The sequence below is a fragment of the Bubalus kerabau genome, chromosome X (genome assembly GCF_029407905.1).
Source record: "Bubalus kerabau isolate K-KA32 ecotype Philippines breed swamp buffalo chromosome X, PCC_UOA_SB_1v2, whole genome shotgun sequence".
Lineage (NCBI taxonomy): Eukaryota > Metazoa > Chordata > Mammalia > Artiodactyla > Bovidae > Bubalus > Bubalus kerabau.
In genome coordinates this window covers 110,389,403-110,533,581 of record NC_073647.1, presented here as the reverse complement: position 1 = coordinate 110,533,581, position 144,179 = coordinate 110,389,403, and the positions used below count along the sequence as shown (strand labels likewise).

The window sequence follows — 144,179 nt, the reverse complement described above, 5'->3', positions numbered from 1 at the left end:
CTCCATGTAACTCTGTGAACCTCTCTGGGTGTCCCTCACTGTGGAGAAACTTTTCATCTTTAACCTAGATGTTTTATCAATGGTGCTGTATAGATGGAGAAGTTTTGAGGCTACTGTAAAAATAAGACTGAAAACCAGAAGCAGGAGGCTTAAGTCCAAATCCTGAGAACACCAGAGAACTCCTGACTCCAGGGAACATTTAATCGACAGGAGCTCATCAAACACCTCCATACCTACATTGAAACCAAGCACCACCCAAGGGCCAACAAGTTCCAGGGCAAGACATACCAAGCAAGTTCTCCAGCAACACAGGAACACAGCCCTGAGCTTCAATATACAGGCTGCCCAAAGTCACACCAAACACACTGACATCTCATAACTCATTACTGGACACTTCATTGCACTCCAGAGAGAAGAAATCCAGCTCCACCCACCAGAACACCGACACAAGCTTCCCTAACCAGGAAACCTTGACAACCCACCCACACAACCCCACCCACAGTGAGGACACTCCACAATAAAGAGAACTCCACAAACTGACAGAATACAGAAAGGCTACCTCAAACACAGCAATATAAACAGGATGAAGAGACAGAGGAATACCCAGCAGGTAAAGGAACAGGATAAATGCCCACCAAGCCAAAAAAAAGAGGAAGATAGGGAATCTATGTGATAAAAAATTCCGAATAATGATAGTGAAAATGATCCAAAATCTTGAAAACAAAATTCAATCACAGATGAATAGCCTGGAGACAAGGATTGAGAAGATGCAAGAAAGGTTTAACAAGGACCTAGAAGAAATAAAAAAAGACTCAGTATATAATGAACAATGCAATAAATGAGATCAAAAACACTCTGGAGGGAACAAATAGTAGAATAACAGAGGCAGAAGACAGGTTTAGTGAAGTAGAAGATAGAATAGTAGAAATGAATGAATAAGATACAAAAAAAGAAAAACGAATTAAAAGAAATGAAGACAACCTCAGAGACCTCCAGGACCATGTTAAACGCCCCAACATTCGAATGATAGGAGTCACAGAATAAGAAGACAAAAAGAAAGACTATGAGAAAATACTTGAGGAGATAATAGTTGAAAACTTCCCTAAAATAGGGAAGGAAATAATCACCCAAGGCCAAGAAACCCAGAGAGTCCCAAACAGGATAAACCCAAGGTGAAACACCCCAAGACATATATTAATCAAATTAACAAAGACCAAACACAAAGAACAAATATTAAAAGCAGCAAGGGAAAAACAACAAATAACACACAAGTGGATTCCCATAAGGATAACAGCTTATCTTTCAATAGAAGCTCTTCAGGCCAGGAGGGAATGGCAGGACATATTTAAAGTGATCAAAGAAAATAACCTACAGCCCAGATTACTGTACCCAGCAAGGATCTCATTAAAATATGAAGGAGAAATCAAAAGCTTTACAGACAAGCAAAAGTTGAGAGAATTCAGCACCACCAAACTAGCTCTCCAAAAAGTGATAAAGGATCTTCTCTAGACAGGAAACACAACAAGGGTGTATAAACTCAAACCCAAAATAATAAAGTAAATGGCAATGGGATCATACTTATCAATAATTACCTTAAACATAAATGGGTTGAATGCCCCAACCAAAAGACAAAGACTGGCTGAATGGATACAAAAACAGGACCCCTACATATGTTGTCTACAAGAGACCCACCTCAAAACAGGGGACACATACAGACTGAAAGTGAAGAGCTGGAAAAAGACATTCCATGCAAATAGAGACCAAAAGAAAGCAGGAGTAGCAATACTCATATCAGATAAAATAGACTTTAAAACAAAGGCTGTGAAAAGAGACAAAGAAAGACACTACATAATGATCAAAGGATCAATCCAAGAAGAAGGTATAACAATTATAAATATATATGCCCCCAACATAGGAGCACCACAATATGTAAGACAAATGCTAACAAGTATGAAAGGGGAAATTAACAATAACACAATAATAGTGGGAGACTTTAATACCACACTCACATCTATGGATAGATCAACAAAACAGAAAATTAACAAGGAAACACGAACTTTAAATGATACAATAGACCAGTTAGACCTAATTGATATCTGTAGGACATTTCACCACAAAACAATGAATTTCACATTTTTCTCAAGCACACACGGAGCCTTCTCCAGGATAGATCACATCCAGGGCCATAAATCTAGCCTTGGCAAATTCAGAAAAATTGAAATAATTCCAAGCATCTTTTCTGAACACAATGCAGTAAGACTAGATCTCAATTACAAGAGAAAAACTATTAAAAATTCCAACATATGGAGGCTGAACAAACACGCTGCTGAATAACCAACAAATCACAGAAGAAATCAAAAAAGAAATAAAAATATTCATAGAAATGAATGAAAATGAAAACACAACAACCCAAAACCTGTGTGACACTGTAAAAGCAGTGCTAAAGGGAAAGTTCTTAGCAATACAAGCATACCTCAAGAAACAAGAAAAAATTCAAATAAATAACCTAACTCTACACCTAAAGCCACTAGAAAAAGAAGAAATGAAGAACCCCAGGGTTAGTAGAAGGAAAGAAATCTTAAAAATTAGGGCAGAAATACATGCAAAAGATACAAATGAGACAATAGCAAAAATCAACAAAGACAAAAGCTGGTTCTTTGAAAGGATAAATAAAATTGACAGACCATTAGTCAGACTCATCAAGAAACAAAGGGAGAAAAATCAAATCAATAAAATTAGAAATGAAAATGGAGAGATCACAACAGACAACACAGAAATACAAAAGATCATAAGAGACTACTATCAGCAATTATATGCCAATAAAATGGACAACATGGAAGAAATGGACAAATGCTTAGAAAAGCACAACTTTCCAAAACTGAACCAGGAAGAAATACAAAATCTTGACAGACCCATCACAAGCACGGAAATTGAAACTGTAATCAGAAATCTTCCAGCAAACAAAAGCCCAGATCCAGACGGCTTCACAGCTGAATTCTACCAAAATTTTAGAGAAGAGCTAACATCTATCCTACTCAAACTCTTCCAGAAAATTGCAGAGTAAGGTAAACTTCCAAACTCATTCTATGAGGCCTCCATCACCCTAATACCAAAACCTGACAGCTCAGTTCAGTTCAGTTCAGTTCAATCACTAAGTCATGTCCAACTCTTTGCGACCCCATGAATCACAGCACGCCAGGCCTTCCTGTCCAACACCAACTCCGGGAGTTCACTCAAACTCACGTCCATTGAGTTGGTGTTGCCATCCAGCCATCTCACCCTCTGTCGTCCCCTTCTCCTCCTGCCCCCAATCCCTCCCAGCATCAGAGTCTTTTCCAATGAGTCAACTCTTCACATGAGTTGGCCAAAATACTGGAGCTTCAGCTTTAGCATCACTCCTTCCAAAGAACACCCAGGGCTGATCTCCTTTAGAATGGACTGGTTGGATCTCCTTGCAGTCCAAAGGACTCTCAAGACAAAGATGCCACAAAAAAAGAAAACTACAGGCCAATATCACTGATGAACATAGATGCAAAAATCCTTAACAAAAGTCTAGCAATCAGAATCCAACAACACATTAAAAAGATCATACACCATAACCAAGTGGGCTTTATTCCAGGGATGCAAGGATTCTTCAATATCTGCAAATCAATCAATGTAATACACCACATTAACAAATTGAAAAAATAAAAGCCATATGATTATCTCAATAGATGCAGAGAAAGCCTTTGACAAAATTTGACATTAATTTATGATAAAAACTCTCCAGAAAGCAGGAATAGAAGGAACATACCTCAACATAATAAAAGCTATGTATGACAAACACACAGCAAACATTATCCTCAATGGTGAAAAATTGAAAGCATTTCCCCTAACGTCAGGAGCAACACAAGGGTGCCCACTTTCACCACTACTATTCAACATAGTTTTGGAAGTTTTGGCCACAGCAATCAGAGCAGAAAAAGAAATAAAAGGAATCCAAATAAGAAAAGAAGAAGTAAAACTCTCACTGTTTACAGATGACATGATCCTCTACATAGAAAATCCTAAAGAATCCACCAGAAAATTACTAGAGCTAATTAGTGAATATAGTAAAGTTGCAGGATATAAAATCAACACACAGAAATCCCTTGCATTCCTATGTGTACACCCATGGTGGATGCATGTTGATGTATGGCAAAACCAATACAATATTGTAAAGTAAAAAAGAAAGAAAGAAAGAAAATAGAAAGAGAAATTAAGGAAACAATTCCATTCACCATTGCAACGAAAAGAATAAAATACTTAGGAATATATCTGCCTAAAGAAACTAAAGACCTATATATAGAAAACCATAAAACACTGGTGAAAGAAATCAAAGAGGACACTAATAGATGGAGAAATATGCCATGTTCATGGATCGGAAGAATCAATATAGTGAAAGAGTATACTACCCAAAGCAATCTATAGATTCAATGCAATCTCTACCAACTTGCTGCTGCTGCTGCTGCTGCTGCTGCTGCTGCTAAGTCACTTCAGTCGTGTTCAACTCTGTGCGACCCCATAGACGGCAGCCCACGAGGCTCCCCCGTCCCTGGGATTCTCCAGGCAAGAACACTGGAGTGGGTTGCCATTGCCTTCTCCAATCCCTGTCAAGCTACCAACGGTATTTTTCACAGAGCTAGAACAAATAATTTCACAATTTGTATGGAAATACAAAAAACCTCGAATAGCCAAAGCAATCTTGAGAGAGAAAAATGGAACTGGAAGAATAAACCTGCCTGACTTCAGGCTCTACTACAGAGTCACAGTCATCAAGACAGTATGGTACTGGCACAAAGACAGAAATATAGATCAATGGAACAAAATAGAAAGCCCAGAGATAAATCCACGCACCTATGGACACCTTTGACAAAGGAGGCAAGAATATACAATGAAGAAAAGACAATCTCTTTAACAAGTAGTGCTGGGAAAACTGGTCAACCACTTGTAAAAGAATGAAACTAGAACACTTTCTAACACCATACACAAAAATAAACTCAAAATGGATTAAAGATCTAAACTTAAGACCAGAAACTATAAAACTCCTAGAGGAGAACATAGGCAAAACACTCTCCGACATAAATCACAGCAGGATCCTCTATGACCCACCTCCCAGAATATTGGAAATAAAAGCAAAAATAAACAAATGGAACCTAATTAAAATTAAAAGCTTCTGCAAAACAAAGGAAACTATAAGCAAGGTTAAAAGACAGCCTTCAGAATGGGAGAAAATAATAGCAAATGAAGCAACTGACAAAAAACTAATCTCAAAAATATACAAGCAACTCCTGCAGCTCCATTCCAGAAAAATAAATGACCCAATCAAAAAATGGGCCAAAGAACTAAACAGACAATTCTCCAAAGAAGACATACAGATGGCTAACAAACACATGAAAAGATGCTCAACATTACTCATTATCAGAGAAATGCAAATCAAAACCACAATGAGGTACCATTTCACGCCAGTCAGAATGGCTGCTATCCAAAAGTCTACAAGCAATAAATGCTGAAGAGGGTGTGGAGAAAAGGGAACCCTCTTACACTGTTGGTGGGAATGCAAACTAGTACAGCCACTATGGAGAACAGTGTGGAGATTCCTTAAAAAACTGGAAATAGAACTGCCTTATGACCCAGCAATCCCACTGCTGGGCATACACACTGAGGAAACCAGAAGGGAAAGAGACACGTGTACCCCAATGTTCATCACAGCACTGTTTATACTAGCCAGGACATGGAAGCAACCTAGGTGTCCATCAGCAGACAGATGGATAAGAAAGCTGTGGTACATATACACAATGGAGTATTACTCAGCCATTAAAAAGAATACATTTGAATCACTTCTAATGAGGTGGATGAAACCAGAGCCTATTATACAGTGTGAAGTAAGCCAAAACGAAAAACACCAATACAGTATACTAACACATATATATGGAATTTAGAAAGATGGTAACGATAACCCTGTATGCGAGACAACAAAAGAGACACACATGTATAGAACAGTCTTTTGGACTCTGTGGGAGAGAGAGAGAGTGGGATGATTTGGGAGAATGACCTTGAAACATGTGTAATATATAAGAAATGAATCACCAGTCCAGGTTCGATGCAGGATACAGGATGCTTGGGGCTGGTGCACTGGGATGACCCAGAGGTATGGTATGGGGAGGGAATTGGGAGGGGGGTTCAGGATGGGGAGCATGTGTATACCTGTGGCAGATTTATATTGATGTATGGCATAACCAATACAATATTGTAAAGTAAAAATAAATAAATAAAGCAAAATAAAATAAAATAAAAACACAATAAAACGGTAAAAAAAAATAAAATTTAAAAAATTTAAAAAAAAAAGTGAAGAAAGGAGATGGGCTCCTGTCAGGAGGAGTGCACAAAATTGCCCTTTAGTCATTGCAGCATGACAGCTCCTGTTAACCAGCCTTGAGATTCTCACGAGTTCCACCTCAATACCAAGTGCCTGTATCTGGCAGAGCCGATGGGAGAGCAAAAGACAATCCTTCCCAGCTGCTGGTATAATCAACGGTTTTTGCAGGACCTTTGAGCACCCACTGAGAGAGTGAGGAGCCATATTATGGCACAGACCAGGACGCTGAAATGGATTAATAAGGAAGTTAGTGATTTGGCCCGTGACCCTCTAGCACATGCACGTCGATTTGGAGATGATACATTTCATTGGCAAGCCACAATTATGGGACCTAATGACAGCCATTTCAAGGCGGTGTATTTTTGACAAATCATTTTCCTTCAGACCACCCTTTCAAACCACCTAAGGTGCATTTACAGCAATAATCTATCATCCAAATATTAACAGTAATGGCAGCATTTGTCTAGATATTCTAAAATGACAATGGTCTCCTGCTTTAACTATTTCTAAAGTTTTTTTTTTTTTTATCCATTTGTTCACTGCTATGTGATTCAAACCCAGATGACCCCTAGTGCCAGAGATTGCACAGATCTATAAAACAGAGATAAGTACAACAAAATATCTCAGGAATGGAGTCAGCAGTATGCCATGTGATGCTACCTTAAAGTCAGAATAACCTGCATTATAGCTGTACTAAACACAAATTACTGCTCCTTTTATTTATTTATTTTTTCTTATCTGGCTGCTCCCCTTTTGGACCTCATCTTTTTTTATTTTATTTTTTGTCTACCTCCTCCATTCATTCACATGCTCATCTGAGAAGACTTAAGTTCTTCCAGCTTTGGACAACAACTGCTTTTAGAAACTAAAGTAGTTACAAGAGAACAGTTGCCCAAGATTCAGAATTTTTATTTTTTTTATTTTTATGTTTTGGTGTTGATTCTCTCTTAAAAAAAATATTTATTTTAGTTGGAGGCTAATTACTTTATAATATTGTAGTGGGTTTTGCCATACATTGATATGAATCAGCCATGGGTTTACATGGGTTCCCCATCCTGAACCTCCCTCCCACCTCCCTCCCCATCCAATCCCTCTGGGTCATCCTAGTGCACCAGCCCCAAGCATCCTGTCTCATACATGGAACCTGGACTGGCGATCCATTTCACATATGATAATATACATGTTTCAATGTTATTCTCTCAGATCATCCCACCCTCTCCTTCTCCCACAGAGTCCAAAAGACTGTTCTATTCATCTCTGTCTCTTTTGCTGTCTTGCATATAGGGTTATTGTTACCAACTTTCTAAATTCCATATATATGTGTTAATACACTGTATTGGTCTTTTTCTTTCTGGCTTACTTCACTCTGTATAATAGGCTCCAGTTTCATCCACCTCATTAGAACTGATTCAAATGAATTCTTTTTATTGGCTGAGTAATATTCCACTGTGTATATGTACCACAGCATTCTTATCCATTTGTCTGCTGATGGACACCTAGGTTGCTTCCATGTCCTGGCTAGTATAAACAGTGCTGAGACAAATATTGGGCTACACATGTCTCTTTCAATTCTGGTTTCCTCAGTGTGTATGCCCAGCAGTGGGATTGCTGGGTCATAAGGCAGTTCTATTTCCAGCTTTTTAAGGAATCTCCACACTGTTCTCCGTAGTGGCTGTACTAGTTTGCATTCCCACCAACAGTGTAAGAGGGTTCCCTTTTCTCCACACCCTCTCCAGCATTTATTGCTTGTAGACTTTTGGATAGCAGCCATTCTGACTGGCGTGAGATGGTACCCCATTGTGGTTTTGATTTGCATTTCTCTGATAATGAGTAATGTTGAGCATCTTTTCATGTATTTGTTAGCCATCTGTATGTCTTTGGAGAATTGTCTGTTTAGTTCTTTGGCCCATTTTTTGATTGGGTCATTTATTTTTCCGGAATTGAGCTGCAGGAGTTGCTTGTATATTTTTGAGATTAGTTTTTTGTCAGTTGCTTCATTTGCTATTATTTTCTCCCATTCTGAAGGCTGTCTATTCACTTTGCTTATAGTTTCCTTCGTTGTGCAAAAGATTTTAATTTTAATTAGGTCCAATTTGTTTATTTTTGCTTTTATTTCCATTACTCTGGGAGGTGGGTCATAGAGGATCCTGCTGTGATTTATGTTGGAGAGTGTTTTGCCTATGTTTTCCTCTAGGAATTGTTTTTTTTTTTTTAATGGATCATGTGTATTATGTGGCCAGTGTCTTGGTTGTGAGATTAAAACCATTCCTAATTGCTCTAACATGCTGAAGAATCATCTGAGAGGGAGGGAGATGGATGCTGAGCTGTCACGTCATAGGAAGCAGAATTATTCTAGCAACATCCATTTAAGCCTTCCACTGTTAAAGGTTTGAGGTTACATGATACACTTTATGCTCATAACTGATGTGGCTGGAGAATTGGTATTGAATTTATAGCATCAGCAGAACAGAAAATGTGATGTATTTTATACATGTCAATAAAAGAATGACCTGTTCTTGTTCTACAGAGAATAAAAATTGGAAGTCAAACACCCTTTCTATTCCAAAAAAACATCTCAAACATTTTGTAATTTTCACTTAAATTGTTAGGAGGCTTAGAGCTCTTAGTTAATCTATCTTCCAATGCATTGTTTAACATAGCACTGAATAAATGTTGTGAGTTGTCAACGGATGAGTGATCAACTAATAGTCTGATAGTAATTGATTTATTTTTCTTCAATAAAGTTGCTTAAACCAAAAAAAATGAAGGAATATAAGGTTGGATTTTCACATGCATTGGCATACCAAATATTAATTTTATATAAGTTCAGCATATCCAGTTGGACAAATGTAAAGGAATGCATTCTCTAATAACCCCTTCATTGTATCCTCATCACAAAAGCAGATAAGACAATGAATCTAAAACAAAAGGAAATGCAGGTTATTACTGACTGCCCCTATAAAAGTGTTAAGACAATAAAAAAAAGGAGCAAAGCAATTTAAAGTCAGTTTTAAAATACCAAACAAGGTGTCTTGATAACTATTAAAGAAAATAATATTCAGTGACACTTGTTAAAGATGGTAAGACAGACTTTATTCAGGACAGTTTAGATAGGTATAATAACAACTACAATGGGTTTTTACAATGGGGGACAGAGATTGGTTTCAACTCCAACCACAGGATAGAAAAGTGGGTATTTATCATCAAGAAGTAGTCCATGGAAGAGAAAAATACTGTGAGGAAAAATCAGGTGTTCTGGTGAACTTTCTGAGTTGTCCATACAGCAGTAGGCTCAAAGGCTGTCTATTAAAAAAATGATGTGGCAATTATTTAACTTTATAAGAAGTAATCAGTTTCAGCTTGCAAGACTTTATGCAAAGGACAGTTTCAGTCCTGAATGATTTTAAGTCAGAAGAGGGGAAAAAGTGGAAACTTTAATTTGGAGAGTTGTAGCAGGATACAGGAGAAAAGAAGGATTGGGTAAGGAGTGACAAAATGTGCAAGATGAAATCCACATGGGTACACCATAGTTTTTAATTTTAAAAAAGTTCCTTCTGCAATCACCTCCATTATTATCAAAGATAATCAAAGTATTCATAAGACTAATTTGTTTACAAAATAAGTTAGTTTCATTAAACTTGGTTTTACTCTTTACATAACTGAGGCACAGCAATTGCCCACATGGGCCCTTTTTAAGTTTGCTTTGCTGGAACTTTACATACGGAATCTCAGATTGGGCTTTTAAAAGCCTCTTGAGACTAGGAAAATAAGGCAAAAACTCATCACCAGATTTTGCCTGAAATACCTATAGATTTAAGTGTATTTCTCTTTCTTCAGGTCTTTGAAATATCCTGAGCTTCCTAAAACTTCCAGGAAGTTACATTCCTTACTCACTTGTAGGGCAAGAAAGCCTATAGTCCAGGTATAGACAGTTTTTCTAAGGGGTGACTTCATAAGCGTGCCTGTGTGCTCAGTCACTCATGTCCAACCTTTTGTGACCCAATGGACTGTAGCCTTCTAGGCTCTTCTTTCCATGGGATTTTTACAGGCAAGAGTATTGTAGCTGGTTGCTCTTTCTTACCCCAGCAGATCTTCCTGACCCAGAGATTGAACCCAGTTCTCCTCTGTCTCATGCACTGGCAGGTGGATTCTTAACCACTGAACCACCTGGGAAGCCTGGCTTTATAAGCACTGGTGCCTTAAAGTCAATGGTCATCTGATTTATTGTACATCATTCTAAAATATAACATTCCATTCAGAGCATTGCTAATAATTAAATGTTTGCAATTGTGTTCTGTTACAAGGAGAACAGACTCTAACTGAATTGATGCAAATAACTATATTTCCATTAAAATAAGAATATTCTCTAAGAGTTTCCAAATTCTTGAGGTATCAGTTAAGAGGAAATGATAAAAGGTTGAATTTTGTTTACAAAGATATAATTTACCAAATTACTCTAAGTTATAGATAGCTTGGACTTCCCTGGTAACTTAGCTGGTAAAGAATCCACCTGCAATTCAGTAGACCCCAGTTTGATTCCCGGGTCGAGAAGATCCCCTGGAGAAGGTATAGGCTACCCACTCCAGTATACTTGGGCTTCCCTGGTGGCTCAGATGATAAAGAATCCGCCTGCAATTCAGTAGACCCCAGTTTTATTCCTGGGTCGAGAAGATCCCCTGGAGAAGGTATAGACTACCCATTCCAGTATGCTTGGGCTTCCCTGTTGGCTCAGATGATAAAGAATCCGCCTGCAGTGCAGGAGACCTGGGTTGGATCCCTGGGTCGTGAAGACTTCCTAGAGGAGGGCATGGCAACCCACTCCAGTATTCTTGCCTGGAGAATCTCCATGGACAGATGAGCCTGATGAGCTACAGTTCATGGGGTCACCAAGAGTTGGACACGACTGAGTAACTAAGGACACCACAGCAGATAGATAGCTTAAGAGGAAAACATGTTTCCTTAAATCTGGAAAATAAAATATTTAATTCTTTAACCAGCAATATATCAAACAAGAAGTTATAGTCTAAAAATTCCAAAAATACATACCAGTTCATTTAGTCAAATATAACTAATTCTTATTTTTCTTGATTTCAGGCTGGAAAATATATGAATTCATGAGTTTCTTCATTAGTTCTGGAAATTCTTACACAGTTCAGTGGTATGGTCCTCAAGTTATTGAAGGCACACCATTATGGAGCATTCTTATTTGCAGCTAATTATAAATACTTTCAGAGAATAATTGCAATATAGCAGTAACTGAAAATGATGAAAGATAAAAAAATGACCATGGCTAAAGATCTGCTGTAAGTTCATTTGTGGAGGAATTTTAGTTATTTCTGTGGCATACACCATGTTAACATACTAACTGAACAACAAGAATATCAACATGTTTCTATGAACTTCATGTTAATTCTGAAATATCTACATTAAAAATATATATCTGTACACATATACTGAAAGACAGTTCATCATTACTTCCTTTTTGACAATGCTTGCCACGTAATTTGACATATCAGATAAACCTAAATATACCTCTGTTTTACAAGGTGAGAGAAAAATACTTCAAGACTTTCCAGGGGGCTTCTGGGAAACCTCGAAGTTAGTTTGCCTATGAAAAGACTCAATTCAGAATTTTATTTTGAGAAGTTTCAAAATTGTCAAAAAGATGGAACAGTTGACTAAATAGGATCACAGGTAGATGGCTATCAATTTAATAAAAGTTACAACAAAATTTCAAACATTAATATAGAAAGTTGTTGTTATTCAGTCACTCAGTCGTGTCTGACTCTTTGTGATCCCATGGACTGCAGCACTCCAGGCTTCTCTGTTCTTCATTGTCTCCCAGAGCTTGGTCGAAACTCATGTCCACTGAGTCGGGGATGCCATCCAACCATCTCATCCTCTGTCATCCCCTTCTCCTCCTGCCTTCAATCTTGCCCAGCATCAGGGTCTTTCTAATGAGTTGGCTCTTTCCATCAGGTGGAGCTTCAACTTATCCGTCCTTCCAATGAATATTCAGGGTTTATTTACTTTAGGATTGACTGGTTTGATCTTGCAGTCCAAGGGACACTCAACAGTCATCTGTAACACCAGTTAAAAAGCATTAGTTCTTCAGCACTCAGTCTTCTTTATGGTCCAACTCTTACATCATACATGACTACTGGAAAAACCATACCTTGACTATATGGATCTTTGTCAGCAAAGTAATGTCTCTGCTTTTTAAAACACTGTCTAAGACCCTTTTCTTCCAAGGAGCAAAGGTCTTTAATTTCATGGCTGCAGTCACCATCTGCAATGATTCTGGAGCCCAAGAAAATAAAGTCTGTCACTGTTTCCATTGTTTTCCCCATCTATTTGCCATGAAATGATGAGACTGGTTGCCATGATCTTAGTTTTTTGAATGTTGAGTTTTAAACAGCTTTTTCAATCTCCTCTTTCATTTATCAAGAGACTCTTTAGCTCCTCTTTACTTTCTCTCATAAGGGTGGTGTTATCTGCATATCTGAGGTTGTTGATATTTCTCCCAGCAATCTTGATTCCAGTTTGTGCTTCATTCAGCCTGGCATTTTGCATGCTGTACTCTGCATATAAGTCAAATAGCAGGGTGGCAATATACATCCTTGATGTACTCCTTTCCCAACTTTGCAACAGTCTGTTGTCCAGTTCTAACTGCTGCTTCTTGACCCATATACAGGTTTCTGAGGAGGCAGGTTAGGTGGCCTGGTACTTCCATCTCTTTCTGAATTTTCCAGTTTGTTGTGATCCACACAGTCAAAGGCTTTAGCATAGTCAATGAAGCAGAGATAGATGTTTCTCTGGAACTCTCTTGCTTTTCCTATGATCCAGCAGATGTTGGCAATTTGATCTCTGGTTCCTCTGCCTTGTCTAAATCCAGCTTGAACATCTGGGAGTTCTCAGTTCATGTATTTTTGAAGCCTAGCTTGGAGAATTTTGAGCATTACTTTGGTAGCATGTGAAATGAGTACAACTGTGTGGTAGTTTGAACATTCTTTGGTATTGCCCTTCTTTGAGATTAGAATGAAAACTGACCTTTTCCAGCCCTGTGGGCACTGCTGAGTTTTCCAAATTTGCTGATATGTTGAGTGCAGCACTTTAAGAGCATCACCTTTTAGTATTTTAAATAGCTCAGCTGGAATTCCATAACCTCAGCTAGCTTTGCTCCTAGTGATGCTTCCTAAGACCCACTTGACTTCACACTCCAGGATGTCTGGCTATAGGTGAGTGATTACACTATCATGGTTATTTGGGTCATGAAGATCTTTTTGGTATAGTTCTGTGTATTCTTGTCACCTTGTCTTAATATCATCTGCTTCTCTTAGAAGGTTATGTGCTTATAAGGCAAACAAAAAATCCTTAGCTCTTTAAATATTAAAAACACCCAATTTTCTTAAGTAATTAAAGACCTTATAAAGATTACATCAAGCACAGAAAACCATTCTAAATCATATAAACTTGATTTCTCAGGCAGGTAGCTTAAAAGATAAAGAAATGGTTATGAAGTATCAAATGCCAGGCCCTTGCATGTGGTACCTGTGAGTAAGTGAAACCAGACTGATCATATAGGAAAATCACCTCAGCAGGTGATTAGAAAGGCATGGTAACATGCTGGAAGGAGAATTAGGCACCAAATGGCCCAATCTGAAAGAAATAAAGATTCCAGTACATCAACTTGAGAATGAAGAGCGAAGGAAAAGTGACATCTGAGTGTGAGTTTCTTTGAGTTTCTAGGTTGTTGACTGTTGCTTTCACCACTAGTCTTGGGGTTTTGTCTTCTGTGCTATGTGGCCTGTGAAGTCTTGCTGCCACAGTAAGCAATCAGGCCTAAATCCCCGAGATGGGAGAACCAAGTCCAGGACTTTGGACCACCAGACAACTCCCAACCCCACAGAATATTAATCAGAAAATGCTCTCCCAAAGGCCTCCATCTCAACACTAAGACCAAGCTCCATCCAAAGGCTAGCAAGCTCCAGTGCCTGATGTATCATGCCAATCTTTCAGCAAAACAGGAATACAAAACTGCAGATTAGCAGACAGGTTGCCTAAAGCCATATAAAGCCCAAATACATCCCCAAACACACTACTGGACACAGCTGTACTTCAGAGAGACAAGATCCAGCTCCATCCATGAGAACAGTGGCACAAGTCCCCCAAACCAAGAAATGTTCACAATGCACTGGTCCAGCAGACCCATGGAAGGCAGACTACAATTAAGAGGAACTGTGGCCCTCCACCTTACAGAAAGGAGACCTAAAACACTAAATTAAACAAAATGAAAAGACAATAAGCATGTAGCAGATGAAAGAATATGGTAAAAACCCACAACATGAAACAAATGAAGAGGAAATAGGCAGTCCACCTGAAAAAGAATTCGGAGTAATCATAGTAAAGACTATTCAAAATCTTGAAAATAAAATGGAAGCACATATAAAGAGACTGGAGACACAGATCAAGAAGATACATGAGGGAGAACAAGATGGCAGAAGAGTAGGTGGACATGGAGTACATCTCTCTCCATGGATACATCAGGAATACACCTTCGAACACAGAAGTGCATACAGAACATCAGCTGAGAGAAGACAGGAGTACCTGACCAGTGGAAAAGAATATATGGAACCACAAAAACTTGGTAGGTTGAAGGAACTAGGGGGAGAAACACGAGTGTTAGTAAGACTGTACTTGCCCTTGGTGGGTGGGGGAACTGAAGCAGGAGTCCGATCCCCATAGTGGGGCAATTGTCTGAGTCAGAGGAGAAACATTTAAGGCTGAGAGTGAAACAGCTGATCTGTGGCAGCCTAAATGTAATGAGAATCAGACAGTTCTTGCTGCAGTCGCAGTCATACATACACTGTTCAGGAACATGGTTTCCTGGAAGGGGCAGCGGCTGGGTGCTGGAGTGTAGGGATTGTGGAGCAATTCCAGTGTGAGGGCTGCTGTTGACTGTGGAAAGATGGATCGAGAGGATGTGAGGGAGTGGATCATGGTGGGAAATGCATGCGGAGAAAAGCCAGGCAGCCATGGAAGTAAGGTGATACTGCTGAGTCATGTGTAGGGAGTGGAGCCATCACCATAGCCTCTCTGTCTCCAGACACCAGCATTGGTCAGCTGAACAATAGAGAGGCTGGCCCATCAAAGGCCTGATGCACTGAGCTAGAGTACGACCCCACCCAGGGTGCCCTTTTAAGTGCCTGATGCATCTATCTACAGAGTAGGACCCCAGTCAGGGGGGCTCCTTTATGTGCCTGAAGCACTAAACAACAGAGAACGACCCCAGGCAAGGGATCCCTCTAAGTGCCTGAACAGCAGAGGTATGGAGAAAGACAGGCCAAAGAGGCCTTCTGATCATCAGCTACAAGAGGCTCGATAAAAGACTCTGATAGGGCCATAACTCGTGCCATGGAGGCAGTCTTTGTCCCCAAACACTTGACACCACCAAGGTCCCCGCAAGCCAAGCAGCTGCACTACCTTCACATTCAACTCTCATTGGGGCAGAGCTGCCACACGCAAAAAAAAAAAAAAAAAACAAAAATATCTTGTGTTTATGCATGCAGGGTTGCTTTGATCCTGTCTGACTCTTTGCGACCATGTAGACTGTGGCCTGCCAGGCTTCTCTGTCAGAGAAGGGGTTCTCCAGGCAAGAATACTGGAGCCTATTGGCCAATACTGGTTGCCATACCCTTCTAGAGCACTATATTTCCTGCCGCCCTAGCCGTCAACCCCCTGAATACCTGGTGCTGCCAGAACCCCGGCAACCCAAGCAGCTGCACCACTTCCACACCTGGCCCTCACAGGGGAAAACCCAAGCCATCCAGGGCAGCCTCAAGAGCTAAACCCCAGTGGACGACACACTTGTAGGGGTGGAAATAAAACCACAATTGAAACCGAGGGGCAGTGTGACTAAGGAAAAAGACCCAAAACCTTCCCACCAGCCGTACAAGCTGCAGATTAAATCCACAAGATCAACTAGGCAGACTCTGTGGCTATGGAATATATAAAAGGCCACTGAGAGCTCCCACAAAAGAAACACTAGTTCTGATAGCTGTGGACACTGGAGGCAAGAACACACAGGAGTATTTGAGCAGCCCCCACAGCAGGTCCAGAGATCAGTACAGAGTTGGAGGGCATCCTAGGGAGGTAAGGTGGACTGTGATTCCCAGCTCAGGAAAGGACTCTGACAGCAGTGACTCAAGAAAAATATTTATTATTCTCATTTTTTGACTTGTTCTGTAGATTATTTTGGATTCCTCCCCCCCCCCCGTTTTTTCCCCCTCTGTTGTTGTTGTTGATTTTATTGGCACTGAGAAATCAAATTAAGCTTTTGAGCTTTTTTCTTTTTCCTCAGTCACATTTTTTTTTTTTTATTGTTGTCATAAACCTCTCCCTCTACGTTGGGCTTTTGCAGTTCTGTGGAGTTTTCTTTTCTTTTAATTTTTAAACCTATTATTATTTTTTCTACATTTATTCCTTTGTTTGCTTTGCTGACTGTTCTTTTACCCTTGCAGTTAATCTTTAATGTATATAAATCTTATTTATCTACCTCTATTTAACTTTGCATGTCTATTCTTTCTTTCTTTTCTTTCATTCCTTTCCTCTCAACATATTTGTTAGTTTTATTTTCATTGCTTTATTCCCCAATTGTCACTTTGCTTTAGTTTTGTCTTCCAGTTTGTGGTTTAATTAGTTTTGTCCTGGTAGATATCATTTTTGGTTTCCTTTCTTCCCCAGGTGAATCTATTGTACTTAATTTTTGTTGGACTGTTTTGATTTTGCTTATGGATGTATATGTAGATGTGTATATTCAGTTACATTTCCTATTGTTGTTATAAACCTCTGCCTTTACATTGGGCTTTTGCAGTTCTGTGGAGTTTTCATTCTTTTCCCCTTTTTTCTTTGTTTTCTTCTCTTTTCTATAATTTCAATTTTTAAAACCTATTATATTTTTTCTACATTTATTCCTTTGTTTGCTTTTCCTCCTGTTCTTTTCCCCTTGTAGTTAATCTTTAATGTATATAAACCTTCATCATCTACCTCTATTTAATGTTGCATATCTATTCTTTCTTTCTTTCCTTTCCTCTCAACATATTAGTTAGTTTTGTTTTCACTGCTTTATTCCCCACTTTGCACCTTGGTTTAGTTTTGTTTTCCAGTTTGTGCTTAAGTTAGTTTTGTTCTTAACTGGTAAATCTAATTTTTGATTTCCTTTGTTCACCAGATCAATCTACTATACTTTATTATTATTGGACTGTTTTCACTTTGATCATGGGTGTATATTCCATTATTTAACTTATTATATGCCTGCTTTTGTAACTGCCATTTGTCTGGGGTTCATCTTTGGTTTCTCATTTTTGGATATTTGTTTTACTCTCCCTTAATGCTACAACAAACCAGTTGTTGAATCTTCATTCCTGACCAGAGATCAAACCCTGAGCCTTTGGAGTGGGAGCACTGACTCCAAGATGCTAGACTACCAGAGATCTAACAGTAGAGAGTATTAAATAGTGAGAACTCACACATAGGAAATCACTTGAATACAAGACCCAGCATTACACAACCACCTGTGCAGGATGCCTCATCTACACAACAAACAAAACAAAAATACAAGCCAAATCATCAGCAGACAGGAGTACCACCTCAGTCAGCCTTGCCCATCAGAGGAAAAAACAAACAAACAAACAAAAAAACAAAAAAAAAAAAAACAAAAATTCAGCACAAATGTCACGCTATATGAAGCTCACACAAACCACTGGACCAAAATTAGGAGTGCAGAGCAAAAAGGAAGAAAGAATTCAACCTTCTTCAGGGAAAGAATTCAACTTTCCTTGAAGCCTGGGAAAAGGCGATCTCAAAAACAATAACTTTTAAAAAAAAATGAAAAGGCAGAGAAATACTGCACAAATGAAGGAAAAAACTAGAAACACAGAAGTCCAAATAAATGAAAAGGAAATAGGAAGATTACCTGAAAAGGAATTCAGAATAATGATAATAAAGTTAATAAAAAACCTTGAAAACAAAATGGAGAAAATCCAAAAATCCATCAACAAAGACCTAGAAGAATTAAAGAATAAGCATACAGAGAAAAACAACACAATTACTGAAATTTAAAATACATTAGTACTGCACAATTCAACTCATCAGAGAATGCAATGGCACCCCAATCCAGTACTCTTGCCTGGAAAATCCCACAGACAGAGGAGCCTGGTAGGCTGTAGTTCATGGGGGTCACTAAGAGTCAGACACGACTGAGCGACTTCACTTTCACTTTTCACTTTCCTTCATTGGAGAAGGAAATGGCAACCCACTCCAGTGTTCTTGCCTGGAGAATCCCAGGGATGGGGGAGCCTGGTGGGCCGCCGTCTATGGGATCGCACAGAGTTGGACACGACTGAAGTGACTTAGCAGTAGCAATAGCACATGCTAGTAAAGTAATTCTCAAATATCTCCAAGCCAGGCTTCAGCAATATGTGAACCGTGAACTTCTTGATGTTCAAGCTGGTTTTAGGAAAGGCAGAGGAACCAGAGATCAAATTGCCAATCCGCTGGATCATCGAAAAAGCAAGAGAGTTCCAGAAAAACATCTATTTCTGCTTTATTGACTATGCCAAAGCCTTTGACTGTGTGGATCACAATAAACTGTGGAAAATTCTGAAAGAGATGGGAATATCAGACCACCTGACCTGCCTCTTGAGAAATTTGTATGCAGGTCAGGAAGCCACAGTTAGAACTGGACATGGAACAACAGACTGGTTCCAAATAGGAAAAGGAGTACGTCAAGGCTGTATTTTGTCACCCTGCTTATTTAACTTCTATGCAGAGTACATCATGAGAAACGGTGGGCTGGAAGAAACACAAACTGGAATCAAGATTGCCGAGAAAAATTTCAATAACCTCAGATATGCAGATGACACCACCCTTATGGCAGAAAGTGAAGAGGAACTCAAAAGCCTTTTGATGAAAGTGAAAGTGGAGAGTGAAAAAGTTGGCTTAAAGCTCAACATTCAGAAAACGAAGATCATGGCATGCGATCCCATCACTTCATGGGAACTAGATGGGGAAACAGTAGAAACAGTGTCAGACTTTATTTTTTTTGGTTCCAAAATCAGTGAAGATGGTGATTGCAGCCATGAAATTAAAAGACGCTTACTCCTTGGAAGGAAAGTTATGACCAACCTAGATAGCATATTCAAAAGCAGAGACATGACTTTGCCAACAAAGGTCCGTCTAGTCAAGGCTATGGTTTTTCCAGTGGTCATGTATGGATGTGAGAGTTGGACTGTAAAGAAAGCTGAGTGCTGAAGAATTGATGCTTTTGAACTGTGGTGTTGGAGAAGACTCCTGAGAGTCCCTTGGACTACAAGGAGATCCAGCGAGTCCATTCTAGGACTTCTTTGGAAGGAATGATGCTAAAGCTGAAACTCCAGTACTTTGGCCACCTCATGCGAAGAGTTGACTCATTGGAAAAGACTCTGATGCTGGGAGGGATTGGGGGCAGGAGGAGAAGGGGACGACAGAGGGTGAGATGGCTGGATGGCATCACTGACTCGATGGACGTGAGTCTGTTTGAATTCCGGGAGTTGGTGATGGACAGGGAGGCCTGGTATGTTGCAATTCATGGGTCGCAAAGAGTCAGACACGACTGAGCAACTGAACTGAACTGAGAAGGAGTTAATAGCACAATATCTGAAGCAGAGGAATGAATCAGTGATCTGGAAGACAAAAATCAGTGATCTGGAAGACAGTGAGCTGTAAATAACTTCTGAACAGCAGTTTAAAGTAAAAAGAATGAAAAGAGCTGAGGACAGTCTCAGAGACCTCTGGGACCATATCAAATGCACCAACATTATAGGGGTCCCAGAAGAAAAAGAGAAAAAGAAGAGGTACAAGAAAATTTTTGAAGAGATTATAGTTGAAAATTTCCCCAACATGGAACAGCAAATAGCCAATCAAGTCCAAGAGGCACAAAGAGCCCCACACAGGATAAACCCAAGGAGAAACATGCCAAGACACATACTAATCAAACTAACAAAGACTAAACAGGAAGAAAGAATATTAAAACAGCAAGGGAGAAGCAACAAGTAACATACAAGGAAAACCCCGTACACTTAATAGCTGATCTTTCAACAGAAACTCTGTAGGCCAGAAAGGAATGGCAGGATATATTTAAAGTACAGAAAGGGAAAAATCTACAACCAAGATTACTATACCTGGCAAGGATCTCATTCAAAATTGATGGAGAAATAAAAAGCTTTTCAGACAAGCAAAAGTTAAGAGAATTCAATACCACCAATCTAGCTTTACAACAAATGTTACATGAAGTTAAATAGTCAAGAAATACAAGAGAAGAAAAAGGATATATAAAATCAACCCCAAACAATTAGAAAATGGCAATAGGAACATATATATCAAAAGTTATTTTAAATGTAAATGGATTAAATGCTGCAACCAAAGACACAGGCTGGCTGAGTGAATACAAAAACAAGACCCATATATATGTTGTCTACAAGAAACCCACTTTAGACCTCAAGACACATATAGACTGAAAGTGAGAGGATGGGAAAATATATTCCATGCAAATGGGAAACAAATGAAAGCTGGAGCAGCAATCCTCGTATCAGACAAAATAGACCTTAAAATAAAGATTAGAAGAGATAAGGTAGGACACTGCATAATGATCAAGGAATCAATCCAAGAGGAAGACATAACAATTGTAAATATCTATGCACCCAACATAGGAGCAACTCAATACATAAGACAAACACTAACAGACATAAAAGGAGAAATTGACAGTAACAAATTAATAGTAGGAAGCTTTAACACCCCACTCACACCGATGGACATATCATCAAAATAGAAAATTAATAAGGAAACAAAAGTCTTAAATGATACATTAGATGGGATGGATCTCACTGATATCTTCAGGACATTTCATCCAAATGCAGAAGAATACACCTTCTTCTCAAGTGCGTGGAACATTCTCCAGGATAGACCACATCGTGGGTCACAAATCAAACCTCAGTAAATTTAAGAAGCATCTTCTCCAAGCACAACACTATGAGACTAGATATCAATTACAAGAATAAAACCATGAGAAACACAAACACATGAATATTAAGCAACACGTTTCTAAATAATGAACAGGTTACTGAAGAAATCAAAAGGGAAATCAAAAAATTTCTAGAAACAAATGACAATGAAAACACAACTCAAAACCTATGGGATGCAGCAAAAGCAGTTCTAAGAGGGAAGTTTATAGCAATACAATCCTACCTGAAGGAACAAGAAAAGCATTGAATAGAGAACCTAATTTTACACCTAAAGCAACTGGAAAAAGAAGGGAAAAAAACCCCAATATTAGTAGAAGGAAAGAAATCATAAAGATCTGAGCAGAAATAAATGAAAAAGAAATGAAAGAAACAATAGTAAAGATTACGAGAACTAAAAGCTGGTTCTTTGAGAATATAAAGAAAATTGACAAACCCTTAGCCAGACTCATCAAGAAAAAATGAGAGAAGAATCAAATCAACAAAATTAGAAATGAAAAAGGAGAAGTTACAACAGATAATGCAGAAATACCACAGATTATAAGAGACTATCATGAACAACTAAATGGCAATAAAATAGATAACTTGGAAGAAATGGACAGATTCTTAGAAAAGTTCAATCTTACAAGACTGAACCAGGAAGAAATAGAAATTATAAACAACCCAATTACAAGCACTGAAATAGAAGCTGTGATCAAAAATCTCCCCAAAGACAAAAGCCCAGGAACAGATGGCTTCACAGGAGAATTCTATCAAACGTTTAGAGCAGAGCTAATGTGTTCCCTTCTAAAGCTCTTTCAAAAAAATTGCAGAGGAAGGAACACTTCCATATTCATGCTACGAAGCCACAAACACCCTGATACAAAAACCAGACAAGAACAACAAAAAAAGAAAACTACAGGCCAATATCATTGATGAGCATAGATGCAAAAATTCTCAACAAAATTTTAGCAACCGTTGCATTTCTATATACGAACAACAAAAAATCAGAAAGAGCAATTAAGGAATCAATCCCATTCACCATTGCAACAAAAATAATTTAATATCTAGGAATAAACTTATCTAAGGAGATGAAAGAACTGTACACAGAAAATTATAAGACACTCATGAAAGAAATCAAAGATGGTATAAACAAATGGAGAGATATTCCATGTTTCTGGGTAGGAAAAATCAATATTGTGAAAACGACTATACTATCAAATGCAATCTACAGATTTAATGTGATCCCTATCAAATTACCAATGGCATTTTTCACAGAACTAAAACAAAAAATTTCACAATTCATATGGAAATACAAGAGACCCCGAATAGCCAAAACAGTCTTGAGAAAGAAGAATGAAAGATGCAAATCAAAACTACAATAAGACATCACCTCACACAGGTCAGAATGGCCCTCATCAAAAAGTTTACAAACAGTAAATGCTGGAAAGGGTGTGGAGAAAAGGGAACACTCTTGCATTTTTGGTGGGAATGTAAACTGATACAGCCACTATGGAAGATGGCATGGAGATTCCTTTAAAAACTAGGAATAAAACCACCATATGATCCAGCAATCCCACTTCTAGGCATACACCCTGAGGAAGCCAAAATTGAAAGAGACACATGTATCCCATTGTTCATTGCAGCACTATTTACAATAGCTAAAACATGGAAACAACCTAGATGTCCATTGACAGATGAATGGATAAAGAAGTTGTGGTATATATACACAATGGAATATTACTCAGCCATAAAAAAGAAAGCATTTGAGTCAGTTCTAATGAGGTGGATGAACCTGGAACCTATTATACATAGTGAAGTGAGTCAGAAAGAGAAAGATAAGTACTGTATTCGAACATATATACGGAATCTAGAAAAATTGTACTTAAGAATTTATTTACAGGGCAACAGACATAGAGAATAGACTTATGGACATGAGGAGAGGGGAGGAGAGGGTGAGATGTATGGTAAGAGTAGCATAGAAACTTACATTACCATATGTTAAAGAGATAGACAACGGGAATTTGCTGTATGGCTCAGGAAACTCAAACATGGGCTCTGTATCAACCTAGAGGGGGAGGGATGGGGAGGGATATGGGAGGGAGTTTCAAAGGGGGGATGTATGTATACCTATGGCTGATTCATGTTGAGGTTTGACAGAAAACAGTAAAATTCTGTAAAGTAATTATCCTTCAATAAAAAATAATTTAATTAAAAAAGAAAATACATGAAATGTTTAACAAGGATGTGGAAGTAAAGAATAGACAATAGCAATGAACAACACAATAACTGAAATTAAAAATTCCCACAAAAGAACTAATAATAGGGTAACTGAGGCAGGAAAATGAATAAGTGAGCTGGAAGTTGGAAATAACTGAAGCAGATCAGAGGAAAATAAAGAGAATACAAAGAAATGATGACAGTCTCAGAGACCTCTTGGACAATATTAAGTGCACCAACATTCCAAGTATAGGGGTACCAGAAGAAGAAGAGAAAAAGAAAGGGTATGAGAAAGTATTTGTGGAGTTTGTAGTTAAGATTTTCCCGAACATAGAGAAGGAAATAGCCACCCAAATATGAGAAACCCAGAGTGTCCCATTCAGGAAATATCCAGGAGAAACATTCCAAGACACATATTAATCAAACTAAAAAAAATTAAACACAAAGAACAAATATTAAAAGCAGCAAGGGAAAAGCAACAAATAACATACAAGGAGATCCCCATAAGGCTAAAGCTGATCTTTGAACAGAACATCTGCAGACCAGAAAGGAAGGGCAAAATATACTTAAAGTGATGAAAGGAAAAACTTACAAGCAAGAGTATTCTATCCAGCAAGTATCTCATTCCTATTCAAAGGATATATCAAAAACTGTAAAGATAAGCAAAAATTAAGAGAATTCAGTACCACCAAACCATATTTACAGCAAATACTAAAGGAAATTGTCTAGAAAAGAAACACAAGAGAAGGAAATAGTCTACAAAAACAAACTCAAATCAATAAAATAAATTGAAATAGGATCATATATATCAATAATTACCTTAAACGTAAATGGGTTAAATTTTCCAACCAAAATACACAGATTGACTAAATAGATGCACAGAAATAAGACCCCATATATGTTGTTTACAAGAGACTCTCCTCAGAAAGAGAGACACTTGCAGACTGAAAGTGCAAGGCTCTACAAAGATATTCCATGCAAATGGAAATCAAAATAAAGTAGGAGTAGCAATATACATAGGAGAAATTACAGACTTTAAAATAAAGACCATTACAAGAGATAAAGAAGAACACTACATAATGATCAAAGGAGGGGGGCAGTCCTAAGATGGCAGAGGAATAGGACGGGAGACCACTTTCTCCCCAACAAATTCATCAAAAGAACATTTGAACACTGAACAAATTCCACAAAACAACTTCTGAATGCAGGCAGAGGACATCAGGCACCCAGAAAGGCAGAACGTTGTCTTCAAAAGGACATAGGACAAAATATAAAAGATAAAAACAGAGACAAAAGAGTTAGGGATGGAGACCCATCATGGCAGGGAGTCTTAAAAGAGAGGTTTCCAAACACCAGGAGACCCTCTCACCAGTGGATCTGTGGGGAGTCTTAGAATCTCAGAGGGTGACATAACCAGGAGGAAAAATAAATAAATAATTAAAACCTACAGATTACATGCCTAACAGCAACTCCCAGAGCTCAAGCCCCGACTAGCAAGTGGGGTCTGAACAGGGAGGCGCTGGCTGCATTGCTTAGGTTAAGGACCAGGCCTGAATGCCCTGAGGGCAATCTGAGGGAACTAACCGGAGATAGCAACCCAAACTGTGGGATAGCCAGAGAGAGAGAGAGAGAAAGAGAGAGAGAGAGAAAAAACTATCCCATGAAAAGCCCTAACCTAAGACATTGCCAGGCCCGCTACTGAACAAAGGACTGAGAGAATCCCAGAGGAGAGCTAGCAGGCTGCAGACCGGCCCATCTCCCTCTGGAGACTGGCAGGCAGGGGCAGCAAGAGCTGGAAGGGGGCAATTGCGGCCCCAGAGAGGCATCCTCTACCAAACTGCAAGCAGGCTTTGTTGCTAACCAAGACTTCCTGGCATTCTGCACAGTCAACATCCAACAGGAGGGTCACAGCCAGAGATCAGCTCCCCAGAAGAGACACACGGGACACTTGAGAAGGCATGCCGGTTGTACACCCAGAAAACTGAGCGGCTGGGACGGGGGAGGCAATAAGATGCACCGCCCACCTGGGGGTGACTGTGCTCATGAAGCACCTGGTCACCTGAGCTGCTTGGACCTGGGAAGGACACAAAACACGGGCCAAACCGAGTCTGTACCTCTGTGGAGTACCCAAGAACCTGAACCTGAGTGGCTCAGACCTGGGAAATGCAGGCAACCCAGGGCCTGCCTCAGATAGTTTCTGGCAGAGCAACCTAGAGCCTGAGAAGTGTAGACTACAAAAGCACACACGCCATGATCAGGGGCAACGCCAGTGCGGCTGAACCACTGTGACCACTACCCACACACACCAGTGATATTTGTTTACAGTGTTCCTCCCTCCCCAAAGCACGACTGAAAAAGTGAGCTTAAATAAATGACCATCATCGCCCCCTTGGGTCAGGGCGGAAATGAGACACTGAAGAGACCAGCAAACAGAAGAAGCTAAAATAAACAGAGGGAATCACTTTGGAATTTAGAGGTGCAACAGATTAAAACCCTGTAATTAGCACCAACTACATTGGAAGGGGCCTATAGATCTTGAGAAGCATAAGCGGCATCAAGCAACTATCTGAAACTGAACTGACCCCACACTGTCAACAAGAGCTTCAGAGAAATTCCTAGATATATTTTTACTATTATCATTTTTTAAAGTTATTTTTTCTAAATTTTAAGTCCTCTATTATTTCTTTAATATTCATTTTTATAACTTATTGAGATCAGATCAGATCAGTCGCTCAGTCGTGTCCGACTCTTTGCGACCCCATGAATCGCAGCACGCCAGGCCTCCCTGACCATCACCAACTCCCGGAGTTCACTCAGACACACGTCCATTGAGTCAGCGATGCCATCCAGCCATCTGATCCTCTGTTGTCCCCTTCTCCTCCTGCCCCCAATCCCTCCCAGCATCAGAGTCTTTTCCAATGAGTCAACTCTTCGCATGAGGTGGCCAAAGTACTGGAGTTTCAGCTTTAGCATCATTCCTTCCAAAGAAATCCCAGGGCTGATCTCCTTCAGAATGGACTGGTTGGATCTCCTTGCAGTCCAAGGGACTCTCAAGAGTCTTCTCCAACACCACAGTTCAAAAGCATCAATTCTTCGCCACTCAGCCTTCTTCACAGTCCAACTCTCACATCCATACATGACCACAGGAAAAACCATAGCCTTGACTAGATGGACCTTTGTTGGCAAAGTAATGTCTCTGCTTTTGAATATGCTATCTAGGTTGGTCATAACTTTGCTTCCAAGGAGTTAGCATCTTTTAATTTCATGGCTGCAGTCACCATCTGTAGTGATTTTGGAGCCCAGAAAAATAAAGTCTGACACTGTTTCCACTGTTTCCCCATCTATTTCCCATGAAGTGGTGGGACCAGATGCCATGATTTTCGTTTTCTGAATGTTGAGCTTTAAGCCAACTTTTTCACTCTCCACTTTCACTTTCATCAAGAGGCTTTTGAGTTCCTCTTCACTTTCTGCCATAAGGGTGGTGTCATCTGCATTATTGATATTTCTCCCGGCAATCTTGAATCCAGTTTGTGTTTCTTCCAGTCCAGCATTTCTCATGATGTACTCTGCATAGAAGTTAAATAAACAGGGTGACAAAATACATCCTTGATGAACTCCTTTTCCTATTTGGAACCAGTCTGTTGTTCCATGTCCAGTTCTAACTGTTGCTTCCTGACCTGCATACAAATTTCTCAAGAGGCAGATCAGGTGGTCTGGTATTCCCATCTCTTTCAGAATTTTCCACAGTTTACTGTGATCCACACAGTCAAAGGCTTTGGCATAGTCAATAAAGCAGAAATAGATGTTTTTTTTTTCTGGAACTCTTTGGCTTTTTCTATGATCCAGCAGATGTTGGCAATTTGGTCTCTGGTTCTTCTGCCTTTTCTAAAAACCAGCTTGAACATCAGGAAGTTCACAGTTCACATATTGCTGAAGCCTGGCTTGGAGAATTTTGAGCATTACTTTACTAGCATGTGAGATGAGTGCAACTGTGCGGTAGTTTGAGCATTCTTTGGCATTGCCTTTCTTTGGGATTGGAATGAAAACTGACCTTTTCCAGTCCTGTGGCCACTGCTGAGTTTTCCAAATTTGCTGGCAAATTGAGTGCAGCACTTTCACAGCATCATCTTTCAGGATTTGAAATAGCTCAACTGGAATTCCATCACCTCCAACTAGCTTTGTTCATAGTGATGCTTTCTAAGGCCCACTTGACTTCACATTCCAGGATGTCTGGCTCTAGGTCAGGCATGACACCATTGTGGTTATCTTGCAAAAAAAATACCCTATTTTAAAAGCAAACTTCATATATATATATATATATATATATATATATATATATATATAATATTTGTGATTGTTTTTAAATATTGTATTTTCAAGAGTCTAACATCTACTCTAGATTTATAATCTTTGCTTTCTGGTATTTGTTATCAATTTTATACCTTTAAGGACCCAATCTTCAGTACCCATTTTTACTTGGGAGTGTGATTACTGGCTTGATTGCTCTCTTCCCCTTTTGACTCTCCTTTTTCTCCACCAGGTCACCTATATCTCCTCCCTCCCCTTCTCTTCTCTACCCAACTCTGAGAATCTCTTTGTGTGTTCCGGGCTATGGAGAACACTTAGAGAACTGATTAATGGCTGGATCTGTCTCTCTCCTTTTGATTCCCCCTTTTATCCTCCTGGTCACCTCTGTCTCCTTCCTCTTCTCTTCTCTGTGTAACTCCATGAACATCTCTGAGGGGTCCAGACTGTGGAGAGCACATAGGGAATTGATTACTGGCTAGCTTGCTCTCTCCCCTTTTGTTTCCCCTTATTCTCTTTTTGGTCACCTCTACATGCCTCCTCCCTCTTCTCTTCTCTTCTCCATGTAACTTTTAACCTCTCCGGGTGTCCCTCACTGTGGAGAAACTTTTCATCATTAACCTAGATGTTTTTTCATTGGTGCTGTACAGATGGAGAAGTCTTGAGGCTACTGTAAGAATAAGACTTAAAACCAGAGGCAGGAGGCTTAAGTCCAAAACCTGAGAACACCAGAGAACTCCTGACTCCAGGGAGCATTAATTGATAAGAGCTCATCCAAAAGCCTGGAAAATGTGATGGACAGAGGAGCCTGGTAGGCTGCAGTCCATGGGGTCACTAGGAGTCGGACACAACTGAGCAACTTCACTTTCATTTTTCACTTTCATGCATTGGAGAAGGAAATGGCAACCCACTCCAGTGTTCTTGCCTGGAGAATCCCAGGGACGGGGGAGCCTGGTGGGCTGCCATCTATGGGGTTGCACAGAGTCGGACATGACTGAAGTGACTTAGCAGCAGCAGCAGCATCCAAAAGCCTCCATACTTACACTGAAACCAAGAATCACCCAAGAAGAAACAAGTTCCAGAGCAAGACATACCATGCATAATCTCCAGCAACACAGAAACATAGCCCTGAGCTTCAATATACAGGCTGCCCAAAGTCACACCAAACCCATTGACATCTCAAAACTCATTACTGGACACTTCATTGCACTCCAGAGAGAAGAAATCCAACCCCACCCACCAGAACAATAACACAACTTCCCTAACCAGGAAACCTTGACAAGCCACACGTCCAACCCCATCCACAGCAAGGAACCTCCACAGTAAAGAGGAACCACAAACTGCCAGAATATGGAAAGGCCACCCCAAACACAGCAATATAAACAAGATCAAAAGGCAGAGAAATACCCAGCAGGTAAAGGAAAAGGATATATCCCCACCAAATCAAACACAAGAGGAAGAGATAGGGAATCTACCTGAAAAAGAATTCAAAAAAATGATAGTGAAAATGATCCAAAATCTTGAAAACAAAATGGAGTTACAGATAAATAGTGTGGAGACAAGGATCGAGAAGATTCAAGAAATGTTTAAAAAGGACCTAGAAAAAATAAAAAAGACTGTTCTATACATCTGAGGGAGGTGGGAGGGGGGTTCAGGATAGGGAACGTGTACACCCATGGTGGATTCATGTTGATGTATGACAAAACCAATACAATATTGTAAAGTAATTAGCCTCCAATTAAAATAAATAAATTTAAAGTAAAATAAATAAATAAAAAAGAGTCAATATATAATGAATAATACAATAAATGAGATAAAAAAAACACTCTGGAGGGAGCCAACAGTAGAATAATGGAGACAGACGATAGGATAAGTGAGGTGGAAGATAGAATGGTAGAAAAAATGAAGCAGAGAGAAAAAAAGAATTAAAAGAAATGAGGACAACCTCAGAGACCTCTGGGACACTGTGAAACACCACAACATTCGAATCATAGGAGTCCCAAAAGAAGAAGACAAAAAGAAAGACCGAGAGAAAATACTTGAGGAGAAAATAGTTGAAAACTTCCCTAAAATGGGGAAGGAAATAGTCACCTAAGTCCAAGAAACAGAGAGTCCCAAACAGGATAAACCCAAGGTGAAACACCCCAAGACACATATTAATCAAATTAACAAAGATCAAACACAAAGAATATTAAAAGCAATAAGGAAAAACAACAAATAACACACAAGGGTATTCCCATAATAACAGCTGATCTTTCAATAGACATTCTTCAGGCCAGAAGGAAATGGCAGGACATACTTAAAGTGATGAAAGAAAATAACCTATAACCCAGATTACTGTACCCAGCAAGGATCTCATTCAAATATGAAAGAGAAATCAAAACCTTTACAGACAAGCAAAAGCTGAGAGAATTCAGCACCACCAAATCAGTTCTTCAACAAATGCTATAGGATCTTCTCTAGACAGGAAACACAGAAAGGGCGTATAAACTCGAACTCAAAACAACAAAGTAAATGGCAACGGGATCATACTTGTCAATAATTACCTTAAAGTTAAATGGGGTGAATGCCCCAGCCAAAAGACAAAGACTGGCTGAATGGATAAAAAAACAAGACCCCTATATATGTTGTCTACAAGAGACTCACCTCAAAACAAGGTACACATACAGACTGAAAATGAAGGGATGGAAAAAGATATTCCATGCAAATAGAGACCAAAAGAAAGCAGGAGTAGCAATACGCATATCAAAGAAAATAGACTTTAAAATAAAGGCTGTGAAAAGAGACAAGGACACTTCATAATGATCAAAGGATCAATCCAAAGAGAAGATATAACAATCATAAATATATATGCACTCAACATAGGAGCACCGCAATATGTAGGGCAAAGGCTAACAAGTATGAAAGGGGAAATTAACAATAACACAATAATAGTGGGAGACTGTAATACCCAAATCACATCTATGGATAGATGAACTAAACAGAAAATTAACAAGGAAACACAAACTTTAAATGATATAGTAGACCAGTTGGACCTAATATACCATGTGCAAGGATTGGAATAATCAATATAGTGAAATTGAGTATACTACCCAAAGTAATCTATAGATTCAATTCAATCCCATTGTCTGCACAATGACATAAATATAGACCAGTGGAACAAAATAGAAAGCCCAGAGATAAATCCACACACCTATGGACACGTTATCTTTGACAAAGGAGGCAAGAATATACAATGGAGAAAAGACAATCTCTTTAACAAGTGGTGCTGGGAAAACTGGTCAACCACTTGTAAAAAAATGAAACTAGAACACTTTCTAACACCATACACAAAAATAAACTCAAAATGGATTAAAGGTCTAAACATAAGACCAGAAACTATAAAACTCCTAGAGGAAAACACAGGCAAAACACTCTCTGACATAAATCACAACAAGATCCTCTATGATCCACTTCCCAGAATATTGGAAATAAAAGCAAAAATAAACAAATGGGACCTAATAAAACTTAAAAGCTTTTGCACAATGAAGGAAACTATAAGCAAGGTTAATAGACAGCTTTCAGAATGGGAGAAAATAATAGCAAAGGAAGCAACTGACAAAAACTAATCTCAAAAATATACAAGCAACTCCTTCAGCTCAATTCCAGAAAATTAAACGACCCAATCAAAAAGTGGGCCAAAGAACTAAACAGACATTTCTCCAAAGAAGACATACAGATGGCTAACAAACACATGAAAAGATGCTCAACATCACTCTTTTTCAGAAAAATGCAAATAGAAACCACAATGAGGTACCATTTCACACCAGTCAGAATGGCTGCTATCCCAAATCTACAAACAATACATGCTGGAGAGCGTGCAGAGAAAAAGGAAGTCTCTTACACTGTTGGTAGGAATGCAAACTATTAGAGCCACTATGGAGAACAGTGTGGAGATTCCTTAAAAAACTGGAAATAGAACTGCCTTATGATCCAGCAATCCCACTGCTGGGCATACACACTGAGGAAACCAGAAGGGAAAGAGACACGTGTACCCCAATGTTCATCGCAGCACTGTTTATTATAGCCAGGACATGGAAGCAACCTAGATGTCCATCAGCAGATGAATGGATAAGAAAGCTGTGGTACATATACACAATGGAGTATTACTCAGCCATTAAAAAGAATACATTTGAATCAGTTCTAATGAGGTGGATGAAACTGGGGCCTATTATACAGAATGAAGTAAGTCAGAAAGAAAAACACCAATACAGTAATATTAACGCATATATATGGAATTTAGGAAAATGGTAACAATAACCCTGTATGCAAGAAAGTAAATGAGACACAGCTGAATAGAACAGATTGTTGCAGTCTGTGAGAGAAGGTGACTGTGGGATGATTTGAGAGAATAGCATTGAAACATGTATATTACCATATGTGAAATACATCGCCAGTCCAGATTTGATGCATGAGACAGGGCGCTCAGGGCTGGTGTACTGGGATGACCCTGAGGGATGGGATAGGGAGGGAGGTGGGAGGGAAGTTCAGGATGGGGAACACATGTACACCCATGGCTGGTTCATGAAAATGTATTGCAAAAATCATTACAATACTGTAAAGTAATTAGCTTCTAATTAAAATCAATAAATTAAAAACAAAATTAAGAAAAAAGAAGAAATAAAAGATGGTACAAACAGATGCAGAGATAAACCATGTTCTTTGATTGAAAGAATCAACATAGTGAAAATGACTATGCTACCCAAAGCAATCTACTGATTCAATGTTATCTTTATCAAACTACCAATGGTATTTTCACAGAACTAGAGCAAATAATTTCACAGTTTGCATTGAAACACAAAAGACTTCAAATACCCACAGCAATCTTGAGAACAAAAAATGGAGGTGGATGAATCAATGTTTGTAACTTCAGATTATACTAGAAAGCTATAGTCATCAAGACAGTATGGTACTTTTATAAAAACAGAAAAATATACCAATAGAACAAGGTAGAAAAACCAGAGATAAACCCACACACCTATGGGCACCTTATTTTTGACAAAGGAGGCAAGATTACACAATGGAGACAAGACAGTCTCTTCAATAAGTGGTGATGGGAAAACTGCACAGCTATATGTAAAATAATGAAATTAGAACACTTCCTAACACCATACAAAAATAAACTCAAAATGATTTACAGACTTCAATGTAAGGCCAGAAACTATAAAGCTCTTAGAGAAAGACATAGGCCATACACTCCTTGACATAAATCAGAGTAAGATTCTCTATGATCCACATTCTAAAGTAGTGAAAATAAGAAGAAAAACAAACAGATCACACCTAATTAAACTTCAAAGCTTTTGCACAGCAAAGACATCTATAAAAAAGGTGAAAAAACAACCCTTAGAATGGGAGAAAATTATTGCCATTGAAACAATTGACAAAGGATTAATCTGCAAGCAGCACATACAGTTCAACACCAGAAAAACAAACAACCCAATAAAAAAATGGTCAGAAGACCTAAACAGATATTTCTCCAAAGAAGACATGCTGATGCCTAATAAACACATGAAAAAATGTTCACATTGCTCATTATTGGGAAAAAAAAATCGAACCTAAAATGTGGTATCACCTCACAATGGTCAGAATGGCCATCATCAAAAAATCTACAAACAAATGCTGGAGCGGGTATGGAGAAGAGGAAACCCTGCTGCACTGTTACTGGGACAATAAATTGATACATCCACTATGGAGAACAGTATGAAGATTTCTTAAATAACTAGGAAAAAACTAGTTTTGGAAGTCCTAGCCACAGTGATAAGAGAAGGAAAAGAAATAAAAGGAATCTAGATTGGAAAAGAAATAAAACTCTCACTGTTTGCAGATAAATTATTAGAGCTAATCAATGAATACAGTAAATTTGCAGGATATAAAATGAATACACAGAACTCTCTTGCATTCCTATATACTAACAATGAAATATCAGAAACAGAAATTAAAGAAACAATCCTCTTCACCACTGGAATAAAATACTTCAAAGTAAATTTACCTAAAGAGGCAAAAGACCTGTATGCAGAAAACTATAAGACACTGGTGAAAGAAATCAAAGTTGACACAAACAGATGGAGAGATAAACCATGTTCTTAGACCAGAAGAATCAATATAGTGAAAATGACCATACTACCCAAAGCAATCTAGATTCAGTGGAATCCCTATCCAACTACAAATAGTATTTTTCACAGAACGAGGAAAAATAATTTGACAACTTGAATTGAAACACAAAAGACCTCAAATAGCCAAAGCAACCTTGACAAAGAAGAATAGAACTAGAGGAATCAACCTTCTTGACTTCAGATTATACTACAAAACTGTAGTCATCAAGACAGTATGGTACTGGCACAAAGACAGAAATACAGATCACTGGAACAAAATAGAAAGTGCAGAGATGAATACACATACCCATGGACACTTTAACAAAGGAGCCAAAAATATACAATGGATAAAGGACAGTCTCTTCAATGAGTGGTGCTGGGAAAACTGGTCAACTCTGTGTGAAAGAATGAAATTATGCCACTTCCTAACACCATACACACTCACTCACTCAAAATGCATTAAAGACCTAAATGTAAGACCAGAAACTAAATCTCTTAGAGGAAAACATAGGTAGAACACTCTGTGACATAAACCACAGCAAGATCCTCTATGATTCACCTCCTAGAATAATGGAAATAAAGATAAAAATAAACAAATGGGACCTAATTAAACTTAAAAGCTTTTGTACAGTGAAGGAAGCTATAAGCAAGGTGAAAAGACCTCTGTGAGAATGGGAGAAATTAATGGCAAATAAAACAACTGACAAAGGATTAATCACTAACATATACAAGCAGCAGATGCAGCTCAATACCAGAAAAACAAACAACCCAATAAAAAAGTGGGCAGAAGATCTAAAGAGACATTTCTCCAAAGAAGACATGCAGGTGGCTAGTAAACATATGAAAAGATGCTCAACATCACTCATTATTAGGGAAATGCAAATAAAAACTACAGTGAAGTACCCTCTCACACCCGTCAAAACTGCCATCATCAAAAAGTGTGCAAGCAATAATTGCTGGAGAGAGAGTTGAGAAAAGGGAACCCTCTTAACTGTTGGTGGGAATGCAAACTGATAGAGCCATTATGGAGAATACTATAGAGATTCCTTAAAAGAACTAGGGTTAAAGATACCATACACCCCAGCAATCCCACCACTGGCCATACATTCTGAGGAGATCAAAATTGAAAAAGACATATGTACCCGAATGTTCAGTGCAGCATTATTTACAATATCTAGGACATGGAAGCAATTTAGATGTCCATCAACAGATGAATGGATAAGGAAGTTGTGGTACATATACACAATGGACTATCACTCCGTTATAAAAGGGATGCATTTGAGTCAGTTCTAATGAGGAGGATGAACTAGAGTTTTTATAGAGAGGGAAGTAAGTCAGAAAGAGAAAAACAAATATTGTATATTGATACATATATATGAAATCTAGAAAGATAATACTGACAGTGGTACTTGCAGGGCAGTAAAGGAAACAGGCATTTTGGACACAGTGTGGGAAGGAGAAGGTGAGATGAGATGAGAGGATAGCATTGAAACAATTAATATATCAATATTTTATCTTATATGGAAATGGTTGGTAGTATATTAGCTTCAGGTGCACAAAATATCTTTATAGATTATACAACATTTAAAGTTATTATAAAATACTGGCTAAATTTACTGTGCTGAACAATGTATCATTGTATCAATAGCTTCTTTATTTTATGTATAGTAGTTTGTACCTATTATTCTACTACCCTTAACTGACCCGTCTCTACTTCCATCTCCCAACTGGTAACCACTAGTTTCTTCTGTATATCTGTGAGTTTGTTTCTGTTTTGTTATATTCATCCATTTGTTTATTTTAGATTCCACATGTGAGAAATAGCATATACTATTTGCCTTTCTCTGACCTATTTCACTAAATATAATACCTTCCAAGTTCATCCATGTTGTTACAAATGTCAAAATTTCATTCTTTTTATAGCTGAGCGGAATTCTATTGTATATATGTACCACATCTTTTTTATCCATTCATCTGTTGATGGATACTTAGGTTGTTTCCATATTTTGGCTATTGTAAATAATGCTATGCATATATATTTTTAAATTGATATTTTTGTTTTCTTTGAACATATACCCATAAGTGAAATTACTGGATCTTATTGTAGTTCTTTTTAGGTTTTTGAGGAAATCATACTATTTTCCATAGTGGCTACACCAATTTCAGTTCGGTCGCTCAGTTGTGTCCCACTCTTTGCGACCCCACGAATCGCAGCACGCCAGGCCCCCGCGTCCATCACCAACTCCTGGAGTTTACTCAAACTCATGTCCATCGAGTTGGTGATGCCATCCAGCCATCTCATCCTCTGTCATCCCCTTCTCCTCCTGCATCCAATCCCTTCCAGCATCAGGGTCTTTTCCAATGAGTCAACTCTTCGCATGAGGTGGCCAAAGTATTGGAGTTTCAGCATCAGTCCTTCCAATGAACACCCAGGCCTGATCTCCTTTAAAATGGAATCCCACAATTTAGCATATTTTTAAAGTTTCAAGTTACAAAAATAAATTTGAACTATTTTACAGTATAGACATTATAAAACATAATTATTTCTAAAAATTTCATTTATAAACTTTTATATCACTTACATATTTCTACTTTATTTTAAAGAATTATGCCTGAATTGATCATGAAAATTTCATGAGATATTAAAGATTGTCATCATCTTTAGTTACTTTTCTTGGTGGTAAATCAGATGAGTAATAAAACAGTTTTACACAACCAAAGAATTCAAAAACTTAAACATATGAATTGTCCACCTTTTCTTCTGTGCTTCATAGACATTGAACAATTAATTTTTATTGTACATTTGGTTCTTAGGTTATATTTATAATATTTTAATCTTTTACACATAGAGTAGGTTATACATGGGTGATATAATATTACATCAGACGTGAAATAATTTTTAAAATACTGGGATTATTTTTATCTTTCTGAGAGTTTTAGGAAAAGATAATTTATATAAGTTCTTATTATTGGTAAACAAATTGAAACAGATATTCTTGAAGAGAATTTATACATTATTTTCAAACTACAACTGGTCCCATCACTTCATGGGAAATAGATGGGGAAACAGTGGAAACAGTGTCAGACTTTATTTTGGGGGGCTCTAAAATTACTGCAGATGGTGATTGCAGCCATGAAATTAAAAGACGTTTGCTCCTTGGAAGGAAAGTTATGACCAACCTAAACTGCATATTCAAAAGCAGAGACATTACTTTGTTAACAAAGGTCCATCTGGTCAAGCCTATGGTTTTTCCAGTGGTCATGTATGGATGTGAGAGTTGGACTGTGAAGAAGGCTGAGCACTGAAGAATTGATGCTTTTGAACTGTGGTGTTGGAGAAGACTCTTGAGAGTCCCTTGGACTGCAAGGAGATCCAACCAGTCCATCCTAAAGGAGATCAGTCCTGGGTGTACTTTGGAAGGACTGATGCTGAAGCTGAAACTCCAATACTTTGGCCACCTCATGTGAAGAGTTGACTCATTGGAAAAGACCTTGATGCTGGAAAGGATTGGGGGCAGGAGGAGAAGGGGACAACAGAGGATGAGATGGCTTGATGGCATCACTGACTCGATGGACGTGAGTCTGAGTGAATTCCGGGAGTTGGTGACTGACAGGGTGGCCTGGCATGCTGCGATTCATGGGGTCGCAAAGAGTCGGACACGACTGAACAACTGAACTGAACTGAACTGAACCATCCAGAGACAGAAAAATATAACAAATACATAACAAATATATGGACATATGTAAAAACATACACACTGATCCATGCTGATACCTTGTAGCTTTAATTATGAAATTTTAGTGATCAGTCAGCAAAATATAGTGACAAAAATTCACTAGTTTATATCAACCTTTTGTTTTTATTTGAATTGCTTTAAGAAAAATAACAAAAAAATTACACTTTTATCAAAAACTGTGGAGTAGATTTCATCATTTTCTTTTGCCATGGAGGATAACAATATAGAGGATGTGGACTAAATTTTAAGAGATTGAAAGGATAAACACATACCAGTTGCCTAGATATCTCCAAAGCTCATGAGTGAAGGAAACTTCCAGTTCTATTTGCAGTTAACCCTTTTTGCTCTTTTCAGAAGCCTCAGATGGTTGCCAGCAGGGATACATGAATGCTTAGATGGTACCCAATGAAGAGTTCAGGGCAAAAGTGATTGTAAGGAGCTGAAGTGAGAAGGGAGAAGTCTGTCAGGGATGTATGGATAAGAGAGATGAAGAGGGGAGGACTTTGAAGGTGAACATGTCAAAGGATTCAATGGAATTGGAGGGGAGATTGAAGGTGGTAAGAGAAAGGAGGAGGAGCAGATGTAACAGGAAGAGAGAGATCTTAGAAGAGAAATCTGGGGGAGATTGCAAAATTCCCAAGGAGGTAGAAAAACTTTCAAATTATCATCAGCAAAATCATACCAGCAAGAAAGAGGTGGACAGAGTTGGCAGAACATATAGTGAGCAGATACTCAAGAAAGGGGTTTCAATTAATTGGGAAGTTCCCATTGGCAAAGCAGTATCAACAGGAGAATAGAATGTTTTCACAAAGAGTCAGGAATAAAATCCAACCCAGGAAGGAGGGAGAGAACTGAAATTGAAGAAAGGAGCTTAGGGGAAAGCCTTCCAGTCCAGGAGTCAGGGAAAGAACCCTAATCAAAACAAGGAGCCAGACACAAGGGGGCAAAGGTAAAACAATGAAACTAACACTGTATAACACCATAAACAAAAATAAACTCAAAATGGATTAAAGATCTAAATGTAAGACTAGAATCTATAAAACTCTTAGAGGAAAACATAAGCAGAACACTCTCTGACATAAATCACAGCAAGATCCTCTTTGACTCACCTCCCAGAGTAATGGAAATAAAAACAAAAAATAAACAAATGGGATGTGATTAAACTTAAAAGCTTTTGCACAACAAAGGAAACTATAAGCAAGGTGAAAAGGCAGTTGTAAGAATGGGAGAAAATAATAGCAAATGAAACACTGACAAATAATTAATCTCAAAACTATACAAGCAACTCTTGCAGCTCAATATCAGAAAAATAAATGACCCAATCAAAAAATTGGCCAAAGAACTAGACATTTCTCCAAAGAAGATATACAGATGACTAACAAACACATGGACAGATGCTCAACATTACTCATTATCAGAGAAATGCAAATCAAAACCACAATGAGGTACCATTTCATGCCAGTCAGAATGGCTGCGATCCAAAAGTCTACAAGCAATAAATGCTGGAGAGGGTGTGGAGAAAAGGGAACCCTCTTACACTGTTGGTGGGAATGCAAACTAGTACAGCCACTATGGAGAAGAGTGTAGAGATTCCTTAAAAAACTGGAAATAGAACTGCCATATGATCTAGCAATCCCACTGAGGAAACCAGAATTGAAAGAGACACATGTGCTCCAATGTTTATTGCAGCAGTGTTTACAATAGCTAGGACATGGAAGCAACTTAGATGTCCATCGGCAGATGAATGGATAAGGAAATTGTGGTAGGTATACACAATGGAATATTACTCAGCTATAAAAACAAAAGCATTTGAATCAGTTCTAATGAGGTGGATGAAACTGGAGCCTATTATATAGAGTGAAGTAAGTCAGAAAAAGAAACAACAATGCAGTATATTAACACATATACGTGGAATGTAGAAAGACAGTAAAGATGACCCTATATGGAAGAGAGCAAAAGAGACAATGATGTAAAGAACAAACTTTTGGACTATGTGGGAGAGGGCGAGGTTGGGATGATGTGAGAGAATAGCATCAAAACATGTATATTACCATATGTAAAACAGATGACCAGTGCAAATTTGATACAGAAGGCAGGACACTCAAAACTGGTGCTCTGGGACAACCCAGAGGGATGGGGTGGGGAGGGAAGTGAGAGGGGTGTTCGGGATGCGGGACACATGTACACCCATTGCTGATTCATGTCGATATATGGCTTCTAATTAAAATAAATTAATTTTTAAAAAAGGAGCCAGAAGAACTTCCAGTCCAGTGAGTGAGGGAATAATCCTCCAGTTAAGAAGGGAGCCAGAAAGAAGGACTTTTAGCCCAGCAGGTATCTTTCAAACAAAGAAGCCTGGGATTCTAACCCATTTATTATAGAGATCCTAGTACTTAAATGCAACCTCTGTCTGGGACTTCTACCTCAACTTTTAGAGTATTACTCAGAATGTTAAGAATCAAAATCTGTCCTTACCAACTTCAACAAATATTTGTCCAGAGCAATGGTTTAGGAGTCAGATTGACCAATGGACACCTGACCAGTCAGTCAGAAGTGAAGCCAAAGGCTGCAAACATACTCACCTAGAGTCCTGAGTGAGAATCTGGGGATCCAATGATAAATCTGATCCCATCTGGGTTTGGGCACCATAACTGTTAAAGAAAAAATTATTCATGGCCTTTGTTATAGATGGTAAGAAAAACTTCATTCAATGGAGGACTATTGTGGTAAGTATAGGGATCATTGTAATGGTGTCTTGCAGTGGAGGAGGGAGATCAGACTTAACTCTGATTCCAGCAAGGAAAAATGTGAATTTTAAGCCAAGGAACATGGTGGTGGTGATGATGGAAGGGGAGTTGTCAGTGGATGTAAAATCACTAAGAGGAAACATCAGAGGTAAGGAGAGGATTCTGGCTAAACTGACCGAACTGGATTCTTGTTGAAGGCAGGCCAGGGTGATCAGATATCATGTGGAGATGTGTGGGAAGAGGAACCCACTTAGATATTGAGGCTGGGAATTCTGGCTAAACTTACTTAGCAAGATTCTTGCTAAAACTGATAATACAGAGATAAATATGGAAGCCCAAAAGTCAAAGTCTAGTTGAGAAGAGAGATCAAAAGAGCCTGAGTGGACTTTGGTCAAGGAGAGAATCTTTGTCAGCAGGTCAAAAGAGTGTCATGTTAAAGATGAAGTTACAGGTAGAAAATTTCCTTGTCAAAACAATGAAATATAAAAACCCTATTAATCAGAGATAAACATCACTGTATTAACACACATTTATCCCATGTGAAGTGTAGTGTAATGGTTTCTAAACTGCAGTACCAATGGTAGACTTTTAGATGATTGTAGATGATCTAAGGCATAAGGTATCTCAAAGATATCAGAGCAGTTGTCCATATGTCACTAGATGGTGCATTATTCTGGGAAATAATTTAATAGTTAAATGCACCTTCTAAAGAAAAAAATGCAGTATAAGTAGTATGAGTATGGAAAAATCATGAAAGTGGTACCCTGGATGAATTAATGATGGGAATCATTATTGTATCAGAAAAAGTACTATTATATACATTTTTGGGATACATATGTAGTGAAATTAGAAACATTAGAAGAAAGGGCATACACTGACTTCAGTTCAGGGTCAAAGGGAAAAAAATGTGTAAAGGACATAATAAGGGCTACAATACATCTCTAATATTTTATTTCCTTTTGAAATAAAAAATGAGGGAGAAGGAAAGTAGCAGCAGTAGCACCTAGGTCCAGGAATCAAGAAATATTCATTTAAGGCCTGGCTCAGTTGATAAAGAATCTGCTTGCAGTACAGGAGACCTGGGTTGAATCCCTGGGTTGAGAAGATTCTCTGGAGAAGGAAATGGCAACGCACTACATCACTACTGCCTGGAGAATTCCATGGACAGAGGAACTGGGCATGCTACAGTCCATGGGATTGCAAAGAGTCAGACATGACTGTGAGACAAACTTTCAGTTTTTTTTTTTTTTTTCCTTAAAGGATAGTACAATGTGCTCTAAATCCTTTTGTCTCTCTAGACTGGTTTAGTATTCAGTACAATAAGGATTTGAACAAAATAATTGCAAAGGCCCAAACAGCTCTGGAATTCTATTGTTCTGTTTTCACCAATGGAGAAGGAAATGGCAATCCACTCCAGTATTCTTGCCTGGAGAATTCCATGGATGGAGGAGCCTGGTAGGCTACAGTCCATGGGGTCACTAAGAGTCGGACACGACTGAGTGACTTCACTTTCACTTTTCACTTTCATGCACTGGAGAAGGAAATGGCAATGCACTACATCACTACTGCCTGGAGAATTCCATGGACAGAGGAACTGGGCAGGCTACAGTCCATGGGATTGCAAAAAGTCAGACATGACTGTGAGACAAACTTTCAGTTGTCGTTGTTGTTGTTGTTGTTTTCTTAAAGGATAGTACAATGTGCTCTAAATCCTTTTGTCTCTCTAGACTGGTTTAGTATTCAGTACAATAAGGATTTGAACAAAATAATTGCAAAGGCCCAAACAGCTCTAGAATTCTATTGTTCTGTTTTCACCAATGGAGAAGGCAATGGCAATCCACTCCAGTATTCTTGCCTGGAGAATTCTATGGACGGAGGAGCCTGGTAGGCTACAGTCCATGGGGTCACTAAGAGTCGGACACAACTGTTTAATGCCTTAATTTCCATGTACCCAGTTAGTAATAACACTTTTGTCTGTATATAAGTAACAAGCTGACATCTTATCTACCAGTTCAGAATGAGACAGGAAATTGAAGAGAAAGCAAAAAGGAAATACACTGTCAAAATATAAACAATGAGAAAACTTGGAATTCTGAGGGAAATGGACTGTAGCATAAGAAGCCAGAAATGATAGTAAATGGTTCAGGAGTAGTAAATAATGAAGCTGGAAAGCAGGTCATCAACAGCATTAGAGGTCAGGCTGAGAAAGTAGTCTTCATTCAAGAGTGGGGGTGCCATTTTATGAGTGTCCTGCAGGTAAGAGTCCTCCTAAGCCACACTCTCACCTAGAAACTGAATTCAAACACGGAACTTTCTCTTTTCTCTGTTTGCCACACCATTATTAGAGTCCATATCAATAAAGCTTTTTCACAATTGGACAAATGTGAAAGAATGTGCTTTAACTCCTTCATTACATTTCAATCACAAGAGCAGGCAAGACAATGGATCTAAGACAAAAAATGCAAATTACAATGCAAAGAAATAGAGGAAAACAACAGAATGGGAAAGACTAGAGATCTCTTCAAGAAAATTAGACATACCAAGGGAACATTTCATGCAAAGATGGGCACAATAAAGGACAGAAATGGTATGGACCTAACAGAAACAAAGGATATTAAGAAGAGGTGGCAAGAATACACAGAAGAACTGTACAAAAAAGATCATCACAATCAAGATAATCACTATGGTGTGATTACTCACCTAGAGCCAGACATCCTGGAATGTGAAGTCAAGTGGGCCTTAGACAGCATCACTATGAACAAAGCTAGTGGAGGTGATGGAATTCCAGATGAGCTATTTCAAATCCTGAAGGATGATGCCGTGAAAGTGCTGCACTCAATATGCCAGCAAATTTGGAAAACTCAGCAGTGGCCACAGCACTGGAAAAGGTCAGTTTTCATTCCAATCCCAAAGAAAGGCAATGCCAAAGAATGCTCAAACTACCACACAATTGCACTCATCTCACATGCTAGTAAAGTAATGCTCAAAATTCTCCAAGCCAGGCTTCAGCAATACGTGAACCATGAACTTCCAGATGTTCAAGCTGGTTTTAGAAAAGGCAGAGGAACCAGAGATCAAATTGCCAACATCCGCTGGATCATCAAAAAAGCAGGAGAGTTCAGAAAAACATCTATTTCTGCTTTACTGACTATGCCAAAGCCTTTGACTGTGTGGATCACAATAAACTGTGGAAAATTCTGAAAGAGATGGGAATACTAGACCACCTGACCTGCCTCTTGAGAAACCTCTATGCAGGTCAGGAAGCAACAGTTAGAACTGGACATGGAACAACAGACTGGTTCCAAATAGGAAAAGGAGTATGTCAAGGCTGTATATTGTTACCCTGCTTATTTAACTTATATGCAGAGCACATCATGAGAAATGCTGGACTGGAAGAAGCACAAGCTGGAATCAAGATTGCCGGGAGAAATATCAATAACCTCAGATATGCAGATGACACCACCCTTATGGCAGAAAGTGAAGAGGAACTCAAAAGCCTCTTGATGAAACTGAAAGTGGAGAGTGAAAAAGTTGGCTTAAAGCTCAACATTCAGAAAAGGAAAATCATGGCATCTGGTCCCATCACTTCATGGGAAATAGATGGGGAAACAGTGTCAGACTTTATTTTTTTGGGCTCCAAAATCACTGCAGATGGTGACTGCAGCCATGAAATTAAGACGCTTACTCCTTGAAAGAAAAGTTATGACCAACCTAGATAGCATATTGAAAAGCAGAGACATTACTTTGCCAACAAAGATCCATCTAGTCAAGGCTATGGTTTTTCCAGTAGTCATGTATGGATGTGAGAGTTGGACTGTGAAGAAGGCTGAGTGCTGAAGAATTGATGCTTTTGAACTGTGGTGTTGGAGAAGACTCTTGAGAGTCCCTTGGACTGCAAGGAGATCCAACCAGTCCATTCTGAAGGAGATCAGCCCTGGGATTTCTTTGGAAGGAATGATGCTAAAGCTGAAACTCCAGTACTTTGACCACCTCATGCTAAGAGTTGACTCATTGGAAAAGACTCTGATGCTGGGAGGGATTTGGGGCAGGAGGAGAAGGGGACGACAGAGGATGAGATGGCTGGATGGCATCACTGACTCGATGGATGTGAGTCTGAGTGAGCTCTGGGAGTTGGTGATGGACAGGGAGGCCTGGCGTGCTGCGATTCATGGGGTCGCAAAGAGTCGGACATGACGGAGCAACTGAACTGAACTGAACTGAGCCCTATAAAAGTCTTAGGACAATAGAGGAAGTTAAAAGCAGGCCTAGGTTAAAAGTACCCTGTAAACCAGGTACTTCAAAAATAATCACTGGCTCTTTCCCAATAAGGCCCTGTAAGGAACTCTATTTTACAAAAACAAAATGAAAGCAAAAATCATTCTGAAAAGCACAACAGGTTTGTGCCCAAAGATATTCCACACAGTCATTTACAATGGTACTGCCTCAGGATAGCTCAACACAAAGGAAGTATCTAGGTAAACCAAGACATATCTTGTCTGCATTCAGATGGGCTTCCCTTGTGGCTCACCTGGTAAAGAATCCACCTGCAATGCAGGGATCAAACATGGGTTTGATCCCTGGGATGGGAAGAGCCCTTGGAGAAAGGAAAGGCTACCCACTACAGTATTCTGGCCTGGAGAATTCCATAGACAGTCCATGGTTTTGTAAAGAGTCAGACATGACTGAGCGACTTTCACATTTCACTTTCACTTCCTTTTCTCCTTTGCCTTTCACTTCTCTTCTTTTCTCAGATATTTGTAAGGCCTCCTCAGACAACCATTTTGCCTTTTTCCATTTTTTTTTCTTGGAGATGGTTTTGAGCCTGGACTGTAAAAGAGTGGATTCAGCAGAGCCCAAGCCTTGAAAAGGGAGAGCTCGACTATTTGTCACATTAAAGAATGAGATATCCTGAAGCACTAGTCTTTTAAATGTGCCTTTCCTCACAAAGACTGTTCAGAACCCAGTTGCCTTTCCTGATTGCTCTGCTCTTTCCCCAGGATTTTGGCAGGCCCTGAGGTTCTCTTTTCTTACAAGTTCTTTCATCATGGCTGCACAGTGAATAAAACTTAAAATGCAGTGGTGCTTGGATGGGGGCCACCTGCAACCTTTCACTAGGGAATCAGAACCTGGGTGATATTTGGGCCTCCAAGGGGGAGAAGGGTCAGGAGACATCCTTGTGAATGCAAAGCAGAATGGTGCTTTTCAAGGGGTAAGGTCCATGCTTTCCTTGGATGTTTTAAAGGAGTTCCTATTCCCAAAGAGTTAACAAAATAAGAAAAGAATATATTTGCCCTTGAATCAATAGGTGGAGGTTGGGATGGCAGAGGTGGATGAGGACTAATAAACTTGCTTTGATTCTGACCTTCCCAGGCGTTTTTCCAGTTGAGAATTACTGGAACAGCCAGGCATGGGACATGGCCCCTAGACTCCCCGCCTTCCCCAGGCTGAGAGACTGTCTTTCTAAAACAGGCCTTAAATTGGGAACTCGACTCTATTGTGTTGTAAATCTCCTACCTTAGGGAAAATGGCCACACCAACACCCTCAGAGACACATGATCTGATTGGCTGAGCTGCAGCTTGAGCACAGGTTGATTGGTCTGCTCATGAATGAACAAACAAAATTATACATATAGATACAGAGAACATATTAATAGTTACCACTGGGGGAGGGGGCTGGGGGAAGATTAAATTGGTAAGGTGGTCAACTATATGATGATAGATGAAAACTAAACTTTTGGTGGTGATCAGGCTATAGTATAAAGAAGTTGAAATATAATATTGTATACTTGAAACTTACACAATGTTATAAACCAATGTTACTTTAAATACAAGAAATTTAGAGCTCTCCACAAGAAAAAAACACATGTGCTTAAGGAATGTTACTCAACAATACAAATAATTAAAACTCACAAATAAGGCAGCAAAAAACATGATTAAAAAATAAGCCACAAATTTTATCAAACATAGCATCAATGATGATATACACATGACAAAGAAGCATATGAAAAAGTGCCCCACATCATATGTCATCAGGGAAATATAAGTTTAAGCAACAGTAAGATACCACTACATACCTATTAGCATGACCAAAACACAGAACACTGAAAGTAGCTAATGCTGGCTAGGATATGAAGAGCAATAGGAACACTAATTCATTCCTTGTTGGAATGCAGAACTGTACCACCACTTTGGTCAGCAGTTTGTGATTTCTTACAAAACTAATCCAATTCTTTTCCTACAGTTCAGCAATTGCATTCTTGATATTTAACCAAAGAATTGAAAACTTATGTCCAAACAAAAATCTGCACAAGGATGTTTATGGGAGCTTTATTCATAATTGCCAGAACTTGGAAGCACCCAAGAAGTCTTTCAATAAGTGAATGGATTTATAAACTGTGGTACATCAAAACAATTGAATATTATTCAGCAATAAAAATAAATGAGCTATCGTGCCATGAAGACATGAAAGAAACTTAAATGCATATTACTAAGTGAAAAAGGCCAAACTGAATGGAGTACATATTGTATGATTCCAGGGACATAACACTCAGGAAAAAGCAAATCTATGGAGTCAGTAAAAAGACAAGTGGTTGTCAGGATTTGGTGGTAGGGAGAGGAGGCATGAATCAGTGGAGCACAGGCAATTTTTAGTGTGGTGTAAATACTATGTGCACTACTATAATGATGTACACATATTATTATACCTTTGTCCAAACCCACAGAATGTAAAACTTAATGTAAAACACTAGGAGAGAATCCTAGAGTAAACTTTGTATTACAACAGGTCAATTTAGGTTCATCATTTGTGACAAATACACCACTGTAGTGGGTGATGATGGGGGAGTTTATGCACCTATTGGGGTGGGAATGCATGGGAACTCTATACTTAATTTTTCTGTGAGCCTAAAACTGTTCTAAAAAAATAAAGTGTTTACAAAAAAATAATCTTTTAAAGAAGGAAGTCTTGTCACATGGTGCAACATGAATTGAGGACATTATGCTAAATGAAATAAGCCAATCACATAACAAAAATACATATACTGTATTATTATACTTATATGAGGTATCTATAGTAGTCAGTCTCATAGAAACAGAAAGTGAAATGTTGTCTGCCAGTGGCTTGGTACAGAGGTAAGTGAATTATTATGTAATGTGCATAGAATTTTCATTTTGCAAGATGAAAAGGGATTTGAGATGGATTGTATGATATGAGTATATTCAACACTACTAAGCTGTACAGTTAGAAATTATAATTTTATGTTGTGCGTATTTTACCACAATTTAAAAAAGGGAAGGCATTCTGATACATTGCTACAACATGGATGAAACTTGAAGAGGTTATACAAACTGAAATAAGCTATATACAAATATTGTATAATTCCACTGATATGAGGTACATAGAGTAGTTTAATTCATAGAAACAAAAAATAAAATGGTGGTTTCTAGGAACTGGTGGGAGGGAAGAATGGAGAGTTACTGTTTTATGAATACAGAATTTCAGTTTGGGAAAATGAAAAATTCTTGAGAATGGATGGTGGTTACAATTGCATATTAACTATGTATAAACATACAATGGCTGATTCGTGTTGATGTATGGCAAAGACCACATTATTGTAAAGCAATTATCCTCCAATTTAAAAAAATGGTTAGGGACTTCCTTGGTGGTCCAGTGGTTGAGATTCCATGCTTCCACTGTGGGGAGCACAGATTCAATCCCTGGTTGGAGAACTAAGATCCCACATGCCACATGGCATGGTCAAAAACATTTTTTAATTAAAAGAGTTAATTTAAATGAATAAATGATAAATTTTATATTATGTATATTTAATTGCAATTTAAAAAACTTATAGGTATAAAGTCTAAATTCTGTAAAACAATTTACATAAATCCTTGTGATCGCCTCTACCTATCACTCCTGTCTGATCTCTCACCACTCCATCTACTTTAAAGTTTAGTTAAATTGTTTTTTAATTTGTCAAGTAGGAAATATTTTCTTGCTTAGTGGATATATATATATACTATTTTTTAATCTGTCTTGTGTCTCTTCCTTTTGGGAATTGCCATTTCCTGATTCAGTATGACTCTGGTGAGAATGTCAATCAGGAACCCTACCTTCCTCTCCATAGAGGTAAGAATATAATCTTTAAACTGGCCAGAGCACCCATTCTAGTGGATAGTGATTCGTCCATAAATTCATATGTGATCCAAGCAAGGTCAAACTGAGTACTTTTGGAGCTATTAATATGGGAACTTGGAAAAGAGATTGCTTCTCCTTCTGAGTGTGTGAGCTTAATGTAATATAATTCTGAAGGTACTGAGGTATCATCCTTCTCAATATGAAGAAAAAGGCTGAAAATGAAGTAAGCAAAGGAATGCTGAACTGAAAGATGAGGAGAGATCACTGAAGGCAGCTTCAGTATGTAGATCCAGACTTGTTTTATAAATTGGTTTAATTAACTGCCTTTCCTGTTAAACTGCAAGTTATACTGACTACTATCTTACTCACCCTCATATTTCCATAGTTTGTAGCATTTATTACATCATAAATAGTTAAACACCATCTTTTGAAAAACTAAATTATTATGCATGGGGTATGCTCATTGTACAATAATATAAATATTCACCAAAGTTTTTTTCTAATATTTTTGTGATTTTATGTATTTAAATTCGTGGTATGAGGGGGAAGATCTAATATGTTTTTTCCCCATATGATCAGCCAGATATTCTTTACACAATGTAATGAATGATTCAGCCATTCCTCACTTATTTGACATACTACCTTTAAAGTCTTCTATGTGTCCATTTCTGGGGTTTATATCCTGTTATATTGACTTGTGTACACTTTTCTACATAAATAATAGATTGTTTTAATTATTGTATCATTTTTATATTAATGTACATAAATATCTCCCAAAATGTAACTTTAATTTTTCCTATGATTTATGAAAAATACATGAACAATGTGAAAATACTAAAAATTGCTGACTGAAATTTTCCTGTTTTCCTTTTATTTTTTATCATAATTTTTTATTAATGTTTTTAATTAAGATAACCTATTTGTTTAATACTGAGTGTTTTAGAAGTAAATTGGAAAATAGCAAATGAAAAGCACAGCAGCCATCTTGACCAAGAAAGCAGTTAAGATGTAGAAGAATAAGGAATACCATAGAATAGATAAGATACCATAGAAAAGTTGATAGTAAAGAGAATGTGCTGGGAATTTAATTATTTTTCATATTTCCCCTCAATCCTCCCCCCTCATTCTTCTGGTATTTTCACACTATAAAGAATCAGTGAATGGTAATTCTTAGGAAGAAGGTCATACTTTGATACCAATTTTACTGATGCTTGGAATTACTATGAAACCTTTACTGAAAATTGACAATTTACTAGATCGTAGTCATATAGAACTAACAGCAAATGAGAGAAAAACTTTATTGGAAACTTAATGGATTTATAAGAATTCAAAGTTATACAGCAAAGACAGTGTCACCAAAAGAGAGCATTGACTGGCTGCTGCAGGACCACCTCACAGGCATTATTTGCTTTGGTGAGGTCACCACAATCCATGCTGGGGTCTTCAAATTTAGAGATCTACTGGTCATGTTCCAGAATCCATCCAAATACAGGAGGTGAAATTTTGATGATTATATTGTAAGACTGAAAGATATAAAAGAGGACAATTTATTCATTTATATTGAGAAATGCAATAATCATACAGATTAGATATGTCTCTTGAGAAGGTAACACCCCACTTTTCCTTCTAGGCAGATTATAAGGGAAGCAAAATTATTAGTGTATTTCTTCATAAACATTAAATCAAAGTCATAAGATGCTAATAACAGGCATATTACTTATACCTGGTGTAAATTTCCCTGCACAATGAAGATTTATCTGATACATAGACCAGATGTCTCCATTACCCAAGGCATTTTTCCCCGAGAAAAGTTCTAGGATGTCTACCTTTGTATTTCTTATTTTTTAGACTGCCATAATTGATCAACTGGCCCCATTCTGACCCAATTACCCATCAACACGTTCTTTTATTCTCCAGAAAATCTGTACTTATTTACAGAAATAATAAATGTTTATAATTGAACAGTATATAATTCAAACAATATAAACAAAATTATCCTTGTCACCAAACTTCTACTTTTCTTCAGTTCTATTTCTAAAAGAAATCACAGGTATCAGTTCTTTCTAAATCCTTTTCTATGCATTTAAATATTCATACAGATAGTACTTACAGTAATATAAAATTACAGTAATATAAAATTTAGACAGTTTGAATATAAATTAGTTCATTCTGCAAATTGTTTTAATTCACTTTAATCCACTTAATAAAATATTAATGATTTTTCTTTATCAAAATAGATCTATCTACATATTTCAACAGCTCACAATATTATACTGCATGACAGAATAGTCATTCCTCTCTCAAAAGGAATTTCTATCTTTGAAATTTTTCTTTATAATAAAAAAGCATATTTGTCTATATGTAAGAATTTTCCCATAGATTCCATAAGCAAATTATGTGTCAAAGAGTACACACTTTAAAGTTTTAATGCTGCTAATATAAAAATACACACTCTCATAACCAGTGTATATATCACCACATCCTCCCTAAAACAGACTACATAGATTTTTGATTGTTGCAAATGTGATGTGTTAAAAATGATATCTTGAATTATACTTCCATGATTAATAAGGAAGTTAATTAATTATCATTATTGGTCATTAATATTTTGCCTTCTAAGAACTGTCTGTTCCTTGAACATTTTTCTATCAAGTTATTTGTATTCTGTGTTATATATAAAAGTGTTTTAAGGACTCAAATCAAGATGGTGGAGTAGGAAGATGTGGCCCTCCCCCCATGAACATATCAAAAATACATCTAAAAGTGGAAAAAAATTCTCAATGAAAACTAACTGAAGACTAGCAGAAAGATTCCTGAACAATCAAGGTTGTACGAAAGAAAGATACATGAAGAATTGGGTAGGAAGGGAAAAGAAATGATCAGATTAGGACTTGTGCCTCTGGGAGAAGATTCAGAGGAAAAGGGAGACTATACAGGCATAGACATTCACTGGAGAGTGAGTAGTTTGAGCAACATATTGGATGACCTACTCCTGGAGTCTGACAAATGGAAGCGCCCCCTTGGCTGATTGGAGGCTCAAGAGTGCTGTGGGAAGCCTTGACTTTCTTTGTGATGAGCACTTGAATGCTTGCTTGCTCCCAAACACGGGCAGGAAAGGTTGAACTGAAACCACACAGGTCGTTGACTCATTCCCTGTGACCAATCTGGTGTGTGCCCCAGCCTGAATCAAGCAAACACTCTACCGCCATTTGCCTCACACTGAAGCTCCCCACTAAAGCAAAAGCAGTCAGAAATGAAGAAAGGGCTCAGCTATAAGATGTCACAGTGACTCAGACACTAAGCGTGTCTGAGCAGGGACTGGGCAGCCATTGTGGTTGATAGCACAGGCAGCACATCACAGGAAGACCAGATTGCTGAAAAGTGGCCAGACTGCCATACCATACTCTATGCCCTGACCCTTGTTCAGTACCCACACCATTACCTCTTGCCCCAGCACTGCTCTTCTCTGGGGCTAAGGGAGACTGTGCTGGAAAGCAGAAGAATACACACTTCAAGGGAACTGAGGTACTTCAGACTCAACCCTCAGGGCTTCTGTTCCAGCAACCTGAGATCTGACCCAACCCCCAATAGGGTGGTGACAGTCACTGAACAGAGCAAAAGCCCCTCTTCACATCTGCTTTCTGCCTTAGCCCCTTAGCTGCTTTCTCCAGCCCCATCTTCTACCATGATGATAGATGCTAGCACACCCTGAGAAAAGATGTGACTTGTGTTCACATCAAATCTAGCTCTATCACCAAAGTCACTGGGCGCACATAGAGTCACACATAAGGACATCCCTTCAAGATAATTGTTTTACTTAATTTCATAGAGACAGAGAAGAATAAGCAAATTGAGAAGACAGAGGAATTTTTCTCATTTGAAAAAGAAAAAAAGGAACCAATAAAACAGAAATGAACAATTTACTAAAGAATTCAAAGCATTAGTAATAACAATGCTAACTAAATTATGTAAGAGAATAGATGAGCACAATGAAAATTTTAACATGGAAGCAGAAATATATATATATAAAATAGGTCAGAAGTAAAGAATAAGGTTTCCCTAGTGACTCAGTGGTAAAGTATCCACCTGCCAATGAAGAAGACATGGGTTTGATCCCTGGTCTGGGAGGATCCCACATGCTGCAGGACGACTGAGCCTGCATGCCACAACCACTGAGCTTGTACTGTAACAACCAGAGCCACAATTGTTGAGCCCACATGCTGAAACTACTGAAGCCCATGTACCCTAGAGCCCATACTCTGCAACAAGAGAGGCCATGAAAATGAGAAGCCTGTGCACCATAACAAGAGTAGTCCCCACTCACCACAACTAGAGAAAAGCCTATGAAGCAATGAAGACCTAGCACAAACAAAAATAAATAAATAAAATCATTTTTTAAAGAAGTAAAAATGAAGTAAATAAAAAACACACTAGAAGGAGTAAACAGCAAACTATGTGATACAGAAGAATGCATACAGAAGAATGCATTCTATCTTAAAGAATATAAATCAGCAGCACAACAGGAAAAAGAAAACCAAATTTTTAAAAATGGAAACTGATTAAGAGATTTTGGGGATAACATAAAGCATACAAACACTCACATTATAGGAGTCCCAGAAAGAGAAGAGATAGATAAGGGGGTAAAAATACATTTAATAAAATTATAGCAGAAAATTTCCCAAACCTGGGAAAGGAAAGATATTCAGGTATAGGAAAACAAAGATTGAACCCAAACAGACCCACAGCAAGACACAGTCATAATTAAAATGGCTAAAGTCAAAGATAAATAATTATAGGTCATGGAGTGAATGAAACTGTTGGAAGGTCTTGCTGGAGGCCCCTTCTTTCTCTCTATCCCTGGAATCCATGTGTCATCCCTCCACTAGAAGCTCCTCCAAGGATATGGTCTTGTGAGCATAATATGTTTTGGGGACTATCTGGATGATCTATATACAGGAGTGAACCCAATTAAAACCTTTATATACATTATAAAATTCTGGCAGCCAGTGTGGTCTGTTCATCATGTAGTGCCCAAGACAAGCCTCATATGTACTGCTGCAGTGACCTTGATAAAGGCTATACAGATGGCTGACAAAATGACAGAGTAGAAGGACATAAGCAACACCTTCTCATTAAAACATGAAAATCACAACTAATTGCTAAAGAACAATCGATAAAAAAACACAGGAATCTATCAAAAATTGGCACCCGGTATCCAAACACAACACAGAAGTGGCAATGAGACAGAGTGAAAGTCCTGAGCCACACATCAGGATTCCCAGCCTGGGGTTGGGTCAACAAGAGAAGGAGACCCCAGAGAATCTGGCTTTGATGGACAGTGAGGGTGATCACAAGAATTCCACGGGACAGGAAGAAAGAAAAACCGCACTATTGGAGGGGGGAAACAAGACCCTGTGAGCATCAGAACACATGGGCAAAAATCAGTGACCTCATAAGAGACTAGATCACACCTACCTGTTAGTATTGGAGGGTCTGCTGTGGAGCTGGGGGTGGCTGTGGCTCACTGCAGGGACAAAGACAGTGGTAGACAACAGTTCTGGAAAGTACTCATTGGTACAAGCCTTCCTGCAGAACACCATTTTCTACTCAAGACCTAGCCTCACTTAACAGCCTGTAAGCTAGAGTGCTGGGATATTCCAGGCCAAACAACCAACAGGGAGGGAACAGAGTCCCACATATCAGCTTACAGGCTGGGTAAAGCCTTCCTGAGCAGAGCTCTGCCAACCAGAGAGACAGGACCCAGCTCCAACCACCAGCAGGAAGGAACCAGATCCTCTCACCAAGAAGCCTGCAAAATCCCCTTAGATAGCCTCATCCAACAATCCAACAGCTTGCAGAAAAGAAACCGCAATCACAGAAAGTTAGACAAAAAGAGATGAAAGAGGAATATATCCCAAATGAAGGAACAAGATAAAACCCCAGAAGAACAACAAAATGAAGTGGAAATAGGCAATATGCTGAAAAATAATTCAGAGTAATGATAGTGAAGATAATCCAAAATCTCAGGAAAAGAATGGAGGTACAGATTATGAAGATGCAAAAAATGCTTAACAAAGATGCAGAAGGACTAAAAGCAAACAAAGGAAACTATAAGCAAAGTGAAAAGACAACCCTCAGAATGGGAGAAAATAATAGCAAATGAAACAACTAACAAAGGATTAATTTCCAAAATATACAAGCAGCTCATATAACTCAATACCAGAAAAATAAACAACCCAATCAAAAAGTGGGAAAAAGACCTAAACAGACATCTCTCCAAAGAAGACATACAGATGGCTAACAAACACATGAAAAGATGCTCAACATTGCTCATTATTAGAGAAATGCAAATCAAAACTACAATGAGATATCACCTCACACCGGTTAGAATGGCCCTCATCAAAAAGTCTACAAACAGTAAATGCTGGAAAGGGTGTGGAGAAAAGTGAACACTCTTGTACTGTTGGTTGGAATGTAAATTGATACAGCCACTATGGAAGATGGCATGGAGATTCCTTAAAAAAAACTAGGAATAAAACCACCATATGATCCAGCAATCCCACTCCTAGGCATATACCCCGAGGAAAACAAAATTGAAAGAGACACATGTATCCCATTGTTCACTGCAGTACTATTTACAATAGCTAGAACATGGAAATAACCTAGATGCCCATCAACAGATGATGGATAAAGAAGTTGTGGTATATATGCACAATGGAATATTACTCAGTCATAAAAAGGAATGCATTTGAGTCAGTTCTAATGAGGTGGATGAACCTGGAACCTATTATACATAGTGAAGTGAGTCAGAAAGAGAAAGATAAATACCGTATTCTAACACATACATACGGAATCTAGAAAAAATGGTACTGAATAATTTATTTACAGGGCAACAGTGGAGAAACAGACATAGAGAATAGATTTATGGACATGGGGAGAGGGGAGGAGAGGGTGAGATGTATGGAAAGAGTAACATGGAAACTTACATTACCATATGTAATAGAGATGGCCAACAGGAATTTGCTGTATGGCTCAGGAAACTCAAACAGGGACTCTGTATCAACCTAGAGGGGTGGGATGGGGAGGGAGATGGGAGAGAGTTTCAAAAGGGAGGGGATATATGTATACCTATGGCTGATTCGTGTTGAGGTTTGACAGAAAACGGCAAAATTCTGTAAAGCAATTATCCTTCAATAAAAATAAATAAAAAACAAAGAAAGAGATGAACAATACAATAGTTAAATTAAAAATACACTAGAAAGAATCAATATCAGAGGAACTGAGGGAGAATAACAGAAAAGCAGCGAGCTGGAAGATAGAATGGTGGAAACGACTTCTGTGGGACAGAATAAAGAATGAGAAAAAGATAGTGACAGTCTAAGAGACCTCTAGGACAACATTAAATGTATGAACATTTGCATTATAGGGATCCCAGAAAGAGAATAGAGAGAGAAATGACTTGAAAAGAATACTTGGGGAGATATAGCTGAAAACTTTCCCCACATGGGAAAGGAAACAGTTACCCAGGTACAAGAAGCACAGAGAACCTCAGGCAGGATAAACTGAAGGAGGAACAGAGAGTTAGATTTTAATCAAACTGACAAAAATTAAAAACAAAGAAGATATTAAAAGCAACAAAGGAAAAGCAACAAATACCATGCCAGGGAACTCCATAAGGTAATCAGCTGATTTCCCAGTAGGAACTTTGCAGGTCGAAGGGAATGGCGGCATGGTATATTTAAAGTGATGAAAGGGAAGAACCTACAAACCAAGAATACTCTACCTAGCAAGGCTTATATTAAGATGCAACAGAGAACTCAAAAGTTTATAGACAAGAAAAAGTTAAGAGAATTCAGCAACACCAGACTATGTTTGCAACAAATGCTAAAGGAAATTCTGTAAGTAGAAAAGAAAAGTCCACTACAAAAAGCAAGACCATTACAAATAAAAAAGTTGATGGATAAAGACAAGAATAAAGGTAGGAAATGAACTACACAAAAATATGATATAAAAACAAGCAATTGTGAGGAGAGTACAAATGCAGGATACTGGAAATGTATTTAAAATTAAAACACACAGAATGAACATCATCAAAAACAATCTACAAATAATAAATGCTGGAGAGGATGTGGAGAAAAGGGAACACTCTTGCAATGTTGGTAAGAATATATATAAACTGATACAGTCACAATGGAAAAAAGTATGTGAGTTCCTTAGAAAAGTATCACATGACTCAGAAATCCCACTACCAGGCATATACCCTGCTGCTGCTGCTGCTGCTGCTGCTGCTAAGTCGCTTCAGTCGTGTCCAACTTTGTGCGACCCCATAGATGGCAGCTCATCAGGCTCCCCTGTCCCAGGGATTCTCCAGGCAAGAACACTGGAGTGGGTTGCCATGTCCTTCTCCAATGCATGAAAGTGAAAAGTGAAAGTGAAGTCGCTCAGTCGTGTCTGACTCTTAACGACCCTATGGACTGCAGCCTACCAGGCTCCTCCATCCATGGGATTTTCCAGGCAAGAGTACTGGAGTGGGTTGCCATTTTCTTCTCTGCATATACCCTGAGAAAACCACAATTCAAACAGACATATGTACCGTAGTGTTTATTGCAGCACTATTTACAATAGCCAAGACATGAAAGTAACACAGATGTAAATTGAGAGATGAATGGATAAAGAAGTTGTGGTACATATATACAGTGGAATATCACTCAGCCATAAAAAGGAATAAATGTGAATCAGTTGAACTGAGATGGGTGAACATATAGCCTGTTACACAGAATGAAGGAAGTCAGAAAGAAAAAAACAAACAAACAAATATCATATAGTAAAGCATACATGTAGAATCTAGAAAACAGTACTGATGAACCTATCTGCATGGAAGGAATCGAGACACAGATGTAGCAAACAGACTTGTGGACACAGTGGGGGAGGGAAAGAATAGGACAAATTGAGAAAGTAGCATTGACACATATGCAATACCATGTGTAAAACAGATAGTTAATGGGAAGCTGCTGCTGCTAAGTAGCTTCAGTTGTGTCTGACTCTGTGCGACCCCATAGACAGCAGCCCACCAGGCTCCCCCGTCCCTGGGATTCTCCAGGTAAGAATATTGGAGTGGGTTGCCATGCCTTTCTACAGGGGATCTCCCCCACTCAGGGATCAAATCTGGGTCTTCTGCATTGCAGAAGTTATATATATATATATATATAGTTAAGTCTCATTTTCATTGTTGTATGTTAGAAATCAACACAATATTGTAAAGCAATTATCCTTAATTAAAAAATAAATTAAAGACCAATAATTTAAAACAATCCTGTTTATATATCGACTGCTATATTAATACTTTATGGTAACCCAAACTGAAAATCCACACTAGATATAAATACGAAAAAGAAAACAAACACTCTAAACACAAAACTAAGTTTAATCATCAAATCAAAACAGAAGAGAACAAAAGAGGAAGGGAAGAAAAAGACCTACAAAACAAATTGAAAAAAATTAACAAACCTAACAAAATGGCAATGCAAACATATATTTAAAAAAGAGTGGTAGAAACATACCTATCAATAAATACCTTAAATGTAAATAGATTAAATGTTCCATCAAAATACACAGACTGTCTGAATAGATACAAAAACAAGACCCATATATATGCTGTCATAAGACAAAATAAACCTTAAAATAAACTTATAAGAGACAAAGAAGGAAACTACATAAAAATCAAGGGGTCAATTCAAGAAGATTGTAAATTGAAAACATATATGCACCCAACATGGACTTCCCCAGTGGCTCAACATAAAGAATCCACCTGCAATGCAGAAGATGCAGGAGACCTGGATTTGATACCTGGGTGGGAGAGATCCCCTGGAGAAAGGCATGGCAACCCACTCCAGTATTCTTACCTGGAGAATCCCATGGACAGAAGAGCCTGGCAGCCTACAGTCCACAGGATCACAAAGAATCAGACATGACTGAAGCAACTGAGCATGCATGCATGCACCCAACATAGAATCCCTATGTATGAGGCAAAAGCTTACAGCCATTAAATAAGAAGTCAACAGTAACATAATAATAGTGGCACTTTTGTCTTTAACATCCCACTTTCATCAATGGAAGATCAGTCACACAGAAGATCAACAAGAAAACACAGGCTTTAAATAACATATTAGATCAGATGTACTTAATTGATATTTATAGGCTATTGCATCTAAAAGCAGAAAGATACACTTTCTTCTCAGTTGTACACAGAACATTCTCCTGGATAGATCACATCTTGGGACACAAATCAAGCATTGGTAAATTTAAAAAAGTTGAAATCATTTAAAAATATTTATTTATTTATTTTATATATAAGATAATTAAAATAGTGTGATGGTTTTGCCATATATCAGTATGAATTAGCCATAGGTATACATGTGTCTCTGCCATCCTGAACCCCCTCCACCTCCCTTCCAACCCTATCCTTCCAGGTTGTCACAGAGCACCAGCTTAGGGTGCCCTGCTTCACACATCAAACTCACACTGGTCATATATTTTACATATTGTAATGTCTATGTTTCAATGTTATTCTCTCAAATCATCCCACATTCTCCTTCTACCACTGAGCTTTTGCACAAAGAAGGAAACTATAAGCAAAGTGAAAAGGCAGCCCTCAGAATAGGAGACAATAATAGCAAATGAAACAACTGACAAAGAATTAATCTCCAAAATATACAAGCAGCTCATGCAGCTCAATACCAGAAAAATGAACAACCCAAGCAAAAGGTGAGCAGAAGACCTAAACAGACATTTCTCCAAAGAATACACACAGATGGCTAATAAACACATGAAAGGATGCTCAACATCACTCATTATTAGAGAACTGCAAATCGAAACCACAATGAGGAATCATCTCACACTGGTCAGAATGGCCATAATCAAAAAGTCTATAGACAATAAATGATGGAGAGGGTGTGAAGAAAAGGGAACACTTTTACACTGTTGGTGGCAATATAAACTGATAAAATCACTATGGAGAACAGTATGGAGATTCCTTAAAAAATTAGGAATAAAACTACCATATGACCCAGCAATCCCACTACTGGGCATATACCCTGAGGAAACCAGAATTTAAAAAGACATATGTGTCCCAATGTCCATTCCAGCACTATTTACAAAAGCTAGGACATGCAAGCAACCTAGATGTCCATTGGCAGGTGAATAGATAAGGAAGCTGTGGTGCATATATACAATGGAATATTACTTAGCTCTACAATGAAATTCATTTGAGTTAATTCTAATGAGGTGGATGAAACTAGAGCCTATTATACAGAGTGAAATACATCAGAAAGAGAAAGACAAAAACCATATATTAACACATATATATATAAAATCTAGAAAGGTGGTACCGATGATCCTACTTACAGGGCAGCAAAGGAGACACAGATGTAAAGAAAAGTCTTTTGGACTCAGTGGGAAAATTGAAATCTTAATCAAGAATATTTTTCTGATCACAGAATTATTGAGATTAGAAATCAAATGCAAGGAAAAAGAAACTGTAAAAACTACAAACACGTGGAGGGGAAGCAAAATACAACTAAACAACCAATGGATCACTGAAGAAATCAAAGGAAATTTTTTAAAATACACAGAGACAAAAGAAAATGAAAGCACAATGATCCAAAACCTATGGGATGTGGCAAAGCAGTTCTAACAGGGAAGTTTATAGAAATACAACCTTACTTCAGGAAACAAGAAAAATCTCAAATAAACAACCTAACCTTATGCCTAAAGATACTAGGGGAAGAGAAAAAAAAAATAGTAAAAGGAAAGAAATCATAAAGATTAGAGAAGAGATCAAAGAAATAGAGATGGAGAAAACAATAGAAAAGATCAATGAAACTACAATCTGACTCTGAAAAGATAAACAAAACTGATAAACCTATACCCAGATTTATTGAGAAAAGAGGGAGAGGCCTCAAATCAGTAACATTAGAAATGAAAAAGGAGAAACTACGATGGACATCACAGAAATACAAAGGATCATAAGAGATACTACAAGTAACTCTAAGTCAATAAAATGGACAACCAGGAAAAAAATGGACAGATTCTTAGAAAGGTACAGTCTCCCAAGACGGAACCAAGAAGAACTAGAAAATATGAACAGACCAATCACAAGTACTGATGTTGAAAATATGACTTTAATCAGACACCATGATGAAGTGGAATTTTCCTCAGGGATACAAAGATTTTTTTCAATATTTGCAAATCAACCAGTGTGATATACTATATGAATAAATTGAAAAGCAAAAATCATATGATCATGCAAATAGATAGAGAAAAACCTTTTCACAAAATTCAACACCCAGTTATGATAAACTCTCTAGAAAGTGGACATAGAGGAAACCTACCTCAACATAATAAAGGCCATATATGACAAACCTACAGCTAACATTATATTCAATGGTGAAAAGCTGAAAGCATTTCCTCCAAGATGAGGAACAAGACAAGAATGACCACCCACATCATTTTTATTAAACAGAGTTTTGGAAGTCCTTGCCAAGCGAATCAGAGAAAAAGAAGAAATAAAAGCATTGCAAATTGGAAAATCAGAAGTAATACTGTCACTGTTTGTTGAAGGCTTTAAACTATACATAGAAAATCCCAAAAGTTGGCACCAGAAAACTAGTGGAGTTCACCAGTGAACTGAGTAAAGCTGCAGGATTTAAAATTAATACAGACAAGTCTGTTGCTTTTCTATACACTAACAAGGAAAGATCAGACAGAGAAATAAAAGAAACAACCACATTTACCATCACATCAAAAACAGTAAAATGTCTAGGATTAAACCAATCTAATGAGGCAAAGGCCAGTACTCTGAAAACTATAAGATCCCAATGAAAGAAACTAAAGATGACACAAACAAATGAAAAGATATGCCATGCTCCTGAATCAGAAAAATCAATATTGTCAAAATAATTATGCTACCCAAAACAATTTACAGAATCATTATAATCCCTATCAAATTATCAATGGCATTTTTCACAGAACTGGAATAAAAACATCAAAATTTGTATGGAGATATGAAAGACTCTGCAGAGCCAAAGTAATCTTAAGAATGAAAATCAGAGCTGGAGGAAATCAGGCTCCCCGACTTCAGACTCTACTACAAAGCTACAGCTATCAAAAGAGTTTGGTACTGACATAGAAACAGAAAAATAGATTAATGGAACAAACAGAAAGCTGAAAATAAAATCACACATCTATGGCCAATTAATCCATGACAAAGGAGGTTAAGAATATACAATGCAGAAAAGACAATCCCTTCAATAAGTGCTGGAAAAACTGTACAGCTACATGTAAAAGAATGAAATTAGAACACTCACTAACACCCTACACGAAAATAAACTCAAAATGAAAGAAAGACCTAAAGGTTGGGTGGAATATTATAAAACTCTTAGAAGCAAACCCAAGCAAAACACTCTGACATAAACTGCAGTAATATCTTGGTGAACCCACCTCCTAGAAAAAGAAAAATGAAAAGAAACAATTTGGACCTCATTAAACTCAGGAACTTTTGCAGATAGGGAAATCATTAACAAACTGAAAAGGAAAACCAAAGAATGGAAGAAATATTTGCAAATGAAGCAACTAACAGGGATTATTCTCTAAAATTTACGAAGAGCTCATGGGGCTCAATAAATCTCATACACAGACAACTCAGTTTTTTTTAAAAAAAAAAAGAGCAGATGACCTAAATAGATATTTCTGCAAAGAACACATATAGATGGCCAAGAAGCACAGAAAAGATGCTTAACATCACCAACAGTTAGAGAAATGCAAACCAAAACTACAATGAGAAAAATACCATTTATAGTTTGATAGGGTTTGCATTGTATCTGTAGTTTGCTTTGGGTAGTATAGTCATTTTTACAATATTGATTCTTTTGATCCAAGAACATGGTGTATCTTTCCATCTGTTAGTGTTGTCTTCTATTTCTTTCATCAGTATCTTATAGTTTTCTGCATACAGGTCTTTAGGTAGGTTTATTCCTAGGTATTTTATTATTTTGTAGAAATGGTGAATTAGATTGTTTCCTTAATTTCTCTTTCTGATTTTTCATTGTTAGTGTATAGGAATACAAGGGATTTCTGTGCATTAATTTTGTATCTAGTGATTTTACTACATTCACTGGTTAGATCTAGTAATTTTTTGGTTTCCTTCATCTTTAGGATTTTCTATGGGGAGAAGGTAATGGCACCCCACTCCAGTACTCTTGCCTGGAAAATCCCCATGGATGGAGGAGTCCATGGGGTCGCTAAGAGTCAGACACGACTGAGCAACTTCACTTTCACTTTTTGTTTTCATGCATTGGAGAAAGAAATGGCAACCCACTCCAGTATTCTTGCCTGGAGAATCCCAGGGACGGGGGGGCAGGGGCGGGGAGAGGGCTGGTGGGCTGCCGCCTATGGGGTCGCACAGAGACGGACATGACTAAAGCAACTTAGCAACCGCAGCAGCATGTATAGTATTATGTCATCTGCACACAGTGAGAGTTTTACTTCTTTTCCAATCTGGCTTCCTCTTATTCTTTTTCTTCTCTGATTGCTATGGCTAGGACTTCCAAAATAGAACTACAACAATTTTTTTCACAATTTGTATGGAAAAACACAAGACCCCAAATGAAGTAAGGCATCCTGCAGTTCATGGGGTCACAAAAAGTCAGACAAGACTGAGCAAATGAACAACAACAACAAAGCCACAGCAGTCTTGAGAAAGAAAAACAGAGCTGAAAGAATCAACTCTCTTGACTTCAGACTATACTACAAAGCTAAAGTCATCAAGACAGTATGGTACTGGCACAAAAACAGAAATATACACCAATGGAACAAGATAGAAAACCCAGAGATAAACATGCACTTATGGGCACCTTATCTTTGACAAAGGAGGCAAGATCATACAATTGAGAAAAGACAGCCTCTTCAATAAGTGGTGCTGGGAAAACTGGACAGCTACATGTAAAAGAATGAAACTAGAACTTCCTAATATTACACCATACACAAATATAAGGCCAGAAACTATGAAGCTCTTAGAAGAAAACATAGGCCATTCATTCCTTGACATAAATCATGCCAAGATTCTTTATGACCCACCTTCTAGAGTAATGGAAATAAAAATAAAGATAAACAAATGGGACCTAATTAAACTTAAAAGCTTTTGCACAGCAAAAGAAACTATGAACAAGGTAGAAACACAACCCTCAGAATACGAGAATAGCAAATGAAAGAACTGACAAAGGATTAATCTCCAAAACATACAAGCAACTCATGCATCTAAATACCAGGATAACAAACAACCCAATAAAAAAGTAGGCAAAATCCCTAAGCAGATAAGCAGACATTTATCCAAAGAAGACATACAGATGGCTAATAAATGCATGAAAAGATGCTCAACAGTGCTCATTATTAAATAAATGCAAATCAAAACTACAATGAGGTATCACTTTACACCAATAAAACAGAATAAAACTACCATATGAACCAACAGTCCCAGTACCGGAAATATACACTGAGGAAACCATAATTCAAAAAGACACATGTACCTCAATGTTCATCAAAGCACTATTTACAATAGCTAGGACATGGAAGCAACTTAGATGTCTACTGACAAATGAATGGACAAAGAAGCTGTGGTACATACATATACAATGGAGTATTACGCAGTCATAAAAGAATGCATTTGAGTCAGTTCTAATGAAGTGGATGACATAGAGCTTATTATACAGAGTGAAGTAAGTCAGAAAGTGAAAAAGAAATATTGTATATTAACACATATATGTGGAGTCTAGAAATATGGTACTCACGAACATATTTCCATGGCAGCAATGGAGACACAGACTTAGAGAACAGATTTTTGGACAGAAAGGAGGAAGGAGAGGGTAGGACAAATAAAGAGTAGCATTGAAACATATACTTTACTATATGTAAAATAGATAGCCAGTGGGAATTTGCTGTATGACCCAGGGAGCTCAAACTTGGTGCTCTGTGACAACCTAGACGGGTGGTATAGGGTGGGAAGTGAGTGGGAGGTTCAAGAGGAAGGGGACATATGTAGGCCTATGACTGAAACATGTTGATGTATGGCAGTAAACTACACCATATTGTACAGCAATTATGCCCCAATTAAAAATCAATAAATTAAAAAAAAGAAAACTACAATGACATATCACCTCACAACAGTCAGAATGACCATCATTAAAAAGTCTACATCAATAAATGCTGGAGAGGGTGTGGTCAAAAGGGAACCTTCTTTTGCTGCTGGAGGGGATATAAACTGGTTCAGCCACAGTAAAGAATAATATGGAAGTTCCTCAAAAAACTAAAAACAGAGCCAACACATACTATTGCTATTGCACTCCTAGGCATATACCCAGAGAAAAACATGGTTCGGAAGGATACATCCACACAATGTTCTTTGCAGCCCCGATATGGAAGCAACCTAAATATCCATCAGCAGACGTATGGATAAAGAAGATGTAGTACACATATACAAGGGGATACTACTTAGCCATTAAAAAGCACAAAATAATGCCATTTTAAGCAACAAGACCTGGAGATTAACATACTAAATAAAGTAAGTCAGCCTGAAAAAGACAAATATATATTAGTATTATTGCTTACATGCAGAATCTTAAAAAAAATGATACAAATGAACTTATTTACGAAACAGAAACACACTCACAGACTTAGAGGACAACATTATAGTTACCAGGGGGGGAGGGTGCAGGGCAGAGATAGATTGGGCATTTGGGATTGACATGTACACACTACTATATATAAAATAGATAACCAACAAGGACCTACTGTATAGCACAAGGAATGCTGCTGAATATTCTGTAATAACCTAAATGGGGGAAAATGAAAAATAATAACTGCATGTTTATATATAACTGAATCACTTTGCTATCCAACTGAAACACAACACTGTTAATCAACTATGCTTCAATATAAAATAAAAGTTTTTAAAACAGAAAAAAAAGAAAAAAATTATAAAGGTAGCAAGAGAAAAAAATAGATTTATATACAAGGGAACCCCTCATAAGGCTATCAGCTGATTTTTCTGCACAAACTTTACAAGGTGGAAAGGAGTGGCATGAAATATTTAAAGTGCTAAAATGAAAAAAAAAAAAACAAAAAAACTGCAACCTAGGATTATCTACCCAGCAAGATTATGATTTAGAACTGAAGAAGAGATAAAGAACTTCTCTGAGAAGAAATAAATAAGATTTCTTCTATACTAAACCCACCTTACAAGAATGTTAACATGTATTATCTAAGTAGAAAATAAAAGGCTTTAACAAGAAGTACCTAGACAAAATGAAAAATCCCACTACTAAAGGCAAATATACAGCAAAGACTGAGATTCCACCTCTTAAATCAGCCAGTATGAAAATTAAAAGTAAAAATAAAATGCAAAATCAAATATAACTGTAATAATCAGTAAAGGGACAAACATAAAGATGTAAAATGTAACATCAAAAACACAAAGTATAGTGGAAGGTAGTAATATTAATAAATTTAGGTCCTTTAGTACTTGCTTGAAGTTCAAACACTACCTGTTTAAAACAAGTAGATATAGTAATAGATCAACATATGTGAATCCCATGGTAGGCATGAATCAAAAATCTATGATACATACACAAAAACAAATGAGAAAGGAATGCAAGCATACCACTAAAGAAAATCATTGAACTACAAAATAAAGAAAAAGGGAGAACTACAAAAAACAACTGGAAAAACATGTAGTTAAATGGCAATAAGTACATAATATCCATAATTATTTTACATCAAAAGACATATGTGCATGCTAAGTCTGCTTGAGTCATGTCTGACTCTGTGTGACCCTATGGACAGTAGCTTGCCAGGATCTTCTGTTCGTGGGATTCTCCAGGCAAGATACTGGAGTGGATTGCTGTGCCCTTCTCCAGGGGATCTTCCTGATCCAAGAATCAAACAGTTGTAAAGGAACACGTTGGTGATGCAGGGGAGAAGTATATTTGGGTTAATGTTCTCACAATGTAAAACGTTTAGATGAAGGGCAGGAAACAAAATTACTTCAAAAGGAGGTGAAGCAGCTACTTGAGAAAAGGTTGAGTCTGATTAGATTTCAGGAGCGCTTCTGTTGCAAGAGGTACAAAAAAAGTTAAAGAAGAATTCACAATTTTCTCATTGGTGTTCACCAAAAAAAGCAGTGACCATGATTACTCTAACACAAATGGGGTATACCTTTGCCACAGGATCCAGATGCTGGCTATAATAACCTGTGGATCTATGGTGAATCCTCTGTTTATAGGTGAGTACCCCAAGGGCATCCCCTATCTTTTCAAATAGAGAAAGGAAAAAAAAGAATATGATAATTGGGATGCCCAAGTTTAGGTGGGTCCATCAAGTTCTACCTTAAGGCCTTGAAAGCTTCATGATCTAGTTCTATAAAACTGGGTCCAAATTGTTACAGCTGAGTAAAAATATGGACATTTGGCCATAAGAGAGAAACTGCAATCCAGTATCAGCAACATCTAACCAGGGAAAACCTTGGTGTTTGTGCATTGTATGAGGTTTTTGAAAAATTAGGGCAACATAAAGTCTATCTAAATCTAGCTGAAACCCTTTTTCTAACATCAGAAACCCTTTCTGAGGAATTCAAGCCTCAGAGGCAGCATTCAAGACAGCTTTCTCAAACATGGATTTGGGAAACCTGCAGTTTTTCTTTCGCAGCATTATGACATTTTAAGGCTAAAAGCTTTAGCAAGTGGATGCTGTCTTTCTGTGAGGAGGCATGAGAAAGAGAGCAAAGAAGCATATCATCTGTATATTAAAACCAAGTAAAGCCTCTATGGAACTTTATGTCTTCCAGAACAGCCAACAGGATGTGTGAGGAATAAGGACACTCAGTATAACCCTGAAGCATTACTGTCCAGAAAATTGATTCTGCTCCCAAGTAAAGCAAAAAGCTATTGAGTACATACTTCCATTAGCTGGAAAAGTAAAGAATACACCCGATAAATCCATTATGGTAAAGAATTTATTTCCAATAAGAATGAACTTTAGTAATGTATGAGGATTATAGATCATAGGAATAACAATGTTGTTATCTCCATAAAGGTTGCAAACAAAGTTCAAGACTCAGCTCTTAGGTTTTATCAACTGTAAAATGAGTGTTACCTTAGCAAGTGCAAGGGATAATGAGGATTTCAACACTGTAAACTTCTTTCAATGGCTTTATGGAGAAGGGATTATTTATAGGATATTAATTAATGCTGGGAATGGATGATAGAGTGTTCCAAATGAATTTCAAGGTGAAGTTCTCTGTAATTTTTATGAAAATCAGTTGGATATTTTGCCAAAAAGGAAAGTAATAGCTGATACAATAGTGAAAAATAATTAGTGTTTATGCAAAAATATCCACAATAAATAACCTAACTTTATACCTAATGCAACTAGAAAAAGAACAACCAAAAAACAAAGTTAGTGGAAAGAAATCATAAATATCAGAGCATATATGAAGAAAATAATACAAAAGATAAAATAAACTAAAAGCTGGTTCTCTGAAGATAAAAAAAATAATAATAATAAACCTCTGGTCAGACTCCTCAAGAAAAAAAAGGGTTTAAATAAATAAAAGTAGAAAGTTAAAAAATGAAGTTACAATGGAAACCACACAAATAAAATCATAAAAGATTACTGCAAGCAAATATATGGGAATGAAATACACAATCCAGAAGAAATGAATACTTAGAAATGTACACCCTACCAAGACTGAAACAGGAAAACAGAAAAACTGAATAGGTCAATGACAAGTAAAAAATTGAAAATGATTTTAAAAACCAGCTTAGCCAGGCTCCTGGATATAGAGGCAACAGCCTGTAAGTATACAGTGAAATGTGTATTGTTCCCTTCACGCCCTTGGTCTTGGGAACCTAAAGGGAGCAGGGCACGACTTGAGGAGGCTGCTACTGGCTCACCTCTGGACTTTAAGAGCTCCCATAAGCATGACAGCTGTAAGGAATGCAAAGTCAAGAGATATTTTTGCAAGCCTTGAGCTTCTCTTGCTGTTTCATTGCCAAGTAATTCATGGAACACCTTCAGTTTTATTTATGTTTAGTTCTTGGGGTTTTTCTGGAGGATGGCAGGGATCTCCACCACCAGAGAAGGGAGATGTCGATGATGCAGGGGAAGAGTGGAAACTGAACCACACTACTTACTGCTTTCTCCTACACCTGTACCTCCCCCTTAACCAAAGAGCAGAAGAGCAAGGACACTGAGGACACTAGGCCAGCTAAAAGAAACTGAAAGGCAGAGTGGGAAGCAGTAATTCACTACCACTGTGGTCATGCCACCTCCAAGCTCCAACCTCCAACACTGTCTGCCCCTGGGCCCTGTGCAAGGGCGCCTCACTGTGTCTCTCACACAACATACACAAGGAATGACAGGGAAACACAAGTTGCCTGGAGCCCAAAGGATACTCTGCCAGGCAGCCCCTTGTCAGGAGTGGTCCCTCCTGAGTGCCTTCCAGGGCTCCAGACTGACCAACCGACAAACCAACCAACCAACCGGGCAGTAGGCCTGGCGGGCCTCCAGAAGGCAAAAGGAGAGGCGTGGCCAAGTTTGGATGCCTTGAGCATGTCAGGGCTAAAGAGCCCGGGGCATGCACGCAGGGCTCAGAAAAGCTAGGGAGGACTCCAGGAACTGTAGGTTAAAAGTGGGAGGTGAAGGGCACACACGAGAGGGATGAGGTAATAATCTCCGATGGCAATTAAAGGATGGTTGTGAGGGAATGCCCCTCACTCCCACAGGAAAAGTAAAAGTGTTGGCAGCGTTGATGCTCTCAGGCACCCACCCAACCTTGCCTTCAGGACACAGGGAAGAACTGAAAGGAAGGAGCTGAAAGTGGAGAGCAAACTGAAAACACAAGAAAGAACCACAGTGGAGGTGAAGTGTAAAGGGGGTCTCCAGTGCACTGTGTCCCACGTAGGCTGGTGGAACCAACCGTGGCCTCCTAAGAGAAGAGCCATCAGCCAGAGAAGAGCCATCAGCCAGGGCAGAGCCTCAGCCATGCAGGCAAGGGGCTGAACCCCATCCAGAGAGAGGCCTGTGCTGTGATGCCCTAGTGCCCAACTGGGAAGTGGAAAGACAAACAGAAAAGGGGCAAGGAGGAAGGACAGGGAACAAGGAAGGAAAGGCAATCATCGGGTCCGCTGAGATTTGGTGGATGGGTGCCAGCACGGGGGTTGGGGCTGTGGTGGGGCCTGCACAGGCATGTTTTCAAGAATGCAACACTGTGTGTGGGTGTGTGCCCCAGTTCAGGACAGTAAGCCCGGGCAAAGGCAGGGGAAGGTGTGAAGTGATGCTGAGAGTAGGGATTCCACCACTTGCTAGTCCCAATCCCTGCCCTCCTTCCTTCCTCCCTGCATCTTCCCCAGGTAAGTGTCCCACAAGTCCTGATGTTTAATGCCTGGAAAAGATCCACCTCAGGTCCTACCTGATAAGAAGGTAGTGACTTTGGTTTTAGTGGGTTGTTTGCTGTGTGTTTGGTTTCTCTCACCAATTTCGAATGTTGGCCTACTTTCTGGGACAGCTTGGCATAAGCAGAAGAATGTCTCAAACTGCCACTCCTCAGTTCTAAGAGTCCTTAAGATACTTCTGTGTGGGAAATCCCTGGGATGTGGATTTGCTCCTCAGTTCTAAGAGTCCTTAAGATACTGAGTGTGGGAAATCCCTGGGACATGGATTTGCTTTCCTTTGGAGCTCCCTCCTGTTCGGGTTACACATCTAGGAAGACTTTAAAGGAGCAAAGAAAGGAACCATTGAGGAACTTACAAAAGAGACTCGGGATCACCTTCCACACTGGTCTCTCACGAGGCACTGGGTGGCATGGGCACGACATCCTTAAACACTCAGGCCACGGTGACCACTTGCTTTCCCTTGCACCTGCGGACCAAAACAATGTCCCTGGCCTTTTCCATGAACAAAGACTGTGGCCCTGCCCTCAGCCACGGCAGCTGCCCTGAAAGGTGTCACCCTGACAGGGATTCAGGATGGGGAAGAGCAAGATACGGGGCCTGGATAGTTCAGATGTGAATCTAGGAATGATTTCAGTGGGCCCAAACTCTGAAACCTTCCCACACAGAGAATGAGATGTCTGGCTGTTTTCTGTGTGTATATATATGTATGTATGTATGTATGTATGTATGTATGTTTACTGGCTTTTGCTGGCCTGGAATGGGGGGGTGGGGGAGGGGTGGAATGGGGGGGGTGGGCAGTGGACTAGCAGTAACCTTTCAGTGTTCCCCACGTTTTAATTTTTTCCTCGCTTTTTTTCAACAAAAACTTCTAAAATAGGCTGGCTCCTTCCTCCCTTACCTCTGGGGAAACCTTTCCTCAGAGCTATCAGAGCAGATGTGGCCCTGTGGCTGTACCCCTCAGGAAGGTCCCCGAATGAAAGGAAACTGTCAGCTTTCAGGTTGTGTGTTTTCCTTCTTTGCACACATCCCAAAACTTTCTGGATAAAGGCCCTGATTCCCTTGTCATGATTGCCATGCCCACTTGTGTGTGTGTGTGTGTGTGTGTGTGTGTGTGTGTGTTTAAGGGGGATCCATAATTCCCCTGGGGTGGGGGTGAGCTTCCAGGGTGAATACTAGGCTACTGTCAGGGGTAAGGTTTCGAAGCTAAGAGATCTACATGGCAAACCAAGCCACCAAACTCCCTTCTTGCCATCTGACCCCTTCAATCCCCAAGCCCGCCTCCTCTCTCCCTTCCCCCTAAACTCCACCTACTCCCCAGAGGATAAAAATTAACAGGATTGCTAGCAGAGGGAGGGCACCTGGAAAGATTGAAGGTGACATGTGGACGGGTTCCTGGTGCAGAACTGAAGCCTGCGAGAGCCTGGCTACCAAGGCCTGTGGGCAGAAAAGACCCAGATGGCAAACCTGTGGACAAATGTAGGCAAGGCCAAGTGGGGCATTCCCAAAGATTCCACCTGTGTGATCCATGCCATCCCCCAAAGTCCCACCCATGGGCACAGAATGAGTGCTCAGAGGTACCACGCTGGGAGGCAGCCTGGTGGCCTCTTCCAGACCCTCGAGACTCCTGGAAAGATTCCCCCTTATTACAGAAGGGGTCAAAAACTTCTGGACCTCCCTGGGACCTGCTTGCCTCTGTCCCACCAGATCCTCGGGAGAACAGGGGTTGCTGCCTAGAAGAGGCACGGTGTAGACAAGCAAGAGAGGCTGGGAGGAGCCCGAAGATACAAAGAAGAAACTGCAAGCCTACTGGTGGGATCTCTGCAGGGTTGTTGGTGTTCACGTGAAGGCAGTCAAGAACAGCCTAGCTACACCTGCAGGTTATCCCTAAGTGGCCAAGGTTATGAGGAGCCCAGCTGAAACGGAGCTGGGTGCTGTGTGAGCTGGACTATCAGTGGTGATGAGTGTATTGGGATATTGCTCCCGCTGCTGCTTGTGATGATGGTCATGATAGGGGGAGTGAGGAGGAAGGGGGGTGGCAGGAGAAGCAAGAAGAGGAGGAGGAGGACGGTGACCTGAGCATCTCCCCATCTCCACCCCTATCCCATACTCTGTCTGGCAGCTAAAGGAAGGAGAGGAAAGCTTGCTGGGGGCTAGGAAAGGGGCGACTGCCATTTCTGCAGCCACAGTGCCATCCAGCGGAACGTGTATCTCAAAAGTCCATGCAGCAGACACCTGTCTTCTGCCAGGCCTCCAGGGATCAGCAAGGCTGTGCTGGGCCTTCTGAGCTCTGCCCAAGCTGAAGGTTCTCCTCCCCCACCCCACCCCCACCCCCACAAGTTCAGAAGCCTAAAGGGACCCCTGCCCCACCACGGGAAAGACAGGAGCTCTAGGAGCCTTGGACCCTGCCGATAGCGCAGGGAACGACCAGCTCAGGGGGCGGAGCTTCCCCTGTCTGCCATTTTGGGCTGGACCCAGAGAGATTCTGCAATTTTTCCTGTGGTGTCCCTGCTGGGGAGTGCCGGGGTGCCCTGCCTGGGACCACACTGGGGGTCAGGCGGCCTCTTTCCTCACTGGGAGCTGAGGGGCTTTGAGGTTCTGGGACTGGGGCCACTTACACTTGGTACTCCCAGTGGCAGCCATTTCGGGCTGTCCCTAGGGTATCTGAGGGCCTTCCACAACTGCAGAACCACGGTCCAGTCTCCCATGGAGCGCACAGATGAAGGGACAGCCAGGAGCCCGTTGCCCATGTGCACCCTCAGGATGACACAACACCCATCCCCACCCCTCTCAACCCCCACAGGGCCAGTTTCTTCCCAATCCATGGCTGTCTCCATCACTTGAGCCCAGGTAACTGGCTTTGACAGAGACAAGCTCCACTTAATGGCAGCATGGCTCCCCAAATGCCAACCGAGGGCTGGACCCTGCCTCCATCATCCCATCAGGCCTTGGTCCTCCTCCCCTTCCAAGGCAAAACCACTATTAGGCCAACACAGACAACCCCGTGAAGGAGGGGAGAAAAGGACAGAATGACCACTGGTCAGGAGGCTGGACGTCCTGCAAGTCTTTCCCCCTTCTTTGCCTCCAACCCGTTTTTTTTTCTTCACGCCTGCTCTTGGGAGAAGTAAAAGCCTAAGTAACTTTCAGAAGCCTAAGGGGACGCCCTCCCCACAATGGGAAAGACAGGTCTAGGAGCCCTGGATCCTACTGGCTTTGACATGACTTTATCTCTTTCCTACTTGCTTATCTTTTCTTAGGTGTTTCATAGAGTAAGTCTTCTCATGGTTTAGTTTGTTAAATGTTACTTTTTTTCCTTTTTGACTTCTGATTTATATATCTGTCTTACTGAACAGTTTTCTTTTCCAAATAGTTACTATTTTATTTATTCTTTATTCAATTGTGGTGAAATTCATGTATCATGAAAGTAACTACTTCTGAAGTGAACAGTGGCATCTATCACATTCACAATGTTGTGCAACCTCCACCTGTATCTAATTTCTTTTTTAAATTTATTTTTATTTTTTAATTTATTTATTTAAATTGGAGGCTAATTACTTTACAATATTGTAGTGGTTTTGCCACACATTGACATGAATCAGCCATGGGTGTACATGTGTTCCCCATCCTGAACCCCCCTCCCACCTCCCTCCCCATCCCTACATTTTAGCAGGAAAAGGAAATTCCCTATCCATTAAGCAGTTTGCCACTTCCCTACTCACCACCCACCCCTAGTTGTATTCCACCTCTACAAATTTACCCATTCTGGACATCTCATATCAGTGAATCATACAGTAAGTGACCTTTTCTGTCTACATCCTTTCACTTACGTTTTTGAGGTTCATCCATGTTGTAGCATGTATAAGAACACCATTCCTTTTTATGGCTGAATATTATATTTGGGTCTTCCCCAGTGACTCAGCAGTAAAGAATCCACCTGCAGATGCAGGAGACGTGGGTTCGATCCCTGGGTCAGGAAGATACCCTGGAGAAAGACATGGCAACCCACTCGAGTTTTGCAAGAAAATCCCATGGACAGAGGAGCCTGGTGGGCTACAGTCCATAGGGTCCCAAAGAGTCAGACATGACTGAAGCAACTGACCACAAACTATAATATTTGATTTTATGGTATATACCACAATTTCTTTATCAATTCGTTTCTTCGAGTTGTTTTAGCTATTGTTAATAGTGCTGCTCTGAACATTAATGTGAAAGAATTTGTTTCAGTATCTATTTCAGCCCTTTTGGGTTTACATCTAGGAATGGAATTTCTGGGTTGAAGCAATTCTATGTTAACTTTTAGAGAAACAGGAAAACGTTTTGCATAGCACCTGCATCATTTCACTTTTCTATTAGCAATTTTATCAGTATTCCAATTTCTCTATGTCCTCCCCAACACTTATTTCCTTTATTTCCCCCCAATTATAGCCATCCTAGTGGGTTTGTAAAGTTATGGTCTAGATTTGTATTTCCTTTATGACTAATGATGTTCAGCATGTTTTAAAGTCTTATTGACCATTTGTATATCTTCTTTAGAGAAATGGCTAATTCAAGTTTCTCCATTTTTCTTAAAATTGTACTGTTCACTGCTCTGTTGTTGAGTTGCAAATATTTTTTTTTTTTCATATTCTGGATATGGGCCCTTACCAGATATATAATTTGCAAATATTTTCTGCCATTCTGTAGGCTGTCTTCTCTTTATTATAGACCTTTGCTAAATAAAAGTTCTCAATTTTGATAAATCCATCTATTTTTGTTCTTTTATTGTGATTGCTTTCAGTGTCCTATTCAAACATTACCAAATGCAAGGTAAAGAAGATTTATATTTGCTTCTAAAATTTTTATGTTTTAGCTCTTGTAGTTAGGTCATTAATTCATTTTGAGTTGAATTTCTTATATTCATCTGTACATGGATACCCAGTTTTTCCAACATCATTTGTTCAACAGACTGTGCTTACTCCACTAAATGATCTTGGCACCCTTGTTGAAGTTCATCTGACCCATAGAGGTTTGTTTCTGGACTCTCCAGTCTATATTATTAGTCTATTTGTCTATCTTTATGCCAGTACTACACTGTTTTGATTACTGTAGTTTTAAAATCAAGAAGTGTGAGTCCTACGACTTTGTTCTTTTCCAAAACTGTTCAAGCTGTTTGGGATTCCTTTAAGTGTCCATACAAATTTTAGAATGCATTTTTTCTATTTCTGCAAAAAAAAAATGCCATTCAAATTTGGATAGAGACTGGATTGAATCTGTATATCACTTTCAGTAGTATGGATATCTTAACAATATCAAGGCTTCCAATCCATGAACATGGAATGTTTGTCCATTTGTCGTCTTTAATTTCTTTCGTCAATATTTTGTAGCTTTGAGTGTACAGGTCTTTGACCTACTTGGTTAAATTTATTCTATGTATTTATTTTGGGAGATACTATTGTAAAGAGGGCTGTTTTCTAGATTTTCCTTTTGGATTGTTCATTGCTGGTGTATAGAAACTTAGCTGAACATTGTGTACTGATTTTGTATCCTGCAACTTTACTGAATTATTAGCTCTAGCAGGGTTTTTTTTGGTGTGAGAATCCTGTGGGATTTTATATAGGATTATGTGATCTGCAAATGGAGACCGTCTTACTTCTTTCTTCCCAATTTGGATTCCTATTATTTCTTTTTTCTTCACAATTGCTTTGGTTAAAACATCCAGTGCAATGTCAAACAGTGGTGGTGAAATGCAGCATCCTTGTCTTCTTGATCTAAAGAGTAATGTTTTTACTCACTTATTATTAAGAAAGATGTTAGCGGTTTGTTGTTCATATGTGTGTGCATGCTCAGTCTCTCAGTCATTTCCAACTCTTTGCAACCCTACAGACTGTAGCCCCCAGGCTCCTCTGTCCATGAGATTCTCCAGGCAAGAATACTGAAGTGGATTGTCATTTTCTTCCAGGAATCTTCATGACCCAGGGATCAAACACATGTCACCTGCATTGTCAGGCAGATTCTTTACCACTGAGTCACCTGGGGTTCATAGATGCCTTTTATTACATTGATGAAGTTCTTGCTATTCCTAGTTTTCTGACTTTTTTTTTCCAACTACGAAATAGTATTGGACTTTGTCAAATGTTTTTTCTGCATCAATTGTGATTATTGTTTCCTTTCTTCATTTGTTAGTGTGATGTGTTACAATGATTGATTTTCTTATAATTGAACCACTCTTCTTTATTTCTGAGGTAAATCTCACTTCATCATAGTATATTGTTGTTCAGTCACTCAGCCATGTCCAACTCTTTGTTTGCCTGTGGACTACAGCACACCAGGCTTCCCTGTCCTTCACCATCTCTCAGAGCTTGCTCAAACTCATGTCCATTGAGTAGGTGATGCGATCCAAACAGGTCATCCTTTGTCATCCCCTTCACCTCCTGCCTTCAATCTTTCCCAGCATCGGGGTCTTTTCTAATGAGTCAACTCTTCGCATCAGGTGTCCAAAGTACTGGAGCTTCAGCTTCAGCATCAGTCCTTTTAATGAATATTCAAGATTGCTTTCCTTTATGATTGACTGGTTTGATCTCCTTCCTGTCCAAGGGACTCTCAAGAGTCTTCAATACCACAGTTCTAAAACAGCAATTCTTCGGTGCTCAACCTTCTTTATGGTCCAACTCTCACATCCACACATGACTAGATGGACCTTTGTTGGCAATATAATGTCTCTGCCTTTTAATACGCTGTCTAGGTTGGTCATATATTTTCTTCCAAGGAGCAAGTGTCTTAATTTCATGGCTGCAGTCACAGTCTGCAGTGATTTTGGAAGAAAATAAAGTTTGTCATTGTTTCCATTTTTTCCCCTTCTATTTGCCATGAAGTGATGGAACTGGATGCCATGATATTAGTTTTCTGAATGTTGAGTCTTTAGCCAGCTTTTTCACTAGCCTCTTTCATTTTCATCAAGAGGCTCTTCAGTTCCTCTTTGCTTTCTGCCATAAGGGTGGTGTCATCTGCATATCTGAGGTTATTGATATTTCTCCTGGCAATCTTGATTCCAGCTTGTGCTTCATCCAGCCTGGCATTTCTTATGATGTATTCTGCATATAAGTTAAATTCTTTCCCAATTTGGAACCAGTCTGGTGTTCCATGTCCAGTTCTAACTGTTGCTTCTTGACCTGCATACAAGTTTCTCAGGAAGTAGGTAAGGTGACCATCTCTTGAAAAATCTTCCAGTTTATTGTGTTGGCTTTAACATAGTCAATGAAGAAGAAGTAGATGTTTTTTTCTGGAATTTTCATGCTTTCTCTATGATCCAACAGATATTGGCAATTTGATCTCTGGTTCCTCTGTCCTTTCTAAATCCAGCTTGAATATCTGGAAGTTCTTGGTTCAGGTACTATTGAAGCCTAGCTTGGAGAATTTTGAGCATTACTTTGCTAGCATGTGAAATGAGTGCAATTGTGTTGTAGTTTGAACATGCTTTGGCACTGCCTTTCTTTGGGAATCCCTTTTCTTTGGGATTGCCTTTCTTTGCGTCATGGTGTATAATCAATCTATTTCTCTCTCTCTCTCTCTCAAGTTTCCCTGTTATTGATTTCTAGTTTTATTACATTGTCATGGGTGAAGATACACTGTATGATTTAAATTTGCGAAGTAACACATGGCCGATCCTAGAGAATGTTCCTGGCACTTGAGAGAAATATGTACACTGCTATTGTTGCAAGGACTGTGATATACTTCTCTGTTAGGTCTACTTGTTTATAGTGGTATGTAAGTCTGCCATTTCCTTATTGGTCTTCTGTCTACATGTGTTATTAATTATTGAGAGTAGAGTATTTGTCTCCAACTATTACTGTCTATTCCTCCCTTCAATTCTCTCCTCTCTTACAGCATACTTTCCTGTCTCCACTTTTGATCTCATATGATCTCACTTCTGTCAGACTATTAATTATAGCCACTTTTTCCTAGCTCCCTTTCTATTTGATATTTCCCATAAACATTTAAATATGCTCATCTTTTCCTTCTTAAAAAAACTACCCTTTACCTTATAGTCCCCTTCAGTTATAACTTTTTCTCTTTCTTCCTATGTATCATAGCTCAGATTCTTGAAAGCACTGTCAGTTCTCTTTGACCACTTCCTCACATTCCCTCCACAAATTCCTCTACCTATTACAATCTTTCATCTGTCTCCTCAGTGAATCTGCTCTTGACAAAGGCACAAACATCTTTTGAAAATTCAGTGATTGTTGTCTCCTTTCTTCCCCAACATCAATGGACCCTTTTAAGTGGGCTTCCCTGATAGCTCAGATGGTAAAGAATCCACCTGCAATGCAGGAGATATCCGTTCAGTTCCTGTCAGGAAAATTCCCTGGAGAAGGGACAGGCTACCCACTCCAGTATTCTTGGGCTTCCCTGTTGGCTCAGATGGTAAAGAACCCGCCTGCAATGTGGGAGACCTGGGTTCGATCCCTGGGTCTGGAAGATCCCCTGGAGGAGGGCATGGCAACCCATCCCAGTATTCAGGCCTGGAGAATCCCCATGGACAGAGGAGCTTGACAGGCTACAGTCCACGAGGTTGAAAAGAGTCAAACACAACTGAGTGACTAAGCAAAATGACAAAACACTTTGACATTGTTGATTATTTCTTTTTTCTTGGGGTAATGTCTTCTCTCAGGTTTCAAGACACTTCATTTCCTGCTTTCCTTCCTTACTTCTTTGCCTATTCAATTCCTTTGCAGGATCTTCTTCTTCTGTCAGTCATTTTATCATTGGTGTTTTTCAGAATTCAATTCTTGCTTTCTTCTCACAATACACATTCCTCATGACTGCAGCTCCCATATGTATGCTGACAACTTCCATCATATGCTGGTAACATCCAAATATACATTCCTTGCCTATAATGCTGACATTCTAATGAACATGCACACTTGAATATCCCACAGGTATCTCAAATTCATCATGGATGAAAATGAAATAATTTGTCAACTTTCTTCACCTGCGTGTCCCCCAATTATAAAGTAAGTTTAATCCAAACATTATCTCTTCCAAGAACCCTTCTCTTAGAGCTTATGATCCCTCCTTTGTGTTTCCTATCTTTATCTTCTCCCTTATAAGATGATTTTTTCTCCAGCACTAGACTGTATGATCTTCAAGGCAGATGCATGGTTTAGTGAGCTGTGTGCCCAACACACAGTAAGTTCTCAGTCAGTATTGATTAAATAGAATCAGTTATACCTCAATGTTGTAGCAGCACCGTGGTGTCTAAAGAAAATGGTGCTTTGACCTAATTGTACCCATTGTATTGACTTGAAGGAGACCTAAGCCTTTCTCTTTCTGAGTTTGAATTACAGCTTTGATGTGGTCTTTCTTGGTTTCTGTCCTTGTTCCTAATGTAAAAGTGTTTAACTGCTTCTTGGTTGTATTGGGTGGCATTGGAATAAGATTTTAACTGGGTATTCTTGAATTACTTTTACAATAAACCAATTTTATAATCTTTAGATTTATCAGCTTTTTACATTTGTGTAAAAGAAAAATAGAAATAAAAAAATAGAACTGAATTAACTTAAAATTAATATCTTCTCTACCCCAGAAAAATGTGAAGATCTCTTCTACAGTTTCTTCAAAAGTTTTTTATATTTAATTTTGCATTATCATAGATAATATATGTGCTGTGCTGTGATAAGTCACTTCAGTCATGTCTGGTTCTTTACAACCCTACGGACTATAGCCCACCAGCCTCCTCTGTCTATGGGATTCTCCAGGCAAGCATACTGGAGTGGGTTGCCATGCCCTCCTCCAGGGGATCTTCCCGACCCGGAGATAGAACCTGCATTTCTTATGTTTCCTGCATTGGCAGGTGGGTTCTTCACCACTAGCACCACCTGGGAAGCCATGTGCCAGATCATTTTATTTCAGTGTGAGGATACCCATCCAAATGTTCTTAGACTTTTTGATTCTACTTATTTAAGAGTTGTTAAAGTATTTGTTTCCCTCTTTGAGCATTACCCTCATGGGCTATTTCAGTATATTGTGCCCTTATAGGCACCATTATGGTTTTTATAAGGCTTCACATAAAAACCTGTCAGACAAAAGAGCACATATTCTGTGATTCCATTTATGCAAATTTCAAGAACAGGCAAAACTAACCAATGGTGATAGAAGTCACAATAATGGTTACTTCTCAAGGGTATTGACTTGGAACAGGCAGAAATGGGCCTGTAGAGTTATTGGAAATGTTCTATATTTTGTTTTAAGTGGTGATATTTATACAAGCATGTATATATATATACACATATTCATTGAACTACATACTTAAGATATATTACTTTACTGTGAGTTATATCTCAATTAATAAGTAAAACAAATACAACGAACCTATGGATTCCTGTTGTGTACTTTATTTTTCTTACACTCCTAATCAACCAGATGACAAGATACTACACTGAGAATTTGATTAAAATCAATGTGCACCTACCAAGTGTATATATGATATGTATACCAGGCAGAGAAGTAGCAAAGAGGAATTAGTCACCTCTCGATGCAGAGGACAGGAAATAAGGAAATATTTCCCTGAGACTAGCACAACTGAGCAGAGCTTGAAGAACAAAGTCCATGAGGTAGACACGGGTCTAAAGGTATTGGAGAGAGCCAAATGTACAAAAGATTGGAATGAAATAACAAAATATGTTCAAGGAAAGCCTAGTGGACTATAATATACAAGAAGAGGGTTGGAGAAGTACAGGATGGAGCGTAGGAATTAAAAGCAACAAGCAAGGCTAAATTAAGAGGCTTTTGAGAGAATCTTAGATCATGCTAATATTTTATTATATAAAACAGGAAATCATTAAAGGATTTTGAGTAGGGAAAAATATGGTTAGGTATTTATTCTAGAGGCTGTGCCATGGCTCAACAGGCGGTAGTGGAACAGGCTGGAGGTCAGTTAGAAAACTATTATTGTCATTTAGGAGAAAAATGGTAATGGTTCAAACCATGGTATGGAAATGGAGATCTGAGAATGGAAAAGAAGACCAAATGGGTGGCTCCAAAAATAATCCAAAACCCATCAATTCTTTTACCATTCCCAAAACCTTCCTTATTTGTCTTCAGAAGCTTGTAAGCATTGAACAAAAGAGGGACAAAATCATCAAGGAAGAACTTGCTTTTCTCCTCTCATGCTTTTGAAATGAAAATATTCTACCTGTTTTTCTAGAGGAACCCTTATCTCTGCCATATTTTTAAAATACAAATTTTGAAAAAGGGTAAGTAATTTGGAATTTGGCGAGGACAAATAAATGTCTTCAGTGTATTCTTCATAAATGCCAGTAAAAAAAGATTTAACCTAGATAGGTGACCTTGATTTGTATATAAATACTCATAAATATGAAGGAAATTAGCGAGAGTAAATTTCATGTTCATGTGATCTAAAAAATATTCAGTATTATATTAATATCTAGTATGAACTTTTTAGTTTGATTAATATAAATGTCTTTATATACTATCACATGTAAAATAGATGGTGAGAAGTTGCTATATAACAGATAGCTCAGCTTGGCACTCTGTGATGACCTAGAGGGGTGGGATGGGCAGGGGAAGTGGGGCTCAAGAGGGAGGAGATATATGTGTAATTATGGCTGATTTTCATTGTTGTATGGCAGAAATCAACACAACATTGTAAAATCAATTTTCCTCTAATTAAAAAATAAAATGCTGTACCTACGTTTACTAGAGCTCAAATGAGACCTTTCTGTATCTGTTCTGACAGCAAGAAAAATAACTTGGTATGATGAAATTTTTATAAGTGAATTAAATGCAAGTGAAGTAAGAGCTTTTAGGTGAACTTTTTAGAAGTAATTATGCTTTAGGAATACCTACTTAAAAATAATCTCTCCTGGGTGATAGAGATAGAACGTTGCAAAGAAGCCAATACTGACTCCATGCTGGAACTGCTTCTTTCACTTGCTTTTGTTATTACAGTCATACATAATGGCCTGCTCCAAAGGACCCTGTTCCTCTGCCTGACTATAAACTAATGTGCCTTTGTTCAGCTCATAGAAAGACAATCAGACCCTGCCCACTTGCGAATAGAAGAGATTAACACATCCCTTCCAAAAGCTGACCCTTCCTGCAAATGTTTTATAAGACTGAAGACCCTTTTTACTTTACTTCCTCACTGCCCCTTCCCTCTTTATTCTGCCTTTTAACTTTAGTTCCTCATTGCTTCTCTCTGACTCTATAAAAGAACCTGGATCCAGACGCCAACAAAATGGTTACTTTGAGATATTAGTCTGCCGTCTTTTTGGTCAGCTGGCTTTCCGAATAAAGTCGTATTCCTTGCTTCAATACCTCTCTTGGATTTATCGCCCTGTTATGCAGCAAGTACAGTAAGCTTGGACACGGAAACAAATTTGGTGAGCCAGCACAGGAGCCTTACTGCTCATGGCTAGCTGGCCCCGATCAGGGAATATTTAGACAAGGCCCTAAGCAGCTTCTAGGACCATTTGTCCTGAGGATCTATTCTTCAAGATTCCCTCAAGCAGCACCAGCTGCCCCAGCACTTGGGAGTTGAGACAAGGAACCAACAAACTTCTACAAGTCAACAGACTTGACTTTGTTCAAGGGTAAATCTACTCAATTTGATGGCCGGTTCAGTCAGTTTGCTTGTTTGTCTGCCCTTTTGTGTTACGAGTCAGTGGGCTCAATTTTGGAGGTGAAGTTGCTCTGCTGTACACACCAGGAACATATTCCCCCCTTCAATTTGGGCTTTTCTTTTATGGGAAAAGCCAATTTGGTTGGGGTACCCTGTTGGAAAGGGGAAGTGTTGTTGGGCTCTACAATGAACCAGTTCATTGGGGGAATTACTTCTTGTAAGACAAGCCTACCCTCATTGGAATTAGTTCATTTGTTTCATAGGGTAAATTTATCTACCTGATTTTGGAACCGGTTCATCTGTGCATTGATGCTGGAATTTGTTTGTGCTGTCTTTCTTGGAATTTGCACATGTCTTTTGTGTTTTGGCGTTATCAAGCTTATAAAAATGGGAAATATTTAATCTATCCCTAAGGAAAGCTCTTTAGGGCATATATTAGATATACTAAGATCAGAAGAGCAATGGCCCCAGAATGGCTCACAATTATAGTCTCTCAGATAGAAGTGCAAAGGAAAGGAACTCCCTAAAAATGAAGAGGTCCTAGGGCTCCCTTGGACTTGAGGCATCTGATTCCAGTTCCGCTACAGCAGCCCCAGGTAACGTTGACAGTGGGGAGCATCAGCTCCAGTTTAGGGAGCTCCCCCTGAGAGGGAAAACTCGGAGCATTTGGACAAAGGTCACAGGTCTAATGTGACTTTCTGGTTGGCTAGGTTTTGGTTTATTCTGGTACTTTGGTAATACATAGACATCTGGTACTGTTTCGTTTAAGGCTTCTTCTACATCTTCTTGCTTCTTTCTCCTCGAACCCTCTGCAAACAGGTGAGTGGCTATGGAAGCAATTGAGGAACTCTGGCCAGGGTTCCTCTCTGGTGTGTTCTGAAGGCCCACAGGTCACTGTGCCCCAGTAGCTGCCACCTAAGCGGGTGAGGGCTCTCCTTTCCTCTCCCTCCCTTAAGCTGAAGACCAGGCCAATTAATATCATGTGGGCACAAGTCAGGCACAGAAAAGCCATTAGGGTGCCTGCCACTTGCAGACTCCAGTGACAGGATAAAAGAATCATGGAATGGACTACAGTATTAGAGTATCTGTCCCCAAAAGACAACTTCTGTGAAACTCAGATACATATTGGTTCAAGCAAAACACCGAGCCCACTCCCCTGATGGACAAGTTCCCAGTAGGATCACAAGGCAGATTCCTCAGCCTGTCTTCCCTGTTGCCTTCACCTCTTTCCCCCTCAGTCGAGATTAATTTTGCAGAAGCCTGAGTGTTGTCACTCGGCCATCCCAGGAGGCCTTCTCCCCTACGAGAGAGGAGGGGTGAAACTTTCCTAAGGTAGCCACTCAATTCTTTCAAAAAAAATAAAAAGGGAAAAAAACAAAACTTGTTTTACAATGTAGTCTTTATAGCACCAGAAGGGAGGCTCCAAAAAGCCCTTTTACCACTTCTAAAATCTTGCCTGTTCATCTTAAGAGTCATATAAATATTTTTAAAAGGGGGAAACAAAGTCATTCTAGGAAGAAATTGCCTGTATCACTGAGAAGCAAATGTCTTCTCTGGTCTTCTCAAAAACCATTATCTCTGCTTTTTGTTTTTTAATGTAAATTTTAGAGTTATTGTTGTTCAGTCCCTAAGTCCTGTCCTACTCTGCAAGCCCATGAACTGCAGCATGTCAGGCTTCCCTGTCCTTCACTATCTCCCTGAGTTTGCTCAAACTTATGTCCACTGAGTCAGTGATGCCATTCAAACATCTTGTCCTCTATGGCACCCTTCTCCTCCTGCCTTCAATGTTTCCCAACATCAGAGTCTTTTCCAATGAGTTGGCTCTTTTCAGCAGGTGGCCAAAGTACTGGAGCTTCAGCTTTAGTATCAGTCTTTCCAATGAATATTCAGGGTTGACTTCCTTTAGGATTGACTGGTTTGATCTCCTTACTGTCCAAGAGACTCGCTCAAGAGTCTTCTTCAGCACTCAGCCTTCTTTAAGGTCCAACTCTCACATCCATACATGACTATTGGTAAAATGATAGCTTCGACTATACAGACCTTTGCCGGCAAATTGATGTCTCTTCTTTCTAATATACTGTTCAGGTTTGTCATAGCTTTTCTTCCAAGGAGCAAGAGTCTTAATTTCATGGCTGAAGTCGCCATCTACAGTGATTTGGGAGCCCAAGAAAATGAAATCTGACACTTATTCCCCATTTATTTGCTGTGAAGTGATGGGACCAGATGCCATGATCTTCTTTTTTTGAATGTTGAATTTTAAGCCAGCTTTTTCACTCTCCTCTTTCACCTTCATCAAGAGGCTCTTTAATTCCTCTTCACTGTCTGTCAATAAAGTGGTATCATCTGCATATCTGAGGCTGTTGATAGTTCTCCTGGCAATCTTGATTCTAGCTTGTGAGTCATCCAGCCCAGCATTTCGTATGATGTGCTCTGCATATAAGTTAAACAAACAGGGTGACAATGTATAGCCTTGATGTACTCCTTTCCCAATTTGGAACCAGTCCATTGTTCCATGTTGAGTTCCAACTGTTGCTTCTTATCCTGCATACAGGTTTCTCAGGATGCAGGAAATGTGGTCAGGTATTTCCATCTCTTTAAGAATATTCCACTATTTGTTGTGAACCACACAAAGGTTTTAGCATAGTCAATGAAGCAGAAGTAGATACTTTTTTGGAATTCCCTTGCTTTTTTCTATGATCCAGTTAATGCTGGCAATTTGATCTCTGCTTTCTCTGACTTTTCTAAATCCAGCTTGTACATCTGGCAGTTCTCAGTTCATGTACTGCTGAAGCCAAGCTTGAAGGACTTTGAGCATAATCTTGATAGCATATGAAATAAGTGCAATTGTATGGTAATTTGAACATTCTCTTGCAATGCCTTTCTTTAGAGAGGGTAAAGTAATTCAGAAGTTGTCTCGTCCAAGGTAATTAGAAATTCCTTTTTATGCAAATATTAATATTTAGCCATCTAGCCAAATGAGCTTGATTTGTTCCACCTGTGAGAAACCCAATTTTAATCCAACCTCTTCTGTAAACTGGGTTTTACATTGCTGTACCTGATTCAGGACAGAAACCTTGAAGAACTGAGGCCTCAATGTGCATTACATATATTTTTGTTTTTGGATAACATTGCTGCAGTTGATTTGTAAAAAGAGCTCTATTTAATTGGCTTAAATAAAAGTAATAAATACTGACAAACCAATCAACTCTAAATATAAGAGAAATTCAAAAATGACTTTCAGGTTCACGTGAACTGGTAAATATTTAATATTAAATTGGTAGCTGGTATTAATGTTTAAGTTTGTTGATCTAATTTTAATGATATAGACATGTCCTGAGTCATCATCAAATTAACTATAATATTAAGCATAAGACTTTCATTGTGCCTAGGCTTAACATAAGCTAAATAAGGTATTATATCTGTCAAAAATTTGTCAGCAAGTAAAGTACCTCAATGTGGGGGAAAAAAAACTGTAGGGATATCAAGATATGTGTTTTCAGTAGAAGGTGTGAGTAACTAAAAAAAAAAAATACTGAAAAGAGCTATGCATGATCAGGATTTCCTAAGACTAGATTGAATTTGGTTGAGTAAATGAATCATGTTGGGAGTAAGCCATTTTTGATAACACATTATATGAGTTTCTTTGCCTTTAAGTGCTTTGTATTTGCCTTTGAGATCTCTGGTTACTTTGCTTAAGGAATAAGTGTTATCCAACTTACTTTATCAATTAACCAGATGTTTAACTATGACTTTTAAGTCTTTTGTCATTTATAGATACATCTGTATTCTGATGCTGTTACAAAATGGGCTTTATTATCAAGGAAATTCACAGGAACTCTATGGAAGCACTTAAAATAGTTCCACATCAAAATGATGGCTATTCAAGAATTCCAATCCATATGGATTAAAGCAAGAAGCTGTCCTGCCCCTGAGGCCCCTATATCAGGTATCCAAAGACTTTTATTCCCTGACCAGCAGTCCATGCCACTACTCAGACTTGAAGCAGTTACAGAAGATAAGACCATCCCCTCTCTGCTTCCCATAAGACTATGGGAGTAAAATCTCTGAAAGGGGAAATGAAACAGGAGGGAAGAGGGCAGGGAACAACCTTTGAAAGAGTGACATAACCCTAGGACATTACAAGGCTGATTATAAGCAAACAGGTCCAACATGGTAGACTAGTCCGTTTCCACTAGACCTTGAGCCGCAGTACATGCTCTTTGTAATACATCAGGAAGCTAAGTGAGGCACCCACAACTGGGTGGTGACCCAATTCAATGTAAACAAACACTTAGACAAAGAAGTGTAAATGAAACAACAGCTTTTTAGATAAATTTTAAGAAAATACAAATGAGATATGAGCTTTAAGTGAACTTTTAGAAATTCATGTTTTAGGATCTCTCCAGATATTCTACAACTTAAAAGGTAAAATTTGTTAAAATAAATAAAGTAATGAGAGGTTTATGGAAAATGGACCCCAAAAAGGGTTATGTACATGATCAATCAGGACTGACAAAGTTTCAAACAAGTTTAACTGAGTAAATGAAACTTAAAATAAGCAGGTGCAAAACGTAAATTTGGCTTTTTTCTCTGTTAAAACAGACAAGTTTTCTTAACATGCTAAACTGCATTTGATATTTAAGTTTACCTTTTAAAGAATGTATTTGCCTTTGAAATTTTGTATAGTCACTTTGGCTAAGTTTCGCAGTGACCTATGGTCCTGATGTATTTTAAAAAATTTTTAGTGTTCCTTTGATAGGGCTTCACAAATTAAATTATATAATAAAGTTCCTTTGACCTCTAGCTTACTTTGGGGTGCTTCAAAGAGCCCCTGAGGCACCCCAAAGGGAGATATTAAACTAATTAGGTTCACCTGGTATGTTAATAGAGTATTGTCAAGTGAGTAATAAATTTTAAGTTGCATTGTATGGTAAATGGTACAAATATTCTAGAGATTATATAGAGTTCCAAAGAGTCTGATATGTCCAGGTGGAATATTATCAGTCATAATTCTAGTTATTTTCTGAAACTGTCATATGTCACAGCAGCAACTGGGTTGCTTTATCAATTGCATTGTAATTAGATTTAAATGTGCTTTCTTAAGTCTTTTTGATGACAGTTATGGTTTCACTCTAATGCCATTGCAAAAATGCCTCCTCTTAAAAATTTATTAAAAAGGACTTTTGGAGAAATATAAGTTTCTAACTTTCCACACACAATGCTGAACTGAAAATTGAAGAATTCTACTAGAACACCTGATGACTTCATAAAGCCCTTAACAAAAAGTTACACAGGAATGAGTAAATGGGTAAATATGGTTGTAATTTTTATGGTTTCTATCTAAAAGGACTATCGGTTTGTGTTTTCTAGGTGTAAGAAAAATGTTCTTCTTATTTAATTATGACTTGTAGTAATTTGGTAGATTATGCCTTTTGTGAGCAGAATTGGAACATTTATTCTTTTTCTCTCTACCTGGTTGATCCTGCCAGTAACATATGCTTGTCTCAAAAGATTAAGGCAAGCATAAATGTACATGGCCAGTACAATGGAACTGCAAATAGGTCATTAAATCAGTTATAGCTCCTTTGGTCACTCAATTACTACAACTGGATTACAACTAGTTATACAAATCATTGTTTAATTTTTTTTGTTTTCAAATAGTGCTTTGTGCTGCACTATGTCATTGTCAATGTTACTAGCTGCACTACTTATGTCCTCTCTAATTTATAAGACTGTTGTCTCTTGTAGTAACCAATGTATAATCAGACCTCCAAAAATATTTGTGTGGCTAAATATTTTGAGAAAATCACATATATAAAATAAAATGACTGTAATAGTGTGATTCTAGGTATGGAAAGAAGCAACAAGGGAAAATGTCTCCTGGATTACAGTTAGACAGAATCCAATTTTTAATTATTGATGGGGCATAGTCCAAAATGTAACACCTGGAGGGGCATATCAAGAATTTTGCCTGAACTAGGATAAGTCTCCCAGTACTGTGGGACAAAAGTTGATCATGAAATGTCTTCCAAACATTGGTCAAATTCATGACCAAGAAGGGAAGACCTGAGGAATTGAATCGGCAATTGCAGCCCTTCCACATGAGCCAGTGAAACCCGAGGAAGGAGAATACCTGCCATCTAGCAGTCATCACACTGCTGCCGCTTCCTATGGTGAACCCTGAGGAAACTCTGAGAATACAGGATTACAGACCCCCAGGCAGTTGTGCTGTGCTGTCCTTAGTCCTTCAGTCTTGTCCAACTCTGTGACCCCATGGACTGCAGCCTGCTAGGCTCCTCTGTCTGTGGAATTCTCCAGTCAAGAATACTAGAGTGGGTATCCATTCCCTTCTCCAGGGGATCTCCCAAACCCAGGGATCGAACCCAGGTCTCCTGCATTGCAGGCAGATTCCTTACAGATTGAGCCACCAAGGAAGCCCCCAGATAGCTGAGGTACATATAAAGGAAATAATTTTAATGATCCCTGACTCGTGCATCTTCCTATATTTAGAGAAGTACTACATACCTTTAATTTGAAATGCTGCCTCCTGGATTTGAAGATCAGTATTCCTAAAGTCTACAAATGTAAAGTAGACATTTACCAAAGAGGAACAAAAGGAAGACAAATCTTAACATGTGAAACATTGGCAGTAATGGCAGACACTCCCAGAAAGATCCATCTGATGAAGCAAAATGGTCATCACCCCTTTTTTCCACAAGATTGTGGAATGAGCTTTTAAAGTGCAGAATTGTTGCAAAGAATCCAATTCTGACTCCATAATGGAAATATTTCTTTGACTTGCTTTTGTTATTATGATCATACATAACTGTTGTTGTTCAGTCGCTAACTCATGTTTGACTCTTTGTGACCCTATGGACTGCAGCACGGCAGGCTTCCCTGTCCTTCACTATCTCCCAGAGTTTGCTCAAACTCAGGTCCACTGAGAGGTTGATGCCATCCAACCATCTCATTCTCTGTGGCCCCTTTTTCCTCATGTGCTTTATTTTTTCCAGCATCAAGGCCTTTTCCAATGAGTTGGCTCTTCCCATCAGATGGCCAATGTACTGGAACTTGTTCAGCATCAGTCCTTTCAATGAATATTCAGGACTGATTTCCTTTAGGATTGACTGGTTTGATCTCCTTGCAGTCCAAGGGACTCTCAAGAGTCTCCTTTAGAACCCCAATTAGAACACATCAATTCTTCAGCACACAGCCTTCTTTATGGTCCAACTCTCACATCCATACATGATTACTGGAAAAAGCATAGCTATGACTATATGGACCTTTGATGACATAGTAATGTCTCTGCTTTTTAATATGCTGTCTAGGTTTGTCACAGCTTTTCTTCCAAGAAGTTAAGTGTCTTAATTTTGTGGCTGCAGTCCCTGTCCACAATGGTTTCAGAACCCAAGAAAATAAAATCTCACTGTGTGCACTTTTTCCCCATCTATTTGCCATGAAGTCATGGGATCAGATGCCATGAACTTTGTTTTTTTGAATGTTGAGTTTCAAGCCAGCATTTTCACTCTCCTCATTCACCTTCAAGAGGCTCTTTAGTTTCTCTTCACTTTCTGCCATTAGAGTGGTATCATCTCCATATCTGATGTTGATATTTCTCCCAGCAAACTTGATTCCAGCTTGTGATTAATCCAGCCCAGCATTTCACATGACAACATCTACATATAAGTTAAATGAACAGGGTAATGATATATAGCCTCAATGTACTTCTTTCTCAATTTTGAAGCAGTCCACTCCTCCATACCTTGTTCTAACTGCTGCTTCTGGATCCACATACAGGTTTCTCAAGGGACAGGTAAGGTGGTCTGGTATTTCCATTTCTTTAAGAACTTTCCACAGTTTGTTGTGATCCACACAGTCAAAGGTTTTAGCATAGTCAATGAAGTAGATGTTTTTCTGGAATTCCCTTGCTTTTTCTATAATCCCATGGATGGTGGCAATTTGATCTCTAGTTTCTCTGCTCTTTCTGAATTCAGCTGGTACATCTGGAATTTCTTGGTTCACATACTATCAAAGCATAGCTTGAAGGATTTTAAGCATCATCTTGCTACCATATGAAATGAGAGCAATTGTATGGTAGTATGAACATTCTTTCGCATTGTCTTTCTTTAGGATTGGAATTAAAACTGACCTTTTCAAGTTCTGTGGCCAATGGTGAATTTTGAAAATTTGCTAGCATATTGAGTGTACCACTGCCTGAATGTAAATTAATGTGCCTTTGTTCAGCTCATAGAGAGATAATCAGACCCTGCTGACCGTTAACACATCCTGATACTGAAGCTGGAACTCCAATACTTTGACCACCTGATACGAAGAACTGACTCATTGACAAAGACCCTCATGCTGGGAAAGACTGAAGGCAGGAGAAGGGGATAACAGAGGATGAGATGGTTGGATGGCATCACCAATTTGATGGACAGGAGTCTGAGCAAGCTCTGGGAGTTGGTGATAGACAGGAAAACCTGGCATGTTGCAGGCCATGTGGTCACAAAGAGTGGGACACAACTGAGCAAGTGAACTGAACTGAACACATTCTTCCCAGAGGCTACACTTGGAGATGTTTTGCAAGACTGAAGACCCTTTTTACTTCACTTCTCACTGCCTCTCCTTCTCTATTCTGCCTTTTGATTTTAGTTCCTCATTGCTTTTCTCTCTTTTTCTTTCTGACTCTATAAATGAACCTGGCATCCAGACCCCGAAAAGATGCTTAATTTGAGACATAAGTCTACCATCTTCTTGGTCAGCTGGCTTTCCAAATAAAGTCATAATCCTGGCCTCAACACCTCGTCTCTAGGATTCACTGGCCTGTTGTGCAGTGAGCACAATGAGTGTGGACTCAGTAACAAGAACCAGATAGTTATACAGGTCCCAGTAGGGGATTATAGATAGAGAGGGAAACCTAGGAAACTTTGGAAGACCACTGTAAGTTAATGATGGATTAGGAAAGCTATTGGAATGTCATGGAATGAAGCAGGCTTTGTTATCTATAAAACCATAAATAAAATTATGAAATATGCCCCAGTCCATTAGGTGACAGAAAAATGTCGACCTCCTTCTTCTGATTTGAATCAGCATTAAGATAATCCTAGCTTGATATACCCATCTGAATGCAGAGTTGCAAAGAATAGCAAGAAGAGATAAGAAAGTCTTCCTAAGTTATCAATGCAAAGAAATAGAGGAAAAGAATAGAATGGGAAAGACAAGAGTTCTCTTCAGGAAAATTAGAGATACCAAGGGAACATTTCATGCAAAGATGGGCACAATAAGGAACAGAAATGATATGGACCTAACAGAAGCAGAAGATATTAAGAAGAGGTGGCAAGAATACACAGAAGTATGCTAAATAGATCATCATGACCCAGATAACCCCAATGGCATGATCACTCACCTAGAGCCAGACATCCTGGATTGTGAAGTCAAGTGGGCCTCAGGAAGCATCTCTATGAACAAAGCTAGTGGAGGTGATGGAATTCCAGCTGAGCTATTTCAAATCCTAAAAGATGATGCTGTTAAAGTGCTGCACTCAACATACTAGGAAATTTTAAAAACTCAGCAGTGGCCACAGGAGTGGAAAAGGTCAGCTTTCATTCAAATCCCAAAGAAAGGCAATGCCAAAGAATGTTCAAACTACTGCACAATCACACTCACCATGCATGCTAGTAAAGTAGTGCTCAAAATTCCCCAAGTTAGCCTTTAACAGTATGTGAACCAAGAACTTCTAGATGTTCAAGCTGGATTTGGAAAATGCAGAGAAACCAGAGATCAAATTGCCAACACCCACTGGATCATTGAAAAAACAACAGAGTTTCTGAAAAACATCTACTTCTTCTTTATTGACTATGCTAAAGCCTTTGACTATGTGGATCACAACAAACTGTGGAAAATTCTTCAAAAGATGGAAATACCAGACCACCTTACTTGCCTCCTGAGAAACCTGTATGTGGGTCAAGAAGCAACAGTTAGAACTGGATATGGAACAACAGACTGGTTCCAAATTGAGAAAGGAATATGTCAAGGCTATGAATTATTGTCACCTTGCTGATTTAATTTATATGCAGAGTACATCATAAGAAATGCTAAACTGGATGAAGCACAAGCTGGAATCAAGATTACCAGGAGAAATAGCAATTACCTCAGATATGCAGATGACACTACCCTTATGGCAGAAAGTGAAGAGGAACTTAAGAGCCTCTTGATGAAGGTGAAAGAGGAGAGTGAAAAAGCTGGCATAAAACTCAACATTCAAAAAACTAAGATAATGCCATCCAGTGCCATTACTTCATGGCAAATAGATGGGTAAACAATGAAAACAGTGACAAAATTTATTTTCTTGTGCTCCAAAATCACTGCAGATGGTGACTGCATCCATGAAATTAACGCTTGCTCCCTGGTTGAAAAGCTATGACAAACCTAGGCAGCATAGTAAAAAGCAGATACATTACTTTACCAACTAAGGTCTGTATGGTCAAAGCTATGGTTCTTCCAGTAGTCATGTATGGATGTGAGATTTGGACCATAAAGAAAGCTAAGTGCTGAAGAACTGATGCTTTGATTTTGGAGAAGAGTCTTGGGAGTCCCTTCGACTGCAAGGAGATCCAACCAGTCAGTCCTAAAGGAAATCAGTCCTGAATATTCATTGCAAGGACTGATGCTAAAGCTGAACCTCCAATACTTTGGCCACCTGATGTGAAGAACTAACTCATTAGGAAAGACTCTGCTGTTGTGAAAAACTGAATGCAGGAGAAGGGGATGACAGAGGATGAGATGGTTGGATGGCATCATTGACTTGATGGACATGAGTTTGAGCAAGCTCCGAGATTTGGTGATGGACAGGGAAGAATGGCGTGCTGCAGTCCATATAGTTGCAGACTCAGACACAACTGAGTTAGTGAACTGTTTGATCTCACAGGGTCAGACACTCTTCTGCCTGTTACAACAGAGAAGCTAGTGATATTATTCTCAGGTCTACTCAAAGGCAGTCTTTCTCTTCCCCACTTTCCTTTGATTATAAAATTGCAGCCCACACAATCCTCAGGACAGAGGATGCTCATCTGTCAGCTTGCATCTCTCCCAAACCTTCTGTATTAATAAACCTACTTCATGCCTATCACTTTGCCTCTTGCTGAATTTGTTCTGCACTGAGAAAAAAAAGACCCTGACCTTCAGTTCATCCAGATACCAAGGTTGCTCCATTGTAGGAGACTGTGTGGTCTGTGCTGGGTAGTTAGGTAAGAGGCTGATCTTATCTGATGCTTTTCCTCAATTCGGCTGCCTTAAAAGAATTTGTTGGGCAGGTTCAAGTCCCAGCACATGGGTTCAAGTCCCAGTTTGAGGTGCACGGTTTCAAGGGTGTGGAAAAAAGGGAACTCTCCTACACTGTTGGTGGGAATGTAAATAGGTACTGCCAGTATGGATATCAGTATGAAATTTCCTTACAAAACTAAAAACAGAACTATCATATGATACGGTTATCCTACTTCTAGGCATATATCTAGAGAAAACCATAATTCAAAATGATACATGCTATCCAGTGTTCACTGTAGCACTATTTACAATAGCCAAGATGTGGAAGCAACCTAAATGTCCATTGACAGTGGAATGGATAAAGAAGATATGGTACATATGTACAATGGAATAATACTCACTCATGGAAAAAGCAAGAGAGTTCCTGAAAAACATCTGCTTCTTCTTTATTGACTATGCTAAAGCCTTTGACTATGTGGATCACAACAAACTGTGTGTTTTCTACACATGAGACTCTATTTCTGTTTTGTAAATATGTAATCTGTAGCAACATGGATGAACCTAGAGTAAGTCAGACATAGAAAGATATCATAGGATATTGCTTATTTGTGTAATCTATGGGGGGAGGGTTAAATTGGGAGATTGGGATCAACACATACACACATACAGGTTTCTCAGGAGGCAAGTAAGGTGGTCTGGTATTCCCTAATCATCACCATTTTAGAATTTTTATGCATACCCATTTAAAACTGGGACAATTTTATTTTTTAGGCTCATAACAGGGATAAAATATTTGTTAGATTTCTTCATGTTTCTTGGTGTTTCAGGTTCTTCAGGAAACTCTATTAATATCTGTGCTTTATTAATCATTTGATATACTACACTACTACTACTACTAAGTCACTTCAGTCGTGTCCGACTCTGTGCAACCCCATAGACGGCAGCCCACCAGGCTCCCCCATCCCTGGGATTCTCCAGGCAAGAACACTGGAGTGGATTGCCATTTCCTTCTCCAATGCATGAAAGTGAAAAGTGAAAGGGAAGTCGCTCAGTCGTGTCTGACTCTTAGTGACCCCATGGACTGCAGTCTACCAGGCTTCTCCGTCCATGGGATTTTCCAGGCAAGAGTACTGGAGTGGGGTGTCATTGCCTTCTCCATATATAAAACAAATAACCAGCAAACATGTACTGTATAGCACAGGGTACTCTGTAATGATCTAGATGGAAAAAATCTATAAAAGAGAGGATATATGTGTATGTGTAACTCATTCACCTTCGTATACATAAACTAATCAGTTCAGTTCAGTTCAGTCGCTCAGTCATGTCCGACTCTTTGCGACCCCATGAATTGCAGCACGCCAGGCCACCATGTCCATCACCAACTCCAATAACTAATACAATATTTTAAATCAACTGTACTCCAATCAAATTTTTTTTCAAATATAATCTCTAGGTATTTGAAAATTTATTTGATATTTAGAGTTGTTCTAAATTAAGCGATGACAGTTTATTGAATAGCTAGGTCATTCCCAAATAAAATAAGATACTGAGGTATCAATTACTAAACAGAGTTTGATGCCACCCTGAGATATTCTCTTTGAGAAAGCACATGTTTTTAGAAATCATTGGTATTTATGTTTACTAATCTATAGAATACTGGTGTAGAAGATAGTTTATAGTTGCTTAAGGAAAGTAGGGTGTGTGGTTTGAACAAAATCAACTAACTTAGCATCATCAATAATGAATGGGACCAAATGGCATTTTGTGTCTCCTGATGTGATGCAATAGCAAGGACACAGCATCACCTATGTAGTCTTCTTACTAAAAATGTTCAAATTAATCTTGGTAAAGCAGACACGTTCAGATTGTGGGATGAATGCAGGACAACTGCCTGGACTTGTCAAAACTGCCAATGGTATGAAAAATATAAAGAAATAAAATTGTCTGTCTTAGTTGTTCAGTTGTGTCTGACTCTTTGAAACCCCATGGACTGTAGCCCACCAAGCTCCTCTGTCCATGGGCTTGTCCAGGCAAGAATACTGGAGTGGGTTGCCATTTCCTTCTCCAGAAAGAAAAGAATGAGAAGGTGCTATTCTAGATCTTAAAAGACTAAAGGGGCGTGACAGCTAAATACAGTGCATGATTTTTGACTGGATCCTGGATCAAAACAAATAAAAAGATATAAAGGACATTGTTATGACAGTTGGGGAAATTTGACATCAATGGTACATTATATAATTGTATCAAAGTTGAATTTTTCTGAATGTTATGCCTTGTTCTTAAGAGATACTCTTTGATGTGTTTAAGGCTTAAGTGTCATGATATCTGCAAGTTACTTCCAAATGGTTTAGCAAAAAAGTGTATATATATATATATGTGTGTGTGTGTGTGTGTGTGTGTGTATGTATGTGTGTGTATATATATATATTATACATAATATATATATACACAAAAAGAGAAAGAAAAACATATGTAGAAAAACAAATGATGTATCTACATGAATGATGTCTTTTGGCATTCCTGAAGAGTTGGAATTTTATAAAATTTTTTAAAAACTGTGAAGAAAATAATGTTTGAAGCTATAAAGCTTATCGTTAATTCTAATTATAAATCCTGACGGTAAATTCAGAAATAAACCAGTGTATTCAATTTTTTGGCAGAACATTTGCTGAAAAATAAAAGAAAGGGAAAAAAAAAGAATTAAGTAAAAGAATGGAAAAAAGAAATATCACCCAAAAAGCAGTCTATCAGACAAAATAGACTTTAAATTCAAGTGAGTCACTAAAAATGATAAAAAGGTATATCTATTTTAGATTTGTATGCACATAATAATAAATCCTTGAATATATACAAACTACAAGAATTTATACAACTACAGTGGAAGATTTTAAATTGGTTTCCATAATTGATAGATGTAGTAAACAGAATTAATAGTGATATAGAAGACACACAATACAATCAATAAGTTTAACAGACATTTCCAGAATACTATATGAAACAATTAGAATATACAAAATATTTTCAAGCACACATGCATCACAAATTGATCTTGCTCTTTAAAACATGAAGCATATCTCAACATATACTAAATAATCAGTATCGTGTAAACCATGTTGTCTGTATTAAGTGCAATTAAATGGAAAAGAGTAACAAAATGCTAAGCTAAAAAATATCCATGTGCTCTAAAGGAAGAAATAAAGCTATCCCTGTTTGCAGATAACATGATACTACATGTAGAAAATCCTGAAGATGCCACCAGTAAACTACTAGAGCTCATCAATTGTCAGTAAAGTTGCAGGATACAAAATAAATATATAGAAATCTGTTGCATTTCTATACACTAATAATGAACTATCAGAAATTAAGGAAACAACCACATTCACTATTGCATCTACCTAGAATAAACCCACCTATGGAGGTGAAAGACCTGTACTCTGAAAACTATGACACTGATGAAACTGAAGACAAATAGATGGAAAGATATACTATGCTCTTGGATTGAAAAAATAAGTATTATTAAAATGATTATACTACCCAAGGTAGCCTACAGATTCAATGCATTTCCCTATCAAAATATCAATGGCATTTTCCACAAAACTAGAACAAAAAAATCTTAAAATCTGTATGGAAACACAAAAGGTCCCAAATAGCCAAAATGATCTTGAGAAAGAAGAACAGAGAAGAACATGCTCCCTGACTTCAGATTATATTACAAAGCTACAGTAATCAAAACTATGTGTAACACAAAAACATATGTATAGATCAATGGAACAAGACAGAAAACCCCAAAACAAACCCACACAGTCACAGTCATTAATCAATGACAAAGGAGGCAAGAATACACAGTGGAGAAAAGACAGTCTCTTCAATAAATGGTGCTGGGAAATCTGGACAGCTACATGTAAAAGAATCAAATCACAACATCCTCTAATACCATATACAAAAATAAACTCAAAATGGATTAAAGACCTAAATATAAGACTGGATACTACAAAACTCCTAGAGAAAGACTCAGGCAAAACACTCTGACATAAATTGTGCAACATTTTTTTTTTTAATCTGTCTTTTAAAGGAAACAAAAGCAAAAATGAACAAATAGGACCTAATCAAATTTAAAAGTTTTTGAACAGCCAAGGATACCATCAATAAAATGAAAAGACAAGCTACTGAATAGGAGAAAATATTTGCAAATGATATGACCAATAAGGGATTAATATCCAACATATATAAACAGCTTATACAATTCAACATCGTAAAAACAGCCCAATTAAAAAATGGGAAGAATAAGACAGACATTTTTCCAAAGAAGAAATGCAGATGGCCAACAGGCACAGGAAAACATGTTCAGCATTGCTAACCATCAGGGAAATGGAAATCAAAACACAATAAGATATCACCTCATACCTGCCAGAAGGGCTATTATCAAAAAGAAACACAAATAAAAAATGTTGGAGAAAATGTGAAGAAAAGGGACCCTTGTACACTGTTGGTGGGAACAGAAATTGGCACAGACACTGTGGAAAACAGTCTGAAAGTTTCTCAAAAAACTAAAAATAGAACTACTATTGTTGCTGTTGTTTAGACTCTAAGTCCTGTTCCACTCTTTTGCGACCCCATGGACTGTAGCCCACCAGGCTTCTCTGTCCGGATTTCCCAGGCAAGAATACTGGAGTGGGTTGCCATTTCCTTCTTCAGGGTATCTTCACAAGCCAGGGATCAAACCAATATCTCCTGCATTGGCAGGCAGATTCTTTACTCAGCCACCAGGGAAGCCCACAATGGACTACTTCTCGGCCATAAAAAAGAATGAAATGTTGCCATCTACTGCAACACGAATGGACATGGAGGGTATTATGCTAAGTGAAATAAGTCAGACAGAGAAAAACAAATACTGTATGGTATCGCTTATATGTAGAATAAAAAAAAAAAAAAAACTAGTGAATATAACAAAAAAGGGGCTTCTCAAGTGACACTAGTAGCAAAGAATCCACCTGCCAATGCAGGAGAAGCAGGTTCAGTCCCTAGGTCAAGAAGATCCTCTGGAGGAGGGCATGGCAACCCTCTCCAGTATTCTTGCCTGGAAAATCCCATGGACAGTGGAACTTGGTGGGCTACAGTCCATAGGTTTGCAAAGAGCTAGACACAACTGAGTGACTGAGTGACTTAGCACACAGACGTAACAAAAAAAGAATAGACTCACAAATATAGAGAACAAACTAGTGGTTACCAATAGGGAGAAGGGGGAGGTACAAATTATTGGGTATAAGATTGGCTCAAGGATGTATCATACAACATGGCAAATATAGGCCAATATTTTGTAATAACTGTAACTGGAAAGTAATCTTTAAAATGTTTAAAGTTTTTTTCAAAATATATCCATGTACCCACATCTTGGTTTCCAAATACCATCTCCCACAAAAAGTACCAGAGATCCATAGAGAAATTGGCAATGAAGCAGGGAATACAAAACAAGCATAAAAGTTAAAAAAGTAAGGAAAAGGCTGAAGTCAAGTATGTATCAAAAAAATCATGGGAATATGTCAAATGGACAGAGAATCCAGCTTGAATAGGTTGCCACTGGGACAATTTGAGCATTAAAATAAATAATGATAGCAATAGCATACTCATGAAATAAAATAAAAATCTATGTGTCCAAACCAATATAAACAAATAAATAAATAAAAGGAGGAGGAAAAAACCTCTTCCTTGAAGCAGAATACAAAGTAATAAATGTAGTGAAAAGATGACATTTGAAAATGATCATTTCAGGATCTCCCCGATGCCCCAGTGGGTAAGAATCCACCTGCCAATGCAAGGGACACAGGTTAGATCCCTAGCCCAGGAAGATTCCACATGCTGCAAAGCAACTAAGCCCGTGCACCACAACCACTGAGCCCACGCTCTAAAGCCCACAAGCTTCAACTACTGAGCCCATGAGCTCTAGGGCCCAAGAGCTACAACTACTGAGCCTGTGTGCTACAACTACTGAGCCTGTGTGCCACAACTACTGAAGCCCGTGAGCCTAGAGCCTGTGCTCTGCAACAAGAGAAGCCATGGCAGTGAGAAGCCCAGGCGCTGCAATGAAGAGTAGCCCCCGCTCACGGCAACTACAGAAAGTTCATGAAAAAGCAACAAAGACCCAGTGCAGCCAGAAAGAAAGAAAATGACCATTTTTCAGCCATTAGGGTAATAACTCAGAGAAGGCAATGGCAACCCATTCCAATACTCTTGCTTGGAAAATCCCATGGGCGGAGGACCCTGGTAGGCTGCAGTCCATTGGGTCACAAAGAGTTGGACACGACTGAGCAACTTCACTTTCACTTTTCACTTTCATGCATTGGAGGAGGAAATGGCAACCCACTCCAGTATTCTTGCCTGGAGAATCCCAGGGACAGAGGAGCCAGGTGGGCTGTCGTCTATGGGGTCGCACAGAGTCGGACACGACTGAAGTGACTTAGCAGCAGCAGCAACAGGGTAATAACTGATTCAGTCAAGAATTATCAATGGATATTAAAGCCAGCGGATTTTAGTTTGAGGAGAAATAGGATACCTACACAGTTTCAAAGTACCCCAAGTAAATGTATTAACTATAAAGCAGAAAATGGAAACTTAAGAGTGGATTAATCTAGTAAACATCATCTTAACCAAGTAATCAAGGTTAACATTTCTTCTAAGGGGTCAAATCAGCATTATGTGCCACTGATATGCTGCCCTGAGAATAATACATTACTTCTCTGACATTCCTGCCAAATTCCATAATCTAAATACAATAATGAGGAATGGGCACACAGATTTAAGTTTAGGAACAACCTATAAAACAACTGTCTACAATTGTCCAGAAATCTTTAAACTGTCATTGTCATCAGAGACAAAGAAAGGTTGAACTGTTCCAGGTTAAAGAAAACTGAAGAAACATGGAAACTAAATGCAGCACATCATCCTCAATTGAAACTTTGATCAAGAAAATAAAATAGCTATAAAGTGGAAAGTGGAATCACTCAGTCGTGTCCGACTCTTTGCGACCCCATGTATTGTAGCCTATCAGGCTCCTCCATCCATGGGACTTTTCAGGCAAGATTGCTGGAATGAATTGCTATTTCCTTCTCCAGGGGATCTTTCCAATCCAGGAATCGAACCCGAGTCTCCCGCATTGCAGGCAGACGCTTTACCGTCTGAGCCACCAGGGAAGCCCAAAATAGCTATAAAACACATTATTGGAACAAACTGGTCAAAGTGCAATATGGTCTAGATAATAATATTGGAACACTAATTTATGATATACTACAAAGCTATACTAATCAAAAGAGCATGGTGCTGACGTAAAAACAGACACATAGACCTTGGAACAGAATTGAGAGCCCAGAATAAAACATTGCATATACAGTCAACTAATGTTTGACAAGGGATTCAAGAGTACTTAATGGAGAAAAGATAGTCTATTTCATAAATAATGCTGAGAAAACTGAATATTCACATGAAAAAGAATAACACTGGAGCCCAATCTTACACCACTGGCAAAGATTAATTCAAAATAGATTAAAGACTTAAAATTCCTAGAAGCAAACAGGGAAAAAGCTTCTTGACATTTGTCTTTGCAATGTTTTTATGGATATTACACCCAAAACATAAGCAACAAAAGCAAAAAATAAACAAATGGGACTACATCAAACAAAAAAGCTTCTGCACAGCAAAAGAAATGATCAATATGAAAAAACAATATGTGGAATGGGGAAAAAAATTTTAAAACACATATCTGATAAAAAATTAATATCCAAAATATATAAGGGACTCATACAACTCAATATCAGAAAAACAAATAATCTAATTCAAAAAGGTGCAAAAGACCTAAATAGACATTTTCCCAAAGACATACAGATTGCCAACAGGTACATGAAAAGGTACTAAACATCATTAATCATCAAGGAAAAGGAAATCAAAGCCACAATGAGATACCTCACACTTTTTAGAATGGCTATTAACAAAGACAGGAGATAAAAAATGCCTGTGATGATATAGAGAGAAGTGAACCCTTGCATATTCCTTGATGGGAATGTGAAGTGAAATATCTACTATGGAAAACAGTATGGAGGTTCTTCAAAGAATTAAAAATAGAACTACCATATAATCCAGCAATTCCACTTCTGAGGAAATGAAATCACAATCACAAGATACTTGCAATCCCAATTTTACTGCATCATTCTTTACAATAAGCAAGATGTGGAAACAATCTAAGTGTCACTGACAGATTAATGGACAAAGAAAATGTGATACACACACACACACACACTACACTGGAACTACTCAGCTATAAAAAGAAGGGACTTATGACACAGTGGATAAACCTTGAGGATATCAGGCTAAGTGAGGTTAAGTCAGACAGAAAAAGATAAATACTGAATGCTCTTACTTATACATGGAATCTAAAAAAAAAACTGAACTCATAGAAACAGAAAGTAAATTGGTGGTTTCCAGGGAAGGGAAGGTAGGAGAAATGTATAAAGGTGGTCAAAGGATATAAACTTTCAGTTGTAACAGGAATAAATTCTGAGGCGCTAATCTACAGCATGATGTACATTATACTATAACACTATAGTTACACTATCAATATATAGTTACATAACTACAGTGATAGTATAGTTAATACTATAGTATAGTGAGTATAGTTAACAATTCTGTATTGTATACTTAAAAGTTGCTAGGACAGTAGATCTTACAAGTTCTCATCACACAAAAAAATATTAATTATATGACTGATGTCTTACCTAATATTATTGTGGGTAATCATTTTGTAATATATACATTTCGCAAATCATCACACTGTACTGTACACTTTAAACTTACACTGTTATATGTCAAATATATTTCAATAAAGCTAGGAGAAAAATAACTGTAATAGAGCTTACATTGTCCATTTAAAATATATGTTCTCCCAAAGTCATCCCTTTTTCAATAAATATGAGTGGATAATCTTGACAATAAAGGTTTATGAAACAAAAATTGGAAGAAGGTCCAACTTCTATTTTGAAACAGGTACTGAGGTTATGTGGGAGAAGGCAATAGCACCCCACTCCAGTACTCTTGCCTGGAAAATCCCATGGACAGAGGAGCCTGATAGGCTGCAGTCCATGGGGTCGCTACAAGTCATACACAACTGAGTGACTTCACTTTCTCTTTTCACTTTCATGCATTGGAGGAGGAAATGGCAACCCACTCCAGTATTCTTGCCTGGACAATCCCAGGAACGGGGGAGCCTGGTGGGCTGCCATCTATGGGGTCGCACAGAGTCGGACACGACTGAAGTGACTTAGCAGCAGCAGCAGCAGCAGCAGCAACTGAGGTTATATAAGAAAAAGGTATTATTCTGAGAAAATATACACTGAAGTATTTACAAGTAAAAGCGCTTGGAGTCTTCAAGTTACTCTTAAACAGCTCAAAGAGAGAGGAGACAGGAAGAGGAGGAGGTAGAAGACAGGCCAAGGGGCGGGAGAGGTAGACAACAGTAAAGGGAAAGAGAAAAGGGGAATGAGAGGGAGAAACAGAAATAGAGAATTATAAAGCTAACATGGCAAAATGGTAATTGGTGAACCTGGATAAAGAGTGTATGGGAGTTCTTTGTAATATTCTCACAATTTTTCTTTAGGTGTAGAATTAGATCAAAATAAAAGATTTAAAGCCACAAGTATAAATATCAGCAATAACTCCATCATTGAACAGCATAAGCACAGTTTTCTTATGTATTTAATGAAAGTTTTATATTGCTGAAATCTATTGAGATGAGGAGCCAGTGTATAATTTTGCTTTTTGTTACAAGAATAAAAAACATTAAATATTTTAAAATAGAAAATAAAATGTTTAACTGTAATTGGATTAATGATTTCACAGTATGATTTCTAAAAAAAAGATCCATGTTTGTAAATTTAAAATACCCAAATAACTCATGAGTCAAAAAATAAATCTTAAGAGCAATTATAAAATAATAATTGAATAATAATAAAAATACTCCATATAAAAACCTATGAAATTCTTCTAAAGTAGTACATAGTAGAAAACTTATGGTTATAAATTATTTTAGGAAAGAAGATTTAAAATTACTGAGCTAATGGTCCAAATAAATTAGAAAAAGAGCAAACAAAAAGAAAATAAAAGGAAAAATTATTAAAATAAGAGACAATATTCAATGGTAAGGCCTGATGAAACCAGAAGCAAGAAATATATTAGAAAACTGAATACTGTAATTTATCACATAGTCTCAGTGTCATGTTAATGGAGGAAAAAACTCCATGTGATCAATATTTGGAGAAGCTCCATACTCATCCATAATAAAAGCTCTTAGCAAACGAAGAATATAAAGGAACTTACATAACCTGACAAAGAAAATACTAAAAATGGTGAAACATTTATGAAAATTCCCTTGTAAATTCAGGAGCAAAAGAATCCTCTATCACTGCTACTATATTTCGTTATACCAAAGATCCTAGCTAACACAGTAAGACTAATTAAAAAATAAATATTGGAAAGGAAGAAATTTCCATCATTTACAATATACTTAATTAACAGACAATACAAAGAATCTACAAATATTAGAACAAATATAAATCAGAAAGTTCACAGCATATAAAATCAGTATGTTACAATATCAATCACATTCCCATTTACCAACTATAATCTGAAAATATGGTTTAAAAGATACATTTCACCATGATACCAGAAACTATAAGGTAATTAGGAGCGAATATAACAAGACAGCTTATAGATAGCATTATTATTATATGGTATATATGGTTTCATATAATGCAGAAAATGGTTTCAATTTATCATTGGTGCTAGCCCTTTGTTTGGCTAACTATTTTAATGTGTTATAATCAACTCTTATTCCTCTTCCTTCTTTAATAAGTTTTTAGTAAAGCGATTACCTTAAAAATCACAACTTCCTGGTGCAGGACATCAGAAAAAGCAGGGTGGCAATGTCAGTAATCTTCATTGTCTTCACTGAGTGAACTATTTTATGAATACACCAAGGAAATGAAGTCATACTGCAATCCCTCATAGACTGAAAAATAATAAAATAAGGTTAAATAATTTCTTCTTTTACTGTTCCTCTCTTTTCCATGACCTCCTCAAGTTCTTATGTTCTACCATACCCCCATTTCAGCTATTTCAGTTATGTATTCCTGAAAAAGTTATACAGACAGAATTAGAAGGGATCTATTGCACAGCAATTAAGAGCATAGGCGCTGGGAAGTTTTGTAGAACAGTGTCTGGCATATAAGATGTTCAGTAAATGTTTGTTATTATAATTTCAATGATTTGAATCACTGGAGGAAATTATATATTTCTTGCATTTTTTGCCCTATACAACCGCCTTTGTTTTCTGTTTAAGCACTCCTATTCCTATGGTTCCCCTTTACCTCTACCCCTTTGAACAGAGAGGTAAAGTTGAGGGAAATCAGGCAGTAAGGAATGACTGAGAGTGAAGCTTTCAAGCACAATAGAGCTCATTCTTTTACTATGCACTGCCGCCAAGCCCCAAGTCCAGAACTTCCTTAAATTGCCACTGTAATCCCATCAATCATTGACCTATTCATTCAATTTCTGTTTCCCTCCTATGTGACTTCCCTGGTGGCTCAGATGGTAAAGCGTCTGCCTACAGTGCGGGAGACCCGGGTTCAACCCCTGGGTCGGGGAGATCTCCTGAAGAAGGGAATGGCAACTCACTCCAGTATTTTTGCCTGGAAAATCCCCTGGACAGAGGAGACTGGTAGGTTACAGTCCATGGGGTCGCAAAGAGTCGGACACAACTGGATGGCTTCACTTCACATTCCTATGTGCTTTAGTTATCTAACCACTACAGTTCCCAGCATAATGCTTAGTCCATTGCAACAGTTCCTTAAAGGTTTATTGCATAAATGAAGAAAGTATGTCATGTCTCATTTGGAGTACAAGAATCTGAGTTTTGAGTCAGACCTTAGTTTTTACATTTTGTAAGCTCATCTAAATTGATTGTTTTCCTGATAGTAAAAACTGGACTCCTAAAATATATCATTTCCTTGAAAATCTTCAGTGGTTTCCACTGCTTCTGGATTAAACTGCATACTCCTTACCATAAATATTCAACCCCTGCAACACTATCTCACCTCCTAGTTTTTCTCATACATTCAGAATTATAGACAAGCTTTTCCTAGCACAAACCTGCTTGGGGCTTTTGTTCTGGGAAAGCTAGGCCAGTAAAGCATTCCCGCCCCCTCCACAAGGCAGATGTCACTCATCCTTTAAGGCCCACCCAAAGTTACCCCTTCCTCTTTGATGGCTCAAGGTCCATCCCCCAAGCTTCCTGAATACCTTGAGCAAGCAAATATTATGGTACTTGGGTTTGATTTACCATATTATATTTTTTAAATCATTAAATTCTCCTGTAATACAACTCTAAAGGTTCACTTTAAAATACTCTGTTAGCACAAAGCTATGGCTATAGGAATTAGGCCTTAAATACAATGGTGTTATTGATCTTGAATCAGGCATTTTTTGAACGGAAAAGCTTCAAATATACACAAAAGTAGCAAGAATAGTTTAACGAATCCCCATGTATATATCACTCAGCTTTAACAATTATCAAGTCATTAACATTTGTACCCCTCACCTGGGCCCAACTGACTTTAAAGCAAATCAACAGATACGTCTACTGAAAATATATATTTAAAAATAATTACTTAACGTTATTAAATATCCATAAGCTCACCCCCACATATTTTGTGAAAGAGCTATTTAATGCCTACATTTTTTTTTTAAATTTTGAAATCGTGAAAAGAATAGGGAAAGGGAGAAGGAGATCTGCGGAAATGCATAATTAAGTTTGAGAGAGCCTGGTTGTCCCAAATGAGAAAGAATCTGACCTGGTTTAGAGTGGAAGAAGTATATTGTACTACTTCTCTGGAGGAGGTGGATGCGACTTCAGGCCCGATGATGCTGGAGGAGGTGTAGAAGGGAGAGTGGTGTTACCTCCGTTAGCGGTTCCTTCAGGGTAATCCCAACGTGGAGCTAGGAGGCAGCGCTTTTTTGGAGGCTTCGTTTCCCGCGTGTTTCCAGGTGGGAGCGTGGATCTCCCGGAGGTACAAGGTTGGTCCCCCATAAGGATTATAGGACCTGGGTGTCAGCTCTCTCCGGTGGGCCCTGGCGAGGCCAAGAGACCTGAGATGGCGGCGGGTCCCTTCCAGGCAAAGGGCTTCCTCTGGGTTTCGCTTTTTCCGTATTTCCTGTATCCTGAGACGTATATCCCCTCTCTGCCTCCGCCCTCGCTCCCTACCCCACCCTATTTTAACGTTTCTGCGAGGATGGGTCTTAAAAAAAAAGAAGCGTTTATTTAATAGAATGTCTCCCCCGCCCCCAGTGTAACTAAATCTGTGGACAGTCTTATACTATCTATGCAATTCTAAGATTAGAACAAATTCAAGTTTACTCTTAAATGGAAGCATCTGCATAGATTGTGGAAAGGCGCTGCGTGTCGGGGCGGGAGTGTTTGTGTGGAGAACAAAGAGGTGATTGAAAAGCTAAGAGCTTTACGTTCTAGTTGTAGAAGCACAAGAGTCATAAAACTACCTACGACCCTTTAGAAAGCGATATACAAACGTCTTACTTGACTGAAGTGCAGATAGCACACAGGCACCGACCATGGAAATTGAATGTGGAAAACAAATTCACCGTATGTCTTAGAATCTAAGATCACGTTTTTTCTTCATATTTTAACAAATAACAAATCTCTGAAGGCTTATCTTTTTTAAAATATGTCAACATCTAGGAAATCTCTGACAATTGACAGTATGTCATACTTTCATTGTCATTTTTTTCCTTCTCTACAGTTAAGGAAAATAATGATTCATCCTACTATGGCTGGTGTATTATATTCTGTGATATATGGTAGGTAAGTAACCGAAGCAGGTACACTGTGGCTTAGAATAAGGGTCAGACACGACTGAGCGACTTCACTTTCACTTTTCATTTTCATGCATTGGAGAAGGAAATGGCAACCCACTCCAGTGTTCTTCCCTGGAGAATCCCAGGGACGGGGGAGCCTGGTGGGCTGCCGTCTATAGGGTCGCACAGAGTCGGACACGACTGAAGCGACTTGGCAGCAACAGCAGTAGAATGTCTTAGGGCTTCCCTGGTGGCGCATATGATAAAGAATCTGCCTGCAAAGCAGGGGACACTGGTTTGATCCCTGGGTTGGGAAGATCTCCAGGAGAAGAGATTGGCTATCCACTCCAGTATTCTTGCCTGGAGAATCCCGTGGTCAGAGGAGCCTGGGGGCTACAGTCCATGGGTTCACAAAGAGTCAGATGCAACTAAACAGAAAGGCAGAACTTCTTAGACCTTCATCATTCATATCCACCTCCCTATGACTATGGACACACTTTTCCAGCTCTGTTCCCAGTGTTTTTTAATGGAGAGAATGCAATCCGTAATGTCAAAATAGAACTGACTTTTAAAATACTCTGCTATTTACAAACACTGTTATATTTAAGTAGTTAATTAAACACTTGCACCTTTCCTTCCCAGGAGATGACAATTTTTTCCTTGTAAAACTGTTGTCATAATCAGGGATTTTTCTGGGCTCCAAAATCACTGCAGATGGTGATTGCAGCCATGAAATTAAAAGACGCTTACTCCTTGGAAGGAAAGTTATGGCCAACCTAGATAGCATATTAAAAAGCAGAGACATTACTTTGCCAACAAAGGTCCGTCTAGTCAAGGCTATGGTTTTTCCAGTAGTCATGTATGGATGTGAGAGTTGGACTGTGTAGAAAGCTGAGTGCCAAAGAATTGATGCTTTTGAACTGTAGTGTTGGAGAAGACTCTTGAGAGTCCCTTGGACTGCAAGGAGATCCAACCAGTCCATCCTAAAGGAGATCAGTCCTGGGTGTTCGTTGGAAGGACTGATGTTGAAGCTGAAACTCCAATACTTTGGCCACCTTATGTGAAGAGTTGACTCATTAGAAAAGACCCTGATGCTGGGAAAGATTGAGGGCAGGAGGAGAAAGGGACAACAGAAGATGAGATGGTTGGATGGCATCACTGACTCGATGGACATGGGTTTGGGTGGACTCTGGGAGTCAGTGATTGACAGGGAGGCCTGGCGTGCTGCAGTTCTTGAGGTCGCAAAGAATCGGACATGAGTGAGCTACTGAACTGAACTGAATTGAATAAGGGATAATGCCTTAATTTTTTTTCTAATTGATGGATAATTGCTTTACAAGGATAATGCATTTAAAGCAATTACCATGATTACCTCTCATCACCATCACTACCTTACTCTGAGTACTAGTGTTGCCCTTTGCACAAACTAGATACTCATTGTGGAAAATAAATGACCCTGTGGTTTTCTATCAGATACTACTTATAAAGACAAGAGATGTAGCAGTAAGTTAATGAAAAAATGTAAAAGAAACAATGTTGTAGAGCTAGAAGAACGGTTGGGACTAGACAAAATTGTGGGAGTCAGTAACATAGATGTGGTAGTTGAAGTTATGGGTGATATTCCAAAGAGAAAGTGTAGAGAAAAGAGAAGTGGGCTGCTAAAGACAGACTATTGAGTAATTAGGGTCAGAAGAGGAGAAGCCTGTTGTAAAGGCTGAGAAATAATGGACAAATTCAGAAGAGAGGATTCCAACCCAAGGTTTCTTGGTCTTGGCACTATTGACATTTGAGGCCAGATCATTCTTTGTGGTGAGACCCTGTCCTGTGCATTGTAGGATGTTTAGCAGTATGCCAATCCGGGCCAGTAGCATGTCCTGCAACCCTGTCCCAACTGCCTCCTGGTGTGATAGCCAAAAATGTCTCCAGGTACTCTCAAATATCCCCTGGGCAGGGTGGAAGAGTGGCGGGGGGGGGGGGGGGGGGAGGCGGTGGTAGGATAATACTTTTTTAGAACAGTTGGTCTATCCCTAATCCTCCAAACTTGCTCCTTTCATAGTCTTCACTTCAGTGAATGTTAAACCTTCTACCTAGTTGTACAATTCAAACCTTAGAGTGTGTGTGTGTATTTCAGTCATGTCCAACTCTTTGCGACCCCATGGACTGTACCCTACCAGGCTCCTCCGTCCATGGGATTCTGTAGGCAAGAATACTGGAGTAGGTAACCATGCCTTCCTCTAAGGGATCTTTCTGACCCAGGGATTGAATTGGAGTATCTTAGGTCTCCTCCATTGGCAGACAGGTTCTCCAGTATTCTTGCCTGGAGAGTCCAATGGACAGAGGAACCTGGCAGAGTACAGTCCATGGAGTCGCACAGATTCAAATATGAATGAAGTGATTGAGCATGCATGCATATATATATATATATATATATACACACACACACACACACATATATATATATATATATATATATCACTATTTTACTATTTCCTAAAATAAATGAAGTAGTTCAGTTGACTTGCTCAGTCGTGTCTGACTCTCTGTGATCCCATGGACTGCAGCATTGCCAGGCTTCCCTGTCCATCCCCAACTCCCCGAGCTTGCTCAAACTCATGTCCATCGAGTCAGTGATGCCATCGAACCACCTCATCCTCTATTGTCCGCTTCTCCTTCTGCCTTCAATCTTTCCCAGCATCAGGGTCTTTTCCAATGAGTCACTTCTTCGCAACAGGTGGCCAAAGTATTGGAGTTTCAGCTTCAGCATCAGTCTTTCCAATGAATATTCAGGACTGATTTCCTTTAGGATTGACTAGCTTGATCTCCTTGCTGTCCAAGGGACTCTCAAGAGTTTTCTCCACCACGGTTCAAAAGCATCAATTCTTCAGTGCTCAGCTTTCTTTATAGTCCAACTCTCACATCCATACATGACTACTGGAAAAACCATACCATTTTCACAATCTTTTATCTTGAAAGATTAAAGACTTCAAGAGTTAAAGTGGAAATTAAGTTGTCTCTCAGTAAATTAAGAGAAACATGTGCCTATTTTAGTAAAATGACTGGAATTAAAAATTGTATCAAATCCACATGTATTTGCTTTATGGGAAAGATTTGACTTGAGGTGAAAACAGTCTCAACTTAGAGCTGCTGACATCAACCTGAACTATTTATACTTCAAATGGATTTATTTATTTTTATTTTAAATTGTGTTATAATGCATATAACCTAAAATTTACTAACTTAACCATTTTAAGTGTACAGTGCAGTAATGCTAAGTATATTCACAGTGTTGTACAACCAAAGTCCAGAATTTTTTATGCCCATTAAATAACTTTCTGGGATCTTCCTGGTGACTCTGATGGTAAAGAATCTGCCTGCAGTGCAGGAGACCTGGGTTTGATCCCTGGACATGACTGAGCAACTAGCACTGTAATACTACTGCAAACAACTTCCCATTTTCCTCTCTCCCCAGCCCTGTCAACCCCCATTATACTCAGAACTGGATTTTTGTTTATTTTTGTTATATTATAATAGAAAACTAAAACATTTTACTTCTAGGTTTCAAAATGGTTTTTCTCAAACATCTTTTCCAAGTTCAGCCCCCTCCCTCTTTATTAACATTGATTAAGTAGCTGCTGAAGAAGAAAATGGCAGCCCATTCCAGTATTCTTGTCTGGAGAATCCTATGGACAGAGGAGCCTGGAGGGGCTACAGTCCATAGGGTGGCAAAGAATCAGACACCACTGACAACTAAACAAGTAGTTGCATGTGAAACATGGCACCAGAAGAAGGCACTATTAAGTTGAAGGACTACTGTATCAAATTTGAGTAGCATAGATCTGAATTCCTTTCATAATTTCAAAAGCTTAGAAGATGACAACGGAGAACAAACTGAATCTGCCTCTGGGTAGTAGTAATCTGTTTTCATTTATTTATTTTTTTTTTAATTGAGAAGTTGGTTGTTTCGTTGTGTTTCTTTGGAAATTAGCTTTCATTTAAGGCCAAGAATTTTTCTCTTCCTTGTACAAATATAGAGGATTTCTCTGTTAATTGTTTTTAACTAAAATCTAAGGATAAGAGCCATGGACTTCATATAACATTCTCATAAAATGAAAAATAAGAATGATTTGGAGGAAGACAACATTTTTTTTTAATGTGTGTTTTACTTCAGGTTTTTGATGTAATATTTCACTAAGAATTTTTTAGAATTCTATGAAATACAAAGAAAGTAAGATCTATTATCTCTCTGCCTAGATAGGCTCTAAACATTCAAAACATTAAAGTATAAGAGATAAAATAGTATAAATCTGGAAAAAATTAATACTTCTGAAAGATCAAATAAAAAAGTAAAAATATCCAAAGTTGGTCATTTTAGCTGCATTTCAGTAATTACTAGGTGGGAAAGGGGCAGACTATAAATTTGTATATGTTTGCACAAACATACACATACACACAGATATGTGTGAGAGTTGCATCTACTTGCATAGCTGTTGTTTTTCATTTCACAAAAGTGATCATATAGTCACCATTTTTGTAGTTTTCCTTTTTAACTTAACCATGTAGCTTGGTGACTTTTCCATATAACATGTTTTTTGTTCTCATTTATAAATGTCCTTTTAATAGCTGCACACAATCCTATTGTATGGACTTACCATAATTTTTTTTTATTTAAATAATTCTCTATTTGTGTATGTTTATGAACTCTTTGGTTATTCCAATTCTTTAAATTAAAAATTAACCCATATACCGTGAATTCACCTTTTAATAATATACAGTTCAGTAGTTTAATGTATGTTCACAAAATTGTACATCTGTTACCACTAATTCCAGAACATTTTCATCACTCCAAAAAGAAACCTTGTACTCATTAACAGTTACTCCCAATCTTCCCTCACCAGAGCTGTAAGAAACCACTAATCTATTATCAGTCTCAATGGATTTGTCTATTCTGAACATTTCATACAAATGGAATCATACAATATATGGTCTTATATGTCTGGATTCTTTCACCAAGCACAATATTTCCAAGGTTCATGAGGCTATGCAATGTACTTCATCCTTTTTTATTTTTATATTTTTATTATGATAAAAATACACATAACATAAAGTTTACTATATTTTTTTTTATTTTTCATTTGAGGTAATATTTGCCATCTTGACCATTTAAAAAGTAGTAGTATTAAGTACATTCACATTGTTATACAACCAATCTCTGAAACTCTTTTCATCTTGCAAAACTGAAATGCTACATCCATTAAACAACAACTTCCCATTCCCTACTGCCCATAGCCCCTGGCAACTACCATTCTATTTTCTGTCTACATAGATACAACTATAGTATTAATTCATATAAATAAAATAATAAAATATTAGTCTTTTTGAATTATTTTACTTAGCATAATGTTCTCAAGGTTCATCTATGTTGTAGGATGTGTTTAAATTTCCTTCCTTTTATATATTGTAAAAATATTTTTATTTTTATTTATTTTATTACTAAAATGTAGGTTCAGGTGTATGATATAATGATTTATTTGCATACATTATGATATCATGGGGCTTCCCAAATAGCGCTAGTGGTAAAGCATCTGTCTGCCAATGTAGGAGATGCAAGGGACGTCAGTTCAATCCCTGGATCAGGAAGATCCCCTGGAGTAGGGAATGACAACCCACTCCAGTATTCTTGGCTGGAAAATTCCATGGACAGAGGAACCTTGCAGTCCATGGGGCAGCAAAGAGTTAGACACGACTGAGCGACTGAGCACACACACACATACACAGAATTGGTCACAACAGTAAGTCTAGTAACCATCTGTCCCTATACAAAGTTTGTTCTTGTTCAGTTTCTAAGTCATGTCCAACACTTTTGTTCCCATGGACTGCAGCATGCCGGGTTCTTCTGTCCTCCGCTATCTTCCACAGTTTGCTCATATTCATGTCAATTGAGTTGGTGATGCTATCTAACCATCTCTTCCTCTGTTGCCTCCTTCTCTTTTTGCCTTCATTCTTTCCCAGCATCAGGGTCTTTTCCAATGAGTCAGCTCTTTGCATCAGGTGACCAAAGTATTGGAGCTTCACCTTCAGCATCAGTCCTTCCAGTGAATATTCAGGGTTGGTTTCCTTTAGGATTGACTGGTTTGATCTCCTTCCTGTCCAAGGGACTCTTAAGAGTCTTCTCATCAAGAGTCTCTGATGTATTCTTCTAAGTTTCTTATGGTTTTAAGTCTTACATTTAAGTCTATAATCAATTTTGAGGGCTTTTTTAGTGTATAGTTTGAGGAAGTTGTATAGTTTCATTCTTTGTACGTGTTTCCCAAAACCATTCATTGAAGAGAGTGTCCTTTCCCTATTGTATAATTTTGTTTTCTTTCTCAAAAATTAATTCACTACATATGCATGGGTTTATTTCTGGGCTCTCTATTCCATGTTATTGATCTATGTGTCTGTTTTAATGTTGATACCATGCTATTTTGACTACCTCAGCTTTGTAATATAGTTTGAAATCAGGAATTATTATGCCTCCAGCTTTGTTCCTTCACAAGGTAACTTTGGTTTTTGTGGATATTGTTTGGTCATGTATTAACAAATATTCAGTTCAGTTCAGTCAGTCGTGTCTGACTCTTTGCAACCCCAAGAACTGCAGCACGCCAGGCCTCCCTGTCCATCACTGACTCCCGGAGTTCACTCAAACTCACATCCATTGAGTCTTCGATGCCATCCGCCATCTCATCCTCTGTCGTCCCCTTCTCCTGCCCTCAATCCCTCCCAGCATTAGAGTCTTTTCCAATGAGTCAACTCTTCGCATGAGGTGATCAAAGTATTGGAGTTTCAACTTTAGCATCAGTCCTTCCAAAGAACACCCAGGGCTAATCTCCTTTAGAATGGACTGGTTGGATCTCCTTGCAGTCCAAGGGACTCTCAAGAGTCTTCTCTGACACCACCGTTCAAAAGCATCAGTTCTTCAGCGCTCAGCTTTCTTCACAGTCCAACTCTCACATCCATACATGACCACTGGAAAAACCATAGCCTTGACTAGATGGACCTTTGTTGACAAATATTAGGACTGTTTGTTATTTTTGTGAAAATGCTATTAGAATTGTGATAAGTATTGCATTGAATCTGTATATTGTCTTGAGTAGTATGGACTTTTTAACAATGTTAATGCTTCCAATACATGAACACAGAATAACTCATCATTTATTTGTGTTTTTTTTTTTTCAATTTTTTACATCAGTACCCTATGATTATCAGTGTACAGGTCTTAAACCTCCCTGGTTAAACTTATTCCTAGGTATTTTATTCTTTCCAATGAAAGTGTAAAGGGAATTTACTTAATATCTCTTGCGAATAGTTTATTTCAGTGAGTAGAAACACACCAGATTTCTACATACTGATTTTGTATCTCACAACTATTCAGAATTCACTTATTCTATTAGCTATTTTGTAAAGTCTTTAGCATTTTCTGTATATTATATGTCATCAGCAAATAGTGGTGGTTTTACTTATTTTCTTTAAAATTTAGATTCTTTTTGTTGTGTTTTCTTCTCTGTTTGCTAGGGCCTGTACTCCCAATACTATGTGGAATAAAAATGGTGAGAGTGAGCATCCTTGTCTTGTTCCTAATATTAGATAAAAAGCTTTCAGTTTCTTATCATTTAGTATGATGTTGGCTGTGAGTTGGTTGTGTATGAAAGTATTATGTTGAGGTGTATACCCCCTTTGTTGAAATTTTTTTTTGTCTTAAACACATAGTGAATTTTGTCAAAATATGTTTCTGCATCTATTGAGTTGACCATATGAATTTTATTTTTCAGTATGATAATGTGGTATATCACATTGCCTGACTTTTGCATGTTGAACCATATTTGCATCCATGGAACAAATCCCACTTGATTATGATGTATGAAACTTTTAATGTACTGTTGAATTTTATTTGCTAATATGTTACTGAGGATTTTTGCATCTATGTTGATCAGGCATACATGCTAAGTCACTTCAGTTGTGTCTGACTCTTTGAAACTCTATGGACTATAGCCTGCTAGGCTCCTCTGTCCATGGGATTCTCCAGGCAGGAATACTGGAATAGGTTGCCATGCCCTCCTCCAGGGGATTTACCCAACCCAGGGATAGAACCGATGTCTCTTGTCTTTTGCATTGGCATGCAAGTTCTTTACCACTAAGCTAACTGGGAAGCCCAGTTGATCAGGCATATCGACCTATAATTTTTTTTCTCATAATGTCTTTGGTTTGGTGTCAGAGTAATGCTGGCCACATAGAATGAGTTTGAAAGCATTTCATCCTCTTTAATTTTCTGTAATGGTTTAACAAGGATAGGTGTTACCCATTAACTATTTGATAGAATTCAACTGTGAAGCTATCACAACCTGGACTTTTGTTTCTTGAAAATGTTTTTCTGCATTACTGATTCAATTTCATTACTGATAACTAGTCTGTTCATATTTTTTTTATTTCTTCATGATTCAGTATTTGGAGATTGTATATTTTTAGGAATCTATCCATTTCTTCTAACCTGTTCATTTTAGCAGTATATAAATTTTGGTAATAATCTCTTTTAGTCTTTTTTATTTCTATAGTATCAATTGTAAATTCTCTTTTATTTCTCATTTTATCTATTTGAATCTTTTCTCTTTTTTCTTCTTGAGTCTACCTAAAGTTTCATCTTTTGTTTATCTTTTCAAATAACCAAGTCTTAGTTTCATTGATCTTTTCTGTACTTTTTCAGTCTTCATTTCATTTATTTCCACTCTGATCTTTATTATTTGCTTCTTTCTAGAAAGAATGTTTACTGAGATTTTTCTTGTTTTTCTGGTAGGACTTTATTACTATTAGTTTCCCTCTTAAAACTGCTCTTGCTGTGTCTCCTAGATTTTGTAACATTGTGTTTATGTTTTATTTATCTCAGGTATTTTTTGTTAATTCTTTGACCCACTAGTTATATAGAAGCAGGTTATTTAGCCTCTCTATGATTATTTCTTCCATAATTTTGTTAAAAAATCCATTTCTAGTTTAATACTTCCTTGGTCGTAAAAGATGCTTAACATGATTGCAGTCTTATTCAATGTACTGAGAATTTTTTCATGTCCTAAATATGATCTATAATGGAGAGTACTCCATGTGCACTAGAAAATAATGTGTATTCTGCTTTTGGGGGGTGGAATACTCTTTGTATATATATTAGGTTCATATGCTTTAAGGTATCATATGGTGCCAATTTTTCCTTATTGCTTTTCTGCCTCCAGGATTCATTAATTGATTAAAGTGAAGTGTTAAAATCCTTTGTTAGTTATTGTAGTATTGTCAATTCTTCACTTTCTGTCTGTAAATATTTTCTATGTATTTAGGTGTTCCTATAATGAAGAGATATTTATAATTGGCACATCCTTCTGTTTAATTGATACCTTTATTATTATGTAAGGTCTTTGTCTCTTGTTACAGTCTTTGTTTTAAAATCTATTTTGTCTCATATATGTACTGCTATCCTAGACCTTTTATGTTGTTGTTTTCACCTGCATGAAATGTGTTTTTCCATCCCTTCACTTTTAGACTGTGTGTTTCTGTAGATCCAAAGTGAGTCTCTTGTAGGCAGCATAAATATATGCCTTGAGGAAGCCTTTAGTGCATTTATATTTATCATAGTTATTGCTAGGCATGTATTACATGTATTGTAATTTTGTTAATTGCTTTCTATTTTTAGTAGTTATTATATGCTCCTTTTTTCTCTTGTGTCCCTTTCCCTGTGATTTGATGAATTTCTTAAGTATTATGTTTGTATTCTTTTCTCTCTAAATTTATGTGTCTCTATTATAGGTTTCTTTGCTTTGTGTTTACCATGTGGTTTATATATTGATATAATTATCTACTTATATAGCAGTCTATTAGAAGATAATGGTCTCTTAAATTTGAGTGCATTCTAAGTGCATATTATTACTTCCTTATATATATGGTATTTCTTTTACTTTTAAAATTGAAGTGTAGTTAATGTACAACATTATATATTTCAGGTAAACATATAGTGATTCACAATTTTTAAAGGTAATATTCCATTTATAATTATTATAAAATAGTGGGTATATTCACTGAATTCTACAATATATCCATTTTAATTGAAGTATAGTTAATTGGCAATATTGTGTTAGTTTCAGGTATACAGCAAAGTGATTCAGTTATACACACATGTATTTATATATTTCGTATTGGTGAGTTCTTTTAGTTTTTGCTTTTTTGAAGAAATTCATTTTCTGAAGCATTGGTAAATTTAAGAAAGCTGACATCATATAAAGCAACTTTTCTGACCACAGTGCTATGAGATTAGATATCAATTACAGGAAATATTCTTGCCTGGAGAATCCCAGGGACAGGGGAGCCTGGTGGGCTGCCGTCTATGGGGTGGCACAAAGTCGGACACGACTAAAGCGACTTAGCAGCAGCAGCAGCAATGTGAAAACACAAACACATGGAGGCTAAGCAATATACTTCTAAGTAAACAAAAGATCACTGAATAAATCAAAGAGTAAATAAAAAATATTTAGAAACAAATGACAATGAAAACATGACGACTCAATACCTATGGGATGTAGCAAAAGCAGTTTTAAGAGGGAAGTTTATAGCAATACAATCATACCTCAAGAAACTAGACAAATATCAAACAACCTAACCTTACACCTGAAGCAATTAGAGAAAGAATGACGACAACAACAACAAAATGCAAAGTTAGTAGAAATAAATTATAAAGATCAGAGCAGAAATGAAAAGGAAATGAAGAAATTAATAGTGAAGACCAATAAAACTAAAAGCTAGTTCTTTGAGATGATAAACAAAATTTATAAGCCATTGGCCAGACTGGTCAAGAAAAAAAAAAAAAAAGAGAGGACTCAAATAAATAAAATTAGAAATGAAAAGGAGAACTTATGAACTTACAACCATACTGCAGAAATATCAAAGAGCGTACTATTAGCAACCATATGCCAATAAAAGAAACAACCTGGAAGAAAAGGACAAATTCTTAGAAAAGTACAATATGCCAAGACTGAACCAGGAAGAAATGGAAAATATAAAGAGACCAATCATAAGCACTGAAATTGAAACTGTGATTAAGAATCTTCCAGCAAACAAAAACCCAGGGCCAGATGGCTTCACAGGTGAATTTTATCAAATATTTAGAGAAGAGCTAACACCTATCCTTCTCAAACTCTCAAAAAATGGCAGAGGGAGGAACATTCCCAAATTCATTCTATTAGGCCACTATCACCCTGATACCAAACAGACAAGATATCACAAAAAAGAAAATTGCAGATCAAATCACTAAAGAACATAGATACAAAAATCCTCTACAAAATACTAGCAAACAGAATCCAACAACACACTAAAGGTATCATACAACATGATCAAGTGGGGTTTATCCTAGAGATACAAGGATTCCTCAATATATACAAATCAATGAATATGATATACTGTATAACAAATTGAGAGATAAAAGGCATACCATCTAAATAGATGCAGGTAACGCTTTCAACAAAACTCATCATCCATTTATGATTAAAAACTCTCCAGAAAATGCATAGAGGGAACCTATCTAAGATAGTAAAAGCCTATATGACAAACCCACAGCAAGAAGCCCTACATCATCATCTCGATTGAACCATAAAAAAACATTTTACAAAATCCAGTATCATTTCATGACCAAAAAAAAAAAAAAAAAAAAAAAAAAACCACCAGTAATAAACCTGAATTAGAAAGGAAATGCCTCATTATGACATACCACACATATGGAATTACCTATGGCTGACATTATACTGAATGGTGAAAGAATGAAAAATTTCCCCTCAAGATCAGGAGCAATACAATGGTGTACCTTTCACCACTTATATTCATTATAGTACTGCAAGTTCTTTCTAGGCAGACCATTTTGACAAGAGAAAGGAGTAAAAACCACTTACTTTTGAAAATAAGTATTATTATCTCTATCTCAGATGCCAAGGTTTTATGTACATAAAATCATAAAGAATTATAAAGAAGCTATTAGCATTAATAAATCAATTTGAAAAATAGCAGAATATTAGACAAAAATCAATTGCATTTCTATATAATATCAATAGACAGCCCAGAAAAAGTAATAAAACAATTCCACTTATACTAACATTAAAAAGACTGAAATGCTTAGGAATACATTTAACCAAGGAAGTTATTCGTGCACTGAAAGTTATTTGTACAAGATATGTGCATCACCAACTCGATGGACATGAGTTTTAGCAAGTTCCGGGAGTTGGTGATGGACAGGGAAGCCTGGCGTGCTGCAGTCTGTGGGGTTGCAAAGAGTCAGCCACAACTGAGCGACTGAACTGAACCGTGCATTGAAAACTACAAAAACATTTCAGAAAGAAATTAAAGAAGAGCCAAGTCCATGGAAAAACATCTCATGTTCATGAATTTTAAGACAAAATACTGTTGAGAAAGTTCTAGGACCCACAACAGATTCCCCAACCTGGGAACCTGGCAAAAAGACTGAGAACCTCCAGGGAATTTCACTTTGGAGGTCAGTGGAATTTTATTACAGAACTTACACAGGACTGGGGAAACAGATCCTTGGAGGGCACAAACAAAACCTTGGGCACACCAGGACCCAGGAGAAAGGAGCAGTGACCTCACAAGAGACTGACCAAAACTTGCCTGTGAGTGTCCAGGAGTCTCTGGAGGAGCTATGCATTAATGGTGGCCTGCTGCAGGGTTGGAGGCACTGAATGTGGCAGTGCCTACATGGGATCTTTTGAAGGTGTTTGCCATTATCTTCATTACCTCCACCACAGTTTGGTCTCAGGTCAAACAAGAGGGCAGGAACACAGCCCCGCCCATCAACAGAAAATTGGATTAAAGGTTTACTGAGCATGGTCCTGCAATCCCTGCAATCAGAACAAGAACCAGTTTCCCCCGCAGACAGTCTCTCCCATCAGGAAGCATCCATAAGCCTCTTATCCTTAGGGCAGACAGAATGAAAACCACAAACACAAACAGCTAATCAAACCGATCACATGAATCACAGCCTTGTCTAACTCAATGAAACTATGAGCCATGCCGTGTAGGGCCACCCAAGGTGGACGGGTCATGGTGGAGAGTTCTGACTAAACATGGTCCACTGGAGAAGACAATAGCAAACCACGTCAGTATTCTTGCCTTGAGAGTTCCATGAACATTATGAAAAGGCAGAAGGGTATGATATTGAAAGGTGAACTCCCCAGGTCAGTAGGTGACTAATATGCTACTGGAGAAGAGTGGAGAAATAACTCCAGAAAGAATGAAGAGACAGAGCCAAAGAAAAATAACACTGGTGGTGGAAGTAAAGTCCAATGCTGTAAAGAACAATATTGCATAGGAACCTGGAATGTTAAGTCCATTAATAAAGGCAAATTGGAAGCAGTCAAACAGGAGATGGCAAGAGTGAACACCGACATTTTAGGAATCAGTGAACTAAAATGGACTGCAATGGGCGAATTTTAACTCAGATGACCATTGTATCTACTACTGTGGGCAAGAATCCCTTAGAAGAAATGGAGTAGCCCTCATAGTAAACAAAAGAGTCTGAAATGCAGTACTTGGGTGCAATCTCAAAAATGACAGAATGATTTCTGTCCGTTTCCAAGGAAAACCATTCAATATCACAGTAATCCAAGTCTATGTCCCAACCACTAATGCTGAAGAAGCTGAAGTTGAATGGTTCTATGAAGACCTCCAAGACCTTCTAGAACTAACACCCAAAAAAGATGTCCTTTTCATCATAGGGGACTGGAATGCAAAAGTAAGAAGTCAAGAGATGCCTAGAATAACAGACAAATTTGGCCATGGAGTACAAAATGAAGCAGGGTAAAAACTAACAGAGTTTTGCCAAGAGAATGCACCAGTCATAGCAAACACCCTCTTCCAACAACACAAGAGAAGACTCTACACATGGACATCACCAGATGGTCAATATCAAAATCAGATTGGTTATATTCTTTGCAGCCAAAGATGGAGATGCTCTATATAGAGTGTCAGCAAAAACAAGACCTGGAGCTAACTGTGGATCAGGTCATGAACTCCTTATTATCAAATTCAGACTTAAATTGAAGAAAGTAGGGAAAACCACTAGACCATTCAGGTATGACCTAAATCAAATCTCTGATGATTATACACTGAAAGTGACAAACAGATTTAAGGGATTAGATCTGATAGAGTGCCTGAAGAACTATGGATGGAGGTTCATGACATTGTAAAAGAAGCTGTGATGCAGACCATACCCAAGAAAAAGAAATGCAAAAAGGCAAAATGGTTGTCTGAGGAGGCCTTACAAATAGCTGAGAAAAGAAGAGAAGCTAAAGGCAGAGGAGAAAAGGAAAGATATACCCAACTGAATGCAGAGTTCCAAAGAATAGCAAGGAGAGATAAGAAAGACTTCCTCAGTGATCAGTGCAAAGAAATAGAAGAAAACAGTAGAATGGGAAGACTAGAGATCTCTTCAGGTAAATTAGAGATACCAAGGGAACATTTCATGTGAATATGGGCACAATAAAGGACAGAAATATATGGACCTAACAGAAGCAGAAGTTGTTAAGAAGAGATGGCAAGAACTACACAAAAAGTACCTTCATGATTCAGATAACCATGATGGTGTGATCACTCACCTAGGGCCAGACATCCGGGAATGAGAAGTCAAGTGGGCCTTAGGAAGCATCACTATGAACAAAGCTAATGAAGGTGATGAAATTCCAGCTGAGCTATTTCAAATCCTAAAATATGATGCTGTGAAATTGCTGCACTCAGTATGCCAGCAAATTTGGAAAACTCAGCAGCGGCCACAGGACTGGAAAAGGTCAGTTTTCATTCAAATCCCAAAGAAAGATGATACCAAAGAATGTTCAAACTACTACACAATTGCACTCATGTCACACGCTAGTAAACTACTGCTCAAAATTCTCCAAGCCAGGCTTCAACAGTATATGAACTGTGAAATTCCAGATGTTCAAGGTGGATTTAGAAAAGGCAGAGGAACCAGAGATCAGATTGCCAACATCCACTGGATCATCTAAAAAGCAAAAGAATCCCAGAAAAACATCTACTTCTGCTTTATTGCCTATGCCAAAGCCTTTGACTATGTGAAAGAAGAGAGTGAAAAAATTGGCTTAAAACTCAATATTCAAAAAACTAAATCATGGCATCCAGTCCCATCAGTTCATGGCAAATAGATGGTGAAACAATTAAAACGGTGACAGACTTTATTTTCTTAGGCTCCAAAATCACCGAAGATGGTGACTACAGCCATGAAATAAATTAAAAGACGCTTGCCTCTTGGAAGAAAAGCTATGAGCAAACTAGGCAGCATATTAAAAAGCATACATTACTTTGCCAACAAAGGCCCATCTAATCAATGCTATGATTTTTCCAGTAGTCATGTATGAATGTGAGAGTTGGGCTATAAAGAAAGCTGAGCACTGAAGAATTAATGCTTTTGAACTGTGGTGTTGGAGAAGACTCTTGAGAGTCCTTTGGACAGCAAGGAGATCCAACCAGTCCATCCTAAAGGAGATCAGTCCTGGGTGTTCGTTGGAAGGACTGATGTTGAAGCTGAAACTCCAATACTTTGGCCACCTTATGTGAAGAGTTGACTCATTAGAAAAGACCCTGATGCTGGGAAAGATTGAGGGCAGGAGGAGGAGGGGATGACAGAGTATGAGATGGTTGGATGGCATCACCGACTTGATGGACATGAGTTTTAGCAAACTCTGGGAGTTGGTAATGGACAGAGAAGCCTTGTGTGCTGCAGTCCACAGGGTCACAAAGAGTCAGACATGACTGAGTGACTGTTTGAACTAAACTGTTGATATGGCAATGCTCCCCAAAATGATTTATAGATTCAATGCAAATCTTATAAAAATGTTAACAGTCTTTGTTTCTCCCAGAAATGTAAAAGAATTATTTAGATTTGTATGGAGTTGCAAGGGACCAGAAATAGCTACAACAAACATTAACAGCAAAACAAAGTTTGAGTAGTCACACTTCAAGATTTCAAATCATAACACAAAGAAAGTTACAATAATCAAAAAAGTGTAATAATAGCATAATGATCGGCATATATACCACGTGAATAGAACTGGGATTCTAGAAATAACTCATACATTTCTGGTTATTTGGTTTTCAATTTTCATTCAATTGAATAAGAATTTTCTTTTTAACAAATTGTGTTGGGACAACTGGATATCCACATTCAGAAGGATGAAATTGGACCCCTACCTTACACTGTATACAAAATTAACTCATGTTGGCAAAGATCTAAGTGTAAAAGCTATAATTATTGAAATCTTATAAGAAACCTGAGGGGTAAATTTTCATGAGCATGGATTTGGCAATGGGTTCATAGATGTGATATCAAAAGCACACAAAAATATATATATTACATTTTCAATATCAAATAATTTTGTGTATCAAAGAACACTCTCAAGAAAGTGAAGACACAACTTACGGAATGGGAGAAAATATTCACAAATTATATATCTGCTAATACTCAAATATCCAGCTTCTATAGTCAAATATCCAGAATACATCTTACAACTCAACAGCAAAAAAGACAAAGTTGACCACCACAATATTGTAAAGTATTTTTCCTCTAATTAAAATAAATAAATAAATTAAAAACTTAAACTATATAAACTTAATGTTAGATAAAGTACAGTAAAAATAAAGATAAATACTCAAAACTCAAAAATTAACCAATTAAAATATTAGCAAAACACTAATATATATAGGAATTTTCTTTGGTGGTTCAGTGTTTAAGTCTCCATGCTTTAAAGGGGACAGAGGTTTGATCCCTGGTCAGGTAACTAAGATCCCACATGCCAAAGGGTGCAGCCAAAAAATATAAATAAAAAGAAGATACACAAATGGCAAACAAGCACATGAATAAAAATCTCAATATCATCAGTCCTTAGGGAAATGCTAATCAAAAGCACAATGAGATACCTCTTTATACCCACTAAGATGGGTATATAATAACAACAAGAACAAAAAAAAAAAAAAAGAAAGGAAAAATGGCTACTTTTGAGGAGGATGTGGAAAAATTATAAGCCTTTTAAATTTCAGATAGGAATATAGAAATGTATATCTCTGTGGAAAATAGTTAAGAGCTCCTCAGAAGTTTAAATTTGGTATTATGGTATGCAATTCCAGCAAACATACCACTTATAGGTATGTAACAAAAATAATTGAAAGCAGCTGTTTATATAAATACTTGCAAATTTTAATTGTAGCACTATTTAAAATGGCAAAAATGTGGAGACAACTCAAATGTCTATCAACTAGTCAAGAGTGATGTCAGTAAGATGGGGTAATAGAGAGAAAGGTATTACATTGTTAATAATAAAATTACTAGTAGTATTAATATCAACATTACAAAAAGAAATATCTCAAATACACAGCCTAACTTTACAACTCACAGAACTAGAAATAAAGAACAAACTAAGTTCAAAGTTAGGAGAAGGTAAAAAATAGCAAATGTTAGATAAGAAATAAATGAAATAGAGACTAGAAAAACGGTATAAGATTAACCAAAGTAAGATCTGTTTTTTTTTTTAAAGACAAAATTGACAAATCTTTAGCTAGACTAATTGAAAAAATAAAGAACACTCAAATATATAAAATCAGAAATGAAGAAGATATGTCACGGAAATACAGAGAATCGTAAGAGACTAATATGAAAAGTTATACACCAACAAAATGGTTAACCTAGAATTAAATGATGGATTCCTAGAAACATGCAATCTACAAAGACCAAATCATAAAGAAACAGAAGATATTCACAATTTTCACCCAAAGGAGAAAGAATGAACAATTTTCTTTCTTATGGATTTATTATAGACAAATATTGTAAATTTATATAGAGCTTATAACAATACCAAGAAAGGAGAGCAGGAGATGGTGTTCTCTTAGCTTACTGGATCCATACAGATAGCTCACAAATATCACTGGCCCTAGCTCTCCAGCCAATAAAAGCTAAAAAATGTAAGAATGATCATAAAAACGAAGGATACATAAACACTGTACTTTTATAAACATAATTCCTTTCCTTCTTACTGGCATTTTCCTAAGCCTGCAGGTACAGGTTTTCACAGTTTTTATTTGTACAGATGCTAATTTAACTTGTGGGAAAAAAATCAGCCACTGCTCTCAATTTTAAGAAATGAAAATCTGAGTAGACTAGTGAGTAACAAGGTAGAATCACTAATCACAAACCTCTCATCAAAGAAGTCTAGTACCAGATGATTTCACTGGTAAATTCTACCAAAACTCTTCCCAAAAAAACACAAGAGGAGGGAACATTTCTCTTGTATCCTCTCTTGTATCTCAGATATAAAAATTATCAAAATACAAGCAAACTGAATTCAACAGTACATAAAAAGTATTATATACTATGATCAAGTGAGATTTATTCTGTGATGCAAAGATGGTTTAACACACACATACCAACCACATGCGATATATTGTTTTAATAGAACACCGATAAAAACCATATGATTATCTCAAAATATGCACAAAAATATGACAAAATTCAACACTCACTTAAGATAAAAATATCATACAATATCATACAGTGTTAACTGCAGCTTTTTTTACAGTAACTAGGACATGGAAGCAACCGAGATGTCCATTGATAGATGAATGGATAAAGAAGCTGTTGTGGAATATTGGAATGGAATATTACTCTGCCATAAAAAGGAATGCATTTGAGTCAGTTCTAATGAGGTGGATGAACTGAGAGCCTATTATACAAAGTGAAGTAAGTCAGAAAGAGAAAAAAAAATATCCTATTGGCTACCTATTTTACATATGACCATGTATGTTTCCATGTTACTCTTTCCATGCATCCCACCCCACTCTCACATTGTGGTACATGTGTCTTTTTCAATTTTCTTTTCCTCAGGGTATATGCCTAGTAGCAGAATTGCTGGGTCATATGGTGATTTTATTCCTAGATTTTTAAGGAATCTCCATACTGTTCTCCATAGTGGCTGTATCAATTAACATTCCCACCAACAGTGCAAGAGTGTTCCTTTTTCTCCAAACTGTCTTCATAATTTATTGTTTGTAGATTTTTTGATGATGGCCATTCTGATTGGTGTGAGGTGATATCTCATTGTAGTTTTGATTTGCATTTCTCTAATAATGAACAATGTTGAACATCTTTTTATGTGTTTATTATCCATCTGTATGTCTTTTTTGGAGAAATGTCTGTTTAGATCCTTTGCCCAGTTTTTGATTGGGTTTTCATTTTTCTGGTATTGATTTGGATGAGCTGCTTGTATATTTTTGAAACTAATCCTTTTTCAGTTGTTTCATTTGCTATTATTTTTTTTCCCCATTCAGAGGGTTGTCTTTTCACCTTATTTATAGTTTATTTTGCTGTGCAAAAGCTTTTAAGTTTAATTATGTGCCTCTTGTTTATTTTTGTTTTTATTTCCATTACTCTAGGAGGTCGGTCATAGAGGATCTTGCTTTGATTTATGTCATTGAATGTTCTGCTTATGTTTTCCTCTAAGAGTTTTGTAGTTTCTGGTCTTACATTTAGATCTTTAATCCATTTTGAGTTTAACTTTGTGTATGGTGTTAGGAAGTGTTTCAATTTCATTCTTTTACACATAGTTTTCTCAGAAGCACTTATTGAAGAGACTGTTTTTGCCCTATTGTATATTCTAACCTCCTCTGTCAAAAATAAGGTATGCATCTCTGGGCTTTCTATCTTAATTCATTAGTCTATATTTCTGTTTTCATGCCAGTGCCATACTGACTTGATGACTGTAGCTTTGTAGTATAGTCTAAAGTTAGGAAGGTTGATTCCTCCTGCTCCATTCTTCTTTCTCATTGATTTTGCTCTTCGGGGGTCTTTTGTGTTTCCATATGAATTGAGACTTTTTTTGTTCTAGTTTTGTTCTAGAATGCAAGTGATTTCTATGTATCAATTTTACATCCTGTGACTCTGATAAATGCACTGATTAGCTTTAGTTATTTTCTGATAGCATCTTTAGGTTTTTCTATGTATAGTATGATGCTGTCTGAAAACAGTGAGAGTTTTACTTCTTTTGTAATCTGGATTCCTTTTATTTTGTTTTCTTCTCTGATTGCCATAGCTAGGACTTACAAAACTATGTTGAATAATACTGGTGAGACTGGGCACCCTTGGCTATTTCCAGATTTAGAGGGGATGATTTCAATTTGAGAATAATGTTTGCTGTGAGTTTACCATATATGGCCTTTACTATGTTAAGAAAGGCTCCTTCTAGGCCCATTTTTTTTTTTTTTGAAGAGTTTTTAGCATAAATGCATACTGTATGTTTTCAAAGGCTTCTTTGCATCTATTGAGATATTCAAATGGTTTTTATGTTGCAATTTGTTAATATGGTATGTCACATTGATTCATTTGCATATATTGAAGAATTCTTGCATCCCTGGGATACACCCAAATTGATCATGATGTACAATATTTTTAATGTGCTGTTGAATTCTGTTTGCTAGAATTTTGTTGAGGATTTTTGCATCTATGTTCATCAGTGATATTGGGTTTTAATTTTCGTTTTTGTTGTTGTTGTTGTCTCTGTCTGGTTTTGGTATCAGGGTGATGTGGCCTTGTAGAATGAGTTTGGAAGTGTTCCTCCCTCTTCAATTTTCTGAAAGAGTTTTGGAAGAATAGCCATTAGCTCTTCTCTAAAGGTTTGATAGAATTCGCCTGTGAAGCCATTTGGGAAATTTTAATCACAGTTTCGATTTCAGTACTTATAATTGGGTTGTTCCTAATTTCTATTACCTACTGGTTCAGTCTTGAAAGATTTAACTTTTCTGAGAATCTTTCCATTTCTTCCCAGTTGTCCATTTTGCTCCTCCGTCCATGAGATTTTCCAGGCGAGAGTACTGGAGTGGGTTGCCATTTCCTTCTCCAGAGTATCTTCCTGACCCAGGGATCAAACCCAGGTCTCCCGCATTGTAAGTAAGACGCTTTACCGTCTGAGCCACCAGGGAAGTCCTATTGGTATATAGTTGCTCATAATATTCTCTTATGATCCTTTCTATTGCTGTGTTGTCTGTTGTAACCTTTCCTTTTTCATTTCTAATTTTGTTGATTTGATTCTACTTCCTTTATGTCTTAAAGAATCTGGCCAATGGTTTGTCAATTTTATCTTGTAAGATAACCAGCTTTTAGTTTTATTAACCTTTGCTATTGTTTCATTCATCTCTTTTTCATTTATTTCTGCTCTGATCTTTGTGATATCCTTTCTTTTCTTAATTTTGGAGTTTTTTTGTTCTTCCTTTTCCAGTTGTTTTAGGTGTAAAATTAGGTTGTCTATTCAACGTTTTCATGTTTCTTGAGGTAGGACTATATTGCTATAACCCTCTCTCTTAGAAACTGTTTTTGCTGCATCCCATAAGTTTTGAGTTGTCGTGTTTTCATTGTCACTTGTTTCTAGGAATTTGATTTCCCTTTTGACTTCTTTAGTAACCTGTCCATTATTTAGAAAAATATTATTTAATCTCATTTGTGTTTGTTTTATAGGTTTTTTTCCCCTGTAATTGATATCTAGTCTCATAGCATTGTGGTCAGAAAAGATGATTGATGTTATTTCAATTTTTTTTAATTTACTGAGGTTTGATTTGTAACCAAAGATGATCAATTCTGTCCATTTAGTCTAATGTTTAAGGTAAGATTTGTGTTTCTTTCTTAATTTTCTGTTTTGATGGTCTATTCATTCATGTAAGTTGGGTATTAAGGTCCCCTACTACTATTTTGTTGTAGTCAATTTCTGTCTTTTTGTCTGTTAGTATTTGTCTTATGTATTGAGGTGCTCCTATGTTGGGTGCATAAATATTTACAACTGTTATGTCTTCTTCTTGGATTGATCCCTTGATCATTATGTAGTATCCTTCTTTATCTCTTAATATTCTTTATTTTAAAGTCTATTTTTAGGTGGATGAACCAGAGTCTATTATACAGACTGAAGTAAGTCATAAAGAGAAAGGTAAATATCATATACTAACACATTTATATGGAATCTAGAAAGATAGTGCTGAAGAATTTTTTTGCATGGCAGAAATGGAGAAACAGACATAGAAAACAGACTTATGGACACAGGGAGGTGGGGAGACGGGGAGATGTATGCAGAGAGTAACATGGAAACTTACATTACCATATGTAAAATGGATAGCCAATGGGAATTTTCTGTATGTCTCAGGGAACTCAAATAGGGGCTCTGTATCAACCTAGATGGATGGGATGGGGAAGGAGATAGAAAGGAGGTTCAATGGGGAGGGTCATATGTATACCTATAGCTGATTCATAGTGAGGTTTGACAGAAAACAACAAAATTCTAAAGCAATTATCCTTACATTAAAATGTAAATTTTTTTTATAAAAAGGAAAAAAAATAAAGTTTTTTTGTTTTTTTTTTTTTTTTTTTTCTGAAATTAGAATTGCCACTTCAGCTTTCCTTTGATTTCCATTTGCATGGAATATCTTTTTCCGTCTTTTTACTTTTGGTCTGTATATGTCTCTAGGTCTGAAGTGAGTCTCTTGTAGACAACATATGTATGGGTCTTCTTTTTGTATTCAATCAGCCAGTCTATGTCTTTTTGTTGGAGTGTATAATCCATTTACATTTAAAGTAATTATTGATATATATATATATATATATTTCTATTGACATTTTTGTCATTGTTTTGGGTTTGTCTTTGTAAACCTTTCCTTTCTCTTGTGTTTATTACCTATATAAGTCCCTTAAATATTTGTTGTAAAGTTGGCTTAGTGATACTAAATTCTCTTAACTTTTGCTTGTCTGTAAAGCTTTGGATTTCTCCATCAATTTTGAATGAGATTCTTGATGAATAGAGTAATCTCGGTTGTAGTTTTTTTCTGTTTGTTTATTTTTTTCTTTTAGTACTTATATACTGCCATTTCCTTCTGGTCTGCAGAGTTTCTGCTGAATGATCAACTGTTAATCATTTGGGTTTTCCCTTGTATGTTACATGTTGCTTTTCCCTTGCTGCTTTTGATTTTCTTTCTTTGGGTTTAATCTCTGTTAGCTTAATTAATGTCTCAACATGTTTCTCCTTGGGTTTATCCTATATGGGACACTCTGTGCTTCTTGGACTTCACTGACTATTTCCTTTCTCATTTTGAGAAGTTTTCTACTGTAATCTCTTCAAAAATTTTCTCCTGCCTTTCATTTTCTCTTCTTTCTCTGAGACCCCTATAATTGGAATGTTGGTGTATTTAATACTGTCCCAGAGTTCTCTGAGGTATAATCAATTCTTTTCATTATTTTCCCTTTATTCTGCTCTTCACAGTTATCTGCACCATTTTATCTTCCAGCTCATTTATCCGTTTTTCTTCATCAGTTAATCCACTATTGGTTCCTAGAGTATTTTTAATTTCAGCCATTGTATTATTCATCTTTGTTTGTTTATTTTTTATTTCATCTATATCCTTGTTAATTCTGTTAATCGTGTTGATTGCTTCTTGCATTTGCTCCATTCTGTTTTTGAGATTTTAGAACATCTTTAATATCAATACTCTGAATTCTTTTTTAGATAGTTTGCCTATTTCCTCTTTGTTTATTTGGTTTTGTGTGTGTCTAGTTTCTTCCTTCCTTTGTGCAATAATTCTCTGAAAATAACCTACATCCCAGATTACTGTACCCAGCAAGGATCTCATTCAAATATGAAGGAGAAATCAAAAGCTTTACAGACAAGCAAAAGCTGAGAGAATTCAGCACCACCAAACTAGCTCTCCAAAAAATGCTAAAGGATCTTCTCTAGACAGGAAACACAAAAAGGGTGTATAAACTCAAACCCAAAACAATAAAGTAAATGGCAATGGGATCATACTTATCAATAATTACCTTAAACGTAAATGGGTTGAATGCCCCAACCAAAAGACAAAGACTGGCTGAATGGATACAAAAACAAGACCCCTATATATGTTGTCTACAAGAGACCCACCTCAAAACAGGGGACACATACAGACTGAAAGTGAAGGGCTGGAAAAAGATTTTCCATGCAAATAGAGACTAAAAGAAAGCAGGAGTAGCAATACTCATATCAGATAAAATAGACTTTAAAACAAAGGCTGTGAAAAGAGACAAAGATGGTCACTACATAATGATCAAAGGATCAACCCAAGAAGAAGATATAACAATTATAAATATATATGCACCCAACATAGGAGCACCACAATATGTAAGACAAATGCTAACAAGTATGAAAGGGGAAATTAACAATAACACAATGAGAGTGGGAGACTTTAATACCCCACTCACACCTATGGATAGATCAACTAACCAGAAAATTAACAAGGAAACACAAACTTTAAATGATACAATAGACCAGTTAGACCTAATTGATATCTGTAGGACATTTCACCACAAAACAATGAATTTCACCTTTTTCTCAAGTGCACACGGAACCTTCTCCAGGATAGACCACATCCTGGGCCATAAATCTAGCCTTGGTAAATTGAAAAAAATTGAAATCATTCCAAGCATCTTTTCTGACCACAATGCAGTAAGATTAGATCTCAATAACAGGAGAAAAACTATTAAAAATTCCAACATATGGAGGCTGAAAAACACAGCGCTGAATAACCAAAAAATCACAGAAGAAATCAAAAAAGAAATCAAAATATGCATAGAAATGAATGAAAATGAAAACACAACAACCCAAAACCTGTGGGACACTGTAAAAGCATGCTAAGGGGAAATTTCATAGCAATACAGGCATACCTCAAGAAACAAGGAAAAAAGTCAAATAAATAACCTAACTCTACACCTAAAGCAACTAGAAAAGGAAGAAATGAAGAACCCCAGGGTTAGTAGAAGGAAAAAAATCTTAAAAATTAGGGCAGAAATAAATGCAAAAGAAACAAAAGAGACCATAGCAAAAATCAACAAAGCCAAAAGCTGGTTCTTTGAAAGGATAAATAAAATTGACAAACCATTAGCTGGACTCATCAAGAAACAAAGGGAGAAAAATCAAATCAATAAAATTAGAAATGAAATTGGAGAGATCACAACAGACAACACAGAAATACAAAGGATCATAAGAGACTACTATCAGCAATTATATGCCAATAAAATGGACAACATGGAAGAAAGGGAAAAATTCTTATAAAAGTACAACTTTCAAAAACTGAATCGGGAAGAAATAGAAAATCTTAACAGACCCATCACATGCATGGAAACTGAAACTGTAATCGGAACTCTTCCAGCAAACAAAAGCCCAGGTCCAGACGGCTTCACAGCTGAATTCTACCAAAAATTTAGAGAAGAGCTGACACCTATCCTACTCAAACTCTTCCAGAAAATTGCAGAGGAAGGTAAACTTCCAAACGCATTCTATGAGGCCACCATCACCCTAATTCCAAAACCTGACAAAGATGCCACAAAAAAAGAAAACTACAGACCAATATCACTGATGAATGTAGATGCAAAAATCCTTAACAAAATTCTAGCAATCAGAATCCAACAACACATTAAAAAGATCATACACCATGACCAAGTGGGCTTTATCCCAGGGATGCAAGGATTCTTCAATATCCACAAATCAATCAATGTAAAACACCACATTAACAAATTGAAAAATAAAAGCCATATGATTATCTCAATAGATGCAGAGAAAGCCTTTGACAAAATTCAACATCCATTTATGATAAAAACTCTCCAGAAAGCAGGAATAGGAGGAACATATCTCAACATAATAAAAGATACATATGACAAACCCACAGCAAACATTATTCTCAATGGTGAAAAATTGAAAGCATCTCCCCTAAAGTCAGGAACAAGACAAGGGTGCCCACTTTCACCACTACTATTCAACATGGTTTTGGAAGTTTTGGCCACAGCAATCAGAGCAGAAAAAGAAATAAAAGGAATCCAAATTGGAAAAGAAGAAGTAAAACTCTCACTGTTTGCAGATGACATGATCCTCTACAGAGCAAACCCTAAAGACTCCACCAGAAAATTACTAGAGCTAATCAATGAATATAGTAAAGTTGCAGGATATAAAATCAACACACAGAAATCCCTTGCATTCCTATACACTAATAATGAGAAAATGGAAAGAGAAATTAAGGATACAATTCCATTCACCATTGCAACGAAAAGAATAAAATACTTAAGAATATATCTACCTAAAGAAACTAAAGACCTTTATATAGAAAACTATAAAACACTGGTGAAAGAAATCAGAGGACACTAATAGATGGAGAAATATACTATGTTCATGGATCAGAATAATCAATACAGTGAAAATTAGTATACTACTCAAAGCAATTTATAGATTCAATGCAATCCCTATCAAGCTACCAATGGTATTTTTCACAGAACCAGAACAAATAATTTCACAACTTGTATGGAAATACAAAAAACCTTGAATAGCCAAAGCAATCTTGAGAAAGAAGAATGGAACTGGAGGAATCAACCTGCCTGACTTCATGCTCTACTACAAAGCCACAGTCATCAAGACAGTATGGTACTGGCACAAGGACAGAAATATAGATCAATGGAACAAAATAGAAAGCCCAGAGATAAATCCACGCACCTATGGACACCTTATCTTTGACAAAGGAGGCAAGAATATACAATGCAGAAAAGACAGTCTCTTTAACAAATGGTGCTGGGGAAACTGGTCAACCACTTGTAAAAGAATGAAACTAGAACACTTTCTAACACCATACACAAAGATAAACTCAAAATGGATTAAAGATCTAAACTTAAGACAAGAAACTATAAAACTCCTAGAGGAGAACATAGGCAAAACACTCTCTGACATAAACCACAGCAGGATCCTCTATGACCCACCTCCCAGAATATTGGAAATAAAAGCAAAAATAAACAAATGGGACCTATTTTAAATTAAAAGCTTCTGCACAACAGAGGAAGCTATATGCAAGGTGAAAAGACAGCCTTCAGAATGGGAGAAAATAATAGCAAATGAAGCAACTGACAAACAGCTAATCTCAAAAATATACAAGCAACTCCTGCAGCTCAATTCCAGAGAAATAAACGACCCAATCAAAAAATGGGCCAAAGAACTAACCAGACATTTCTCCAAAGAAGACATACAGATGACTAACAAACACATGAAAAGATGCTCAACATTACTCATTATCAGAGAAATGCAAATGAAAACCACAATGAGGTACCATTTCACGCCAGTCAGAATGGCTGCTATCCAAAAGTTTACAAGCAATACATGCTGGAGAGGGTGTGGAGAAAAGGGAACCCTCTTACACTGTTTGTGAGAATGCAAGCTAGTACAGCCACTCTGGAGAACAGTGTGGAGATTCCTTAAAAAACTGGAAATAGAACTGCCTTATGAACCAGCAATCCCACTACTGGGTATACACACCGAGGAAACCAGAATTGAAAGAGACACGTGTACCCCAATGTTTATCGCAGCACTGTTTACAATAGCCAGGACATGGAAGCAACCTAGATGTCCATGAGCAGATGCATGGATAAGAAAGCTGTGGTACATATACACAATGGAGTATTACTCAGCCATTAAAAAGAATACATTTGAATCAGTTCTAATGAGGTGGATGAAACTGGAACCTATTATACAGAGTGAAGTAAGCCAGAAAGAAAAACACCAATACAGTATACTAATGCATATATACGGAATTTAGAAAGATGGTAACGATAACCCTGTATGCGAGACAGCAAAAGAGACACAGATATATAGAACAGTCTTTTGGACTCTGTGGGAGAGGGAGAGGGTGGGATGATTTTGGAAAATGGCATTGAAACATGTATAATATCATATATGAAACAAATTGCCAGTCCAAGTTCGATGCATGATACTGGTTGCTTGGGGCTGGTGCACTAGGACGACCCAGAGGGATGGTACGGGGAGGGAGGAGGGAGGGGGTTTTGGGATGAAGAACACGTATACACCCATGACAGATTCATGTTGATGTATGGCAAAACCAATACAATATTTTAAAGTAATTAACCTCCAATTAAAATAAATAAATTTATATAAAAATTATTTACTGTGTTTGAGGTCTCCTTTTCTCAGACTCTGAGTTCGAATTCCTCCTTCCTTTGGTTTCTGCCATTGCTGGGTAAGGTTATTCCAGTGGTTTGTGTAGGTTCTGTTGGGTGTGACTTCTGCTTGCATTCTGATGGGAGGAGGTGAGTTTCTTTCCCCAACTCTGATGGGTAGGGCTGTGTGAGGTGGTAATCCTGTTTGCTGATGATTTGGTTTGTGTTTTTGTCTTGTTGTTGGGATGAGGCGTCCTGCAATGCATGCTGCTGGCAGTTGTATGATGCCAGGTACTGTATACAGGCCTTTGTGGGAGTCCTCACTAAATAATACTCCCTAGGGTTAGGAGTTTTCTGGCAGTCTAGAGACTTGCTGTCAGTGCTCCCACTCCAAAGGCTCAGGGCCTGATTTCTGGCTGGGAAACTGAGATTCCACAGGTGGTTTGTTTGGCATTGAAGGGGATTAAAACAAACATACTAAAACAAGAAACAAAAGACAAACCCCAGGCAAATGGAAAATACAAAATCAAGCACATACTAACAAAAACAATGGAATATATATACAGAATATACACATATAAACAAAACCAAAACACTGCAAAAAGAAAGAAAGAAAGTAAAGTAGATTGGCCCAGCAAGCAAAGGAAAACAAAAATGAAATCAACCAGTTAAAAATAAAACTAACTAAAGCATAAACTGGAAAACAAAACCAAAGCAATGTACCAACTAAGGAATAAAGCAACAAAGGCAAAGCAGACTAATAACCGTGTTGAGTGAAAGAAAAGGATGAAAAGAAAGAAAAAATAGGAAAGCAAAGTTAGAGGTAGATAAAGAATATTTATATATATTAAATAATATCTACAACAAGAAAATAATAAGAAAAGCAAACAAAAGAATATATGTAGAAAAGTAATAGTAATAAATTTTAAAAAATTAAAAAGGAAAAGAAGAAACCCCTCAAAACTGCTAAAGTCCAACATATAGTTGGAAATAAGACATGTAATTTAAGGTAATAAGACATGTAACTTAAAAATTTTTCTCAAAAATGTAAATAGATTTGATAGTACTAATAAAATTGACAACTATAGCAACAGGGGCGGGGGGAGAAAAAAAATTCTTAAAAATCCAGAAGCAACTACCAAACAAGTTAAAATATAATAATAGTTTTTCTTGGATCTCAGCTGTCAATATCCTTTTCCTCACTATGACTCAGAATCCACTTCACCTCCCTAGGATGTCCAGGTCTGGTCTCTGGACCTGGGGGCAGCTCAGACTCTAATCTGCTCATACTCCTGTGTGTTTGTGAGTCCAGTGTCCACATCTGCCAGAGGTAGTGCATTTTCTTTTACAGGAACTTTCATTGTCTTTATATATATATATATATATATATATATATATATATATATTCCATAGCTACAAAGTCTGCCTAGTTGATTGTGTGAATTTAATCTGTAGCTTGTACCACTGGCGGGAAGGTTTGGGGTTCTCTTTCTTAGCCACACTGCCCCTGGGTTTCAATTGTGGTGTTATCTCCACCTCTGCATTTGAGTCATCCACAGGGTTTTTGTTCCTGTGGCTGCCCTGGAGGACTTGGCTCTGCCCCAGTGAGTACTGGGTGTGGAGGTTTTACAGCTACTGGATCACAAGGGCCCTGGCAGCACCAGGTACTCAGAGGAGCTGGTGTCTAGGACAGCAGGAAATATGGTGCTCTTGGGGTTTTTACTAGCCTCTGGCTGCTCTGTCTCAGGGATTCTAGCATGGAAGCGGCACAGGAACTTAGATCACAGGGAGCCTGGCAATGCTGGATACACAGGCATGCTGCTGGTGTCTATTGTCACAGGAGGTATGGTGCTATTAGGGTTTTTTCTAGCTTCTGGCAGCTCTGCCTTAGTGAGGATTAAGCATGGAGGTAGCACAGCTGCTTGGATCGTGGGATCCTTGGCAGCACCAAGTGTGCAGGGACACCAACTGCCTAAGCTGCAGGAGTTATGACTCTATCAGAGTGTTTTTCTTGCCTCTGGTGATCAGAGGGACTCTGGTTGGTCCTTCTCTGTTGCTTGGCCTATTTAGGCACTTACAGATACCCCTCCCCCGCCCAAGGTGGGGTCCTTCTTTGTTGTTTGGCACATCAGGCACTTAGAGGGCCACCCTGACTAGGGTCTTTCTCTGTTGCTCGGTGCATCAGATGTGTAAAGGGCCACCTTCTCCAGAGTCTTTCAGCTGCTTGGCTGACTTGTGGGGAGAGAGAAGCTGTAGTGATGGCTCCACCCCTGTGTGTGACCCAGGAGCATCACCCTGCCTCCCTGTTTGCCTGGCTTTCTTTCACAAACATTTCCTACTGTGAACTCCTCCCTAAGGTCCCCTCAGGCCATCTCCCTCTAGTCAACAATAGACTTTCTCTAGAATTGCTCTCTAATCTCTGCTCCAGCTCCCAACCATTGCGCTTTCTAGGGTACTTGTGTCCTATCCATGGAATGTAGGGCTGCAGCAAGAATTGTCTGTGTGAGTCTCACTCCATTCACAGATCAACTGCTGCACTCTCCAACAGCCCCATATACTTACCTCTGTCCCAAATAGTTGCCCTGATTTCGGGATCTGACCCCTACTTAGTTCCCCCACCCCCCAGGTGCAAATCCAGTCCTACTTACTCTCTTCTTTTTCGTCTTCCTTCCTTTGTCCTACCAAGTATTGTGTGATTATATATCTATATCTATCTATCTATCTATATATATATATATATATATATATATATTTTTTTTTTTTTGGTGGTCAGATACTCTTGCCCACTCTCAGCTGGTGTTGTGCAATATTTTCTATGCCTGGAGGTGTATTCCTTATGTATCCCTGGAGAGAGTTGTACTCCATGTCCACCTACTCCTCCACCATCTTGGATTTCTCTAAATTTTTCATGTTCTATTAGTCACTAAATCTAGGCGAATGCAAGACTTCTTGCACTCCTGAATGTGCCAAAAGAGCAACTTCCACTTTTATTTAGCTTTTTCAAATTCCTTGTCAGACAAAAAACTTACTTTCCTGCACAGAAACTTTTATACAAACAAGATTTTGTCGACTCATCTTGTGAACTGCTTCCTCTTTAACTCCACTCCTCTACTGCATGTATTGTTTTGTGTTGCATGTTTTCAGAAGACATCATTTCAGGCAGAACAAAATATTTCAGTGTACCATTGAAAGGTGTCACTCAAAAAATCCATGCTTTTAGGAATCAATAATATGTTGTTAGAATCTGTACATTCCAATTGATTTAATACTAATATTTAAGCAAGGTGAAATTTCGAAGTCACATATGTAGGCTGACCATACTTAAGTTGTTCACAAAATGCTTCAATGGTGTGGAATGTACTTTAAAAATATATATCTTTCATTAATCATTTTCTCTATAAATGTGTGCTCAAGTTGCTTGTGAGTGAAAGTCACTCAGTTGTGTCTAACTCTTTGCCACTTTATGGACTATACAGTCCAAGGAGTTCTCCAGGCCAGAATACTGGATTGGGTAGGCTTTCCGTCCTCCAGGGAGTATGTGAAAGCTGCTTAGTCGTGTCCGACTGTTTGTGACAACATGAACTATACAGACCATGGAATTCTCCAGGCCAGAATACTGGAGTGGTTAGCTATTCCTTTCCCCAAGGGATCTTCCCAGCCCACGGATAAAACCCAGGTCTCCCACACTGCAGGAAGATTCTTTACCAGTTGAACCACAAAGGAAGCTTGGGAGGGATCAATACCAGGCACTCTAAAAATAATTTCCCTAGAACCTGAAGATTCTACTGTTTAACTTAAGACTATTTATTAACAAGCATCAGAAACCAACTAAGGTTAATGTATCCAAACAGGGAGAATTAAATACCAATATTTAGGAGAATTTAGGAAACCCCAGGGTCTGAGTTCAGTTGGGTGTCCCAAAAGGAACAAGAAATCAGACAATGAGAAGCTATCATGAATAACTCTCAATTGCTTTTATCAGCTTCACTCTGTATTTATTCTTTACCATTCCATGTATAGGATCACATTTTTTTGTTTGCTTCTTTGTGCATTTGTCCTTACTTACTGTCCCAGTCCTGGAGGAGGGCATGGCAACTCACTCCAGTATTCTTGCATGGAGAATCCCATGGACTGAGGAGCCTGGTGTGCTAGAGGTCATAAGGTCACACAGGGTAGGACCTGTCTGAAGTGATTTAGCATGCATGCACTGTTCCAGTCACTCAAAACCCATATACAAATAAACCCAGAGTACATGATTTTTAGTTTGAGTGGCTTGTTACCCTTCTGTGTTGCAATTCCCACTCTATTGACTCTACGGACTTTAGTCTATAGAATCAAAATTTCCATATTGTAGAAAAGAACTTCTTTCCGAAAAGTGATTCCTTAATTGTGACTGCACAATATAATTTCCAGGAGCACTTGTTCAAATCTTGCATCCTGGCTTAGTTCCAGAAGTGTTGAATCTGGATCTCTTGAAGAGATATCTCAGTTTTGTATACTTTCAAAATCTCTGCATGTAATTCAGATACAACTTATGGTTAAGTACATTTGTTCTATGTGAACTGTGTAGAACTATGAGCGCATTTTTATGCAAGCCAAATGATTATGTGGAGTATGTCCATATAAAATGATCAGGATAATAAAACAATTTATGTGAAGTACAGCCAAAAGGACTGTAACATTCCTAGCCTGGAGTAAATAAGAACCATTCAGACTGATTTAAGATGGTGGAGTAGAAGAAAGTGCACTCATCTCCTGTGAGAGGACCTCGACTGCAACTAGCTGTTGAACAACCATTGACAGGAGGAGGCCAGAACCCACCAAAAAAAAGATAACCCACATCCACAGACAAAGAAGAACCCACAGTGAAACAGTAGAAGGGGTGAAATCATGATAAAATCAAATCCCATACTCACTGGGTAGGTGACCCATAGACTGGAGAATAGTAAGATCAAAGTTCTTGCACTGTTGTGAAGGTTTTGAACACCATGTCAGGCTTAACAGCCTGGGTATATGACAAAGGGACTAGGAATCCCCAGGGAATCTGGCCTTGAGAACCAGTGGGATTTTATTATAGGACTTCCAGAGGACTGAGGGAAACAGAGACTCCAGTCATGGAGGGCACAAACAAAATTTTTCACAGACCAAGACTCAGAAAAGAGGAGCAGTATCCCCACAGGAGACAACCAAAGCGACCTGCCAGTCTTGGAGGGCCTCCTGTGGAGGTGTGTGTTGGCAGGGGCTCACCACAAGGATGGGGGCACCAGAAGGTTCCTCTTGGCATAAACCCTCTTGGAGTTCACCATTAACCCTTCCACAGAGCCCATAGTCCCCAGGGCTGGTTCTCCTCAGGCCAAACAACTACCAGGGAGGGAGTGCAACCCCACCCATCAGCAGATAATTGGATTAAAGCTTTACTGTTCAAGGCCCTGCCCAGCAGAGCAAGACCCAATTTTATCCATTGCCAATTCTTCCCATCAAGACACTTACAAAAGCCTCTTAGACTCAGGTATCAGAGATCAGGCAGAAGAATCAAGAAGCACAGTCTCATAGTGGCTAAAACAAAAACCACATTACAGACAGTTAATCAAGATGAAAAAGCAGAATGTTATGTCTCAGATGAAGGACAAGATAAAACCCCAGAAAAACAACTAAATGAAGTGGAGATAGGCAAACTTTCAGAAAATGAATTCAGAATAGTGACTGTGAAGATGATCCAGGATCTTGGGAAAAGAATGGAGGCAAAGATTGAGAAGATTCAAGAAATGTTTACCAAAGACCTAGAAGAACAACAGAACAAACAAACAGAGATGAATGATGCACGAGAAGGAATCAATAGCAGAATAACTGAGGCAGGAGAATGGATAAATGACCTGGAGGACAGGATGGTGGAAATTACTGCCACAGAACAGAATATGGAAAAAGAATGAAAAGAAATGAAGACAACAAAACAGACCTCTTGGACAACATTAAATGCACCAACATTTGCATTATAATAATCCCAGAAGAAGAGAGACAGAAAGGATCTGAGAAAATATTTGAAGAGATAATAGATGAAAATTTCCCTAACATGGGAAAGGAAATTGTCAACCAAGTTCAGGAAGCACAGAGAATCCCAGGAAAGATAAACCTAAGGAGAAACACATCGAGACACATAGTAATAATCAAACTGACAAAAATTAAAGACAGATATAAAAATATTAAAAGCAACAAGGGAAAAATGACAAATAATGTACAGATCAGATCACATCAGTCGCTCGGTTGTGTCCGACTCTTTGCGACCCCATGAATTGCAGCACGCCAGGCCTCCCTGTCCAACACCAGCTCCCGGAGTTCACTGAGACTCACGTCCATCGAGTCAGTGATGCCCTCCAGCCATCTGGTCCTCTGTTGTTCCCTTCTCCTCCTGCCCCCAATCCCTCCCAGCATTAGAGTCTTTTCCAATGAGTCAACTCTTCGCAGGAGGCGGCCAAAGTACTGGAGTTTCAGCTTTAGCATCATTCCTTCCAAAGAAGTCCCAGGGCTGATCTCCTTCAGAATGGACTGGTTGGATCTCCTTGCAGTCCAAGGGACTCTCAAGAGTCTTCTCCAACACCACAGTTCAAAAGCATCAATTCTTTGGCGCTCAGCCTTCTTCACAGTCCAACTCTCACATCCATACATGACCACAGGAAAAATCATAGCCTTGACTAGACGAACCTTTGTTGGCAAAGTAATGTCTCAGCTTTTGAATATGCTATCTAGGTTGGTCATAACTTTCCTTCCAAGGAGTAAGCGTCTTTTAATTTCATGGCTGCAGTCACCATCTGCAGTGATTTTGGAGCCCAGAAAAATAAAGTCTGACACTGTTTCCACTGTTTCCCCATCTATTTCCCATGAAGTGGTGGGACCGGATGCCATGATCTTCGTTTTCTGAATGTTGAGCTTTAAGCCAACTTTTTCACTCTCCTCTTTCACTTTCATCAAGAGACCTTTTAGTTCCTCTTCACTTTCTGCCATAAGGGTGGTGTCATCTGCATATCTGAGGTTATTGATATTTCTCCCGGCAATCTTGATTCCAGCTTGTGCTTCTTCCAGTCCAGCGTTTCTCATGATGTACTCTGCATATAAGTTAAATAAACAAGGTGACAATATACAGCCTTGATGTACTCCTTTTCCTATTTGGAACCAGTCTGCTGTTCCATGTCCAGTTCTAACCGTTGCTTCCTGACCTGCATACAAATTTCTCAAGAGGCAGGTCAGGTGTTCTGGTATTCCCATCTCTTTCAGAATTTCCCACAGTTGATTGTGATCCACACAGTCAAAGGCTTTGGCATAGTCAATAAAGCAGAAATAGATGCTTTTCTGGAACTCTCTTGCTTTTTCCATCATCCAGCAGATGTTGACATTTTGATCTCTGGTTCCTCTGCCTTTTCTAAAACCAGCTTGAACATCAGGAAGGTCACGGTTCACATATTGCTGAAGCCTGGCTTGGAGAATTTTGAGCATTACTTTACTAGCGTGTGAGATGATTGCAATTGTGCGGTAGTTTGAGCATTCTTTGGCATTGCCTTTCTTTGGGATTGGAATGAAAACTGACCTTTTCCAGTCCTATGGCTACTGCTGAGTTTTCCAAATTTTCTGGCATATCATCTTTCAGGATTTGGAATAACTCAACTGTAATTCCATCACCTCCACTAGCTTTGTTCGTAGTGATGCTTTCTAAGGCCCACTTGACTTCACATTCCAGGATGTCTGGCTCTAGGTCAGTGATCACACCATCGTGAATATCTGGGTCATGAAGATCTTTTTTGTACAGTTCTTCTGTGTATTCTTGCCATCTCTTCTTAATATCTTCTGCTTCTGTTAGGTCCATACCATTTCTGTCCTTTATCGAGCCCATCTTTGCATGAAATGTTCCTTTGGTATCTCTGATTTTCTTGAAGAGATCCCTAGTCTTTCCCATTCTGTTGTTTTCCTCTATTTCTTTGCATTGATTGCTGAGGAAGGCTTTCTTATCTCTTCTTGCTATTCTTTGGAACTCTGCATTCAGATGTTTATATCTTTCCTTTTCTCCTTTGCTTTTCGCTTCTCTTCTTTTCACAGCTATTTGTAAGGCCTCCCCAGACAGCCATTTTGCTTTTT

The 144,179-nt window shown here is 38.1% G+C and overlaps 1 protein-coding gene and 1 pseudogene across 5 annotated transcripts; one reads left to right on the top strand and one right to left on the bottom strand.

Moving 5' to 3' along the window:
- Positions 1 to 6,604: 6,604 nt before the first annotated feature.
- Positions 6,605 to 7,051, top strand: LOC129640146 (ubiquitin-conjugating enzyme E2 D3-like; annotated as a pseudogene).
- Positions 7,052 to 49,992: 42,941 nt separating this feature from the next.
- Positions 49,993 to 107,315, bottom strand: NBDY (negative regulator of P-body association). 5 transcript variants are annotated; one of them, XM_055563010.1, is made up of 5 exons: positions 106,978 to 107,315; positions 105,001 to 105,137; positions 74,034 to 74,188; positions 70,565 to 70,675; positions 49,993 to 50,232 (listed from the first exon to the last, which is right to left on the bottom strand). In XM_055563010.1, the coding sequence occupies exon 1, from the start codon at positions 107,211 to 107,213 to the stop codon at positions 107,007 to 107,009; it is 207 nt and encodes a 68-aa protein (XP_055418985.1). In that variant the 5' UTR covers positions 107,214 to 107,315; the 3' UTR covers positions 49,993 to 50,232; positions 70,565 to 70,675; positions 74,034 to 74,188; positions 105,001 to 105,137; positions 106,978 to 107,006. The 5 variants fall into 5 exon arrangements, with proteins under 5 accessions (XP_055418985.1, XP_055418984.1, XP_055418983.1 ...); XM_055563009.1 differs by lacking the exons at positions 70,565 to 70,675; positions 74,034 to 74,188 and adding an exon at positions 103,299 to 103,419; XM_055563008.1 differs by lacking the exon at positions 70,565 to 70,675.
- Between the last annotated feature and the right edge of the window lie 36,864 nt (positions 107,316 to 144,179).

Excerpts from the sequence above, each read along its gene's own strand:
- NBDY (XM_055563009.1), bottom strand. The coding sequence starts at position 107,213 with ATGGGGGACCAACCTTGTACCTCCGGGAGATCCACGCTCCCACCTGGA.